Raw genomic sequence first — 135,107 nt, 5'->3', positions numbered from 1 at the left:
GCCAAAAGACATTGTCCTGTGTACATTGGGAGCTGTGCAACTGGTGCCATCCTGACCATGCGTTACCACGTCTGCTAATTCATCAAACAGAATTTCATGTTTGCTCTTTGTTCTAACTTGCTGTCCATGATGAAATAGCAGACGTAGTAACACGTGGTCAGAATAGCACCGGTTGCACAGCTCCGATATACACTGGACTTGGCACACTGACTTAGGAAGGTCAGTTCTTCCTGTGACTGCGTGCAGGTTTGTGCTGCCATCTGTTGGCAAGTTACACAACGAGTCTCAATTTTTTGATACCACCTCGCGCGTGTGTGTATGTACACTATATTGCTAAAAGTATTAGGATACTTCTCCAAATCATTGGCTTGAGGTGTTCCAATGACCTCCCTGGTCCTAGGTGTATAAAATCAAGCACCTAGGCATGCAGACTGCTTCTACAAACATTTGTGAAAGAATGGGTCGCTCGCAGGAGCTCAGTGAATTCAAGCGTGGTGCCATGATAGGTTGCTACCTGTGCAATAAGTCCATCCGTGACATTTCCTTGCTATTAAATTTTCCACGGTCAACTGTTTGTGATATTATAACAAAGTGGAAGCAGCTGGGAACTCCAGCAACTCAGCCATGAAGTGGTAGGCCTCGCCAAATGGCAGACCAAGATCAGTGCATGCTGAAGGGCACAGTGTGCATAAGTCGCCAATTGTTTGCAGAGGTAACAGCTAAAGACCTCCAAACTTTGTGTGACCTTCAGATTAGCACAACAGTGCGTAGAGAGCTTCATGGAATGGGTTTCCATGGCCAAGCAGCTGCATCCAAGCCTTACATAACCAAGTGCACTGCAAAGCGTTGGATGAAGTGGTGTAAAGCACACCGCCACTGGACTCTATAGCAGGGGAGACATGTTCTCTGGAGTGACGAATCACACTTCTCTGGCAAGCCAACGGCCGTGTCTGGGTTTGATGGTTGTCAGGAGAAAGGTACTTGTTTGACTGCATTGTGCCAAGTGTAAAGTTTGATGGAGGGGGGTTTATGGTGTGGGGTTATTTTTCAGGGGTTGGGCTTGGCCCCTTTGCTCCAGTGAATGGAACTCTTAAGGCGCCAGCATGCCAAGACATTTTGGACAATTTCATGCTCCCAAATTTGTGGGAACAGTTTGGGGATGGCCCTTTTCCTGTTCCAACATGACTGCGCACCAGTGCACAAAGACATGGATGAGTGAGTTTGGGGTGGAGGAACCTGACTGGCCTGCACAGAGTCCTGACCTCAACCCGATAGAACACCTTTGGGATGAATTAGAGCGGAGACTGTGAGCCAGGCCTCCTCCCCCGACATCAGTGACTGACCTCACAAATGCGCTTCTGAAAGAATGGTCAAACATTCCCATAGACACACTCCTAAACCTTGTGGACAGCCTTCCCAGAAGAGTTGAAGCTGTTATAGCTGCAAAGGGTGGGCCAACTCAATATAGAACCCTACGGACTAAGGCTAGGATGCCATTAAAGTTCATATGCATGGAAAGGCGGGTTTGCCAAAACTTTTGGCAATCCCATGGAATACATTTGCTTCCCCTGATGGACTCCCTTTCTGGGAGATTACACAGACGCTGGACTTTCTTCTGTGTTTACTGAAACTGGCCTAGCAAGCCCAAGTATGTTATTCATACAGTTGTTATGTTGTCATTATTAAGGAAAGGGTACCACTGAGGAAACCTTAAGGCTTTACAGCCACTTCAATTTTTGTTTCTTATAAACATATAAAGCCATACAATTCTTTGTATTTAATATTTTTAAAAGCAATCTAACCTAAGAAATCATTATAAATAGTGAATATGATTTTGCGTAAACCATAATCCCTTCTGTCTAGTAGTGCAAAGTTGTATTCTGCTAGGTAAATCAGTCAGAAGACAAATCTAAATTTCAAAAATCCTAAACTTCCTAATGTAGATTGGACCCTGAAGTGGGTCATTCTGTCAGTGTTGCTTCTTTTCCCTCTGTGTCATTAACAGCTTGTTGCCCTAGATCCTTGAACGTGTTAGGATGTCACACTATCTGCATAGTTTTAGCTGTACCTTCTCCATGTGAGGAAACACTTAGGCAGTAATACACGTGTAGGATCCTAGAGAAGGGATGAGTTCCACCCTACAGTCAGTTGAAGGCATAATGGCAGTGACACAATGGCATTGCATGCAAGCAGGGAAATAAATGTCTTTAGTGCAGTTTTTGAAGTTCAGCCAACATTGTGAACTATAAATTACTTTGGCACGTGCAGAAAATGAACATTTTTTTTTACCCTAGTGGGCCCCTCCGTTCAAGTTTGAGTTAGGTCAAAGTGTTAGTCTATTATTGAATTTTAGTTTAATATCAGGCCATATGTTAGGAGTCATTAAAGTGGTAGTAAACTCTACCAATTTTTTTTTTTTTTTTTTTATGAGCTTCTTGCAGTGTTATGTCATACTGTGCTAGTATGCACCCCATACTAGCTCATTATGGCAGACATACCTTTCAGATGGAGCCCTTCAGCGCTGAGCTGTCACCGTTGCTGGTACGTCCATCTTCACTCAGTATTCCTTCCAGTTTCAATCTCTGGCCATTTGAATGGCAGGGCCACGATGAACACACACACACACACACACACCACTCTTTGCATTCATGGCATACTCCATGTGCCTTTAATGTGTAGAGTTCGCTGCAAATGCAGTGACCCAAGCACCAGGAGCCATTGTGAATATCTCCTTAACAGCTCTAGTTTAGGAGGTATTCATCGTTCCTACACCTAAGACTTATTACAAGCTTATCAGTAGAACAAAAGTCAATATAGGAGTATACTACTACTTCAACGAAGAATTTCAGCTAATTCTAAGTAATTGAGTCCTTGCAACTGTAATTGTTCATGTTGGTATTTGCAGAAAATCAAGGAAGGGCCCAGTTGGATTCCAGTTTGCCATCTGACACAATATTTCACCTTTCCTTGTAAAAGGAGACCATCTTTGGTGCAGCATTAATACTTTCATATACAAGACTGAATTATCTGGCAGGATCGCTTCAGCTTTTCATATATTTTGCATACCTGATCACACAAAAAAAACAGCCTTATCCTTCGATTTTGGAGTTTTTTTATTAATAGCATTTACATGTGCATAAAGACAAGTGGTGTGATTTGGCGCCTGCTCTCAACAAGACAAAAGCGAGCTGCATGTTATCAAGGGAGTCATTCATGTTCACATTGTGACCTCTAAACCTTCCCCATACGGCCTTAGTCTCAGTCCAACACAAATATCTCATCTCATTGTTCTAAATGTACTCTAGCCTGCTTTTTGTGGGCAGCACTGGGTCAACCAGTTACCTCCCTATGCTTTTGTTCCTGTAGTGCATCATATAAAGCACAGCTGCCAGTTATTCCTTTTCCAGATATATTTGGCATGCAGTTAATAGACATTCACACATGGAAATTTGATCCACGCTCCAGAACACAATAGTGGTTGGACAATATTTATTCAGGTTGTTTTTTATTTAAACATCGTAGAGTCACTAAATCTCTCCTAACCTAGGGAAACCCCATTTGAATTCTATTTATCTCGAGTCTCTGCTGGAAACACCTGTTTCCTTCCTAACCATAAGGAAAGTACTTTATTTCTTTGGATTAAATCTGGGAATATTTATAGCCCACATTTTGCTTTCATTTCTTTGCTGACATTATGCAGTGGTGGTTTGGTGAGCAAAATGTAAACTGCTCCTCTATAGAAAGAGAAAATAACTAGCATGTGATGTGTGGTAGGCTATGCTAAATCATTTTTTGCTGCCAACACTTTTTTCTGTACAGTAATTGCCTTCCAGAATACCTCAGAATGGTGTTTCCCAAAGTCAAGGATGCTGACTTCCTAATGTTAAATGTCTTTTAATGCACATGACATACCACAAAGGATCAGCATTTTAGGTGGCAATTTTAAAGCAGTAATGTCTAGTTAGACAACAGTGTGCCTTTATGTGACTGCTTGTATGTAATGGAACAGGTTTGCTTTAAATTTGGCTGTTTTAAAATAGAGAAGTATTCTGATGGTAGGAATTTTCAGCAGAGTAATGATTTCACATCTATGATGGAGGGAGGATCTTTCATGTACTATGACATGCTTTGTAAAAATCATGGCCTGCTCCAAAACAGAAAAGTGGCGTAGAGAAGTCAGAAAGTTTTGAGCGTCAATATTTCTGGTTTCCAGAGGTAGATGGTCATCTCTGTGTAGGAAAACATCTTTCCCCTTGAATAGAACATTTGTGAACATCTCCATCTTCTTTAATTGCTGTGCTTTTCCTGTAACTTTACCTATATATCTGTAATGTTATGAGACGCTGTGGTCGCTTTCCCATAGGCCTAGCTGCTGACTTGTGATCTACAGTGGATCGCATTGTCAGCAGTGGCTAGCCTGCAGTTAGCAGGCAATCAGGATGGCATATGCCACCCCCTGCATGCCTTTTTGAAGAGGGATTTCACCCTGCGAAGTAGTGGCCCCCGTTTTACCTTTTCTGGGGAGCAGTGGAAGTATCGCCTGCTAAATGTGACATGTCCTGTTTTCTGCCACACCTCAAAGCATAGCCTTGCAGGCACAAAAATGTGTATGAGGCTGTCTGGCACCCATGGCCAAATTTCTGAGGCAAATTAAAAACATGTCTTCATTGCCTGGGTTTGCCACCTGACAGTGCCCATGTGAAAAGGGCATAAGAGTATGCACAGTAAGTCACATGCAATGTACCCTAGAATGTTGGTGTCAGAGCCCAGACTTGGACCTAAAAGTTGAGAATGTGCTTAGTATCACGGGGGCTCTGTGGTGCAATGGAGAAGCCTTCCTGGGAATTATAGGTATGTACAGGTGAACTTTGGTCTCTGTTAATGATCTGTTGCAATATTTTTATTTTGATGCCAACTTAAACAAAAACTAGAAGAGTAGATCTGGGGCTTTTCAGGTACAGTCACGGCCAAAAATATTGGCACCCCTGCATTTCTGTCAGATAATGCACCACTTTGCCCAGAAAATTGTTGCAATTACAAATGTTTAGGCATTCTCATGTTTATTTATTTTGTTTATATTGGTATGACACAAAATTGAAGAAGCAAAAAGCCACAATCTGACGCATTCCACAAAAACCCCCAAAAATGGATCTTAATGTTCCTGTGGCCACTGTGCACAACACTGTCAACAAGTTTACAGCACTGTAGCTAATCTCCTTGTACATGGATGAAAGAGAAAAACTTGATCAAAGATTGCAACAAAGAATTGTTTGGTGGATAAAGAACTTTGATCAACACCCATACAAATTCAAGCTGACCTTGAGGCACAGGGTACAACTGTGTCAGCTTGCATTATACGTTACAATCTGAATGAAAAGAGACGCTATGGTAGGAGACCCAGGAGAATCTCACTGCTGACACAGAAACATAAAAATGCCAGATTGGAGTTTGCCAAAATGTCTTGACCATGTGCATGGCATTATGAAATCTGAAGACTGCAAAGAATTCTAGGATGCAGTGTAGGGCCCAGTGTCAGAAGGTTGGTCCTCTTTTAAAGGTCATGGGTCTTACAGTAAGACAATGACCCTAAGTACATGTCAAAAAGCACCCAGAAGTGGTTTAAGACAAAACGATGGAGAGTACTGAACTGGCCAGCAATGAGTCCAGATCTCAATCCCATAAAGCACCTGTGGAGAGATCTCAAAACAGCAGTTGGGAAAAGGAACCCTTCTAATATGAGAGACCTGGAGCAGTTGGCGAAAGAACAGTGGTCAAAATTTCAAGCAGGGAGGTGTAAGAAACGCATTGATGCTTACAGGAAGTGATTGATTTAAGTTATTATTTTCCAAGGGGGTGTGCTACCAAATATTAAATTGAGAGTGCCACTAATTTTGTCCAGTCCATTTTAGGGGTTTGGGGGGAATGTTTCAGATTTGGCTTTTTGTTTCTCCACTTTTTTGTGTCATACCAATAAAAACAAAAGAAATAAACATGAGAATGCCTAAACATTTGTAATTGCAACAGTATTCTGGGCGAAGTGGTGCATTATCTGACAGAAATGCAGGGGAGTCAATATTTTTGGTCAAGACTGTAGATAGACTCTCAGGAAGGCCAGGAAGTTCCACCGGTAAAAACTTTATTAGTATCTTTCACATTTCAATATAAAATGTTTGCTAAAAATACATCTTAAAGATAGGTGATACTCCCATACAGGTAGTAGTTTGTAGAAATAAAACACCTTTTGTGTATGCGTAACCCCATCCCCACCCTTTTCCCCTAACATCATGCAAAAGATTGTGGGCATATAACAATATTCACTCCAATATCTAACAAGTATGGTATGAGATATATACTCCTAATATCATATGGTGACGAGGGATCGGGGCACATCTCAACACATTTTCTGAAAGGCTTCTTCAAGAGGCACTGAGGTGATATAACACACAATTGCTGTGTTCAGATGGAAGGAGTGCAGTGTGATATAGGGCCAGGGGAGGAACAAGACACCCTTGATTGCCAACAAAGAGGGAAAAAGGACACCTAGGAGTCTAAGATGGTGGGCTGCAAAATGCATCATACATACTAGGAGGAGTACAACTGGGGGATTCAGTGGTGAAGGATCTGGTAGATCATAAGCTGAATAATGGCATGTAATACCAAGCTGCAGTTTTTAAAGCGTGCAAAATTCTCGAGGTATAGAATCCAGAGAGATATTTTAGCCCTGTACAAATCATTAGTAAGACCTCATCTGGAATATGCAGTTCAGTTTTGGGCTCCAATTCACACAAAGAACATTGGGGAACTGGAGAAAGTACAGAGAAGGGCAACCAAACTGATAAGAGGCATGGAGGAGCTCAGCTATGAGGAAAGATTAGAGGAACTGAATTTATTCTCTCTTGAGAAGAGGATATTAAGGGGGGATAAGATTAACATGTATAAATAAATCAGTGGTTCATATAGTGAACTTGGTGTAGAGTTATTCACCCCGAGGACATCACAGAGGGCAAGGGGACACTCTTTATGTCTGGAGGAAAAAAAATGTAATCTCCAAACACGGAAAGGTTTCTTCACAGTGAGAGCTGTGAGAATGCGGAATAGACTCCCTCAACAGCTGCTTCTGGACATCTCAGTGGATTGCTTTAAAAAAGGCCTGGATTGTTTCTTAGATACACAGAATATAACTGGATACTAACATTTACAGGTAAAGTTGATCCAGGGAATATCCAGTTGCCTCTTGGGGGATCAGGGAGGACTTTTTCCCCTGCAGAAGCAAATTGGGTCATGCTTTGCTGGGTTTTTTTTTTGCCTTCCTCTGGATCAACTGTGGGTTTAGGATTATAACTTTTTTGTGCTGCATGCTGATGAAGATGTGCGATGTCTTTTTTTTTCAGCCAGACTAACGACGTAACTGTATTTAAATCCCCACTGGGTTTTCCACCAAACATATGCTGGTCTGGTTTTACATCCTGGGCTGTTTTGTTGAACAGCAATTTGTGTACATCACCCTATATGACCACCCTGGAAATCCAGTGGGGATTCAAATACTATATGTTTGGGAATCCACCATCTTGGACTCCTGGGTGTCCTCTTTCCCTCCTTGTTAGCGCAGTCCTGGGTTTTCTGTACCTCCCCTTGCCCTATATTGCACTGCACTTCTCCCATCTGAACATGTAGTGATTTGTGGTGTTATATCACCCTGGTGCCTCCTGCAGAGGCTTTTCTGTGAAACACGTTGAGATGTGCCCCCCAACCCACATCAGCATATGGTACTAGCAGTATATGGATCATGCCATACTTGTTATATATCGGAGCAAATATTGTTATATGCTAACAACCTTTAGTATGATTGGGGGGGGGAGGGTGGTACACACAAAAGAGGTGTTGATTTATAAAAACTGCTGTACTTATACAGTAGTACCCTCTTTCTGTACAGCAGAACTCTGGGCAAAAAAATTATTTACATGTCCTTGTTGCTGATTTTCCTACATTCACTCAGTATGTCATCCATCTTCACGTTAACTCAATAGTTGCTCTGAAATAGCCTATTCATTTTCAAATCAAATTGTTAATTCTCTTTGGCTTCCTGTCTGTAGGACCAATGGCTGCTATTCCTCCACCACTGGTCTTGGCACATCTCTTCTGGATTTCTTCCTCTAGGAAGCAGTGATGTAATTTAGCCCCACTTGCAGTGGTGGGCGGACCGAGACTTAGACACATTCAACATGTACAGGCTTAGTGTACCCACCCACATTCACTACAATTCCCTGTGGTTGATGGGAACTGTAGTTTCCTTTCTCCGCAGAGAGAGAGGAGGGGATATGATGTAATCCCTGCTGTTACACCTCCTTGGCAGAGCAGATGCTGTTACTTTTTGAATCCAAGAGATGAGGTCATAAAAATTCAATTAGATTTTTCTCCTAAAGGGTAAGAATTTTCAACATTTTACCGTTTAGTGTTCTGTAGGGGTTGTACTAATGGGTTTTTTTTTTTTCCCCTATCCTGGAGTTCTTAAAGGTGTATTTTTTATCCTACCTTTTTATACTGATATGTAAAACACACTAATAAAAGATGTGTTTTTTTTTTTTTTTAATGTAGATCATTGCAGTCTATTCCTCCATGAGAGTGTATGCACTTAAGAAGTCCTATCTCTGCTCTTCTCCTTTTTTCCATATACATTTTATAGGGATGTGGTCCTGTAATATACCTACCATCACTACCCTAATATAATTAAGTTGTATTTAAAGTCTACTTTCCCTTTTTAAACAGTTTTCCTTGCAGTAAGGGTAAACACTCTAAGCTGCATAGTTAACATTCCAACCAAAAAACAGTGGCTCAGATGTGGATGCATTATTCATGCTTTGCATTGTGTTCAAAACACAATCACAATGTCTCCAGGAGATTGAGAGGTCTGAATTTGTTAAAGGAAGTATTTCTCAACTCCGGCTGCATTCCTAAAGGTTATGTCATTGTGAAAAAATGTCAGTAAAAGCCTTCAAAACAGAAAAAGGAAATCTTCCCTGATTTCCAACATGATCAAGGTGACACCGAACACATTAGTTGCAAGTTATTTTAACAAGACTAGATATTTTTTAATTACATGTTTTATTGAACAAATGATAGCATGATCAAAATCTCGAATCCTTTCTTTTGTGTCTGATCATTTCCTTGCTTCATAACTGATCTTAAACTACTGTAATTTTGCTTACAAATGCAGGCTTGTCACGCCAAATCAAGTATGATAAAGTCCATAACAGTCCGCATAGATCTGTTGAGCTCTGCACCTAATTTAAAGAAAATATACATAATTTTGGGGATATGCTTATGATATGCTTTTGGGCATCACCCTCCTCCGACCCTGATGATTGGATACAGATGGAGGTTATCTAAACAGAGACAAATATGTCAGTACTCTTCCACAAAAAAAACATAATTTTCTTTGAAATAATTTGAAATTGTAAAAAATTAATTTATCCATTATTGCCTATTCCATATTTAATAAAATCAGACGTTGCTGTTGGTTTTTGATTCAATAAAATATTTTAAATGGTAATGTGAATGAAAATGGCATGGACAAATATGCATCCTGTAACCTAACATTTTGTTGCATAGCCATTAAGCCAATCACTACAAACAGGCAATTTCTGTAGCTCTCACGGAGACTTCAGCACCTGCAAATAGTTGCTTTGGCCCACTCTTCACTCTTCTTGAGCAAACTATCCATTTGTCTCATAATTGAAGGGTGCCTTCTACAGGCTACATGTTTCAGCTTTTTCCATAGAAGTCTGGTAGGATTTGGATCAGGACTCACAGAAGGCCAATTTAGAATAGTCCAATGCTTTGTTCTTGGTAGGACTGCACCGATACTAAGCATTTGCACGAGTATTGATACTCATGCAAATTCCCTGATATTAAAAGCCGATGCCTTCCCCCGCTGATAGCTGAAATGTAAAAAATAGAATGCCGGCAGTTATCGTTTGCTAAGGAGGGGGCCGCAGCGTCCTTAACAATTATGACATTTCAGCAGTCTGCGGGATTCTACTGACAGCTGAAATGTAAAAAAAAAACAAAAAAAAAAAACGAATGCTGACAATATTCATCCTCGATCCTCTGTTAGCTCCGGTCTTATGTGAGGCTGGGTACAGTACGCTCCCAGCACAAACGCCATATGCAAATATGTGGCCCCACTCAAAAAGCCCAGTGCAGTGGGGACACACATTGTGTGAGGTCGGTGTCAAGGGGTTAATAAAAGTTGTCTTCCATTTTGCAAATAAATGCTTGCTCTTTCATCTACCCATATTATTGCCCTCTCCTGTATGTCCTTGCAGATGGCAGGATGTACCCAGCGTTGGATGCACAGTCTTGGAAATTCATGAATGAGCACTCCTGACTTTGTTGTTTGCACAGACTTTGTTTTTTTTTTCACTCTCGGAGAATGCTGAGCTGTGAGAGAAGGCAAACTGCACATGCATGGGTAGGAAACAAAGCTGGGAGTGCTCATTCATGAGTTTCCTGAGCTGTACATGCAAAGGAGGGTATCTCCTGCTATCTACAGGACAGAGAGGGAAAGAATAATGTGAACATCTGAAAAAATAACTGTAAAACAGACAGCTTTTTAGTGTATTTTTTTTAGTGCACTGTAATGTGCAGGGACATTTTGGGGAAAAGTAAAAGTGCAATAACGTTTTCGGTTTAAGTTCACACTTCTCATTTGTTTTGCATGAATTCACATTGTATTATGGCAGCCCTTTTATTACAAAACTCTGCTAATGCACCACAATGGATAAAAACAAAACCCTTACACATTTTTAATAATGCAGTGCACAAGCTACTGTATGTGCATGGTAGATTGCTTTCCAGTGTGCAGTGTGTTGGAGTGCTATTCCAATCACTATGAATGACACTGCACGTAGAACAGGTATGTTGCTTGATGTCTGTTGTGCAACACCCAAGTCTAAATGGGCCTTTAAAGTGCTACTAATGAAACTTGTGAATCCCCTCCATACTGAAAGTTGTGCAATTTAAATGGTTTTGGACAGCAGTGGAGTTTGCTATGCCAGTGGTTCCTCTACCCATGGCCCACTGACAATGCATGATTTCTCCAGTATCCAGGAAGGGCATATCTTACCAGTAAATCTTGGATGATAACTGACAATTTCCCCCATCAGTTTTGGGTTGATAATCAGTAATGGTGGGGTACAAAAGACCTGAGCAGCTGACTTTAGGATAACACCAGTTTTCGGAATGTAACTAAAAGTTATTAAGATAAAAGCCCTCTTATTTTTCGATGCTGCATAGATGTGTTTTAGGTTCGCACCAAGATTCACAGCTTACAGGATATATTTGGGCTGTACCCTCTTTTATTAATCTTTTTCTAGGAACTAAATGCTGTAGTTCTTTGTGAGTGCTTTTATAAATCCTTGTGGTAACTTTGAAATTCCTTGTGAAGGCCTTTGTCATTATACCTCATATAAAGACAGTATGTCTGTGTAATATACAAATCTCTTACTATGAATAACATCCTAGAATTTTTTTACTTCTAGACCCCACCACACTCTATCAACTCCTGAATGCAGGGTAAGCACTGTCAAATGTTTGCCCCCTTTCTTTCAGAAATTGAAACAAAAGGCAATCAATTGTCAGATTTTCCAGAATCTTGGAGAATAGCTGTATGATGTGGTGTTGACATCTCATTTTCTGGCTAGTTAATACCTATATTGACTCTTTACAGTGTAAAAATCTGTTGCATTGCTTGCTATTATCAGGTTGAACATGACCGCCTGCAGGAAATATTCTGGCTGCCAAAAATGTAATTGTTACACCCAGTGGACACATTTGCTTGTACTCCGCCATGCACAGACAAGCGGGTCACTGTCAGACACTCTTAGATTAGCAGGCAGTACTTGAGATGTTTGGTCTTTTATTTAATTTTTGTTTTGTAGCTGAGTGAAAGATTGTTCTGTTATCTGTCATATTTTAGCTAAAAGCTTCCTCTGTCTGGCTAATTCAATATAATATCAGTAAACCAGACTTCCTGTCACAAGCCATTTCTGGCAATATAAGAAAAATATACTGTTGTAGATGTAGGGTTTTATCTCGTATAACTCCTGCTAAGTTCAGCTAACTAGTGCAGTAGTTAGGTCGCTGTGACAAATGTGAGAGAACTTCTCTCCTGCATCAGTAAACCAATGACATTATCCATGCTCCTTATTCTGAGGTTCTCATTATGCTGTTGACACCTGAAGTATCCACACACTGTTAATATGTACAGTAGGTGACCATAATTCACACAGGGTCTTCTCTGATTATGCAAACTTAATAGCTATAGCAACCAGTGAGCAGTCTTCTTTCATTGTTCTGACTACTTTGACCGAATAGGTTACACCTATAAGGGGACCAAAGCAACAAGATCTTGAGACATGAGAGTTCAAGGCTTTGATTGTTTGGCTTTTATTCACTTTGAATGGGTTTTGCATTTCTATAAGTCTATAGCTTGCCGACTACTAGTAGATTTTAATTTGAAAATGTTTCATTTTTGAAAACTTCGCTTAATTTTCTAAGCATCAGAGGGGTGACAATCGTTTTCAACTGTAGAGACAAGAAAACTCCAAGCAGCGTGGTAGAAGGAAATTTTTTCCTGAACAAATTTCTAATGGCATTTCTGGTTTTTGCAACAATATTCAAGTGATCCGTGTATTAAAACACCACTGACTTTCTGCTCCCTGGCTGATGCATGTCTTCCATACCTTCAGTTGTGTAGTCTTCCTGCCAACTTTTGTATCACTGGAATTTTTTTTTCCTTCCTTCTCATAAATACTGGAACTTATAAGAATCCCCTAAGCAATAATAGTGTTTCCTCCATACTGTCTTATTTAAAAATAAAATTAGAAAACAGTTGGAGAATAATATTTTCAGACAGTTGGATAAATGAGGCCCCTAATATCTGTTCTGTAAATGAAGGGTCTAGATTTTTTTAAAATTCTAATTTAGTGTAAGACTAGGCTGTGAGATCTGAGTCCAGCTAATATAATATGACAGAGCCACATAATTTGCACCTATGTTGAATGTCTAGATAACACAAGGAACAAATTATTTGGTGACAAGAATACACTAGCCATTGTGGCTACAGTACAGTGGAATTTACGTACTATACATCAACTCTGTGAGTGGCTATCCAGCTGCTGGAATTTTGCCTTTGCCCCATACATAGGCCACTGAGGGGCTTACAGTATGTTTGGAGAATTGGCATATTTAATTGTGTACTTCTAAGGGAGTATTTGCCATCCATTTTCTGTTACACTTATAAAGCGGCAAGCCTCTAAATGGAAATTTAGAAAACCGTAAAATCGTGTTTTTAATGTGTAAACAGAAGTTTGGAACAAAACTGGTGAAAATGAGCTTAAGAGGTAGTCATATATAACAAGTAATTATTAGGCAGCACGAAGAAGCTGGCCCTCCACCTGTAGAAGCCACTCCTGCTGAATGGTATACATATGCTGTTATCCCATATTTCAGTAATATTCAACAATTTCAACTAAAATAGTTCCAAATTGTGAACTGGCAAATGGAGAAATTCCTCTAAATAAAACTGATGAAAATGCTTTTAGTAATAGAATAGAAGACTGAAAAACAAACAAAAATGTAACAAATACAACTCTTCAACCCTTTAGTAGCCTCCTGAATTTGAATGGTAAGTACCTCTTTGTCAGAGCTGTGTGGGGCTTATAAATAAGTGGAGGCTGGACACGAGTTAGGCCATTGTAAACAAACTAACCCCACAAATGTACTAGGGAATAGTTGTATTTTTGTCCTGTGTTTAACACACACAGCACCATAGTGAACACTAAAGTGTCCTTATCCCTGACATTTACAGCATGCCATTTAGACATTCTTCTAAAGACGTCTGTCCAGGTTAAATAAATCTAATTATTCTGCTTAGGAAATATCACACAAGGGCCCTCAATTCTTGAATACCCTTGGGCTTGTCTTTCAGAATTTCTGACACTAAAGCTGGCCATACACTTAGGGAATGTCATCTGATTCCTGATGAACAAGCCAAAATTTGACCTGTGTGTGGCTCTTTCAGCACTCTCCCATTCACCTTCTTTCTGTCTGAAAATCAAAACTTATGGGCAGAATATTGAACAGTAGCTGCATCCAATCAAATACAGTCACTGCTGGGGTATAACTGGTAGCCATGGGTACCATCTGCCAGAGTACATTAGCCAACTATCAAAGATGAGGGAATCCTCTAGAGAAGTGGTTCTTAACCTTTTTTGAGTCATGGACCCCCTTTAAAAATCTGATGAAACCTACAAACCCCCTTCCCCAGAAATATTCACATGAACACAACTTTCATGCAGTGAATATATGTACTTTTATTGTATTGAAATGTGATTGCCTCAGAAGATATGGCATTCAAAAAGTAGTGGCCTCTCATTGCAAAAATGAAATACAATCCTCTTGTGCAAACTAAAACAATTTTAATTATGCTCAAATGTACTACTGACTACTAGAAAATGAAAATTAGCTCTTGCTATTATGGAGGGGCACAGGATGGCGGCTGTGCAGAGGGTGATGATACAAATAAATGGCAAACATGAGCCAACAACGAGTTGAGATGCTTCGTGGTTGGTGCTATGTAAGCAGTGGCAGGGTGCATTTACTGTAATTTCTTTCAATGGGAAGCCATTAATTGGGACAAGGGGAGGGTTGTATAGTGAATGCAAATGTTATTTTTTTCTGACACTCACAGACCCCCTGAAACCTGTTCATGGACCACGTTGGAGTCCATTGCTCCCAGGTTAGAAACTCCTGCTTTAGTTATGGCCAACTTAAAAGCTTAGAGGACCATTGCTTCTGAGTGATTGTACAGACATATCAGATCTCCCCACCAAGTGACCATCCAAGTAATATTGTAACGGTGTGTGATAACATTGTAATACCTACATATAGAAACCTCAAGCAAGGATGGGATTTCCCTTTTAACTGAAGGTCCCCAGTAAGGTTTTGTACAACTTTTCATTTAGGCTTAATTTATCACGCATTGACTAATTTATTTTATTCTCCAGCTGGTTTAACAAATACTTCTTAAATATCGACATGATCTTTAGTAAAGCAATAATCACATACTTTGAATGTCAAGTTTTCATTTTGCCTTAATTACACTTGATTATTTTTGTGTATTTTATGTTTTGTTCACAATTGTAATTGTTATGTATGCCGTAAAATAGCTGATAATTTTTCCTATGAAGACTTACTAATGCAAGGCTTCTCTCTCTCAAGAGTCTTTTTTCTTTTTTTTTTTACCTTTGTTTTTTCATAGTGTGTCTAATAAATTGAGAGCATATGGATTCAAATGATGTGTGTGCTTTTGTCTTCCTAAAGTCTGTTTTATTGGATACAATAACTACTGAGTAAGGATGTCGACATCTCATTTTCCAATTTATGTTAATGGATTGGTTAAATTGTGAAATGCAAGCAAGCTTTTCACTGTATATGTAGTTTAATATTTAAAAATTAGATCTATGCAATAAAAATGGAATGTGATGCTTTAAAACACGGGTCTGTGTTCATTTAACAAATTCTATACAGTGCAAACATTTTTCCATGTAAATACAGAGCATTCATAAAGTATTCAGACCCCCCCACCCCCTCACTTTTTTTTCAGTTTTGTTATGTTGCAGCCTGATACTACGGTTGTTTTAAATGCATTTTTTTCTCATTAATCTACAATCAGTACCCTATAATGACAAAGGGAAAACAGAATTTTAGAAAGGTTTGCAAAAGTATTAAAGAAAAACTGAAATGTCACATTGACATAAGTATTCAGACCCTTTGCAACAACAGGTGCTTCCCATTTCTCTTGATCGTTGCTGAGATGTTTCTACACATTGATTGGAGTCTATCTTTGGTAAATTAAATTGATTGGACACAATTTGGAAAGGGACACATCTCTATAAAGGTCCTCTCAGCTGACAATGCATACTGTATCAGAGCTAAAGCCACAAGGTCAAAGGAACTGCATGCAGACCTCAGAGACAGGATTATTGCAAGGCACAGATCTGGGGAAGGTTACAAAAAAAATGTGACCTATAATTCTCAAATGAAAGAAGTTTGGTACAATCAGGACTCTTCCAAGAGCTGGTCACCCGGCCAAACTGAGCAATTGGGAGATAAAGGCCTTAGTAAGAGAGGTGACCAAGAACCCGATGGTCACTCAGCTCCCGAGATCCTTTGTAGAGATGGGACAAAGTTCCAGAAGGACAACCATCACTGCAGCCTTCCAGTGATCTGGGCTTTATGGTAGAGTGGCTAGACGGAAGCCTCTCTTCAGTGGAAAAGACATGGAAGTCATCTTCGAGTTTGCAAAAAAGCACCTGAAGAACTTTCAGACTGAGGAACAAGTTTCTCAAGTCTGATGAAACCAAGATTGAACTGTTTGGCCTCAATTCTAAACATTATGTCTGGAGGAAACCAGGCATTGTGCATTACCTGCCCAATAACATCCCAACAGTGAAGCATGGTGGTGGCAGTATAATGCTGTGGAGGTGTTTTTCATCAGCAGGGACTGGGAGAACTGTCATGGTTGAGGGAAAGCTGAATGGAGCAAAGTACAGAGATATCCTCAATGAAAACCTGCTCTGCAGCGCTCAGAAGGTTCACCTTGCAGCATGACCGCAATCTTAAAACACACAGCTCCATTTATTATAAGTCACAACCTCACTTTCTAAAATGCTTGCTATAGTCTTGACTTTCTGCACCAGTGCACGAAACGTGACACTGAGCTACAGATAAAACGGCATATTTGAATTTGTGTCAATGGCATTGCAAAGACTGAATAGCAGGACAGCATTTGGGCAAGCAACACTCAATGATTTGATCATTTCATGAATGCATAGTCATGGCAAGGTCGCAAGTAAAGCTGCGTCAATGTCTTACAAACTGCTGGCTTTATTCTGTCACATATTATGTTCTGTTTCAATTCCATACATTCGTTCTTGAGAAATGTACTGCTATGTCTTCTCCTTTTATAGAGATTCTCTGTTGACTTTAATCTCCAGAAATCCTGCTGGCTCTGTTGCAGAAAACTGAATTTCAAACTGACTCCAGATAACCTCTATATGTTTGGGGTTTTTCTTATGATTTTCTTTTACCTAGACCCCAGTTGCTCTTGAAAACATATGCTGATAATTGTGTGTGTAGTATAATATATAACTATTTTATATATATATGCACTTAGACATAGCAATTTTTTATTTTTTTTAAAGGAAGCAGGAGAACCAGTGTCAGGACCTTAGTGCCAGTATTTTTTTGCATATGGGGATCTGGCACAGAAAAGGTGAGTCTGCAAATAACGGGTTAAAGGAAATCTATGGCCACAGCATACATTTTCATTTCATAACACCAGCATTGTAATAGCATATGATTAAGTCAGATGTGACGAAACGCGTCAAGATGTGGCTGTGCAGCAATCACAAATGACACACGAGTACTGGCTCGGCTTTCTTCGCTCTAAGCTTCTTTAAGCTAACATCTTTGGGCTTTTTATTTATATCTTGTAAGTGGTAGTCTATTGTGGCAATAAAGAGACTTTTAGTTGGTACTGCACCATTGGGGCTTTCTCGTTTCTTTCTTTTACATGGCCTTTTGAGTGTGGAGTATTAGGAGGAGAAAAGAGTCCTTGATCTTTACTTCCTAAGTTTGAATATTGGAGTTCAAGAGTACCTATCTTGGGATTCTGTTTTTTTCAAGAGAGAATGAGATTAAAATATCATAGTGGTTTGATTTATCTCTTGAAGATAGTCTGTTAAGCTTGGTTTGCCAACCATGACAGTGGAAGGCAACACTTGCTGGTGAGTGCACACCTGAGAGCGGGGAAACACACACACACACACACACACTCACTCTTACACTTATTTTTTCACTTGTCTTGCACTAGATTCTTTCACATGGTGATCTTCTTTTGGATGGACTAATTTATATTATTTGGACTTTTTTTGGACTATACACAATTATTTTCATATATATATATTTTTTTTGTGGATTACTTTTATTCACTTTTATACACGTTACTGTTTTTTTTTTTTTGCACGGAATATTGACTATGCTCCACTTGAAAACTTGTTAAAGTGTTTTTTTATGATTTATTTATTTTTAAAGTGGCAGCTCAACTTATTTGGTTTTACACAGTTATTTGTTTAATAACGGTATTTATCACTTGTTTATACATTCACTGCAGTTGTAGGTAGCATACCTTCATCACAGTGATATAACACCAACAAAAATTTCCAGCCAAAGGCAAATATCTATTGCCTCACATAATCAAACAGAAAAGAAAGAGGAAAAAAGTGTAAAGATGGAAGAAGAAAACAAGACCAGAAGCAGGGATCCGGGAATGCCAATACCATATAGCGTCATAAACCCAGACTATCCGGGGAGAGCGTGGGAAAAGTATATGTCAACCATGGCTCTTATATTAAAAAAATTTTCGTTGGGAGTCACTACGGATACTCGACATCTGTTAATTGAGCATCAGAGTGGTCATATGGTCCCGCAGCCCCTGAAGAGGGACAGGCAGGCTCTTCTATGCCTGGGCAATTGTTCTAGTGGCTGACAAAAACAGATAGGAAGCCAGCTTTTGCTGATGAGCCAACAGACCCGGTATGGGAAAATGAAACAAAGCACACCGAGCGTCTCGGCATATGGAGAGATGGAACAAGGTGTAAAGAAGGTCAAAGACACGAGACCAAAAATGAATCAGTCTCGGGCATGACCACCATAAATGCAACATATGGCCACAACCCCAAAAGCAGCGATCACTATAGGCAGGGTTCACCTGGGTTATACGAGCCAGGACCCAATACCAACGAAACAATACTTTGCCGCCACCAGCGTGGCTTTATTAAATGCGCATTTAGCTACAAATGACCAGGCCTTATTCCAGTCCTCCAGATTCACAACCATCCCGAAGTCGCACTCCCACTAGACAACATATGATAGAGAATTACGCATTGAGCACCTATTCAAGGATGCAGAGAATAGAGTAAAGTCATAAAGTGCCACGCAGTGAGGTCAACCAGTGTCCCAGTTGAAGGAATAGAGAAATTGTGCCTGAGGGTTATCCCGTGATTCCTGAAGAGAGTTCCAGGTGGGGAAGGATCGAGAGGTTAAAGAGTGTCGCACCTGCAATAAACTATTGGCCACCCACAAGAGAACGCCCCTGGCTGATCTAAACCCTACGGAAAAAGAGGATTATTGATAATTGGAAGCAAGGGCAGAAAAGGCGACATCAAGCCACTAGAGTAGCATACTGAATCGCACACTCGTAGGCCATGGAGCAAAATGGGACTCAATGTCCTCGGGCGTTGGGCCGGGGGAGCCATTAAAGAGTTGATGTCGCAATGGAGGCACAGTTAGGTAGTTCCAAAAGGACCCAGAGAGGGACATCAGAGGAAGCGTGCAACAGACAGGGGGACAATATGGCTTGCCTGGGAGTCAAGAGGGCATCGTCCAGAAAAAGGTTCAACTTAAATTCCTGTCCCGCGTAAGGAACACCCGATATATTACAATGCGCCCGAAGTGCCAAAGCCAGCGGCTCAAGCGCCAGGACAAAGCGCGCCAGAGACAAGGGGCATCCCTGTCTCATCCCTCGCTAAATGGGAAAGGGATCTGAGAAATACTCTGCACACTTAACCGAAGCCGAGGGGGAAGAATACAAGGCCTGGATCCAAGAAAGGATAGAATCCCCAAAGCCCCAACGGGACAGCACAAACCGCAAAAAACTCCCAGGATAGGGAATCAAAAGCTTTGTATATATCTAAAGACAATAGAAATCCTGGAATTTTGCACTGTTGTAGAAGGTGTATAAGGTGAACAACTTTACGAACATTATCACCCGCCTGTCTCCCAGAAACGAATCCCACTTGGTCCCTGTGGACCAGACTCCACAAATATTTATTGATACGAAGACTGAGAATTTTACCCAGTATCTTCAGATCCTCATTAAGAAGAGAAATGGGCCAAAAGGCTCGCGGTTCCTAGGTGTCTTCCGTTGTCTTAGGAATCATTGTGATATGAGCTTTAAGCGCGTCTGGAGAAGGCAAAGAAACCTGTTGCAATTCATTAAAATAACGAGCTAAAAAGAAGATGCTACCATGACTCTCTGCCCTTGGTCGTCATGCAGTTTTCCAACATGACAATGATCCAAAATGCACATCTAAGGCCACTGTTGCATTTCTGAAGAAGAACAGGGGGAAATTGATTCAGTAGCCAAGTATGTCTCCTGATCTGAACCCAATCGAACACCTATGGGGAATTGTGAAGAGACAAGATGAACATCACTCTGCATCCAGGCTCTAAAAGAGGTCCTTCTTGAAAAATGGAAAAAGATAGATGTTGCAATATGTCACCAACTTATTCAATCCATGCGTAGAAGACTTGGTGCTGTCCTTACAAATCATGGAGGTCATGCAAAATGCAAGATATAGTAGTTTTTCTTGTGGGCTGTATTCATTTTTGCATCAACTAATTTGAGTAAAACTGAAGCTAAGTTATATTATTAACCTTACTTTCATGTGATGAGCTAAACAAATGTTCTGAAAAAAATCAGTTTTGTCAAAATTTTCCAAATTGTTCTTGTGTTCATTGAGATATTGATTAAAATCTTACTTTGCAAAAGGAGTGTTCTCATTTATGCTGAGCACTGTGTGTGTATGTACGTGTATGTATGTACAGTACCTCACAGAAGTGAGTACACCCCTCACATTTTTGTAAATATTTCATTCTATCTTTTCATGTGACAACACTGAAGAAATGACACTTTGCTACAATGTAAAGTAGTGAGTGTACATCTTGTATAACAGTGTAAATTTGCTGTCCCTTCAAAATAACTCAACAAACAGCCATTAATGTTGAAACCGCTGGCAACAAAAGTAAGTACACCCCTAAGTGAAAATGTCCAAATTGGGCCCAATTAGCCATTTTTGCTCCCTGGTGTCACGTGACTCGTTAGTGTTACAAGGTCTCAGGTGTGAATGGGGAGCAGGTATGTTAAATTTGGTGTTTTTGCTCTCACTCTCGCATACTGGTCACTGGAAGTTCAACATGGCACCTCATGGCAAAGAACTCTGAGGATCTGAAAAAAAGAATTGTTGCTCTACATAAAGATGGCCTTGGCTATGAGAAGATTGCCAAGACCCTGAAACTAAGCTGCAGCACAGTGGCCAAGACCATAATGTGTTTTTTTTTTTTATAAATGTTTATTAATTTTTCAACCAAATAAATACAAATCACATTCACCTTTTTCAGTTAATAAAAAAGAGAAGACATCCGGGGGATATCTTCTTATTAACATAATTTATCTAAATCCCACTCCCCATCCCTCCCTCTTCCCCCCCCCCTCCCATTCCCACCCCTCACCCCCCCCCCCCACTCTGCATTTTCCCTCTTCTCCACTACACAAAACATTTATTTCTAAAATCCATTTCAAAGGGTGTCCTCATGTATTTCACTTTTTCTCTATACTCCTCCAATTTTTTCCACTTTATATAGTATATCTCCATCTTATCCATATGCATATAATACAATTTTTCCATCCCACAGATCTGATTCACTCTAATCATCCAGTCCTCCTCTGTTGGCACCTCCTTTTTTTTTTCCAAAACCTAGGTATCAAGCTCTTCGCTGCACTCAAAAAGTGCCAGATACCCAGATCCTTATATAATCTCACTGGAAACTCTGTGATATGGAAAAGACATAGTTCAGGGTCTATTCTAATATTATTTTCAGTAATTTTCCTTACTAAATAAACTATTTTTTGCCAAACCTCTTGTATTCTTGGACACTCCCACCATATATGATACAGCGTGCCTACCTCTCCACACCCTCTCCAACACAGTGGTGAAATCTCCCCATTCAGTTTGTGCTCTACATACTGTGGTTTAACAGGACAGGTTCCACTCAGAACAGGCCTCGCCATGGTCGACCAAAGAAGTTGAGTGCACGTGTTCAGCGTCATATCCAGAGGTTGTCTTTGGGAAATAGATGTATGAGTGCTGCCAGCTTTGCTGCAGAGGTTGAAGGGGAGGGGGGGGTCAGCCTGTCAGTGCTCAGACCATAAGCCTCACACTGCCTCAAATTGGTCTGCATGGCTGTCCTCCCAGAAGGAAGTCTCTTCTAAAGATGATGCACGAGAAAGTCTGCAAACAGTTTGCCAAAGACAAGCAAACTAAGGACATGGATTACTGGAACTGAGACCAAGATCAACTTATTTGGTTCAGATGGTGTCAAGCGTGTGTGGCGGCAACCAGGTGAGGAGTACAAAGACAAGTGTGTCTTGCCTACAGTCAAGCATGGTGGTGGGAGTGTCATGGTCTGGGACTGCATGAGTGCTGCCGGCACTGGAGAGCCTACAGTTCGAGGGAACCATGAATGCTAACATGTACTGTGACATACTGAAGCAGAGCATGATCCCCTCCCTTCGGAGACTGGGCCACAGTGCAGTATTCCAACATGATAACGACACCAAACACACCTCCAAGATGACTGCTGCCTTGCTAAAGAAGCTGAGGGTAAAGGTGATGGACTGGCCAAGCATGTCTCCAGACCTAAACCCTATTGAGCATCTGTGGGGCATCCTCAAACGGAAGGAGGAGGAGCGCAAGGTCTCTAACATCCACCACCTCCGTGATGTCGTCATGGAAGAGGACTCCAATGGCTACCTGTGAAGCTCTGGTGAATTCCATGCCCAAGAGGATTAAGGCAGTGCTGGAAAATAATGGTGGCTACACAAAATATTGACACTTTGGGCCCAATTTGGACATTTTCCCTTAGGGGTATACTCACTTTTGTTGCCAGTGGTTTAGACATTAATGGCTGTGTGTTGAGTTATTTTGAGGGGACAGCAAATTTACACTGTTATACAACCTGTACACTCACTACTTTACATTGTAGCAAAGTGAAATTTTTTTTAGTGTTGTCACATGAAAAGATAGAATAAAATATTTACAAAAATGTGAGGGGAGCTACCGTGTTTATATATATATATATATATATATATATATAATATATATACTGTATATAAAACCTTCTTACCTTACAGCTTCCTTACAAATCTCTTCCCCTTCTAGCACAAATTTCTGCGACCCCCTTCTCCCCAATCCACCCTCCCAACACAAATAATCCCCATCTAATACAAATTCCCTCCTTCCAGCACAAATCCAAATCCTCTCCCCACTTCTAGTGCAAATCCTCCCCCTCCAAACTCCATCCTTCTAGCACAAATCATTCCCCCTTCGAGCACAAATCCTGTCCCCTCTCAAATAACCCCCCAACACAATCCTCTTATCAATTCCTTCCCTCCCCATCACTCTTCCACCCCTAGCACAAATCATATCTGCCCCCCATCCCTCCAGGTCATATGGCCCCCCAGTGCAATTTTCCCTCCCTGAACCCTGGAATATCCCTTAGAGCAGTGTTGCCCAAAACATGGGGACATCCCTTTGCCCAGATTCTACTTTTTTATTTGTGCTTGATATATTTCAGAGCTGAGCCTGGCAATCATACCTCCAGCCCAGTCCCTAGTGAATGGTGAACAGTGTCCGGACAGCAGTTCAGGCTCTGCTCCTAAACCATATTCCAGGGCTCTCCATCCACAAAGACTCCTCAGGGTGCCCTCATGTGGTCTCCCTGTGCCCAGTGGGGGAGGAGGGGTGTCAGGATCAGGCGATGACACACAATGAGATCCAGGGAAGCCCTCTGGCAGCCTCGCTGTGCACTCCCTGTAGGCTCTGTGATACAAGGGACTGCAAAGCAGGAGAACTTCAAACTTCCAACCAGTGGTGGCCTGGCGATCTGTCCTCCCAGTAGGAGTGGGATTTAACTCTTGGAGGGCTGCAGCTGTTGCACCTTGGACTTGCGGCCCGGCAGACTGCGCCCCTCTTCACACTATGCCACTAGTGCCTACTCACAGAGCATTGTGAATACGTATCACAGAATTCAAGTTATAACTTCAAGATTGTTCAGAGTAATAGGAGTAGGCTAGAAGTAATTGAAATATAATGTGGAAATGAATTAGTGTTTTCTGAAAGCCGTGGGCCTGTGAAGTTGGGTCCTCCTGCCTGAGCAACAAGTGTGGTTTTCATTGCGCTAAATATTGGCTGTGGCTTAAGAGGACACAGAGTGTAGGGGTTCAGTAGTAAGTGAGGCAGAGTTCATAGGTCAGGAGTAAGTGATGCCGAGTTCAGGGGTCAGGAGTTAGTGGTGCAGAGTTCAGGGGTCAGAAGTGATCTCTATCCCACAGTACAGCCCTACCATGCAAAGCTTACCTGTAGTAGTGAAATTCTGTACCACTGTGTCTATTGTGCATGCTCTGGTTCAGCAATTTACAGTCAAGTGATCCCTGATGTTGCTAGGAATGGAGCCGAATGGGCCTCACATAACAATTACCCCTTCTGGGAAATGAGCCAAATGGGAGAGGAACCCCACAGCTGCAGGGCATCTCTACTGTGTAACCAGCAAGCACTATTGAAGCACCTGCTGGTTATTTGGCAGCTTTTATTTCACAGGGAGAAGAAGGGATGTTTCTTCCAATCCACTCCCTCTGCTACTACCTCAGTGCCTGATCTCCCCATCACAATTGCTGGATGGATCTTTGTTGCAATTGCGAGTGGTAATGCCAGCTGCAGCAAAGACAGAGAACTGGTATCTCTCAATGTTATGCAATGTGTGAGGGCAAAGTGGCCACTCCTCTGGGACCTGTGTTTCCCACACACATTGCACTCATGGAGAATACACCACTGGCTATTTCCCCCTAACTATGCACAACTCCCAGGGTTTGTAGGGGTTGGAACCTACCTTTGGAAGCCTACCCAATTTCCTCCTCCTCAATCCTAGCACTGCAACCATACTCCTTCTCCTCACTGTGCTCCTCCTGCTCCTGGCACAGCCTTACAAGGACAGAGTCAAGATAAAATGGACCCTGAGCCACCAGGTGGTCCTCGTCTTCCTTCTGCTGCTGCACATCCAATGCCCAGATCATCACACCATGCAAAAATAAAACTTAAAATGAAACCATGCTTGTTGTCACCAATATCACACCGTACAGTATGTGCTTCATCAGACCAAGCAACACTCTCTCAAATGTCAGCTGTCCGATTTTGGAGTTTCCATGCCCATTGCATTCATTTTTCTGTTCTTAAAGCGGAGTTCCACTCACTCTGTAAACAAATAAAAGTCAGCAGCTACAAAAACTGTAGCTGCTGACTTTTAAAAAACAGCCACATACCTGTCCTACGATCCTGCGTTGCCGGCGCCACAGCCCGTTTCACCGGCCGTCCTGTATTCCAGGCGCCGGCTTCTTCAGTGTGGGCACCCGGCTGTGACAGCTTGTGGCTTCACAGCCGGGTGCCCACTGCGCATGTGTGAGCAGCGCTGCGCTTCCTGAATAGCCCCGTCATCTTCTGGGACCTGTCACGTGTCCCACAAGACTTCAAGGAGGGAGGGTAGGAGGACAACTTCCGTTTTGCCTAGGCAATCACAGTGGAAGTGTGAGCTGGTATCTGTCAAATCCCCCCCCCCCCCTGCTCTCCAAAATTGCCAATCTTTAATGGAGAGCGGGGGACCAATCTTTAAAGCGGAACTTCCCCTTTTAGGTGGAACTCTGCTTTAAGCCCTGTACACACAATGAGAATATTGGATAAATGATTGCCAGATTTTTTTTCTTCCCGAAAAATAACAGGTCTCTAAAGTCATGAAAATGTGTGTACAATAGAATAAAAATTCGGAAGTGATGTAATGTATTGTATTGTAGTTCTGGAAAAAAACTGTAATGGTTAAATGAACATTTTCGTGCTTGTCACTTTGAATAATTTTGGATGAAAGCTGTGTAGTAATGATCAGATTATTGTACCATTGTGTCGAAAGCAGTATTTTTCATACAATTTTCTGATTGTGTGTACTAGGCTTTAGATGAAAATAGAGCCCAGTGAACTTTCTGTAGCTGAACACTTTCCAAGGTTTGACATGTATATTCAGAGATGTTTTTCTGCTTACTGTTCAATATCATATCCAAAAAAAAAAATTCACCTTCTCACTCCACCTACCACTTACTAATCACTAGCTTTTAGTTTTTATTTCTAACTAAAAGCCTCAGTTCTCAATACCTTACCCCAAACCACAGTCAAATGATAGGGCAGGTCTAAGGTGGTCTGTAGTGTGGGGGTCCAGGCAGAAGTGCCATTGCTTCCTGCTGACGCTGCCTGTTGGCTGCCAGAAGTATCAGTCACAGAGCCTGTACTGTACGTGTATAGGATCCTTAAGATACTTTCACGGGGACCAGATTCATTTTTCATTTTCTTTTAACGTTTTGGATGGTTTTAAGAGTGGTTATATATCAACTTGAGTTCACTTGAACTGTCACTCACTGCGTGTTTGTTGAATTTCACACCATTAGCTGTAAACTATAGAGACAATATTGACAATCGAAATATCAGTGAAATATTGTGACCATACAAGCTGGCCATACTGTATACCAGTAAAATTCTGTTAGAAAACGTTTGTTCTCTAAATGCTCGTTTGATTTTCTTCTGGTTAGTGGGGTTAAATCGATATTCGTTTATAACTGCAGTGACAAGAAAATTGGAAGGAGCAGGATAGAAATTTATAGCTGGGAATATGGTTTTCTTTTAAGCGTTAACGTGATGAAACCATTTATACCATCTTGGAATTCATTCAAACAGCAGGTCTGGATAATATGTTAATGGTTTTTAATGGATGATAGACTTCCCCCTCTCAGGGCTTCCTCAGTAGCTACTGAGGAGGCCCTCCTTCCTAGACACGATGCAAGCTCCTCCTTCCTAGACTCGTTGCTCCCCCTCTCAGGGCTTCCTCAGTAGCTACCACTTTTCATACCTTAAAATAGGGAATATAAACAATCGAACAAAGCATATATTCGGATAGCTCAGTTTAATGCGAGTCGCCTGATATCTTACACCCCTAGTTAAAGTCTACAGGAGAGCAGGAAGCCAAATAGTTCTAGCTGAAATAGTAAAATATGGCATATTTAATGTCTAGATGTTCAGGATATCATTCTGCATATTAATCTACTAGTGGCTAGGCTGCTACATGTACCTAAGGCAGGTTATTGACCATGATATAAACTGCGAGGAATTTGGTCATAGCCTGAGTTCCCCGCCTAAAACACCCCTCCCCAAATGAGGCAATTGGTTCTCTGCTTTAAGGAGACACCCTGCGGGGTTCCTAGAAAAAGGCTGTTATGCTTGGAGCAGTAAGTTGAAAAGATCTCCCTTTTAACACCAGGAACCAACTTTGGGAGAAAAGGCACCCTTTTGCTCAGGACCCTTGAATCTGCTTAAACCAAGTAGTCTGGCAAGTATTCTACCTCTCTAAACTTCTTTCTGTTATCTCTCTACTGTGTTATTGCTTTCTATATATATATATATATATATATATATATATATATATATATATAAAGGCTACATCATTTTCTGTAAATATTTTTATTGCACCATTTAGACCTATTTAATAATAAATACCATTATCTGAAAAGTGCTGAACTGTTTCTAAAGCTCTTTAATGCAAACTAAGAATCCCTGTCTCTGAAGAGCACTACTGTGTGTTTTAAACTTCTGGATACATCTGCTTGCAGTGATAGTGTGTTTACAGACACTTATTCAAACATCATTGTGTTACTGCTAAGATTGGCGAGTTTCCTCCTTCTCTGTACAAAAAGGCGGTGGTAGCAGTGTGAAGGGTTAATTGCGTAATTAACCTGACCCAGTAACAATCGCTCTCAGGCTGCGGTACATAGATTGTGGTCCATTAGCTGGAAAATCTTTGTGCAGGGTGCAGCTGAGCGTGGTATTGTTACGCACGTGACAGCGCGGTTTTAGATTGGCTAGCCCTTCGGTCACGAGTTGGTGCGAAGGGCTGGGGGTCTGACGTGCCGCGTCCATCACAAATATTACTGAAGAAGATATTCACGGAAATGATACACGTCACTGAGGGGATTGTTTATGGACTTTTTTCTTTATCACTTGTATATGTTTTTCACGGGAATATTTTATGTTTTCTAACAATTATTAATTTAGAGAGTTTCTCTGTACTAGTAATTTGTGAATATTGCAGGAATCTGTTTGCTGACACTGGACTTCTGGACACCAGGTTTTTTTTTAATCCTCCAGTGCTGGTCATGACAATACAGTTGTGCTGAAAAGTTTGCATATCCTGGCAGAAATGGTGAAATTTTGGCATTGATATTGAAAATATGACTGATCATGCCAAAAAATGCTCTTTGATTGAAGGATGATGATCATAAGGAGCCATTTATCAAATAGTTGTTTTGCACTGACTAGGCTAGATACTGAGCCATGGGGATTGTAAACTCCAAGGAGCAGGGCCCTCCTTTCCCTCTTGTATTGAACTGTATTGTTGCTGTATTGTCTCCCGTTATATTGTAAAGCACTGAGCAAACTGTTGGCCCTATAAAAATCCTGTATAATAATAATAATAATGGGGACCAGAAAAGAACTGTCAAAAGTCCTGCATACCAAGGTAATGGAGCTTTATAAAGATGGAAAAGGACATGAAAAGATTTCTGCCAGGGTATGCAAAATATAGAGCACAACTGTATGCCCTGGCATTTGATCAATGCTAAGGGGGATGATCAGAATTGACAATGAGCAGCATTTTCTCCTGTAAAATGTAAATATTTTAGCATATTTTTATATTTTCAGCAACATTGTGAAAGCCTCGCTGAAGTCACAGAAATAGATATTCAGCCATAAAGACATTGTACTAACAACCCCCATTTTCATTTTTCAGGAAATATGACTGCTCGGTCTGATAGGTCATAGGGTTTGACCATGCTGTCTAGTGCTCACAGTGCCCCACAAAAAGTATTTTTCAACCAGGGTGCTGAAGAACCTTGTGGTGCTATTTGGGTTCCCCTGGGGTGTTGTGATCAAGAGAACCAATTTGTCCTGAAGCAGAGAGTGATTGGGGGGGGGACTTTGTGATATAATAAGGGACTCTGTTGTTGGAGTAATCTGATGTGATGGGGGCTCTCATATGATGGGGCCCTTAACTCTGCAATGGGGGAACTCTGTACTTGGGGAACTTTAATGTGATGGGGGCCCCTGACTCGATGGGGGCCTTGGACTCTGATGGGAAGGATGGGTGATGTAATTGTGGACTTCTGGCATGAATTTAATTTTATTAGTTTGTTGTGTTTATAATCCCAGGCTCATGTTTCCCATTGATAAGTAACATTTACATTTTTAACATTTTAGAATGGGGTGCCTTGGGATTTTTACCTACTTTTAAAAAGTGCTGCTACTGAAAAGGGTTGAGAAACACTGGCCTATGAGACCTGGTCAGTCACACCCCTCTTTTTCCTCCCTAGAACAAGTATGCGTACATTTTTGTCTATGTAGTTGTCAATAAAATGGTAACATAACCATTCTTAGCCATCGCAGTTTTAAGTATTTTAACAATGTTAAATAAATGTTATCCTACGCAGCACATTTTTTTGACATGTTATAATAACAAGTTACCAGCAGATGGCAGTCAACATCATGCTTTGCGCAATAATCTGCAAGTACATTGTTGCAGTAATTTGAGAGATTTTTATTTGCGTGAACAATTTTTAGACATTGGAGATTAGTAGTAAACATGCCTGAGTACTTTTGCATTAAATAATATAAACACTTATTTGTAATAGGTTTGGTTCTGCACTTAAACGTTAAAAAGGTTCTAGTTTGCCTCGCCTGGGGGATACCTATCATCCTTAATGTAAAGATGAAGAAGCGATGTACGGCTCAAAATCAATAACTAACATTTTCATCTTTAATTTTATTCCTACAAAAAAAAATAGTCTTTTCAATACTTTTCATAGTCTGTAAATGCTAAAAAGATCAGTGTGATGTAAACATTCTTCAAGGTGTGTGTTAAAGATCAGCTCCAGGTTGGGCAGCCCCCGCCTCTGCCCCCCCCCCTCCTCTGCATTCATTTTTTAAAAATGTTTTGCATAAAACCTTTTTTCTAGATGACTTCTGGAAGGTCATGGTTTGTGAAATGTTATCACAGCAGTTGCTACATAGTTTATTTTGTTTACCTTTTTAGTCTATGGCTCCTTTTTTTAACACAGTCTATAGCGTCTTGATTTCTATTTGCCCAGGATTAAGCCTTCGTTCACACTGATGCAGTGCGAAATTCGCATAGTTTTCAGTGCGAATTCTGCACCGCATCACAATCGCATCCTGTACACACGGACTGATGCGGGTGTGTATGTTAACAACACCCCCACATCGATCCGCAAAACGTGGAGTGATGTGCAGAATCGGATCGTATAGGTGTGAATACCCATGCGATCTGATTCTAGTGCGGACCAAAAAAGGGTCCTGCACCTTTTTGGTGCGGGTGCAGTGCGAACAGAGCCATACAAAATGTATGGCTCTAATCACACTGCACACAAATCGCATGTGATTTGTACAGGAATGCGGTGCGGTTCCTGTGCGAATCACATGGGATTTCCACACCCGCTTAAGTGTGAACCTAGGCTTAAGTGTTACTTTTAAAAATATATTTTTTTATCAGGTACATATACAGGCTTACCTCAGTTTACGAACGCCCCGATTAACATAATTTTCAGTTTACGAATGAAGATCCATTGAAAATTAATTAATTTTTTTTCGCAGTACAAATGGATTTTCAGTACATTTACTTTTTTTTTTTTTTAATCATGCCCCTGTACACTACTATGCCTTTAAAGTGCACTTTATAAAGAGTTTGGAACAGATAAAACATTTGTTTGTACTTTTTATGTGACCTCCGGAATGGATTAATTGGTTTTCAATGCATTTACAAATGTTTTATTAATCATGTCCCTTTATGCCTTTAAAGTGCACTTTATAAAGAGTGTTGAAAGAGATAAAACTTTTTTTGACTTTTTCCTGACCTCCAGAACAGATTAATTGGTTTTCAGTGCATTTACGAATTCATTTTTAATTATGTCCCTGTACAGTATTTATGCCTTTAAAGAGCACTTTATAAAGAGTTTTGAACAGATAAAAGACTTTTTTTTTTACTTTTTCCTGACCTCCGGAACGGATTAATTGGTTTTCAATGCATCCCTATGGGAAGCTGCGTTTCGGCTTACAAATTTTTCACAATACGAAAAGTCCAGCAGAATGCATTAAATTCATAAACCGAGGTACGCCTGTATAAGATTACATATGGATATTTTGCATTCTGATATCCAGCCTGCAGGTGGAGATCTAATCTCCTTTGTACTTCCCCCTTTTACCTATCTCTCTTTAGCTGTTCTGTTGATGAACACTTGTTGTAAATAATGAGATGATGAGATAAACATTACATCTACATACACAACTGAATGAGCTGAAGTAATATTAACCCCTCAGTATTTTTTAGCTTTACATGGATGAGTACAATAAAATAAACATTCTCCATTAAACTATTTGGTAAAATTCTTACCCCAGCCCTTGCAGTTTATAACTTTCATTGTTGTTGGCTCCTGATCTCTCAGTGCTGCTTCCCTGAATTTCTGGTCTTCTCAAGAAAGCGGTAACAGTGGACAGTGCAGTCTACAGCCAGTCTGTTACTTGGAGAAGGGAGGGGGGAAGAGGAGTGGGAGAGTACCTTGCCATCCTAGGCTACAGGGTTAAAGAAGCTACATACTCAGGTTCCATTCACACTTATGCAGTTTGCTTTTTGTACATTTTGCAGTGCTTTTCACAGTTCGTTTTGCGTTTTTCTACACACGTTGTTAATGCATTTTATCGCGTTTTGTTCGGCTGTTTTTTTTTTTTTTTTGCTGGGCAGAATAAAAATGCAAAACATAAAATGCGGCAAAAACTCACTACTATGCATTCAGCAGATTCTCCATTGAACTCTATTGTAGCAACGATGCTTTTTTGCTTTAAAAAAGTTCCTGACCTTTTCCAAAAATGCAGCAGCTCAAAAAATCATAGATGTGAACATTTTTCTTAGGAAACCATGTTAAATGGACTGTAGTGCGTTTCTGCAAAAAGCACTAAAAAATGCATTGGTGTGAATGGAGCCTAAGGCCTGGTTCACACCAATGCCGTTTGCTTTTGATCCATTTTTGCAATGCTTTTTGCATTTTGCTTTGTGTTTTTACACATACATTTTGCATAGGGTTGCCACCTCATCCCTTTAAAACTAAACACATATTAATTACACAGGTCCTGTGGCTGATTATGGTGCTAATTAAACTCACTTAGTGCCTTATCTGCATTAAATTAGCCTCAGAACCTGTGTAATTAATGTGTTTGGTTTTAAAGGGATGAGGAGGCAACCCTAGTTTTACTGCTTTTTTACAGCGTTTTTTGCACGTTTTTTTTTTTCATTTTTTTTTGTTTATTTTTTGTTAAAGGGGGAATAGTTTTGTTGCTGGGCAGAAAAATGCAAAACGTGGCAAAAAATGCACTACATGCACTACAGCAGTGTTGCCATTGAAGTTTATTGCAGAAAAAAAGTTGCTTTTTGCATTTAAAAAAGTCCCTGACCCTTTCCAAAAATGCAGCTGCTCAAAAAAGAATAGATGTGAATGTGTCCCATAGGAAACCATGTTAAATGGACGTAGTTTGTTTCTACAAAAATAACTAAAAAAGGCATTGGTGTGAATCAAGCCTAAAAAACTGAGGTTTTAATATCACTTTAAGATGGCCATAGATGGCTTAAATTTCAGCTTATTCTTACTGAAAGGGATGAAATTCGACCTGTGGATGACCATGCAAGCACCACCTAGCTCAGCAAAAGGGAATTTAAAAATTGTCTGAACTGGGTGGAAAATTACTGACAAAACATAAGATGCAGTCGCTGTTCAGGTGTTGTTCTGTCTGTCCAATATAAACATTGAAAGTGTGATCTCTGTAACTTACAGTTGTGATGAGATAGAGATAACTCCAATCTTAATTGAATAACACAGGCAGTGATTCCATCCAGATGACATCTTGTAGATATTGTGAAGTTTATTCCATAAACTGAGAGAATCTTACAACAATGAACATCGGATAGGTCAAAAGATCATAATGTGACCTGCTTCATGACATGAGGCTAGAAGCTGCAATGCCTTACTGGGAAAAGGAGTGGGCTATCTCTACAGCATTAACTAAACCAAAGGAAAGGGAGGAGCAGAGACAAAATACAAAGAACACATAAAGGCATATGACAGTCATCTGAAACATGACAGGTAGCCACAGGTTCAATGGCTTTCTGAATACAATAGCTGACAGTGGAGATTCCTCCATCTACTCAGTTTTGCTGTTGGATGGGGAAATCAATGAATATTTTTTTAGTTCAGCACACAGGCTGAAATAGGAAGAGCAATGCTTTTTTGGCTACCCTTAGAGTAAATCATTCCCCTCCCTACCTACCCTATTTGCTGGGAACAGTATAAAGTGTTAGAGTCTTAAGGTAGCTATCCAGAAAACCCATTACATGTCACATCTAAATATGTGATGATGCATATTCCACTTAGATTATACATATTCCATTTATATATTTTTTTTGCTGACATCTGGACTGGTATAAGCTCAAACCCAGGCTGCACTGACTCACGTCATGCACACTCAGTAGACAGCATATGGAATTGTAACATTTATTTTTGTAATTTGAACATATTGTGAGAAAATTATGAGATAAAACAACAGGCATGTAAAACATACATGGGGGAATTCTATAGAGGATTTGCCTATTTTTTTATGGTGGTATGGCCCTTTAACATTCAAAATGTGCCACTGCCAGCTGCAGTAGCTTTACCAAAATGTGCAGCAGATTCCGGTAGTTCTTATAGGAGACATGTAGTGGGGTATGGCTGCACCAGATAATAATTACCTAGTTCTCATAGGAGCCATGTAGTGGGGTATGGCTGCACCAGATAATAATTACCTAGTTCTTATAGGAGCCATGTAGTGGGGTATGGCTGCACCAGATAATAATTACCTAGTTCTTATAGGAGCCATGTAGTGGGGTATGGCTGCACCAGATAATAATTACCTAATTCTTATAGGAGCCATGTAGTGGGGTATGGCTGCACCAGATAATAATTACCTAGTTCTTATAGGAACCATGTAGTGGGGTATGGCTGCACCAGATAATAATTACCTAGTTCTCATAGGAGCCATGTAGTGGAGTATGGCTGCACCAGATAATAATTACCTAGTTCTCATAGGAGCCATGTAGTGGGGTATGGCTGCACCAGATAATAATTACCTAGTTCATAGGTAAGGAAAGTGGAGGTAATCAAGACCAACTGTGTGCTGGTGTATGAAGACAGGCAAATTGCCTGTCTCTGTACTATGTGCAGTAGGTGGCATGTTTGATGCCACTACCTCTGCCCCACCTGTCACTGACTGTTAAGGGTGCTGTTGGCTTCACAACCAAAATGCTCCTAGCCAGGGGCGGACTGACCATTTGGAAATTCGGGCACTGCCCGAGGGCCCAGGGTCAGTAGGGGGCCCCATGAGATGCCCTTGGTACCTTTTTCATAGGCTTTTTTTAGTTTGGGCAAGAACACAGGGGCCCCATGATCCCCTATTGCCCAGGGGCCCCATGAGTTGTCAGTCCGCCCCTGCTCCTAACAAACAGTGACCCTGACAGTAGGCACAGATGATTAGGAAGCTGAGACACTTGTTCCCCATCAGGACTGCTCTCTCTTGGTAATTGATAGTAGGAAAGAGGTGGATTCTGTTACCAATAGCAGGTTGCCTATTGGCTATGGATTTGCCCTTTGCCTTCTGTCAATGACAAGGGGAGCAAAGGTGATGGGGAACATATTTCTCTGATTCTCCATCAAGCTCCAACCCTCCAGCTATAAAACTCCTTGGTGCTGTGTTGTCTGTGTAAGTCCTCATGCACACTTGACACTTTTACAGCTGCTGTTTTTGTCTTTTGACGTTTCTTTCTACAGCTAGTACACATAGACTGTAAGCAACATTTTTTGGCTGGAAAAAAACTCAAGACTAGTGGGTTTCTAGAGGAGTTTTTAGCTGTAAAAATGCTCTAACGCTGAAAAACGTGGCAAAATGCGCAAACCGGCATTTTTGGACACTTTTTGGTGGGAGGGAGCTCAGCAAGAGTGCCATGAAGGCCCAGTGTAAGTGTGCAAAAGACAGTATAGCATTCCTGGAGTTCAGTTTATATATCTCACCTTTGATTTTTTGAAGAAATCTAGAAATTTATTGCACCAATGCTGAACTCAAAAATGTTAGTTGCCTGGCTGTTATCCTGACACCCTGCTTCAACTTTTTCTGGGTCAATGAATGGCAAATAGTAAGGAAAGTAAGAAGTCTTTATCAGTATACTTACTTCAGATCAATGACTCAAATTCATATATACAACATGGCAGCCAGGCAGCTAGCATTTTCAGAACACTTTGCAATGACAGCCCCATATTTCATTCATGACAGGATTAAAGTGGGTAGTTATTCTTTATTAATAAAAAAACAAGCAGAATCCTCTATCCTTCACCCCCCCACTGGGACATTGCATTCTGCGGAGACTCCTCTGCTGTTAGAATGCATTGTTTAGTGGCTGCAGCTGCTGATCCAGAATACATTTTTCCCTGCTGTCAAGCAGAGAGGTTCACACATGAACTGAAATTTGGCCATCTCATCAGGGAACTTTTAATTAGTGTACGGCCAGCTTTACTGTAACAGTATCTGAGGACTGGTTTGGGTAGCACTAGTATAGTGAAGGAAATAAGTATTTGATCCCCTGCTGATTTTGCATCATTTATTAGACATGCATTTCTTTTGGTTTTTTTGTCTCTGTCTCTCCGTGTTACAATACACCTACCATTCGATTTTTAGACTGATCATTTCTTTGTGAGTGGGGAAACATTCAAAATCAGCAGGGGATCAAATACTTATTTCCTTCACTGTAGCTAGTATGTAAACTAACCATCGGGCTGTTTGATGGTATCATTGGCAGAAGCTGTACCTGTATTCTTTTAGAAGGTGATACTTGTTTACTGTGATTTATAAAAGCATATATGTGGCATCTTGGTGGATTGGCTTCAACGTCGAGAGGCAGGATATATTCATTCCTATGTAAACATTTTCCTGTACTGAGAGTGCACTCCCTGCGCTCGCCCAGCACAGTTACTGGCACATATCAGAAAGCTCCCGATGCATACTTGCAATTGGGAGCTTTCCGATCGTGTGACCTCTGTGACTGCCAATCACAGCGGTCACATGATCGGAATGCCCGCCTCTGCCTCCCGGCATTTAGAACCTCTTAAGAGGCTGGAAGGCAGTGGCTGGAAGGGGTTATAGCCTGGGTCACACTAGTGCGGTTTCAGAGTCGCACAGAATTTAATGACAATGGAAAACACATTGTTTTCAATGGTGCCTATTCACATCAATGCAAGTCAGCATGACACAAATTTGGAAAAGGTTCCTATACTATTTTGGTGCAATTCTAGCATGATTTTGGCCCTATAGAATATGTACCCAGCTTGAATGAAATACAGGAGCCATCAGTACAGCTTTTCCTGGCCTGTGGCTCACTATATAGTAAAGCAAGTATAGAAATAATAGTGCCCATAACCCCCACGTACAAATCAGCTCACAGATCAGATCTATTGCATGTTCTGTTATACAATGATATTGGACCTGAGGTTATATAATGTGTGATACAGTTGCCAAGTCCACAGCTGGGCTGCTCATGGGGCAAGGTGAAACACATATTGGGGCAGATATCACAACACTACTAAATCCAAAAACAAAAAGAAGGTTGGCTTCAGATTAAAATATAACTAAAGACCAAACTTTTTTTTTTTTATTTTGGCTAAAGTGGAGTTGGATTATAACCCCTGTCAGGTTTTTATTGCTGTCTGTGTCCCTAATCAGGAAGATTCATCCTCTTTATTTGTCCTGTTTACTGTTATCACCAAAAGTGTTTGACAATAGTTGTTTTATTTTTTAATAGACTATTGATTTAGACATTTGATGTACAACAAACACACAGTTATGAAAGGCCTCCTATATGGGCAACACAATGGCTTAGTTGCTAGTGCTCCTGCCTTAGCGCATCAGGGTTTTTGGTTTAAATCCTGGTCAAGACACTATCTGCATGGAGTATGTATGTTCGCCCTGTGCTTGTGTGGGTATCTGTGTATCTTCCTATGCTTCAAAGACATGCTGATAGGTCAGTTGACCCTAGAATGATATTCCACTAAGCACACCAAAGATGGCCGCCTCACCATCTCCCCCAACAGCAGATAAAGTGCTTTAAGTCCACAAGAGTAGAGTGTTTCAGAAATATAAAATAATATTAGATCTTTTTTTAGAATGTCTCTGTGCTTTTCTCATTTTTAAAATAGGTCTGGAACATATCCTCAATTACCTTCCAGCATGCTTAGAAAACTTTGTCCGGTCCCAAGCTTGCCCCTTCTCTTCTGGAAGTCACACATCCCTCCATCCCACCCTCTATTCCCTCCCTTGGTCTCCTAATCTTCTCCTCCAATTTTCTACTCACTCACTTCCGCTTTCCTCTCCCCGCCTTACATGGAACCTTCATGTAGTTTTTGGGAGTAGTGCTCCCTATCTAGAGCTTAGCCATGTCTTATCTCCCTTTGTGTTACATTATTCCCTAATGTTTCTCCATGGTTCCTTGCTATATGTTTTTGTATGACATTTTCCCCCTTGCAGTAGAGCAACATGTCCTTTCTTCTTTTTTGCTTTGTACATGTATTTGGAATGTCCTAGGCTTGTTTGTGACTCTCGATAAAACTCGATAAAATGTTTGAACAAGAAAACTTTATAACCTGGGGTGTTGTAAAATGCAAATACTGACTGCCACAGGTGAGTCAACACTGGGCCCTGCTCACGATCACAGAACCAAGCTGCTTTTTTTTGCCAGGAGAACAGTACTTGCCTGACTGCATTGTGCCAAGTGTAAAGTTTGGTGGAGGGGGGATTATGGTGTGGGGTTGTTTTTCAGGGGTTGGGCTTGGCCCCTTAGTTGCAGTGAAGGGAACTTTTAAGGCGTCAGCATACCACAACATTTTGGACAATTTCATGCTCCCAACTTTGTAGGAACAGTTTGGGGATGGCCCTTTCCTGTTCCAACATGACTGCGCACCAGTGCACAAAGCAAGGTCCATAAAGACATGGATGAGTGAGTTTGGGGTGGAGGAACATGACTGGCCTGCACCTCAACCTGAATTAACACCTTTGGGATGAATTAGAGCGGAGACTACGAGCCAGGCCTTCTCATCTGACATCAGTGCCTGACCTCACAAATGTGCTTCTGGAAGAATGGTCAAACATTCCCATAGACACACTCCTAAACCTTGTGGACAGCCTTCCCAGAAGAGTTGAAGCTGTTATAGCTGCAAAGGGTGGGCCAACCCAATATAGAAGCCTACGGACTAAGACTGAGATGCCATTAAAGTTCATGTGCGTGTAAAGGCAGGCATCCCAAAACTTTGCCAATATAGTGTAGATAGGAAAGTATATCATATTTACTTGTTTTATTTTATTTTTTTTTACAGTTCTTCAGTTACTTCTGGCTTTCCAGGCCAAGACAAAATTATTTCACACATCCCAGGAGTCTTCAGGAGGGTTTTTCTTAGCTAACCACACTCACCTGCCTCCATGCCTGAGCTAAGGTCAAATGCATTACAGGAAGTAAATGCTACATCCATCATCTGCCCTTACTCAAGATGGCCAGGGCCAGAAATGCTAAGGAGTGTTTTTCAAACTGTTTTCACAGCAAAAAAAAAGCATGGAGACATGGATGGATAGGTGGGTTTGCTTTGAATAAAAATGAATTGCACATGTGCTAGATATTCATTCAAAATGGTGCTGGTGAATGTGGCAGAGCCATCATTAAGGGGACTGAAGTTCCTCTTTGATATTCTAAAATTCTAAGAGCCCCCAATCTAAAATTTACAAAAACAGCACTAAGGCTGTAGCTGGGCACTCTGCTACCTCAAATTATTCCAACAGCAGTTTGATCTATCCATGCTGATGGGATAATGCCATATACAGTATATTGCTAGGGGCTTGCATTGCAACCATCATATTTGTGTAGGAGCACACAAAGGCAGTAGATACACTTAGATTCTTCTTCACTAGTAAAAGTCTTCTTTGTAGCATACAGAATCGATCTGGCAGCGAGGCTGATTCGAGGTTGGTTTGCCTATATCTTGAGACCTTCGAACCACAAGTGCAGTCCTTTTCAGAGCTCCCGCTCTTAAATGTTTATTTGTCAGTTAGTCCTCTGTGGAGTTAGTATCACCTACCCCACCTTCCAAATTGGTGGCAAGGGGAGGCAGTAAAAACAGGTGGCTGAGCCGAGTAAGCTTTACCACCAGAGTGAAAGAGGCCTGTTGACTTGTTGAGTAAAGCTGGCCATACATGCATCAAAATTTGTTCGTGGGTGGCAACACTTGGATCAGCCAAGACCAATTTTTCAATTGACTGTTCAGGTATTGACAACCTGCAGCACCAGAGAATAATAGCCAGCAATGGAAGATTTGCTCATCTTGTTAACGTGAATGGAGGAATCGGTTTCTTCAGCTATATGCGTATGGCCAGCTTTAATTTGTTAGTGGTTGCACAATCCTAGCACTTACAAATCTTAGTCTATACGTTTTTATTGAATCCCAGTCTAAATATAATAAAATCACTGAATATAAACATTGGTTAGAACACACCACCAAGTAAAACCTGGTTCATATCAAATCCCTTATTTGGACTCAAATGCAGATAATCCAATGTAATGTTTAACGTGACCTCAAAGGAACATTTTAGGAGAAACTAAAGATCTCCACAAAAAAGTGTGCATTTATCTTTTATTCCCTGGGAAACTGAAACTGACTAGACACCCAGCTATTCTCCAGGTTTTTTACATTTGATCACAAGTCTTTAATGGTGGCAATTTCCCCTTGATTCTATAGACCAGTGATGGCGAACCCGTGGCACGCGTGCCACAGCCGGCACGCCGAGCCTTATCTGTGGGCACGCCAGGAGAATCCAGCGGCGCGCTGTCTTCCCGGCTGTAGTGTGCGTGACAGCCGGGTCCCAAGTGCGCATGCACAAGAAGCAGTGCTCTTTGTGAATGGTAAGGCGGTACCTGGGACACATGACAGATCCCAGAAGCCGCCGGACCAATCACAAAGCGCAGCGCTTCTCGCGCATGCGCACTGGGCATCCGGCTGTCCGACGAGCGCCCACACAACAGAAGCCGGGAAGACAGCGCGCGGCTGGATAAAGGAACAGGTAAGATAAAAAAAAAACTCTGCGGAAGTAAGAGCGGGTACCTGTCAAATTCAGGTACCCGCTCCCCCTCCCTCCCCAAAGGTCAGCAGTCATCTCTGTACTGTCCGCAGTCTCTGGTCATCCCTGTGCTGTCCGCAGTCTCTGGTCATCCCTGTGCTGTCCGCAGTCTCTGGTCATCTCCTGTACTGTCCGCAGTCTCTGGTCATCTCCTGTACTGTCCGCAGTCTCTGGTCATCTCCTGTACTGTCCGCAGTCTCTGGTCATCTCCTGTACTGTCCGCAGTCTCTGGTCATCTCCTGTACTGTCCGCAGTCTCTGGTCATCCCTGTGCTGTCCGCAGTCTCTGGTCATCCCTGTGCTGTCCGCAGTCTCTGGTCATCCCCTGTGCTGTCCGCAGTCTCTGGTCATCTCCTGTACTGTGTCCGCAGTCTCTGGTCATCCCTGTACTGTGTCCGCAGTCTCTGGTCATCCCTGTGCTGTCCGCAGTCTCTGGTCATCCCTGTGCTGTCCGCAGTCTCTGGTCATCCCCTGTACTGTCCGCAGTCTCTGGTCATCCCCTGTACTGTCCGCAGTCTCTGGTCATCCCCTGTACTGTCCGCAGTCTCTGGTCATCCCTGTGCTGTCCACAGTCTCTGGTCATCCCTGTGCTGTCCGCAGTCTCTGGTCATCCCTGTACTGTGTCCGCAGTCTCTGGTCATCTCCTGTACTGTGTCCGCAGTCTCTGGTCATCTCCTGTACTGTGTCCGCAGTCTCTGGTCATCTCCTGTACTGTGTCCGCAGTCTCTGGTCATCTCCTGTACTGTGTCCGCAGTCTCTGGTCATCTCCTGTACTGTGTCCGCAGTCTCTGGTCATCTCCTGTACTGTGTCCGCAGTCTCTGGTCATCTCCTGTACTGTGTCCGCAGTCTCTGGTCATCTCCTGTACTGTGTCCGCAGTCTCTGGTCATCTCTGTACTGTCTCCGCAGTCTCTGGTCATCCCTGTACTGTGTCCGCAGTCTCTGGTCATCTCCTGTACTGTGTCCGCAGTCTCTGGTCATCCCTGTACTGTCCGCAGTCTCTGGTCATCCCTGTACTGTCCGCAGTCTCTGGTCATCTCCTGTACTGTGTCCGCAGTCTCTGGTCATCCCTGTACTGTGTCCACAGTCTCTGGTCATCCCTGTACTGTGTCCGCAGTCTCTGGTCATCCCTGTACTGTTAATTAGTTTGCACTACTGTACGAGTTGTTTTTTCTAAACCAAAAGCTCGATATTCAGGTTTCATTGCAGTGTTGGCACTTTGAAAGAAATAAGTTGGTTTTGGGTTGCAGTTTGGGCACTCGGGCTCAAAAAGGTTCGCCATCACTGCTATAGACCATCATATTTTATACACTGGATTATTGATCAATCGTTCAAGAATTCCCTCTTCCACTGTAACCCATATGTATAGCTTAGAAATGAAATCACTATACCAGATGCATGGAAGTTATTTAGCAAAAGTTCCACATATATTAATATATGGTCAAATGTTTCACTCAGCATCTGAAAACAGTTATGGCAGCCTTTCTCAGCCTTTTTAACATTGAAGAACCCTTGAAATAACTTTCTGGTCTCAGGGAACCCTTGCTAAAAATTACTATATCTGCAACGAATGATACATTACTCTGATGGACAGTATGAAGAATGCTCCTTACACTTGTCATTGGGAAGAATGACCCCCCCTTACAGATAGCTAAAAAGAAGATCAATGGTGTCAGTAGGAACCTGAGAGGCAATAATTGCTTATTGCTCATGAAACCCCTATCAACTCTGGGGGAACCCTAGCTGAGAAATCCTGAGTTATGGCTTGAGGACAAATCATTTTCAATTTCCGGGAATCAGTGGAAAGTCAATATTTAAATCCAGAAATGGGAAATCCTCCTGCGCTCAACTATACAGGCCCCTAATAAATGTGCCAGCTGCTATCACTTATTCCCTATACCTCAGGATATGACAAAGTAAACCAATAAATGGTGAAGCGCTAAACTAATATAACACAATTTGCTAAAAATAGGTTGTGCAAAATATTAAAAACCAAACTCCATATTCATAATTAATATAATATAAATAATATTGATGTTCAATAAATAATATATAAATAATTATGTAGTGATAATAAGAAATACCATACATAAGTGACTCCAACAAATGATATATAAGTTACACGTGCTCAATTTGCAAACCCACAATGAACTGTGTACAACCAGATGCCTGGTCTGCCAGCCAATTAGGCTCACCAGGTTAGTTTAGTATAAATAGAAGTGATATCCACACTTAAATTATAAAGTGATCAGTGCTCAAATGCAATATAATCAAATCGATGTAAACCAATCTTCTAAACATAAAGTTCTTGTGCAAATAACAACTGTGCTCATCAAACATAAAGTGCTTCAATCTTCATTCCACACTTGCATTGTGCTCTTGGTGACACTCTAGTGTAACTTATCCCACAGTGGCTAGAGTGTTTCCTCACCTCCTAGCATCGACCCCTCAGGGCCACTTTTTGGTATCCCACACCAGAGGATGTCTCACAATCTGGCTCCTCCGGCTCCACTGGTTCCAATAGAACTCCGCACCTCAAAATACCCTTCCACACAATCGGACTCAGTTCATTGTGGGTTTGCAAATTGAGCACGTGTCACTTATATATCATTTGTTGGAGTCACTTATGTATGGTATTTCTTATCACTGCATAATTATTTAGATATTTATATATTATTTATTGAATATCAATATTATTTGTATTATATTAATTATGAATATGGAGTTTGGTTTTTAATATTTTGCACAACCTATTTATTTTTATCAAATTGTGTTATTATATTAGTTTAATGCTTCAATATTTAAATCCAATCTATTTTTTCTTTTTTAAAAGGTCTACTTTTTTGAGCCAGCAAAGGTTGATTTACTAAAGGCAAATAGGCTGTTTACTTTGTGAGGGGAATTTTCCCTAAGCTTTTTGCACAAACTGAAGCTCTGGTCACTTCCATAATCTAATCATGTGCAAGTAAAAAAATAAAAATATTTTAAATATTCATTATATAAGAATAGGCATTTGCAGAGTGACTTTTCACCACATTCCTTAAGCTAAGGGAAAAGTTTCTTCCAAAGTTAACAGCCTATTTGTCTGTAGTACATCAACCCTACGGTTTCTAAGCTTTTGCTGGTTCCATTTTACCTAAGGTACTTCCCTGGCTGCTGACCAGAAGGAAGCACCTCTGCACAGCCTGGCACATCTACCCATATTTACCGCAATACCTCTGGCACTCTACGAGTATGTGTGAAAAAAATAGAAGTTGGACAGGGCTGTATGCAGTAGTGACAGCATTACACAAGAGTTGTAAGGGACTGCATTGAATAAACCTTTAAAAATGTGTTTGGCCCTGCCCTTCTGGTTGCCTAGTGCCCTACGATAGTATTGGCTATATGACTGTTCAGGAGTTGTGAAGGGTAGGGCTGACCTCAAACCTTGTATCCAACATCAGCTGTCTGTATCTCTGGTCCAACTTATTGTTTAAAGGAAAGTTTTTACTGAAGATGCCCATGCTTCATGCAACCCAGGCTTGGTCTGAATAGCTCAGATCTGTGAAACAAAATATCAGTCTGAACTTGATTATCTACAGTATCTGAAGTTGAACACTGACCAGTATGCAGGCCCTGCTGTCCATATCTGACTACAAGCACCAGCCACAGATTTTCAGTTGTACTCTTCTCATTGGACTTCCATTCCTTTGGGACCCCTGTACAGCAATAAAGCATGCATGGGCCTTGTGTGGCTGATCAAACACATTGAAATCTGATTGTACCACCTCCTTAGATTTACCATTGAAATCTGATTGTACCACCTCCTTAGATCTACCAAGAACTTTGGAGTTTAAGGCACCCCACCTGACCGAAAACAAAGTCATTTAGGTATTGCCCATATTACAGTTTTTGTATATCTAAATGAAGATTGTACAATATATGGCCAACACTAGAATGTGTGAGAGGAGAGTCTCTTTGTGTCCTTTGCTGCCAACAATCAAAAATGACTAGCTTCAAATTTAGATTTCATTTTATTATGTTTAATTTTCTTTACAACTGTAAACAACTTTTAAAAATCTCCATTAAAACAGATTCTGACCAAGAGAAACAAAATAAATGGTAATGAAAAAATACATACATACTGTTTTTAATCCATTTTCTATTTTATTCTCAAGCATTTAGAATATTGAATTTGTTTCAAAAATACAGTTTCTTTCAGAATACTATTGGGGTCTGTGCTTAAAGAACTACAACAGCCAGGCAACCGTGCTGGACACAAAGGAAAAACGTTTCATAAACACAAAGTAGCAAGAAGAACTTTAGGGATACAAAAGAAACCAACTGTCCACCTTCATACACCTACATTGTGCAAAACCCGTGTATTTGTATCAGTGGATAAACACTCACAAAACCCGGCGTATATAACAGTCCATACATTTCATCGGGTTTGTATTGGTTGTACCAAAAATATAGTCTTTATAAAGGACTGTAAAATTATATCTGAGTTCTCTTTACAAGATAGTCTTCAAAGGAGCAAAAATGTTATATATAAAATTTCAATATTGATCAGGTTACTACATTAAAGTGAAAAATTACACAGAGTTTCACAGACGTACCTAATGGCAATTTTTGAGGGTTGGATCGTCTAGTGATCATTTTTGACACAAAATCATACATACTGTACTTTGCATGCACTTGTGGACCACTGCATTGAGGTGTAACAATGTCGACTAATCACAACCAAATAATAAAAAAAAAAAAAAGATCTTTTTAAAAAACAACTCCAGACAAAAATGGACATTTTCATCAAAAACATGCTTTGTAAATAGCCATCTACCTGTTGCTGCTTTGAATCTAATGTTTGGTAGAAAAAAAGTACTATTCCATCACATGATTGTCTAATAACAGCTTAAAAGGTCTTTCAGCAGCAACTATGTGCTTCATTTGGGTTAAGTACAAAACCAGCCATTGTGCAAAGCGTAAAGCGATCCAAGAGATGGCACACCCACATTCACAGTCTGTGCTAAGAGCAAATTTACACACACCTGCTGCAATGGAATTTTAAACTCCAGTACACATTCCCCTATTGCCCATATTTTAAAAGGAAAAATATGGGTTACGTTATAAATCTGATTATTGAGGATTCTTGCCTTGAATGGAGTTCTCCTTTAACACAACTACTGTGAAAGCAAGCATTCAGGAACACTTGTGCAGACCACATGAGTAATGTGTAGTTTGTGTCCCTAGAGCATTATCAATATGTCCTCACTCATGCAGGCGGGGTGTCCTACGCGGATGATTACACAGTGCTTGACTGTAGTAAACCTCATACTCATGTCAAGCACCCATGCTCTGACCCTGGCACTCTGAAAATCACATACTAGAGAACACAAAAGTGTTTGTTTAGAAGTCACTTACTCCATCAAGTGCTCTTTAGGGGTATGGCCAATTCACAAATTCAGCTCTAAGTAGCAAATCATTTGGTTATGAGAGGTGCTCAGCACACTGCGAATATTAACCGTTGACTTTAATCACATCATCATTCAAATTTTAGGTGACTATGCTCAAAATCCACACAAGCTCTCTTATATTAAATTATGGCTTCTCCACAATTGGTCGTATTTTTGTTATATTATAGATTATTAATATAACTTGTATGTAAAATATGTCTAACACATGTTGTTGATCTCCAATTCTCAAGCACAGGGATACTTCTATAAATGTAAGAGGAAAATACCAGGCCAGTCATATCACTGAAACCCGGAGGGACATGGCTTGCAGAAACTTGATATTAGCAATGGTGCAATAGTGAGTGCTCGTAAGGGCATTTTAGAGACACTAAAAAATCTGTGTGCAACCAGAAACCAATCAGTTCCTATTCTGTGAAGAAAAGATTTGAATACGTGCATTACTAATGTTCATCAGCCAAGCTAGTAAGAAATTACAATGGGTCCTGTCTCTGGTAATGTTACTGGGGTGTTGAGATATCCTATTATCCAATTCTCAGTGAGACATTTGCCATCTATGACTATTCGTATACACGGTTTCTTCAAAATACTTCCTACTTAAAGCGGAACTAAACCCTCCTATCCTTTTCAGCCAAAGAAACTGCCATCTTGGCCTCGGTTTGATCTGCAACTGCCATGATGTTGCACATGTGATCAGTTATGACACCAGCCATTTGATGGTTTGATAGTTTGGTTGAGAGCACAAGCAAATGTGATTGTTACATTCCTGGCATGTGCTGGGAATGTAACTTTTTTTTAAACGGTTAACTCAATGGGTTTAGTTCCACTTTGAATAAAAGGATTACGTTTCCAGCATCAAACAGCAGTCAGTTTTACAGTTTTGGTAAAATAAAATTAAAAATAGTCATCCAAGTGGCTGGTATTTGCAACACCAACATCAAGAAAAAGCCTCACTGTTTCTCAGCAGTACTTCAGATTACAGGAGATCAACAACAGGGTGTAAATGAAACATAATTAAAATGATAATCTATCTCCCCAGTAATTAATGAATGTGTGCTAATTAAGTCAGTTGTATCCATTACATATTTTTGGTTCATGTAGAAAAGCAAGATCTAATATAGTGTGAATTCTGGCAGGCTACCTACCCATAGAAAAATAGATTATCTTTACAATAAAGTATATTTCTGCATAAAACCAAAGCGCAGGTATAATCTTCATTTCCAAATTACCATATAAAGAATTTAAAAATATATTATTTTTATTATTACAGCTCTAACCATTCTTTGTGCTTCCATCTTTATTAGGAAATGGAGGTTCGTTTTTTTTCTGAAATGAGATTGTCATTTAGAAGGAAATCAATAAATAAATAAGTTAATATATATAATCCCCACCATCCATTGCAAAATACACACACAGCCTTATCCTGCAGACAACTAAACATCAGGGAGGGTGAATCTTGACATCCTTCCGCACAAGTGTTATCACCCAGAGGATGAGGGCCAGGCAAGGCTACCGTGCAAAAGTGTTCCAAGACCAAGACAATGTTTAGTGCTTCATAGGGATTGATTTTGTGCGGATTCACACATGGGCAGCTCAGGTTTCACAGCTAATTGACACAGTAGCTGTTCACCGGTTCAGGTCAGGTTTACATCAGGTTCAGCTCACAATTTTATCATGTTCACACAGCCTGTAATCCGGACCAGAACCTTACCGCACTGCTCAAATTGTACTAGACTCTTTTTTTAAACCGCACTGAATCCACACTGACAGTGCACTGGACATATGTGAACAGGCACCATAGGAAGCAATGTTATTTCACTTGTCATGCAGATTGGATGCGGTTCAAACTGCAACCTATCCGCATATTTGTAAATGGACACTTAATAAAATGGGAGAGTGCAAATTTTGATACAGCTCTACGTAGAAACCAATCAGCTTCCATTTCTTTTCATCGAAGCTTAATTGAACGAGTGGAAGTTGTAGGCTGATTGGCTAACATGCCCAGCTGCACCAGATTTTGCACTTTCCAGTTTTAGTAAATCAATCCCATAGTGTGATGGCTCTGAATGGAACCATACTGACCAACATGATTATGTCAACACCAACCATGCATTGTTTACAATAGAGCATCTGCATGGATACTGTGGGCACTCAGAGGTTTCCTAGAACTTCGGGTGTTCTCAGTACAAATTATGGACATAGAAGCCACCAAATCTCATTATTGGACCTTTAGTTTGGGTTATGGCAGTAGGAAAGCTATGGAGTGGTTTCAATACAGGAGCTAAGCAGGGCTATTCTTACTTCCAATACTCACACCCCCCCTCCCCAAGACTTAGAAGAAACCTGCACAACAGATCCTCCACTACTGTGAGCTCCACTGCCTACAGAAACTCCTGTAGATGTCTTTAGAGACATGTTGCTGCGGGCATCTCTATGGATGGAAATACTAACAGCAGTGGAAGAACAAAGGCACTAGTTTCTTAAAAAGGTGCAAGACAGATGTAGTTGTACGATTCAACGGTTTTTGGCATCACAACACAAAAGTCTTAATGTGTATGGGCTACAAACGATCACAGAAGATGCTCTCAGGAGACAACCACCTACATCACAAGAGAACAGACAAGCTAAAACTATTTAACGAATTGTCTGTTTATCTCTTATCATTCCAATGCAAGTGCTGCACAGTATGGCTACAATAGCAATAGAAGACTGACATATGCACAGAATAGTGGGTCTGCTTGTCAGGTAAATCTCTAGGTTGGGGATGGTGGCAGTGAAAGAGGAAAAAAAAAAAAAAAAGGTTATTGCAATAGGTTACAGCCAATGTCCAGTTAACATCAGGAATAATACATCTGTGATTACTGTAAACTTGGGTAATAGGTGTCATGTTTTAGAATCAGTGGGCCTGATGAGATTTTATTAGTTGGGCTACGTTTGCTGTTGTAAATAAAATAACAGACCTGCTGCACACATGAAACTAGAAGAAAATATATTCAAAGGATAAATAATAATACCCTGTATACTGAAAACCACTTAGGTGACTTGGGCAGACTTAAGATATCAAATATGGAATGTTGCAAAATGAAGACACTTTTTCTGACATTTGAGGCCCTAGTTTTCATACGCTGACTATAAGACTTTCAGAGCAAACAACTTCTCATTTCTTAGACAATCTAAACATCAAAATCAAATTTAATTAAGTATCCAGTAAAAGCAGTAAAGTGTGAAACATCACTTCACACCCAACAAAGTCTACCGCAAACTAAAATCTGAAAAAGGTTTTCGCTAAATAAAATTCTATATAGTCAAACAATTACATTTTTTTAATAATACCAAAAGTAGTACAGATTACCTTAAGAGCACATCAAACCCAGCAGATCAAAAACACGTTTAATTTGTACCTAAAATCTGTGAGATTTAAAAAAAAAAAACAAAACCATACCAACTAAAGCTGACATATTAGGATATATTTCAGTGACAGTGTTAAAGAATAAGGGTGTTTTTCCATTTTTTAGTGTTTATCCAAGAAAAAAAAAAAAAGCAACCAACACTGATATCACCATATATTGTGCTAAATTGGTGTACAGTATGTGTGTATTGGGCATTCAGAAAAAACATTTCAATATTCAAACAGCTACAATTGTTTCACTGGGTGACTTTGGAGTAGCCTTCAATTATGCAAAGTTACGAGGGGTCTTCAAAAACACCAATTTTAAAAATTGGGAAAACAAAGAAGGGTAAAGTTTCGGTTTGTACATGCTCTCCTGTGACTTTTACTAAACTCAGCTAACAACTGTAAATGATTCAATTAAATCAGTCAACATTTTAACATGTTTTCCTAAAACTTTTCATATAAAACCATGTCTATTGAGGTAACTGCTACCTTTTAATTTAGAAGATGCTTCTGTATACTGTATGTAGTAAGCTCTTCAGTTGAATTACAACATGTAGCATGCTTGAGTATTGTTGTAAAAGTTAGAGTTCAGAACTTTTAGGGAAAAAAACCCATTCGCAAGAACTGTACCTAACACCATGTGCCATGAATGCAGCATTGTGAACTCTATGGCACACACAACTCAGAGCTGTGTGAAGTCTGAATGGTTGTTAAGCTGGCCATAAACTAGTAGATTTTTGTATGAACACTCAGTACATTCAATATCTTCACAAATATTGTTTGAAAGTACATAAAATTGAGTTTGTTTTTAACATCTGATTTTGTAAAGAATTGATTTTCCCAGGAATTTGGGAATCCCATCCTGCTCCTTCGAATATTTTCATCTCTGTGGCTGTAAACTGTCAATTTGACCCCATTAACCTGATTAGAAAATCAAACTGACACTCTGAAAATGAAACATTTCAAAATCCACATATGTATGGCCAGTTTTTGGGAAAGAAATGCAAAATGTGTGTGTGTGTGTGTGTGTATATATATATTCCCATTTAAATCCCTGCTTTCTTGCATTGTAGAATTCAAGACTAGGCCTAAACTTTACCCAGCTTGGTCTGTATATAACTCAGCAGCTCTTCTAGAAGTTAAAATAGTCTAACATTTATCTAAGATGCAGAAGATTTGTAAATGAAGTAGAATTTTTGTATTTAAGAATGTCAAGGCACCAATGAAATTATTAATTATTGAATAACTAAAAGTGGTCAAAGACATTAGGACAGTTTCCTAAATCAGACAGGGTGACTGTCTAATGTCCACGAGACAGATAGGGGTTTATTTACTAAAGCTGGAGAGTCCAAAATCAGACTCCCTTCTGCATAGAAACCAATCAGCTTCTAACCTCAGCTTGTTCAATGAAGCTTTGGCAATGAAACCTGGAAGCTGATTGGTTTCTATGCAGAAGGGAGTCTGATTTTGGACTCTCCAGCTTTAGTAAATAAACCCCATACTGTCAGTGAAGGTTCATTAGGGGGATAGAAAACCCTGTCTGGCTACTATTTTTCATTTGATAAGCCAGCAACAAATATATTTCTGCATTGTATTACTCTCATCTGCACTGGCGGGTGTAACAATTTAAAAGTCAAGATTACCTGGACACTAGAGTAGACAAAAGCTTCTCATGTTCAGGGGCTCAGCAGCTACAAGGTGGTAATATTGTACCCGGATTTCAACCTGCCCTCTACTGTCAATGTTCATCTTTAGTCAAGACAACTCACCCTGTCCAGTTTTCCAGTCCTAAGAATAATAGTGGCCCCAATACTGAATGGCTCAGAGCTTCAGGCAACAACTTTCAGTGAGTGGAATAATCGCTTACTTTTGAGCATATTTTTATTGATAAAATGTGTTAGGTACCCACTTAAAAGAGAACTTCAGCTGCAGAAAAAAAAAGTGGTAACAATTTCAGCTTAGTATTTCTCTCATTTAAGGCTTCATTCACATGGGTCTGTCCTTCCGTACACCCATGTAAAGGACCATCTTTGCCTGCGCAGGATGCACAGGTGTCCCATGCCTCCATGTGCAGGCAGTTCTGTTCATGTCTATTGTACTGTACAGACACAGCCGCTTTTCCCAACTTGAAAGCTGTGAGGGTGTGGCCCTTCACATAGGTACAACTGTGTGAATGAGGCCTTACTGTAATAAAAAAAAAAAATCCCCACGCTACAATCTGTGTACATTCAGTGCCATGGCTGTGTGGTCCCAATTATAATTATGTCTTAAAGTGTATAAAATAAACTTTAAAGAAGTTCTCCTTTGGGGTTTTTATTGCTATTCAAGATTCAGTTAGAGTTTGGAGAAACTGTTTTCATCAGGACAGTAAGTAGCTCTCTATCCAAAACTAAAAAAAATGGCTTGATATGCACTTTAAGTAGGTCTTCGGAGATGTATTAGGTTTGTTGTGGATCCATAGCATTCATACAGCACCCCCCATATATAATGGACACTCAAGTAAGGAGCTAGTCTCATGATTTATTGCCTCTGTGTTTTGCATTTTGTTTGCCTTTAAGTAACATCTATATCAGGGGTCTCCAAACCTTTTAAACAAAGGACCAGTTTTATCTCCTTTAGGCTTTAGAAGGGCCAGCAGGAATAAACAATGACCCATCCTTGGTTTTAGTGGGAGAAATAGTGTCCCATTATTGGTTTCAGTGAGAGGAACGGTGCTCCATCATTAGTTTCAGTGGGAGGAATATTGTCTCAAGGGCCAGATAAAAGGCAAGTAAAGGGCTGCATCTGGCCCGAGCCACAGTTTGGAGACCACTGATAGATTTCTAAAGTGCAATTGTGTGACGTTTATTCCAATAGACAAACATCCAATGCTTTTTGGGTTCCAGTAAGGATTTGATCCTTTTGATAAGTATGGAGCTGATCAAGTATTGTCTACTTTATCTAGAATCCAGGTTTTCGTGCTAAGCATAAAATTCCTATAAAACTTTTTAAACTGACCTTTTCATTCAATACTATCCACTTCAATGTGACAAAAAATGAAAGTGGTTACATTTAGATAAAATGTGTTTTATAACCCGTTCATACCCAAAAGTGCAATTCAGTAGCAATAAATCGGTTAAGGTTTGTAACCTTAGCAATAGAAAACAAATGTGTACAACTGAACAAAAATCATTCATACCCCTTATCTATTGCTGGAGTTCATTTATTTATTCTTAGAATTCTATATTTAAATTGAGGGCTTGTACCAGCTGGAAACACAAGTTACACAGGTATGTTTAGTGGCTGATATCAAATATATATTCTCTTTCTTAATATAGCACCAAACAGGTGGTATAAAGCGTAATAAAGAGTAAGTTGTGAATAACATCCTGTGCAATTATAAACCACTATCCCAGTCACGCCTATTATTAAAACGTAAAAAAGTGCACTCACATGTACGACACATGTATCGTTTGTTTAGGAAACTTTAGGAATGATAGCATAACTCATGAGAACACACAATACAAAGCTTTACTAATTATTACAGGGTTGCAATAATTGGTACAAAGTGCTTCAACCACAAGATATCTCTAAAGAAACATTAAAAGAAAAAACAGACAAGCACCAAAACCACACATCTTTAGTTAAAAAAAAAAAAACAAACAAAAAAAAACAAAACATGTAATTTATGACCTTTATTGCTTACAAATATATTTTTTTAGGATGATAAAATAAATATATCTATACATCTATATTATATATATCTATATATATTGTTCTCTTCTCTTAATATATTTTCTTGTGCTAAATATAACTGTAATTTGGCAGCTTTTAAAGAAAAAAAAAAAAAAATAGAACTTTCACGTTATACCTTTTGCAAATGGCTAGGAAAAGCCTTAAGAGGGGTTGCCTTTGATTTGTGTTTTCTGGTTTCCCAAGGATGGTATTATCAAGTGGGTACTATGAAATGGAAAATTATTTTTAGGTGAGAAACTTAGTTATCCAGTTTATGCTACAAGGATATATGGACAAAACCACGTTAGCCGTCACCATTGACTTGTTTTTAAAGTGCAAACTGCAAAGCCCTAGTTGTCTAGAAAGAAGTAACGTCAGCTCTCTTTTTTCGGTCTTGACAGGTTGGTCAAGATATATGTAAATAGTGACAAGCTGTTGCTTCCATCCTATGATCTCCCTCCTAGGCTTTTAAAAGAAATTGATAAAAAAAAAAAAAAAATAGTTTCGTTTATGAAATGTCAGCTCACTTATATCCATGTATCTTTAAAAATTAAACTCTTAACCACCACCAATATTAAGAGACTGGCACACAGGGACGCATCTGCATTTATGGATTGTTATAGTAACACAGGAATAACACATGTTTTGGTGCCTCAAATGTTAGACCTGTTCAAGAATATATTTGGCCTGCTGATTCCAAAAATGGCACCCAATTTTCTCTATTCATGCTTGTTTTTGAGATGCAGCATAAATGCCATATACCACTCTTCACTCTAATCGCCATTTTTCGTAAAAAATCAGGATATTTTAAAGTAGTGTTTTATTAAATCTCCTTGTAATATGAAAGAAACACATAGGAAAGTAGCCATAACCTCTATGGTGCTTGATCTACAAAAATGAAACAATATGAGTGGCAATATGCATACACCTCCTATATGATCATAACTATAATAAAGTTAATAACTTACACTTCAGAATCCAATGTTTCGAATGTAAAATTACAGTTGGAAGTGCATAAACACTCTCGCTATATCTGCTAAAACAAACTAGGTAACTGAAGAACAAGTTGCTCAGCAAGATCTTTTCAAAAGCGGACTAAAAAAAAAAAAAAAAAAAAAAAAAAAAAAAAACTTAGATATGGTCGAATTTATATAAAAGAACTAGAGCTGATGCAGTCTAGCCAATGCAATTTTCTGAATCAGTGCCCCAAATAACCCCAAGAACAGGTCTAAAAAAAGTTTTTTTGTTGGGCTGCGAATTGGGAAGTGTAATTAAATATTTGAGTACTGTCTGATACTTTTTTTATTTGCACTAACATACAATTTTGAGGACAAGCTGTCGGGGAGTGTCCCCTTCTTCAAGGTCCAAGCAGTACTGAGAGTAAGATAGTACTGCTTGGACCTTGAAGGGGACACTTCCCGAAAGCTTGTCCTCAAAATTGTATGTTCGTGCAAATAAAAAAAGTATCAGACAGTACTCAATTGTTTCTGTCGCAAATGAAGTAATACGGCTACAATCACCTTAATTAAATATTGTAATGCAGCGAGAACGACTTATTTTGCTATGATGTTAATCATTTTCGCAGTGACGAGAGGTAAACAGAACAGTCACATTTGTAAGCATAACCATCGTTGTGACGAATGAAAGAAGTGACTTGGTGAATTTAGCCTAATGTACAGTAATTACAGTTCTGTATTAAGAAATTCTGCAGTTATTTTGTGCAAATTCAGCAGTTAATATAGAAGCAACTCTTGGTATGGTTGTTAAAAATTGAAACGCAGTTAGCGATTGTAGAAATATTGTATGTATAATGTGTAAGGGGCAGGAATAAAGTAGTTTTGGGCCAGTGTTTTCTGTGCTTTTTGGCTTGCTTGTTCCAGACAAGACAATGAAAGACCACTATAAATATAAAATTTTCTAGTAAAGACAAAATAGATTCTGTACTTATATGGAGGATATAGAGGGTTGAAACTGTTTGAAACATCATCTACAGCAAATCAAATATAACACAGGTCAGACCACCACGCATATTTGCCTTTCACATTTTGGAAAGGGTAAGAATATAGCAGAAGATTAAAAGGAAATACAAAATGAAAAATACTAGATTAAAAACAACCGAGTCATCTGTGTTACACATAATACATGAAATTTGTTTATCAAACAACCAATGAAATCCTAAATGGGAGATAAACTGACCAATCAGGGTATATTTATGAAGCTCCTCACATTCTTGTGGAATGCAATCCCCACCAGGTTTTGTAGTGTATATAGAGTAGCTATTATGGCTTTTCATCTGGCAGTTTATGTGATTTTAAACCACAATAGTTTGTAACAAGCTTTGTAAAAGTGTGCCAAATGTTGGCTTTTTGTGTTTCTATAAGCATGTCACAACCTGCATTTAAGTTTCCCAGAACCAGCTGGGCTGTTATGAAAGCTGGAGCTAAGAAAAATGAAGCAAAAAGTTGCATTGATGCCAATTATGCAGAATTAGCAGAAGCAAGGCATTTTTTGGGGGGATGCAGTGGGCCAGAGCACTTTTGTTTTCATAAATCATCCCTAATGGACTTCATCTATCAAACAGTCTATCTGAAGGGCAGTCTATAATGCTCATAGCAGCCGAAAGATTCATGGTGCACCAAGAGAACTCATCAATAAAAAACTGACTGGAACAACTTTAGCTAGACACCATGTCAAATAAGACCAGCTATCTCAATACAAGTTAAAAAATGAAATATTTTGTGCATTCAGGAACTTTTTCGATTATCCAGATGCAGATTAAGTGATTGCTATAACATTCTAAAGATTAACAAAATTGATGGTTTACTGATGATTTTATTGCATTTGATGACATAAGGCTTTACATAAAAAAAAAAAAAAAAAAAAAAAAAAAAAGAAGATCTTCTGCAAGATGGGGCATCCCAATGTATTACACGGTTTCTGCTATTTGTATGTAAAAGTCTTCTGCAGCCAGATAATAATGACTGATATCTGCATCAATAAGGATACTTTTCCCAATAGGAAAACATCTACCGGCTTCTCTTCCATGGAGCTCCTAACATGTTCAGATCATTTGGCAGCTTACAGTGTATAACTCTGTAAAGTCATTTGCCACCCTCTGGTTCACAACACCACAAAAAATCAAGGAAGGAGAGAAAACAATATAAACTGGTGACAAGATATACAAATCTATGGAGATCTACTGGAGCACAACAACACTCCCGAGGGCAGCATGGGACTATCCAGTAGCTACATTCCATTACAAGTGTTTGACGTGACTTGTATCCTTCCACTTTCTGTTTCTTTTAAACAATGTTGCTGGATGATGTATAGAAACAAACTTTTATATAATGTTTGTAATTTGACTATTATATGAAAAAAATCCTATTTAGGCTAAATTGTATCACTTTACCCTTTCACTGCCAGTGTTTTTTTTATGATGCACAAAATGCACATTTTGTACTTGACAACAAATCTAAAACCCCAAAAGAGTATACTTTTTTTGAAAGCAGAGACCCTGTAGAATAATGTGGTAGTTGCAATTTTTTATGGCGACCAATATTTACTACTGTTTATTGAATCTAACTTTTCAGTATAAAAGTCACTCAAATTAATTTTAGCGCACACACATATAATCCCCAAATTTTTGTTAAAACGTAGCCAGCAACTTGGAGTAAAAAGGTACTTAAACGTTTGGCGGCTTAAAGTGGTTGTATCAAAAAGGGTTAAATATTCAACATAGACTATAACAAACTTAGACCGCATTTTAGTGCTAGTGACACAGCCATAACTTATATATGGTTGTCAAATGTGCAGAGTAAATGTGGATTTCAGTGGCCAGTCAGTGAATTCTACAAGCCAGCATACATTACACGTGAACTGTGTGCTGCATTCATTTCTTAGCATCAGCTACCTGGCACCTGGGGATGTCCTGACTCATTGTAAATCAGTGACAGATTGCGAATGCATAGCGGTTTGAGTTACAGGTTGCTTCACATGGGCCTGCATGCATTTATAAAGAACGAAACACCTGTAATGTCCCAACTGACAAAAGAATAATATATGCTAGCCAGTCAAAAACTCCATTCAGTGTCTTGGTCTTCCCAATTCTGTTCTTAGTTACTGTGAACACATTTTCACTTTATAAAAATGCACCAACATCTATATTTGAATGCTAGACTTTAGCCTTTTGTGCTACAAAAACAAGTACGGATCATGTGCTTGTCCATTAATATAGAAAAAGATTCAAGTAGTTAGTATGGTAGTATTTATAGAGCGTTGTTCAATGCAAAGCAACAGCACAGCGCTAACACCGTAGCGTGATTGATGCAGTAGTGACATGCATTGAGGTGTGAGTAGAGTAGAGTTCGGGGCGAGTACACATTGGTCTAAGAATTGGAAATATGCTCTCCTCCATTTCCTACTAAGCTCATACATCTGGGATCTGCTGGCCAGTATGAATAACTTTCACTGCAGGAGCACAGTGTTCATAAATGGAGTTATGTTTGAACAAAGCCCACCCAAAGTGGCTCTCCTATGGAAGAGTCATCCACCAAATCTACATTACATATTTGATAATCTTCAGCTCAATTACAATGTATAACTGGCTTTCACAACGCTATTCCAAACAGAATAGAAGCAGATCAAGGGCTTAAGTAGATGTGCATTGCTTTCTTGGAATGAACATTAAACGCAGGTTATCAAAATCCCATTGACTTCAACTGAGCAGTACACATGGCAGTGCAGAGGCTGCATTTGACCTGCTTTGCATTATGCGATCTTTCTCTGGAAACAGTGCGCACTGCGTATTGATTTGTAGTTGCACTGTAGAAAAGCAGGACAAATGCAGCCTTATCTCGTCAAACAGTTTTGATTTTCGGTCAAATAACAAATACAGCATATGGAAAAAAAAAAAAAAAAGCCCATCGACATAAACCCTTCGGCTTCATGCACACTAACATTTTTTTCTTTTAAAGCTCCAAAAACTCTGGAAAAATGCTAATAGCGCTTTTAGTAGCATTTGGAGCGTCTAGCGTTTTATTAGCATTTTTATAGTACAGATAGGGGGGGAAAACGCTAGACAAAAAGCTGTTAGGTGCATTTTAGTAACGTATAGGAGCGTTCAGCATTTTTTCTGCCAAAGAAATACTCCCAAAAATGCTACAAATAACATTTTTTTCCCCTGCTCCTAAACTATGAAGCTAGAAAAATGCCACTAGCCTAAAATAGTGTGAATGGACACAAAGGATAACCATTTAGCTTCTAGGAGCTTAAAAAAACACTAGTGTGCATGTAGCCTTAAGGTGCCCATAGACATTAGCTGGCCATCTCTCAAGGTCAAGGATTCTCAGTTTAGAAAATTTCATTTGATTACGATTATTTCTACTTGATAAATGTATTTTTCCCATCCTGCTCCGCAGACTAAACACAAACAGTTCTGCAATGTAATTAGAAAAGGCCGGTCAGATATTGCCTGCATGTCCAACCACCCTTTGGTATCTTAGTACTAGCTTAAGGATCATCAATTATAATTTACAGTTTTGTAAACCCTATAAAGAATTTTAAAACCAGTAATATCCCACCAACCTCATGGACAATATTGGTTGTATCCAATAAAAGAGTGCAAACAGCAAAGTGCAGTAACGCACAACAACCAGAGACCAGCACAGGATGACTTCGGACTGGTTGTAGTGGGTACTTCACTATGTAGCCCTGATACATCTGGCTGATAAAGCTATCATTTAGGGATATTATGCTGATGTTATATAAAACAAAATACACATATTTCACACTACAAAACGACAGCTTATTAGGAAAGTACAATAACCTGTTGCAAATGCCTTTTAAATGACTGTAGTTTACATTGTTATACATCAGCTAAAAATGAATTCAGATGGTTTCCTGCACTTTGCTCTGTCCTTGTACTCTGTGCAGTCTTAATAAAAAAAAAGTGTCTGGTTGTCTCATTTAAAAATCCCAAAACATTTTTATGCTAGGATGATTTAATGGCCTGTCTTCCGTTGTTCAAATTTATTGTCACATCTAGCTGGTAAATTATTGGAATGACGGCTTTCTGTGACAATTCCACCTAACAAACGGTTTGTAGGACTCCTGTTATAATCTGAGTGTTGTGTTTCTCTGGTTTACTTAACAAGAGAAGACATTTTAGAAAATACAAATATAATTTTTTCATGTTAGCATAGGGGCTCAGCATATGGCTGTAAGCGGGCCATACAGCATCAAGAGTCTGCGTAACCACAAATCAGAAGATGCAGGGGTATGTGGGTATACCATGGGGGCCCCCCCCAGGGTAAGGCGCCCGGAAAGTTGTACACTCCAAATTCACACTATCTGCATTCTGAGCATAGGACCATGCACGTGCAGATACTTTACACAACCCATGTTGCATGCATCTTCCAACTGTTGTCTATGAACTGCTGCATGCAGCAGCTATGGGTCCCAGGAAAGGGTTTACACAGGCTTTGGATGCTGTACAGTTCCTATTATGGCTGCTTACACTTTTAAGTCATGAACACATTAATGTGTCTAAAGAAATCTGCTCATACATACAAATCAGAACCAGTAAGTCACCATACCTCACGTTCATGCAAACATCGAAATGTGCCTAGATAAATGGCCAGTGGAAATGACATATGGCTGGAAGGCACAGGAGAGAAGGTAAAATTTGCCTCCCCCCAAATTTAACCCTGGATAAAAAGACCATGTAGAGGAAGAAAGAAAATCCCTAAACAAAAGCAAACAGAAAAAGGTGGGGAAAATTCTTCCTTGCATTTTTCTTTAAAACTTTCTGTTTTATAAATTTCATTTTTTGAGAAAAAATGGTCTAGAGGAACTCTTTACCAGTATACCATCACAGGTATTACCTAATATACCTGTTCCTTAATGGGTTGGTCAAGTTGAAAATAACACCCCTGAAATTGTTGTGGGCACCACCAAATCATAAGGGTCATGTTCTCTGCATAAAGACAATATTTCGAGAGGGACCATGATGTCTTTTTGGGCCCTATTTTCTTCAAAACTTGGCCTAATGGCAACAACACATATGATTTGTGTCAACAAAGCAGAAGACTGCATGCTCACTGGCTTTTTCAGACAAGGATACCAGCCCATGTGTCTAATGAGTCATGCTGTTGGGAAGATGGGGAAATGGTGTACACCATTTTATTAAAAAAATACTTAAATAAAAATCTGGGCAATCTGCTAGTGTAGTGGATTTCAAAAAGGCTGCTCATGTGCAATGCCCTAAAACCCACACAAACATTTACTACAGTAATGTTAAACTGTGAATTTCCTAGAATGTAGAAATTCATGTGGTATGAACTAGTGGTACAGACATTTTCATTCTGTATGGAGCCATTGTGGCTCGGTCATGGAATACATAGATCTGGATGTATAACCAAAGCCACTGAATACAAGACGTGTTCTAGAAGAATACATTTAAGTAATGATGTTGACCCTTCACAGGAGGAGGGTGCTTATTTTTCTTGATAACAATGACATTAAGAAAGGATGAGCAGCTATTAGCAGTCTAGATGGTCTCAAATTCTACATCTCATGATGATGTTCTTAGTTGAAGCAGAAAATGGAGCTCAAGGCAGTTTTACTAGTAGGATAGTAAGATTACTTTATCTTAGGTGGTACCATCTTGACAGTAGCATACATTAGGTTCCTGACTCTCTTGCAGGCTCCTACACAGCTCAGATCACCAACGTTCTAAGCAAATGCACAAATAACTGCACGTCCACAGTGTCCTCCCCGCAAAAATTGTATGACAACCTCTGTGACTGTCGGTGACCAAAACAGTGGGTGGACAAATTAAAGTAGAATCCAGGAGCCAGCCAAACAAATCTAGCTGCCAGGAAACATGATTATTTCATTGACAATTTTAGGCACTGGCAGAATTTTTTCAGGCACATTGGCTACCTAGCACCTGGGATTTACCAGTTCTGCTAGTAGCAGTGTCTCGGACAGTCACCACCCTTCCACAGGAAAGGTAATAGAAGCATATCACAACTTTCAAACATTTCTTAGAACAGAGGAGTGTGGTGAAAAAGCAGGTGGTTATAGTGCTGTCACAATATTGGTCTTTGCCTAGATATGTAGAACAAGACATGCAGTGTAAAATAACAGTCAGGCTTAGAGTATCATCAATTCTTGCATGATCCAGTGAGGTTGCTCAGACTCTTCCTGGCCTTTTTGTCGGACATAGAAAAATCTCCAGGATATATTCTGTAAAATTGTCAAGCTATAAAACGTAAAACCTGGTCACATATATTTTACAAATATGGACTTATGAAATTTTATATGCCATGGCTGCTTTTTCCATCAAGTTCTGACTGAGACGCTGCCCATCCTTATCTTAAATTAAATACTATAGTAACAAAACCCTGCAGTCCTAACACAATTTCGTTCACAATGTTTGTTCAACCCCCTTACCTGCTTGTTTAATTGCAGTCATTTTTACATATCAGCATATGCCTTTGGAATATATACACTTTTTTTTTTTTTTTACACTTTTATACACCATATTGTTATCCATCAACCCACTTTCTGATGGACAGAAAAGTAATCAAAAGAAACGCAATGCTACTGAAGAGTGTGCAAAGAGGAATATCATATACCAGGTATTTAGCTTCTATGTGTTAGCTGGTGTATTGGATAGTGCCCGTGTTCATATGATAGACATAGCTTTGGCTTCCTTTTCCTCTCTTCCGTTTTTCCCAGTCAATGATGATGCCTCGTGTTTTGTATTAGTCAAAAGTAGCACCCTTGTCAACCAGAAAAGGAATCCCTTGTGGAATGCTGAGTTACGGAGGAAGAAAGCAAGCAAGAAAAAAAAAAATGTACAATGGCCTGCTTTCCAGAGGTCCCTCATGATCTCTACATTTTGTGAGACTTATCAGTGAATAAGGGCCGTTTTTGGGGGAAACCACAAAAAGGTTGGTGGGGAAGATTCTTGTGAAGTTGTGTTAGCTCGTGCAACCACGTGGGAAAGCCACACAATTTCTCTGTTCTTTACAAGGCTCCGTGCTGTGACTCATATTTTGACAAGATGTTTCGGTAGCGAGAGAGTTCTTGACGGATTTTGGCAACCTCCTGACGCAACACTGAATTCTCTTTCTCCAGAAAGGCTGCCCGCACCGTGATCTGGTTTTCCTTCAGCCGGCGAGCATCTCGAGAACGTTTGGCTGCTTCATTGTTTTTGTACCGCCGATTCCAGTATTTCTCATCCTGCAGATTATTGAAAAAAAAAAAAAAAAAAGAGAGAGACAGTACAATCAAACTCTGCAATAATCTGGTTGATAAATCATACTTGAAGTTGAAATAGGGAGAAATGCTTAATTTGAATATGTTCTTCAATAGCTACATAAGATATAAACCCATTTTGTGTGTACCAGATATGTTTGCATATCCAGATATTACCCTGTGAAAACAGCAGTGACAACATTACCGTAGGCTGTATGGGGAGGAGAGCTGGGGGTGGGACCCAGCAGATCTGCCCATTACAGATTGCCTACTACGGGAAGGGGGAAGGAGAATACAAGGCCAGTCACCTTGCACAAGGAGACACAGTCATGGGGACCAGTCTTAAAAGAATCTCCTGCACAGAGGCTAAGAACATGAGTTGTTTCATGTTTGGTTACGGCACAGATATGGAAGAAATACACAACTTCAAGCAAGAAAACACATGCTTCTCGTGCTTGGATTTTAGTATTCAACACATAAAAATATGTATAGAAGTCATAGAAATGTGTATTTTACATATTTTAATAAGGATACTAAGGGGTACTACATGTTTTTCTTTGTAGAGCAGACAGTTGTCTACGCCGAAAGTCTTCTGGTTCCTGTAGAACTGACCAATTTTGCCCAATTTTTGGTTCGAGTGTACAAGGCTTAATGGCAGGTGTGCATGAGGGAAACCAAAATCAAACCACAGTATGCATGACTTTAAAAGTGGGTACCCAATTATGCAAATATCAATCCCAGCTTCCAAAGTCAAGCATAGGCCCTGCTTCTATCCCTTACCTATCACATTTGGTGGCTTAAAAAGGGGAAAAGGGTAAGCACCAGTGCTTAACCATGGAGGCTGTGGCCTACATAAAATGGAGTCCCCCAAGTGCTACTTATTTTAATTGGCTTTCAAGGTTATGCTGTGACATCCATAACAAAATGGTTGGTGTTTTCTTAGTTTGTACCTTTTGTTCTTCTGGAACCTGAATTTTTCTAGCTTTTTTCATAATAGGTTGAGGTTTTAGTTCCTCTTCAGAAAACCGATGTTTCCTAGGGTCAAAGGTCTCATGTCCTGGTACACTGGACAAGGCAAGGTCAGCAGGATCTGGGTCAAAGTTCATCATTACTTCCACAGATTCTGGGTCCACAGGACTTGGACTTTCTCTGGATAAAGGAGTCATCTGACCTAGTGTAGCAAAAAAAAAAATGTTATTAAGCGAGATAGCCAACAACAGGTAAACAAACCAGTTTGGTGCATTCACATCTTTTTTATTGCTAAAGCACTTTTGATACATGAAATCAAAACAAAAATGTATTGAATATATCCCAGTGTATTTGCAGTGAGTGAGCAGGGCTGGAGTCAACTATCAATGTGCAATTGGCAGATGATGGCCAGCAACAGACAGACTGAAATTCAGCTGGTCCAGCAGGAACCGGCCGAATTTTGATACATCTATGGGCAAGCTGGTTGTACTGAAGTGGATCTATCAAGCAATATCAGTTAGGGTTGCACCGGTGCCGAAACCAACCATTTGCATGAGTATTTGTACTCATGTGAATGCTCCAATATCTAACGCTGATACCTTTACGGTGCAATTTGAGCCCATACAAAATGAATGGTTCAAATTGCACCATACCCGCAGGGAAACCGCATGTGATTGGAACAGGACTCACAGTGCACTCATGTTCAAATCGTATTATTCTTTGCAGTGCGATTAAAGCCTATTCATTTTGTATGGGCCCAAATCGCACCACAAAAGGTATAAGTTTTAGGTATTGGAGTATTTGCACACTTACTCATGCAAATGCTTGGTATCAGCACTGGTGCAACCCTTACTGTACTGAAGTGGATCTATCCAGCAACATCAACCAGCTTACCCATAGATGTATCAAAATTCAACCGGTACAAATATCGGTACTCGTACTCACCGATAGATTAAAAGAAACAAAAAAAAAAAAAAAAAACGTTATCGGTGCAACCCTAACATCTGTACAACCAGCCTATCAAATTTTTTTTTTTCCCGTGCGATCGCTGCTGACGGCTATAGTCCAACAGTGGGAAAACCTCCTGTTGTAAGAATACAATAGCTACAATAACATAACTGTTGATGGGGTAATTGAGAAATTTTCTTTCCTTCAACCTGTGATTGAAGGAAAGAAAATGGAATAATCTATGGCTTGGTTTAGATTAGGGTTGAACTGCATAGACTTGTGTCTTTATTCAACCTTACCAATGTAACTAAGTAACCAAGTTGTACTCCTGTGTAAAAAGAGACTGAAGTAAAAAATGTGAAGGTGTCATCGTTGACGGTAATCACATCTTTCCATTGTTTTGTAACTTTCACTAGAAAAAAACGAATGCAGCATTCTGGTTGCTATAGACAAATTCCTTTCAGTTTTCTACATTACCAGTGTCCCAAAACACATGTTATGGTCAGTCTTTGCTTTTTTTAAATACGCTTGCAGACATCAAACCGTGGCTTTCTCCAGCTTTTGCCGAGTAGGGGTTAAAAAACTGTGCTCATGCATATTAGCAAAAACATCACAAGTGAACTGTAAAGAGACTATCTAGTAGGTAGAACAAATCCTATGGGTAGCAGGCATACATCTGTGCAATGCAGTCTAGAGAAGCTGGAAATGTTATATGCTTGATTTCTGCAGCAACTATGCTGGCAACTCAACTGTACAAAATTCAGATGAAGCCCTGAAAATGGAAGACATGTCTATTTTTATTTCCATCCTCTTCTGCTTGCAGCAGATACTCCCACGCTAACAAAACGGAGGAGCTGATGAGTTTTAGTACTGCCTCTGAATGTGCAGTACTTGTATGCTTCCTCAATAAAGCGTCTTAACTCCATGACTGCTGATATTAGCAGTGATCGTAGGTGTCTTTTATAGAACTCCTTCATTGGGGGGAGGCATTATATAAAGGGCCAGCTCAAAATAAGTATGTTGGCCATCAAATTCACAAACCTAATGGTATTTAAAATACATATCAATTACAGATTTATTTCCTGTATTTATGTAGCACCTCCATATTATGCTGTAAAGAATACATACAATCACTCATATCAGTCCATGTCCTGAAGGACTTTAAAGTGGAACTGCACTGCATCCGAGTGCCACAAACCAAAAACTGGATTTATTTTTAATTATTCAAAGCAAACTCCCCCATCCATCTAGGTCTCCATGCTTTATGTTGCTGACAAAGTACTTTGGAAAGTACTCCCCTATAATTTCTGGCCATTGCCATCTTGAGTAAAAAGGCAGATGATTCATGTAGCATTTACTTCCTGGAGTCCATCTGCCCTTAGCTCAGGCATACGGGAGGAGGGTGTGCTTCGCTCAGAAATTCCCTCCCTACTTTAAGACTCTTGGGATGTAGGACTTCATTTGCCTAAGCCTGGAAACCAGGAAGTAACTGAAGTTTAAAACAAATAAATATGATATACTTTCCAATCTACTTAGTAATTCTTGCAACATATGGATTGAGAGAGTGAAGTTCCACTTTAACCACTTCACAACCGTTCTATAGCCCAATGGCTGCTATAGTACGGTTGTCCAGTTCTGGGAGGGCGTCATATTACATCCTCCCACCCGCACTTGGCGCTCTCCGTGATCACTGTGTCCTACGGATACAGCTGACCATGTGATGAGGTAACAAGCCAACCACAGCAGTCTTTCAGCATGTGATCAGCTGTATCCAATGACAGCAGATCACCGAGTAAATACAGTTGCCGGTTATCGGCAGCACTTTCCTCATGTTGTCACGGTGTGAGGACAGTCGATGACCAGCAAATGTCACAGAGCAGATTGGCACTGATGATCAGTGCCTAGCACTGCCACCATTCAGTGTCCAGCAGTGCCTCCCATCATTGCTACACATCAGTGCAGCATCATCACTGCCTCCTTATCAATGCCCATCAGTGCTGCCTATCTGTGCTTCCTCATCAACGCACATCAGTGAAGGAGAAAAATTACCTGTTTGCTAAATTTTAGAATAGAAACAAAGAAAAACTTTTCTAATTTTTTTATAGTGCAAAAAATAAACACCCAGTGGCAATAAAATACCACCAAAAGAAAGCTCTATTTGTGCAAAAAATGATAAAAATGGGTACAGTGTTGCATGACTGCGCAATTGTTATTCAAAGTGCAACAGTGCTGAAAGCTGAAAATTGGGCTGGGCACGAAGGGGGTAAAAGTGCCTGGTAGACAAGTGGTTAAAGCATAATGTTCCTAACATTCGGATCCCAATTAGACTGTAAGATTGCGGTTTGGATTGCAATGCTATTTCCATATCCAGAGGACAGAAATGGAACAGTGGCTAAGTGGTTAGCACTTCCACCTGGCAATACTAGGGTTGTGGGTTTGAATTCCAACCACGGCACTACCTGCCTGGAGTTTGCATGTTCTCCTTGTGCTTGCATGGGTTTTCTCCCACCCTCCAAAGAGATGCTGGTGGGTTAACTGGCCCTAGTATGTGTATGTATGAATGTGAGTTAGGGAACTTAGATTGTAACCTTCTTGAGGGCAGACTGATGTCAATGTACAATATATATGTAAAGTGCTGCGTAAATTGTCAGTGCTATGTAAGTATCTAATAAATAAACATGGAAAAATGGAAGTCAAAAGGTCATTTATAGCAGATTGTTACATTCAATTCTCAAAGAAAAGTGTAGTGAAGAAACAGGAGTACACATGGAGCATATTGTCAGCACATCAACAAGAAATTGGAGCAGGAGATAAAAAGGAATGAGAAGATAACTTACACTTGGGCTCATGCCCATTTCACACGATCGTTTTTCCAGCACACCCAATCTGACCTTCCATTCTCCTCTATGGACCAGTGGATGTAAATGGATTTGTGTCCACTTACACCCACCTACCTCCAATTGGATCCAACAAAAACAAACAGAAGGGGGTGCATTGCTCTCCATCTGGCCAGATCGGAGGGCAGTCAGGTGTAAACAAACTAGTCCATTTACATACAACTGCCCATAGAGCAGAGCAGGCTGTGTCCATGTACGCTCTTCAGGAGGTGGAGCGGACCCTTCATCCGCCCGCTCAGCTCAGCAGGGGAGCAACGGACAGATCCTCTGCTGAGAAACCCGGATCCGGCCCATGTGAAAAGGGCCTTATAGGCCTTGGAGTGTGAAGCAGTAGGTCGAAATTGCAACGCTTGGGGTTACATCAATAGTAAATAGTTATTATGTCAAATAAAAACGATACCCAGTCGGTGTTTCTACATCGTAATCATTAGCAGCTATTTACATAATATTTGTTCTAAGTGCATTGTTTGCGAAGGTGGTTGTTTTTTTTTTTATAGGTTGTTATTATCACAATTAAAAGAACTCCCTGTTCCTTTCATCTAACGTGGTGGCAATTAGGAAAAACGTTTGACCAAAGTTGACCCATTAGGAGTCAACTATAGGAACAAACATAGGAAAACAAAATGAAAAATCAATGCGAGAAAACAGCAATGAAAAGAAGTCAGTAGATATAAATGGGATGAGACCTCATGGGGTCAGGAGTAACTGCACTCTCTGCACCTTCTGACATACTGACTTTGCCAAATCCAGATGCCTGGAAGTAGGTTTACACTCCTTACAGAGCACCCCAGACCCCCAAAGCAGTCTTGCCATGAGTATTGAGTTAGTAGTAACACATGCAAGCCTGTAGGGGGCAGGCTAGTACCAGTGACCACTGGAACTGGTCATGGTTTCCTTACTAATCAGCTCTTGCTTTATAATGACCTATTTTGTTAGAATGTATGTTTCCATATTTGTTTTCTCCTAAATATCTATCCTTTTTTGTTACGTATATGAAGTCAAGACTGTGCCATCAAACAGTACAACATGTGATGAGGTATCAAAATCACACTGATTGTACAATTATGAATATGGAGTACAAATTGTAGGTCTATCAGCAGACATCGCTAAGAGCAGCGTTTCCCAACCTCATTCCTCAAGTACCCCCAACTGGCTATATTTTGGAAATTTCCTTAATCACTTGCCCTCTAGAGGATTTACCCGCCCCCCCCCCTTTCTGACCAGGCCATTTTTTGCGTTACGGCGCTGCGTTACTTTGACAATTGCGCAGTCATGCAACGCTGCACCCAAAATGAAATTTCCGTCCTCGCTTTCCCACAAAGAGCTATTTGAATGCCTGTGCAGTTTTTCTTTTTTGTGCTAGAACAAGAAAAAAAAACACAATATTTGACTTTTTGCTATTAAACATGTCCAGTAAAAAAAAATGTAATCAAATTTCGTCATAAGTTTAGGCCAAAATGTATTCCGCTACATGTCTTGCTGACTTTTTCTTCAGCAATCACTGGGCGATGGTGAGTAATCACTGGCCGGGACCTGGTGACTCACAGCCTAGACTGCAAATGGCGGGGCGGGTAGGGTGCACACCCCCTACCCAGAAATGCAAAAAACACATGTATATATACGTGATTTTGACTCCCTGTAGTAGCACTTCTGCTATAAGGCGGATGGGAAGCAGTTAATTTCCTTAAGGACACATTTAGACTTGTGGTTGAGTAAGGGAAGGGGTGGGAAGAGCCGTTAAAAACATGCAGTGGAGCCATGTTTTTACCATCCTCCAACTTTAAAGAAGGACTCTGACAAAATGTTTATTTTGCAATGCAGTGAGACAGAGATACTTGCCTAATCTGCCAATCCTCTGGGCACGACAGACCGGTCCCCACCACTCCTGCCCCTTGCACGCTAGAATGGACTGTTCCTGGCGTCATCACACACATTAGACCAACTCTGGACTTGAGGACGGCAGGAACAGTCCACCGCTGGATGTGGAGGAGCTCTCAGCCCCACTGCATGGGAAAATGAAAATTTTGCCCGGAGTTCTGCTTTAGGCTGCAGAGGTAGGAGGGGTTGTTTACATGCGGTGGCTGAGACGCTTTGTGGTAAAAAATTACCCCCTCTAGTTCAGTGGGCAGTGCTGCCGCCATATGTGAACCATTCAAACCAATGGGGATGTGACAGCCGAGATTCCACCCATGTATGGGCAGGCTGATTGGTAAAACCAGCATGTTGGATTTCTAGCATTCTATTATTGACAGCGGCTATAGCCACTAGCAATAACTGTACTCTCCTGACATGGATGGCTCTACACCAGGGGTGTCAAACTGGCAGCCCTCCAGCTGTTCCGAAACTACAATTCCCATCATGCCTCTGCCATTGGGAGTCATGCTTGTAACGGTCAATCTTGCAATGCCTCATGGGACTTGTAGTTTGGAAACAGTGGGCAGCACAGTGGCTAAATGGTTAGCACTTCCGCCTGGCAGTACTTGGGTCGTTGGTTTGAATCCCAACCCCGGCACCACCTGCCTGGAGTTTGCATGTTCTCCCTGTGACTGCGTGGGTTTCCTCCGGGTACCCCGGTTTCCTCCCACACTCCAAAGACATGCTGGTAGGTTAATTTGCTCCTGTCTAAATTGGCCCTAGTATGTGTATGTATGAATGTGAGTTAGGGACTTTAGATTGTACGCTCCTTGAGGGTTAGGGACTGAAGTGAATGTACAATATATATGTAAAACGCTGCGTAAATGGACGGCGCTATATAAGTACCTGAAATAAATAAAATAAAGAGTTGGAGGGCTGCCAGTTTGACACCCGTCCTCTACACCCATCCCGCTGGGAAAACACAACAGCTCCGTGGGAGGGATGTCACCATCAATGTTGACTCTGTTGATGGGGGAATCAAGTGAATTTCTTTGTTGCAGGAAAACAATCACATCATTGATGACCTGCCTTAGTCTGCACGCTGCTCTATTTGCTGGTCTATATAGAGATCTCTTCAGTCTCCAGAAGTGGTGCGTCACGTGTGCTGGTTTTGCATCCATTACCAAATCACAGAACCTTCTCTTGGAATATCCACCCAAAGTGTCATCCCAGGTCACTTCATTTGCTCCAGTCCAGTGTACTGTGCATGTCCTATTTAGCGCCATGTTGACTATCCTCGTACGTTTAAAACGCAGCCTCGGATAAAACTGCTGTCAAAAATACCACGCCGTTGACATGGATTTTACACACCTGTGTAAGGTGAAGGAAATGCTGAAACATGACCTGTTGGATTGGCTCAAGGATTGGGAACAACTGGCTCGGAGGATCGTGTTCACTATTTCACTACATTTAAGAAAAAACAAAAAAGTGTCTAATATGTTGTGGCTGCAACATCTTGTTACCAGTTATACACAAACCTACATTTGTACATTTTCCTTGAGAATTCCAGTAAACTATAGAAAACGGAGAGATCAGCTCTACATGGAGCGATCCTTTGATCGGCTATTCGATGTCGGACTTTGTAAATGTTACAGCACTATGCTTTCTGTGTGCAGCTAGACTCATGGAATACCAGCTTATATCCTGTACAATTACATTCTGCCTTCCCTGGTGATTAGCAAGCCGAGACCATGCGGATGAACAGCTGGGCTGCTGTCATGTTACTGGGAGACATGGGAATGCACGTGTGTAGGAGGATAGCATCACACACCGCACGGGCTAAGACACACACAGCCAGGATGAGCTGCATAGGATGTGACTCGAAATCCACACACACCCATACACATAGGACGCCTCTTTCTTGGATGGACACCCTGATCCCTGCAGTCTGTTATCAAACACGCCTAGTGCAGACTGACACAACAGGCAACAATTCCACAACATATCCCAAATGTAATTCCGCTTTTCTTGGAGGAGAGAACGGAATAGTCAATAAAAGGCAGAGCTACGTTAAAACCGTCTACACTGACCCCTCCATAGAGCAGCTTGGAAGAGTTCACCTTCTGTTCAATAGGACATGGCTCAGCGAATCAAACCGGGGTTCACATACGTAAGGGGCGGATTGCAGTGCGATTTGTAAAAGAATACGGTGCAATTACGTTCAGCGGTTCAGGTGCAAATTGTTTAGGTATATGGCATTGGAAATCACACCTGAACCGGACTAAAAATCGTAAGGGACTTTTTTTTTTTTTTTTTTTAAATCACACTGCGCCAGGCCAGAACATATTTATTTATTTAAGGTACTTGTATAGCGCTGTCAATTTACACAGCGCTTTCCATACATATATATTGTACATTCACATCAGTCCCTAACCCTCAAGGGGTGTACAATCTAAGGTCCCAACTTACACACATACATACACATACTAGAGACAATTTAGACAGGAACCAATTAACCGAGCAGCATGTCTTTGGAGTGGGGGAGGAAACCGGGGCACCCGGAGGAAACCCACGCAGGCACAGGGAGAACATGCAAACTCCAGGCAGGAGGTGCTGTGGCTGGGATTTGAACCAATGACCCTAGTACTGCCAGGCGGAAGTGCTAACCATTTACCCACTGTGCTGCCCATATACGTGAACCGACCCCGTAGAAAATGTATTTATTTCAGATGCTTATTTAGCACCATCAATTTACGAGGTGCTTAACATATATATTGTACATTCAGATCAGTCCCTAACCCTCAAGGGGTGTACAATCTAAAGTCCCTAACTCACATTCATACATACACATACTAGGGACAATTAACCTACCAGCACGTCTTTGGAGTGTAGGAGGAAACCGGAATACCCAGAGGAAACCCACGCAGGCACAGGGAGAAAAGGCTTTTGATTCACATGTCATGCGAATCGAATGCAGTTCAAAACACATCCAATTCGTATATATAGTGAATCAGGGCCAACAGATGCCTTGGTTATTTTTTTTCTGCACTACCAACAGGTACCCCTAGTGAACCATTTAGATATATCGATTCTGAGTTCTCAATGTATTTTTGTTTTTTGGGGGTTTTTTTTTCATCCTCAAGCTTAGGCTGCTTTCCCACTGATGCATTTTTGTTCCATATTTAGCATGCAAAAAATGCAGCCCCTTTAAATCCTATGGGATTCTTCACACCACTGCGCCGCAGGTGTGGTGCATTATGAAATGTCCTGCTTGCTGCAGTTTTCAAAATCGCACCAAAAAATGCAATTTAGTATTGAAATGAATAGAAACTGCATCAAATATGCTCCAAAAGTGCATCAAAAACACATTTGTGTTGCGGTTTTGGGGAATTTTTTAAGTCACGTGTCCAAGTTCTACACGTGCATGCTGATTTATAGGCACCAAGAAACCGCACCAGAAACGCATGAATTTTTACCGCATTTTTGCATTGGAGCAGTGTGAAATCAGCTTAAGTTCACAATAATGCTGCTGCATAATCATGCATTTTTCAGTTTTTATAGCACATTTCAGATGTGTTTTCATGCTTTATGCATTTGTGTAGGTGGAGGAGACAAAACCCTGCAAACAATTTCAAACACTCCCACTGAAGTCTATGGGGCCAAAAAGGCATTGCCCTGCATCAAATGAAGCACCTGCACCTTTCAAAAACTGCACTGAACCATGTTGCAGGCACTATAAAGAATAATGGGATTTTCATGGTCATGAATTGCAGCATGATGGCAGACACAGGAGAAAATCACACCAATCATAGAAACACTGGAATTATAGCAACAGTGCTGCAAAAATCAACATACAATATATGTTCATCTTAAAAAATGTCATTTAAATGGTTTATTGGAACAAAATATCAGAGATAGCCAATGTGGTTATCATAGTGTCTAATCGACTGCCCCCCCAACTGCAGTCTGGTCACACAGTCCTCTGCCCCCCCCCCCCCCCAACTGCAGTCTGGTCACACAGTCCTCTGCCCGCCCCCCCCAACTGCAGTCAGGTCACACAGTCCTCTGCCCCCCCCAACTGCAGTCAGGTCACACAGTCCTAATTCAGGCTCTATAATGCAATTCATCTTACTTTTATCACTTATTGTGGGTCAAGCCCTGAAGAAGAGGGAGGCCAATTCCCCCAAAACGTGGTGGCTATATCTAACATTTCAGTTCAAACATTTAAACAAACATCCAAACAAATGGACCATTTTTTACTGGACGTTCTCTCCTAACCACATATCCAGGATTTGATCTTCTGATGAGAGATCCCTCCCCATCATGAGCATGGAGGCAGCAGCATAGGACCTTAACCAGCTCCACATACACACTCGCACTCCTACTGTTCCTGTGCTACTGCAAGTCTACCATAAAAAATATATATACTTTTTTTAAATATATTGAATATGGCCAAAATTGTAGTATTTCAAGTATGTCAATATATTTGGGAAGAATATTTTTAAAATATATTTTTCTTCCGTGTGGGATAGTCCTAGCACATTCCCTAGGGCCTACAGTGACAACACTCCTCAGTGCCCCCTAGGACAGAAAGTTTGGTAAAAGGCAGGACTACCCCGTTAAAAAAAAGGAACAAAGTATGAGAAAAGAAAACTAATGCAGCCACCACATCTAAGGACCAGTAAACTGCAATAGTACAATCAATTATTGTTCTTGGGCTTAGATACCTGTAAACTGCTTCTGTGTTGGTGTATTAGAATGCAAAGTGAATGCTCATAGTAGAAATGCATTCTCTTCATTTTAGATTTGCAGCAAAAAAAGCTGCATTGTTCACTATAAAGGAAACCACACAATTTAAAACAAGAAATGGCAGCCATGGAATGTAAAGTAAAACATCCAGGCCCTCAGACTGGGGCTCATTTATGTTTTCTGATGCTTTTGGCAGACGCTTACAATGCTTGGTGAGCTAGGTACTGCACTTCTGAAGAAGATTCTTCACATTTTACTGTGAGAAATGAGAATGACTAAAAACATATAAAAATGCAAATGTAATCGATGTAAAACGCCCCACACTTCATGTAATCCATGGATACAAATGTACATTACAACACATATCCCAATGAAGAGGTGTGAATGCACATTTATATGCTGGAGGAAGGTCAGTGCTCCCTGGGTTGTCCTATAGATGTATGGCGTACAAATTCCTCTCTGAAATCACATGCTTCATGTACTGGGGCTCTTCTAAATGCCCTGGGCGTCCTGGCAGGAGAAAAGCAGCTGCAAAAACGCTCCTAGGTGCGCCACAATAACAACGGCCAGTGAAATGAATAAACACTTAAGCACTAAAAACATCTAGCATTAACATGCACTTAGCCGCGGTTACCCACATTTAGGTGCGTCAGGCATTTTTTTCCGGCAAAATGCTCCTCCCTTGAACGCACAAAAAAAAAAAAAAAAAAAAAAAAAAAGCACCTGTAAGGCACCATGCACACGGGCTTAACCACTTCTCTACTACCCTATAGTAGAACTACTGCTACAGGGCGGCAGGGCTGCGCAAAATCATGTATACACCCGTGATTTGCATTTCCGGGTAGGGGGTGCGCGTGCACAGTACTATCTGCGCCACCATTGGCGGCTACAAATATCAATCACTGGGTCCCGGCCACAGATTCCCCACTAACACCCAGAGAACGCCGAGTAACACTGGCAGGGGAGAGACCTGTGTATAAACAACACAGGTCTCTCTCCTGCCAGCAAGAACATGCTGCTGTGCATTTCCGGGTAGGGGGTGCACGCACCGTACTACCCACGCCACTATTGGCGGCTACAAATGTCAATCACCGGGTCCCAGCCGGAGATTCCACACTGACACCCGGCAAACACCGAGTAACACTGGCAGGGGAGAGACCTGTGTATAAACAACACAGGACTCTTTCCTGCAAGCAAGAACATGCTGCTATGTATTTCTCTGCACAGCAGCATTTCTCCCTTGTAAAATACACACAGATCATGTAAAACAGCACACCATTAACCCTTTGATCGCCCCACATGTTAACCCCTTCCTGCCCAGTGCCATTACTACAGTGCTTTATTAGTACTGATCACTGTATTAGTGTCACTGGGGATGTCAGTGGCAGTCAGTTCCCCCCCTCCCCCAGTGTCAGAATGCCCGCCGTAGTCCTGCTATAAGTTGCTAATCACCGCCATTACTAGTATTAAAAAAAAAAAAAAAAGTATATATACTCCATTTGTAGATGCTAGAACTTTGATGTAAACAAGTGATCCATTATCCTGTGTCCATGCACACTAGGCAGTCTAGAGCAGTGTTTTTAATCTCAGTGTTTAGAGGCAGAGAAAGCCCTTCTGTTTTGCGTTTAGTGTTTTGTTTGTTTTCTGCCATAAAAACGCTCAAAATTATCAGTTTTTTTCTGCCAGGAGTACCGGCAGGGTTTTCAGGCTAGTGTGCATGGAGCCTAAAAGCAGCATTTTGGATCTGGAGTGTGCCTGAGGCCTTGCAGTGGATATTTTAATGTCAGGGCTCCCTGACACAAGAAACCACATGCATACCAGTAGAGCGCGGAGATGCGTTTTTACAATGTGTTGGGCAGCATTTTGTTGCGCCTTTTGTCTCGTCAAGCACCGCAGTGTTTGGAGAGCGTTCCTTATGACCCATTCACACAACACCAAATGGGCAAAACAGATGCACACTGTGCTCTCAACACACATTGCAGTGCTCAGGCTTTTTTTGGAGTATTAAAACCACAGGCCATGAGGCAAAGTTCCTTGGTCTTGCATTGGGCCATGAAGCCTGGTGCTGGGGAAGTGAATGGGCCCTTACAGGGTGAGCTGCAACATGTTACAGCAGACCGTGATAAAATGCAGCAGACAGCGTGTTGTGGCACCACCGGAAACAAACATACTTTGCTCGACCTTGAGTTCTGACTGGGCTGCACAGGTCCGCACTTTGCAGATTTCTCAACAAGTCCTGAGGTATGATTCTATATCTATAGAGTCCCAAGGGGAACCACTGTGCTATGTGTGAGGTAAATGTCTGAGTTCTCAACCAATCTGACACCGGTATAGAGACCCCCAGAAATCAAAGCAACAGCGTTTTATTTTGGATGGAGCTCAGTCCATCTTGAGAAAGGCAAGACTGAGCTCCGTCCAATTGTTGCCAATCAAATGCGTTTGCTTTGATTTCTTTCTGCTGCAAGACCGGTGAGTCTTCTATACCAGTTTTGTATGTAAATAGAATATATAGGAATCTAGCACACAGACTGATCTGTGAATAGGAGGCCTGTGTGCCTCCAGAGCAGGGTCAAGGTCCACCCTCAGCGTGAGGCCTAGTCTGCACTCAGGTGCCCGGCATGTCTGTGCACGGGACTCTCCGCACTAATCCGGTCTCGTGTCGCTGCACAGAGAGGCGTCTGCAGCACCAAGCCCGGCCCTCCCGCCTCCCATCCCTGGCCTGGCACATGGCAGCTCCTGCAGCCGCTCCCCGTGAGTGGATTTCCCTGGCTGGCCATGCTCTATGGGAGGGAGGGATGTGTTTGTGGTGAGCATTGCACATGGAGCTGGAGTGTGAGGTGGCCCCAGGGAAGGGAATGAAAAGGAGGGTGCTAGAAAGAAAAAAAAAAAAGAAGGGAGGGGATGAGAAGTGAGAGGACTTGTACAAAGGAAGCCGGCCGAGCGAGACTAATTGATGTGAAATCCTAAATTCCTGGGGGGGAAATGGGAGGGGGAGCCAGGGAGGATGGATGCAGGAGCAGATCTGCTGCCAACCTTCTGCACAGCTTATGTGGGTAGATGTATGCCCACATAGGAATGCTATTTGCATCTAATATAATATGCCACTGAAAAGGAAAACACGTTTTATTATCCTCCACTATTACACGCAGATCAGGTCTCAACAGGCTTCCCATGATAACCAAACTAGTAGATGGTTGTATAGGATATGGATGTATATGCCATACAAAAATCACCGCCATGATTCACATTTATTTCTAGTTTTATGTATAAATAGGAATCCATATTTATCTGTTAGCGGTCCACAAAGGTATTTTTAATAGGATTAGAATGAATTGTTAGGGCCAATTCACACCAGTGGGTTGATGTGCGTTTTTAGAGCTGTGCTAAAACGCAACTCAACAGAAGGACATCTGAAAAACAATTTAGGGCCAATTCACACGGACTGGCGGTAAAATGCTTGTACATTTCCATCCATTTTAATCGCGTTTTAATGCGCGCTGACGTCTGTTGACATGCATTTTGACGCCTGTTGACATGCAATTTCTTGCTTGTTGACATGCATTTTGATGTCCGTTGACATACACTTGCTTGTCGACATACATTTTGACGCCCATTGACATACAATTTCTTGTCTTATGACAAACATTTTGACACCCGTTGACATACAATTTTTCTGTTGACAAATATTTTGACGCACATTGACATACAATTTCTTGCAGCTTGACATACATTTTGCATTTTAGCACAACGCAATACAACGTCATGGTGTGAATAGGACACATTGGAAGTTGTTTTTCAGCCGTCCTTCCATTGATCTGCATATAACAGCTGTGCTAAAATGCGCTGGAATGAATTGGCCCGTACGATGTGTTCTATTCACAGACATCAGAATGTATGTCAACAGATGTCAGCGCACGTTAAAACGCAACTAAAATGGATAGAAATGTACATGCATTTTCCTTTCGCTCAGGTCAGTGTGAATTGGCCCTTACTGAACGCGGTGCGGAAATGATGGAATACTGAGGCAATATCATTATGGAGTGCCAAATGGCCCATTTTATACAGTCCTTGTAAGGGAGCAATAAAGAGGGGCTCACCCTGCACTGTGTACATGGGGGGGCATATGAATACCTGTTGGCTGGTACGTGGGACCTTGCAGCAAAGATGGGACACACACACGCACGCTCGCAGTCTGCTCAGTGACAGAGCCTGTTAAATATGCAGGCTCGGCATCACTGAGCACACGTCTCTCTGGCCACTGCATCTGTCACTCAGGTAGGTGCCGTGGTCAGCAGTGCCGTACTTCATGGCACTGAACCTGCACTTTTTACATGCTCTGCGTCACAGAAAAGGCTTGACCGCTGCACCCGCCTGTGTGACAATTTCAAAGGCCAGACAGGGAGCTCAGCAACACTGCAATGTAGTGATCCAGTGTTATAGCTCATCACAAATGTCACTCAAGTGCATAAGGACCTGCCCAAAGTTCCATGGCACACCTTCCATTTTACAGTGCATTTGGAAACTGAATTTTTTTTTGACACAAGACATCTGACTGATCTGTTAGCTCGTACATTCATCTACCACAGGCAACATCCTACACAGACATGATGTCGCTGATTAAGTGTCTTGTACTTTGGTTCATTCATTGTACAAGGCTGCACTCTCTAAAGCCCAATAATTATATGGTCCTGGTAGATCAAGCTAAACTCTCCTTGTAATGACTGAGGTCTTCTACAAGGAGCACAAAACCCAAATCACATCTAAAATGTGTGTCTACATAAATCACTTTTGACAAGTTTTCCTGACACCAAGAGGTAAAAAAGGTGATAGGGGATGGAGCTCCACCACACAACCTGTAATTGTCCCTTTTCTTCAAACAGCTGTCAGTGCTCTCCTCTCTGAGCTCTACAGTGTGTAATTTCAGCTCTCCACCCTCTGTTTTCTGAAAACTCAGACAAGCTTTATAAATTCTGCACTTTTAATGCCTGTAGAGAAAAGAGGTCCAGATAAACAGTTACAACCTGAGATGGGGGGATTTTTGTCATCTCTGTGTATCACCTGAGGCTTGTCACTTTAGTGGTTATATGTAAGGGTTTATAACCACTTAAACATTGAATAGCCTTCATGAACCAATAAGGGGTTTCCTTTTTGTGTTACAGGTTGATGGAGTGGTAAGTGTCTGCTTCCATTGACTCCCAGCAATACTGCTACGGGATGGCAGGGGTGTGCAAAATCACATATACATACATACCATATATATATATATATACATATACACACACACACACACACACACACACACACATACATACATACATACAGTATATAGCTATAAATAGATATATGTGATTTTGCAGTTCTGGGTAGGGGGCGCACGAGCCCTACCCGCCTCAGCTGTAAATCACCGGGTATAAGCCAGTGAATAATCGCCGGCACCCGGTGATCGCCAAGTATCTCCAACTGGGGAGAGTCCTTATTGTAAACAATACAGATCCCCCCGTCAGCTCCTGCACACTGCTTTGTATGGCTCTGCATAGCAGAGCCATATAAAGTAGTGTGCTTACAGTGTCAGAATGTCCGCCGCAGTCCCACTACTAGTAGAAAAAACTAAAAAAATTCCAGTAACTATACCGCCATTTGTAAGCTCAATAAAACTTTCACGGAAACCAATTAATTTACACGTATTGGGATTTTTTTTTTTTTTTTTTTTAGACATGTAGCAGAATACATTTTGGCCTAAATTGATGACAATTTGATTTAAATTTTTTTTACTGGACATGTTTAATAGCAAAAAGTCAAAACATTTTTTTTTTCACAAATTAACAATCTTTTTTGTTTATAGCGCAAAAAATAAAAAAAAAAACACAGGCAATCAAATACCACTAAAAGAAAGCTCTATTTGTGGGAAACAAAAAAGGACGTAAAAATTAATTTGGGTGCAGCATTGCGAGACTGCGCAATTGTCAGTTAAAGTAATGCAGCGCCGTATCTCAAAAAATGGCCTGGTCAGGAAGCAGGGTAAATCCTCTGGAGGGTAAGTGGTTAAGCAATCCTTTTTGCCAAGGTTTACAAAATTCACTCCCTTATTTGTACTATTCAGCTTATAAAACATCCCACCGATGCATAAGCCGTTAATAAAAACCTACTCCATCCAGTCTCCAGAGACCCCGTTGGGCGCCGCTAACTTGTCTCCTGCACAACACAGAGAAGGTGAATCCAGGCCGTCAACCACAGTGTGCACATCAAGAACACCTCTGCTCTTCCTATGACAGTTATGTGCCTTTGCTCTCTACAGGGCATTAAGTATACATCGTTGGCCAAAAGTAATGGTTGAAATGGAGGGTGGAGGAGCAGATTATAAAAAGGTACCTCAGTTTATATGCTAGTACAATGGCAAGGTTCAATGTAAAGCAGGATGGACAACAGGGTAGCAATATGTTTTAGTTGCATTCCATATGGCTCTAGAACAGGGTTCCTCCAGAAGGTTACCAGGGGTTCCTTGAGCAAGGAGCAATTTTTGCTTCTCAGGTAAGTTCCCACTGACATCATTGATCTTTTTAGTAATCTGTAAGGGGGTTATTCTTCCCAATGACCACAAGTGATAAGGAGCATTCTTCCCACTGACCACCACACTAATGTATCATGAATTGTAGATAAAGTCATTTTTAGAAGGGGTTCCCTGAGCCCGGAAAGTTATGTTAAGGGTTCCTCTGCATTGAAAAGGTCGTGAAAGGCTGCTCTAGACCAAGAACTAAATCAACTTTAACAGCAAGAGAACAAGCAGGCTGTCTTCAAAAGTCAACTCACATGTGATGCTAACACACCACTTTGAAGAGATATTAGCGCTTTGCCCATTAAGGGCCAGTTCACACCACAAAAAACGCACTCCGGATGCATTCCGGATACGGTTTTTGGTTACAGTTCACACCACACTCCGTTCCAGTATGGTTCTGTGCAGAAAAGAAAATGCAGCATGTTCTACTTTTTTTCTGCATGAACTAGGGCCATTGGAATACATGGAAGGCACTGTGCATGCATTTTTGGTGCAGTAAAAAAATGCACCGGACTGCATCTAGTGAGAACTAGCCCTACTGGCAAAGTGACAAGTATCTACCGATAGCCAAGCCCACCCTCCCAGCATAGTAAAATAATCCATCTATGCACCCTCGCCGCTTCACCACGGCAGGAGTCCACGGTGGTGCCAGCTAGTATTGGAGATTACTTATTTCAGGGGTGCTAAACCTATGGCCCGCAGGCCACATGTGGCCCTCAGAGCCCTCTGATGTAGCCCTTGACTTCAAACTGAATGCAAGATATAATAGAAGACTATGGCAAAGTGCAGCTAACCCACATAAAAGCCGCAGGTGCATCAGGACAGTAAGGGTTTTGTTTAATTTTGAGCTTTGAGGGACAGGTGCTTTTTACCATACCCCCCCCCCCCCAACCACTGGTGTAGTGTCAAGGGTTGCAATGGTGACATTGTCCTATGCTCCAGGGGGCCCATGTGGCCTCCCTGTCACATTGTGTTTTACACTTGGACAGATGGGGCAGCAGGGGCGCACATACAGGAACAGATCCTCTCCATTTTCCTCTATCTGCTGAAAGCTGGCTTCTCCTACAGCACTGAATGCCAGAGGGATGGAGAGGAGAAGGAAAATGTTCAATATGCTATTCAAAAAAAAAAAAAATAAAATGTAAGTGTGGCCCGTGACTGGATACAAGATCACTTCAGTAGCCCTCACTCTTTAAAAGGTTGAGCATTCCTGACCCAGGTGGATGACATCACTGCCCTTCAACATATGATCGTGCTGGATCTGGTGATTGGTTGCTCTGGAATGAGCATGCTCATGTGGAGGAGAACACATGCTCCCTCTTTACCCTTCTGCTGGGGGGGGGGGGGGGCTATCAGCAGGAACACTGTCTCTTTAAATCAATCTGCTCTTATTCGTGTACATACAAACCATGAGGACACAACAGCAACATTTTGGGGCCACACGATTCACATACGATTCTTGATACATGTTCATTAAGAGAGTCCTGCGTGGAAGGAAATCAGAACCGTTTCTGCTATGTGCTTATGACCTTTATGCGTGCAAATAAAAGCTGATTAATTTAAGATGGTGTGCTGGCGGCACATGTATCCTAACAAATTATTCTGTGTGTTGGGTTTAGGAGATCAGCTCATATGCATATTAACAGCCTCCCGGCTTAAGAAACTAAGGTTAAATTGTCAGTAGGTTATATTCAAGGATCTAAGGAGCTTTGCCTTTGGAAACTACAGGACATTTCTGTTTAGACTGCAGTTCTTTAATGTCTTTGATGACATTGGATGCATACAGTGACAGCAGTTTCTAGGACTCAGTAAATGAATATTTAATATGTTAGTTTGGTTCTTTTTGATCCTGTGTGCAAAATGATCTCTGCATGAAGCTTCCAACCAGATGTTTGCTTTCATCTACTATAGTGTCCTAAACATCGTAGCCAAAATCGGAATGAGTTGAGGAGACAGAGGGTGCAGAGATTGCAACAGTCTGGGGTCCTAAACTGGACCTAAATTAAAAGTGCCTGTTTAGAAGTGCCTTTAAGTTATGCACAAGTACATAGGTTGGGGTTTACAAGAGATGAGGAAAAAAAAAATAAAAAATTGGTTGTGATGTCATCTCAACACCAGATTCAGGGAGAATGTTTAAAGCAGAACTAAAGTCCCATGTTCAAAAACCTGCGAACAGACAGGCCCTTTACTGCAGAAGAGACATCCAATGTCTCTTCTGCAATAAAATAAACCTACCTGCCTACTCACAGTCTGCTATTGGAATGTGCAGGCGTAGCTCAGCGTACAGTCCTGGACAGTGCCTGTGTCAGGATGTCTGTACTCCTGCGCACGCACAAGATTGATGTCATCCTGCACTGGCCAATGAAGACAGTTGTAGCCTGGCACCTGACAGAAGACGGGTAAAAGATACTGGCGATGGTGAGGGATGTGGAACCGTTGAAGGAGAGATAAGTATCATGGAGTTTAGCTCCACTCTAACTCCACTTTTGTTGACATTTCTGATATTATAAGAAGGGACAATTACACCAATCAACCATAACTTTATGACCACTGTGAGGTAGGTGAATAACACTGATTTACTTGTTACAACGGCATCTTAAAGTTGGTGGGATATATTAGGAAGCATGTTGTCCATGAAGCTGTCGTGTTGAAAGCAGAAAACAATTAAATTGTTGAAGGCAGTTGTGTATGGGATTGCATAGTCAAAAACTGGTTAGGGTGCCCACAGCCAAAAATGCCTATAATGGGCATGTGAGCATCATAATTGGACCACAGAGCAATGGAAGAAGGTGGCCTGGTCTACTGAATCATGTTTTCTTTTACATCATGTGGATGGCCAAGTGCGTGTGCATCACTAACCTAGGGAACAGAAGTCAGGCCAGCAAAGGCAGCTTGATGCTTTCTGCTGGGAAACCTTGATTGTGCCATTCATGTGCATGTTACTTTGATATGGATCACCTACCTAAACATTGTTGGTGACCAAGTTCACTCCTTCATGGAAATAGTATTCCCTGATGGCAGGCAGTCACTTTTTTCAGTAGGATAATGTGCCCTGCCACACTGCAAAAATGGTTCAAGAATGGTTTGAGGAATACAATGAGTTTGAGGCATTGCCTTAACCTCCAAATTCTTCAGGTCACAATCCAAGACCAATCCATGGAGGTCCCACCTTGCAACTTACAGGAATTAAAAGGATCTGCTATTGACGGTTTGGTGCAAGATACCACAGCTTACCTTCAGAGGTCTAGATACATCCATGCCTTAATGGTTGGGGCTTTTTTGGCAGCAAAAGGGGGAGCTACTTAATATTAGGTGGGTGGTCATAAAAGTTACAGCTGATTGGTGTATCTCAGGAGAGGTCTATGTCAGGTAAGGTACTGGAAGTATCAGTTCTGACCATTGGGAATCATTCATATTTTGGTTGTTGCTTAGTAAGTTCCTAGTAAACATTCTATTATCGAAACCTAAACATGCAGACAGCCAACATGTGTTCTGGTAAAAAGGTTGGGCAAAATGGATAGTTTAACAGCCTGTCAAGGCATAATTGAATTAGATAGATAAACACTAATGACCAAAGCCCATCTCAAAATTCAAGGAAGCTGAATTTGAGTTTTCATTTACAGTACAATGAACAAGCATGTCCAAGAGAATTATGATTTAACCCATTTCAGAAAATGACAAGTCATATTTACTACAGCCTGCAAGAATTTACCCTGCCTGACCCCTGGTCTAATTTCAATTTACTAGTAATTCTAGGTCTCCTGGAAGATGTGTTATTTATATATCATTTTTATCTTTTGAATAGCTTGGTCATATTGTAGTTTGCACAATATCAGTTATTGGAAGGTTTGCTTGTTGACTTTTGGGCACAGGGTTTTCATCCGCAAATGCAAATTTCACTATAATCACTTACCTCACTCAGGTATTACCTTACCTTAGGGATGAAAAAATTAATACAGTCTGCCCAATCCAGAAGCTACCAGATTTGTTTTTTTTTTTTTTTAGCTGCCAGCTTTATCAACAAATCGATAAAACCTCAAAATTTGGGCACCAGCTGTATGTTTTACACATCAATGGCTACCTAACCCTAATACTTATCACACTCTTAACCCATACTTTACACTTTCACATAAATCTCCCGCTAAAACGAATGTCTTCTTTTTCTCATATACCACTGTCATACCATTGTTTCATGCATTCTTATGCTACCTTTGCCTTCTCTTTGTCTTATAAATCTCCACAGATCTCCCAACAGATTTACCTTGGCATTTCTTGTGTGCTTTCATGTCAAGTCTGTTTTCCCAGTTACACCCTTTTGAATTTCCCCATTCTCATGGACCCCCAAGCCAGCGTTGTATTCTACTTTTCTCGTACATTTTCGTACCACATTTGCCTTCTCTTTTCTCATGACTCTCCATGCCACTTCTATCTTCTTTTCTGACTTGGCCCAGTTCTTCTGTGTTACCTACTTTATTCTTTCCCATGTTACCTCAGTCTTCCCTTTTTCCTCTTCCCAGCTTTGTCTTCTATAGCATGGATTCTCATGCTACTTGCATCTTCTTTTCTAACTTGGCCCTGTTCCTCTCGGTTACCTTATTTATTCTTCCCCAGGTTACCTCCACCGTCCCTTTTTCTCATGCCAGCTAAAAGCACGGTAAAAGCAGTAGGGTTTTACCATTCCCCAACAGCTACTATGAAAAAGCCTGTACAGCACTCTTGATTGGATTTCAGCAAAATATACTGCACACATTCACATTAGCCTGTATAGTCCCTAAACAATATTTCTGCAGGGATACATGAATCATGCAGCCACAGTAGACGGCTTTGAATCATTTACTTCTACATGTACAGAGCCTGAAACAGCTGCATGAGCTGCTATGACTAAAGTTCTGCCCTTGATCCTGCTGAAAGTGCACCCTTTCAAAACCAGAACTGTCACAAAGTTAGAGAAGTTCAATGACAATACAAAGGGCAGCTGTATAATGATTCACATGACTGTACTCCCTCATAACTAGGGAAGCTTGACACTACAACACATGTTCAATACAAATACGTCCATAAATTCCATATATACTGCAACCTCACCCATTGAACTTCTAGTCCTGTGCAGCACCACCTTCCCCACAACAGAAGAATCACCATGGTACAAGACTTTATTCACCATGGCAGGTTATAAAGGAGTGAAAAGGACACTGAGGCAAGTACAAGTCTATGGAGGGGTGGGTGAGTATGGCACAGTGTGCAGAAATGAGTGGTGTGGAAAATAAAGTGTACAGCACAGCACACCGAATGGTATCCACATGGGAGTATAAAATGAAGAACGCAGTGTACAGAATGGGCCAGTGTGAAATCTAAAATGTACAACAGGACCTATATATTGAGCTGATGCTGAATTGGAAACATACAGCATGTCATACTCATTCAGAAGTGCAGCAATGCAGTAAGGAAAGTATAGCATGGCCTATGGTATGAGGCTTTATGGAAAAGGGAATGTAGAGCATGACATATGAAATGATGTAGAGCAGAAAAGTGAATGTACAGCATGGAATACGGAAGGAAATGTTGCAGAATAGGAAATGTACATCATGGTAAATGGAATAGGGCAGTACAGAATAGGTAGTCAGAAAAGGAAAAGTGTTTGATGCTACCAACCTTTGGTATCTGCAGGATCAGTCGTCTATGCAAAGACATACACTGTACATACCGTAGATTCACATATAAAAAGTAAAAGTCCGGTACTGACATGACTTTATTCTTTACCCATCCAGGCATAAAAAGTACCCATTATGAGAAAAGATTGACGAGTTTCAGCCCCAGACTTTGGGCCTGGACTTTTACTTCTTATATGAGAATAAGCAGTGTACAGTATGGCAAATGGAATGAAGCAGTGTGGAAAAAGAATGTACAGCATGGTATATGGATTGAAGGGGTTCAAATTAGGGCCCATAAAGTATTGCATATGGAATAAAACAATGCAATCAGAGAATGTGCAACATGGCATAAGGGATGAGGAGGTGCAGAATAGGGAATGTACAGCATTGCATATGGAATAAGGTGTCCTAGAATAGAGAATATGCCATACAGAATGAGGTGGTGCAGAATGGGGAATGTACAGCATTTCATATGGAATAAGGTATCCTGGAATACAGAATATGGCATACAGAATGAGGTGGTGCAGAATAGGGAATGTACAGCATTTCATATGGAATAAGGTATCCTGGAATACAGAATGAGGTGGTGCAGAATAGGGAATGAATAGGAAACGCCTCCACGTCCTGCTGCAACCCCCGCAACTTAGTATCTGTCCCCCTGCTCCCTAAAATCTCCCCCCCCGTTTTCATGTGCACTCCTGAACGCCCGATCGGTGTGCAACAAGCTTACCGCCATCCACGACCTCTTTGTTTCCCGCTCCCTCAACCTCCTGGCGATTACGGAAACCTGGATCCAGCCCACTGACTCTACCTCCCCTGCTGCACTCTCCTACGGCGGTCTCACCTGGACCCACTCACCCAGGCCCAACGGTCGTAAAGGTGGTGGGGTTGGCCTGCTCCTGTCACCGCTGAGCACCTTCCGAGTCCTCCCAAACCCCCCCTCCCTATCCTTCTCCTTCGAGGCCCACTGCGTCCGACTATTCTCCCCAACCCCCCTGAAGATTGCTGTGATATACCGGCCTCCTGGATCCATACCCCGCTTCCTGGAAGACTTCTCCTCCTGGCTTCCCTTCTTCCTCTCCTCTGAGCTACCCACTATCATCCTTGGGGATTTCAACATCCCTGTCAACCTCGACAACCCGGACACAGCCCGTCTCCTCCACTTAACCTCCTCCTTTGCACTTGCACAGTGCATACAATCCACCACCCACTCCGACGGTAATATCCTTGATCTTGTCTTCTCCAACCGCTGCGCTCCCCACAACCTCACTAACACCCCCTTCCCTCTCTCTGACCACAACCTGATTACTTTCTCTATCTCCTCATCCTCCAATGCCTACCCTTCCAAATGTCACACTACCACCAGCCGTAACCTCCGCAACCTTAACCCTGCCTCCCTCCACTCCGCAGTTGATCAACTCCATGACCGCATCCTCCCCCTGTCCTGCCCCGACTTGGCTATGACCGCCTACAACAATGCGCTGTCAACAGCCCTTGACTCACTAGCGCCTTTAACCACACGCAACATCAGACCCCGACCGCTCCAGCCCTGGCAGACTGATCACACCAAAACCCTCAAACAACACAGTCGTGCCCTGGAGCGACTATGGCGCAAAACCAAATCCCAACAAGCCTTCACCCGATACAAATCTGCCTTCCACACCTACACCTCCTCCCTCCATACTGCCAAACAAGCCTACTTCCTGACCCTCATCAAGGCCCTCTCCTCCAATCCTCGCCGACTCTTCTCCACCTTCAACTCTCTACTCTCGCCACCCCCACCTCCACCCAGCACCTCACTCACTGCCCTTGAGATTGCCAATCACTTCAAAAACAAGATTGACACAATTCGCAAGGACATTGCCGCAACTCACACGCCGTCTCAACCCGTCCCCTCTCACACAGCTACCCCCTCATCCCCCCTCCCCCTCGACATAACCCACAGGGACTTCGTCGCTGCTCAAACTCCCTCCAACCCCCTTCCCCCTCACTCAGCTACCCCCTCTACACCCCTCTCCCACGGCCCCACCACTGCTCTAACCTCCTCTCCCACCCCACCCTACATTCCTCATACTGAAGCTCCCCCAACACTCCGCACCTTTGACCTTACTACCATCGAAGAAGTCTCCAGGATCCTCTCTGATGCCCGCCTCACCACCTGCCCCCTTGACCCTATCCCCACACAACTCCTACGACCTCCCTCCCCCTCCATCCTACGCTCCCTCACCCACATCTTCAATCTCTCCCTCTCCTCCGGCACTTTCCCTTCCCCTCTGAAACATGCACACATCACCCCATACTTAAAAAGCCCTCCCTGGACCCCAATGACCCGAACAACCTCAGACCCATCTCCCTGCTCCCATTTACATCTAAACTCCTCGAGCGCCTAGTCTACGCCCGCCTATGCTCTCACCTCAACGACAACAACCTCCTCGATCCCCTACAGTCCGGCTTCCGTCCCCTACACTCCACCGAAACTGCCTTACTCAAACTCTCCAACGACCTGCTAACCGCCAAAGCTAATGGCCACTATTCAGTGCTCCTACTCCTTGACCTCTCTGCGGCCTTTGACACAGTCGACCACCCCCTCCTCCTCAAAAAACTACACTCCCTCGGCCTCAGAGATTCTGCTCTCTCCTGGCTCTCATCCTACCTGTCACAACGCTCTTTCAGCGTTACCTATAATGCCACCACCTCCCTCTCACTCCCCCTCTCTGTTGGGGTCCCTCAAGGCTCTGTCCTCGGGCCCCTTCTCTTCTCCATCTACACCTCCTCCCTTGGCCGACTCATACACTCTCACGGCTTCAACTACCACCTCTATGCCGACGACACACAAATCTATCTCTCAACCCCCCACCTCACCCCCTCGGTCTCCGCCCGAATCACACACCTGTTGAGCGACATATCAGACTGGATGTCGCTCCACTTCCTTAAACTGAACCTCTCCAAAACCGAGTTTCTTGTCTTCCCTCCAGCCCGGACACCACCCCCCATTGACTTCTCCATCATGTCCAACAACGCCACCATCAAACCCGCCCCGCAGGCCAGAGTACTTGGTGTTATTTTGGACTCCAACCTATCCTTCCAGCCCCAAGTCCACTCTTTAACAAACTCGTGCAGACTCCACCTCCGCAACATCGCCAAAATCCGCACGTTCCTAACTCCAGAAACCACTAAACAGCTCATCCACTCCCTCATCATATCGCGACTCGACTACTGCAACTCCCTCCTCACTGGCCTGCCTCGCCGCTGGCTATCCCCGCTTCAGTCCATCCTGAATACGGCTGCCAGACTCATTCACCTTTCCAACCGCTCCGTTTCCGCCACCCCCCTCTGCCAATCCCTCCACTGGCTTCCGATTGCACAACGGATCAAATTCAAAATCCTAACGCTGACGTACAAAGCTGTCCACCATACTGCCCCGAACTACATCACTGACCTAATATCCAAGTACCGCCAAGCACGCACACTCCGCTCCTCACAAGACCTCCTTCTCTCTAGTTCCCTGGTCTCCTCCTCCCATGCCCGCCTCCAGGACTTCTCCAGGGTGTCACCCATCCTCTGGAACTCCCTGCCCCAACCCATCAGATTATCACCTACTCTCCTCTCCTTTAGGCGCACCCTGAAAACCCATCTCTTCAGGGAAGCCTACCCCACCCCCTGCTAACTTGCCGACCTCCTCCACTCTTCCTACCACTCCATCCCCCACAGCTATCTCCTCCTGTGCCACCATCCCCTCCCTCCTAGATTGTAAGCTTGAAAGAGCAGGGCCCTCGATCCCCTCATGTTTTGCATTGTATTGTATTGGTATTGTTCTGTCACATGTTCTGTCCCCCTTTGTAATGTACAGCGCTGAGCGAACTATTGGCGCTTTATAAATACTGTATAATAATAATAATAATAATGTAGAGCATGTCATGGTAGCAAGGAATGAGGAGGTACACAATAGAAAACATACAGCAGAGTAAAAATTGGCTTAGTATTGCCAGTGCTTAGGCTCATCCTCATAGAAATCTCCATCAGCAGGGGATCCACTGCGACAGCTCACCCATGGACACACAAGCAGGGCATAGGAAGTCTGTCGCTACTTCCATTCTCTACCACATCTCATTAGTTAGAGCTGCAGATGAAACAAGCAGTGTAAGACTGCCAACTTCTGTGTTTACAAGCGATAGTGCCAAGTGGATAAACTGTCACAGCGGGTCCTACGCTAACAAAGGTGACTATGTGGCCGGACAGCCCAATTCAACTGCTTATTGGCAAAATGGGCAGGCAAGGATAGGGGATCGTCCTTCCGCCTCTCACCAGGCCTCTCCCTAGTTCAGGGCCCATAGCAGCTGCGTTGGCTGCTGCGGTAGTAGTTTCATCAGTGGTCCTGTGTACCTTGCTCCAAGATTTCAGTATTATCAGATATGACTTTATTGGAAAAGGAATAGTAATGAATGTATACTCACAATAACCAGCACCCATTTGACAGGGACGAGCCCTCTTCATCAGTGCAAAGCCCGGGGCTTTGTTCTGATGAAGAGGGTTTGTCCATGAAAATGCATTAGGTGGCGAGTCTCGGTGACACCAGGGTTGTGTTGATACTTAACCACTGGGATCTGGTCTAAAATGCTGTATTAGCCTATGGCTATTGTGAGTATGCACTCATTACCGTTCCTATTCCAATAAAGTAATATCTGGTAACGCAGTCACCCTTTGTGCCCCTTTTTGTATTTTTATTAATGGTTTGTCAACTGCTAAGGAATTATACATCAGTAGTGTCCTTCCTTATATACCTAGAATAAAACAGCTCTTTCTTACAAGAATAAATAACTATGCTGTATTATTTAAAATGTCTTATAATAATTTGTGTATAAATAATTGCTCTGTTACATCTGCAGTATACATTTTCATTACCAAACATATCTCAATAGAGGCGGATATTACAAAGTAACCTTGAGGATAGAAGACAGAGGATTTAATATTTCTGGAGACAAGGAAGTGGAGAAACAGGCTGTCTGGCTGAACTCTCAGCAAGGTCCCTTCAGGGGCTCTCAAAAATCCTTTGTATTATACAGAGCTTTGCAGAGTACATAGATTCATTCCAATCAGATGCGGTCTTTAAAGTTTACAATCTGACCTGATCAGTGTTGGAATCCCATAGTGCTAGGGCTATAGTGTCAGATGGTAGGGGGTGCAGGTGGTGCTACCATGACATGTAGGGACTAGAATTAATAGATTCTAAATATCAGCACTGCAAACATTTATACCACTTCACTTGGTTAACACCAAAGTATACACTGCTATGATTCCATTAATTTTCAGTCAAGGCACCCAGAGGCCTGGATGTCTGAGTAAGACTGGTTACCTAACAACAGCTTGTTCAACCGCCAGCCTAATAACTATAAAGTCTTCTTGGTGTTTGGCAATCGTTTACCATCGTACATTGTGCAGTGAGTGGTTGTCGGAATGCTGAGCCATGCATTAACTGAAGAGCCACACCTTGTGCAAGTTCACACCGTCAAATTATCACTATGTGAGGGTCACCGCACAGGCAACGGTGACACAACTCTTAGTATTACAGGGAAACATTTGATGTGATAACCAACAGCGATCAGTAGATATCCCAAATCCAAGCAAAATGCCCAGAAATGGTAAAGTAAAAAATAATAATGATGAAGCACTATCTAAATGCCTGAAGATCACTGGGAATGGAAGTAAAAGCAGTTAAGAGCAGCTATACACCAAAAAATGCAGCAAGTGGCGCCTACGTACTGCCTCAAATCAAGCTTGGTCTCATTCGCTGCCATGGGTGCCGTCACATTCCTTTATCATTATACATTGTGTACATTGAGTCATTGCTGGATCATTGAGCCATGTATTAACTGAACAGCCGCACTTTCTGGAAGTAGCTAGCCTAAGAGTTCACGCTGTCACATTATCACTGTGATAATAACTATCACCGGATAGGCACTGGTCAAGACCCTAAAGCTGGGTATATACTATGAGAAACAAAAAATCGGATTACTGGTCTTCTGATTTCCACAAAGGTTCGTATTATGATAGAACCAACAATGGTATTAACTTGTGCAAAAATTCTCAGACTAAGGCAAACACACTTTCCTGTGTATGATTTCTACACAAAGCATATGATTCCGGGTCATTTTTTGCTTCTGATCATATGCGTTTTTTGCTATTGTATTATTTCCATACAATTACTGTACACATTTAGCAAAACAAAAAAAAAAAAATTAAAAATTAGACATTGTGCTCATGTATGAAAAAAAATTTTGGAGTTTGTCCCTTCGGAAATTTCTGTTTGGAAAGTCCGAAATCGCATTTCGAAAGTTTTGTACACACTATACGAAAATTGAACGCAACTTTATTGGATTTTCTCATGGTGTGTGCCCCACTTTAGATTTACAGTGACAAATTTGTTGCAATCGCTTTCACTGGACCACCAATGTTCATCTGTCTTCCCCATTTCCCATTTTATAGAAGCCTTAACATTCTGAGCTCATCCCTCCATGAGACATACAAGTCATCATGTGATTCACTTTGCCAGCAACCACCCACACCAAACTGAAACATCAGGCTTGGGTAGGGTTTGCCAACCATAAAGAAGTATGCATTATCTTTTAACATACAGTTGGCTTTCCTTTGTTGAATCTGAAGTGGTCACACGACTTTTCTTATAGACGCATATAAAATCATAGCAGTAATGGAAAACATGTAGCGACAATCTCATGACACAAATCAAAAGCGACAGTCAAAGAATTCTACAAGAAGGGATTCCTTCATAAAAGAGAACATGTCCACTGACAGAATCACATCTTCCATGGGGACCTGCCAGACCTCCTAATGGAATCCTTCATGTACATTGCCCTAAGACATCCAAAACAACGTACACATTTTTTTGTGTGTGATCTTGATTAGCATTTAATACTCAGTTACCCTTCTGGTATGAAGGAGCAAATGACTAGCTTAATGGGAAAGTGTTGGTGTTTAACCACTTGCCTACAGGGCACTTTAACCCCCTTCCTGCCCAGGCCAATTTCCAGCTTTCAGCGCTGTCACACTTTGAATGACAATTGTGTGGTCATGCAACACTGTACCCATATGAAATTTTTATAATTTTTTTGAGACAGATAGAGCTTTCTTTTGGTGGTATTTAATCACCTCTGGGATTTTAATTTGTTCTTAAACAAACCAAAAACCACTGAAAATTTTGAAAAAAAAAAAGTTTCTTAGTTTTTGTTACACAGTTTTGTAAATAAGTGATTTTTCTCCTTCACTGATGTGCGCTAATGAGGCTGCAGTGATGGGCACTGATAGGCTGCACTGATGGACACTGATAGGTGGCACTGATGAGGAGGCAATGGCAGGTTGCACTGATGGGCATTGACAGGCATCACTGATGGGCACTGAATGGCAGCACTGATACATGACACTGATATAGGGCATGGATAGGCGGCACTGACTGGCACTGTTAGGCAGCACTGACGCGCACTGATGGATGACATTGAAAGGCAGCTCATATGGGCACCCATACGTGGCATTGATGTGCACTGGTATGCACTGATATGTGGCACTGATGGGCACTGGTCCATGGCACTGACGGGCACTGACAAGTGGCACTTCTGGGGCAACACTGATCATCAGGGCACACTGATCAGTGCCCTGATGATCAGTGTACATGTCCCCTCTGCGGAAAGCAGATTACCGGCTCTCCTCTCCTCTCGAGCTGTCAGCGTGACAGCTCGAGAGGAGAGAAATGACAATAACCGGCATTTCCGTGTTTACATGTGATCAGCTGTGAGGGAAAAGCACTATTAAAAGAGAAGTAGGATCAAATCTCTTTTGGCCCTACTTCTCCTATGGACTTCTATCTGCACCCCTGTGACCCGTATTCAGGGGACAGCAGGCTAAAGTCCACTGTCGGCTGATGTCACTCAGCTGGTCCAGGCTCTGGAGAGATCCCGACTTTAATGTTGGGATCCGCCCAGGTACCTGGACCAGTAGCTGCTGCAGCACCTCAGCGCGCCGCTGTATCAACCTAGGTGAGTTTTGTCTAAATCCCAAACGTCCCTTTTAAGAAAATGTTCTTTTAACAAAAAAAAACTGAATGTTTTATAAGAAGGAGCTTCTTAAGTCATTCAACACTCTTACCTTTGCTTGCAAAACAAATGCTCTGCTATCAATAAATAGAGCTTGCCCTCATCAGTTAAAATGCAGTCAAGGACAAGACACATTAAACCATTTTGGGACTGTGCTTACAGTACCATTACAGTTGTCATTCAGTATGTGCTTACTGTACCATACTGAATGACAACATGACAGTATATTTATTAAGCAGGAAACATTTGGGCAGCAATCATTTGTTGATCAAATTGTTCTCCATTTTATAAAAGTGAATTTATTGCTTGAGCACTTGCCCGATCGAGCCACTTCACATCTGGATTTCACATTAAAGTATCAGAAACATTAGCTGAATGAAGAACTTAACGAATGGTACACGATGCTTGGTCTAATCTGCTCCAAGTATTCACCATCAGCAGTTGGAAAACAATCTTATTTAAAGCCCAACCCTGGGAAACTAAAAGTCCTTCTTTGTAGTGAGGCTGTGCTTGCTCTGCAAATGTTAGGCAGTATTAAAGTGTTATTAAACCCACAACAGTAAAATCAGTCTGTTTATGCAGTAAAGCATGCTTGTTATACTCATTATGGAACCTAAGGGGTTAATCCTCTGCATTGTGTAAAAGGGATGTTTGATCCTGTCTTCTTTGATCCTCCCCTTCTTCTACAGTCCCCAATCCATCTGCTGATAGAACAGAGCCTTGGTGGCAAGCTACACTTGCTCAGTTTTGTGTGTATTACTAGAAATGTGTTTTTTTTGATCAGCACATGGCCAATCAGCGCTATCCAGACAGAGGTTCAGGGGTTATGCAGCCTCATAGGTTAATCAGGGGAGAATGAAAACTCCTCCCACAAGCTTTAACCAGTGCTTTGCTGGACACTTTTTTAGATTGACAATTTTTAGATGCGATGGACGCATTACATTTTCTTTTTTAGGCTTTTTTCTATTTTTATTCAATAATCCGGTCAGTAAGTCGGTTGCTTTTCAAAAGAACAAGCTGTCCTGCAGATGTATCACTTAGAGATACAATTGCTTATAAAGTATTATCTGAAGTTTGGCCTAAGTTTGTTAGTGTATTTAAATTGTTTGTAAAGACTCAAGGTAGTATGCATGCAGGTAAAAAAAACCTCCTCGGTGCAGCATCCTCCCCAGTGCTCCTTCATCCAGAGGGAGGCTGAAAACAAAATGCGGCCACCACATCTAATGATTGGTAAGCTGCAGTATATTACATCTTTGTGGGTTTAATACCACTTTAACTGCTTACTTCTGTCTTGGGAAAATTTACTAATCTTCCATTACCCTGGTAGATGGTGCTCCCCAATACAATGGGGGCCTGTCCCTCAGTGTCCTCATGTCCAATGCAGGTCTATGGCCCCTACATTGGTCTTGATGACGTCAGAAAATGCTGGACCACCGGAATGCAGGGAAGAAGAGGCTGATCAGTCTAGCAGTGTGGAGGATCCTGGGGAACAGAGGATCAGGTAAGTAAAACTGCTGTACCCAGTCCTACACATAACTGAGCAGTTAACCCTTGAAGTACTCATGCAGCCCCACTGCAAGGGAGGACTCGTAGTTCCCCAGAGCTGAGCTTTAAAGAAAAATTCCAGGTATGGCTTTTTTTTTTCCACATAGTTACATTGGACCAATTTGAAGCAATGTAACTATACAGTACATATACCATACCTGTAGGATTCCTCTATAACGATGGAAATCACTGTAGAAGACACCGCTACTACAGTGATCTCCACTTGCTTCTGGGTCCCATGTTGAGCAGCATTCGAACACTGGAGGTTGGTCACCTTTCAGAGAATACTTTGCATTTTCTCAGTGAATGCAAAGCATTCTCTGATTGGACGAGGTGGAGAGGTGGAGTGGGGATGCCTCTCTCTTTAACTCATACAATCAGAGAATGCTTTGTATTCACTGAGAAAATGGAAAGCATTCTCTGTATGGCACACCCGTGCTGAGCAGCCGACCTCCAGTGTTCAGAATGCAGAAGAGCAGCCCCTCAGCACAGGAGCCGGAAGCTATTGAAGTTTCTAGAGGGATTCTGCAGATATGGTATATGTATCGTTACAACACTGGTCCAAGCTGGAGAAATGTGACTATGTAAAAAATGCCATACCTGGAATTCTTCTTTAATCAATCGCCTTTGATTCCTATGAAGGATCCATGTTGCCTGCTGCAGTTTGCTCATCTTCGCATACTTTTACTGCACATTCACTTCCCTGCAAATCTGCTTAGCGGAGTTCTTTACAGAAAAGAAAACTATTAAAAGAACTTAAGATAACAAATACTATATCCTGCTATGAAAACTGGACTTCTCCACATATGTTTTTATAATAATCCAAAATGCGTTTTCTACTAGTTCTTGTTTTGTATCTGGAGAATAGCTTGTTAGATCTGACAGTAAACTAACGAGCCATATAAACGTATCCTTGTGCTCTCCCCGACAATGTCCCTTGTATAACCTATGTTCTCCACTTCCTCCTGTTTGGTAAAGCTGGCTAATTTCTTGTGTGTTTGTTGCTAAGCTTCAACCCAGAGGAGAGTGCTGAATGACTTAAATTTCATGTAATCCCTTGAACAAACTGAGCAGTAACTGAGTGATTTAACCTCCTAAGACCTCATTAGTTATACAAATCATACATAGTGATGATGATCTAGCCTTGCATTTTATTCATTTATCAATCCAGCAGGGACCTTGAATGAAAAGCATGTTAAATCTACATACCATTTGACCATCAGTGCACCTAAATGGAGCCATCATTTCCCATAGGGTGTTATTGTAAGTTTGAAAAACACTCTTGTCCCACACAGGGTCACGGTGCCCACAGGTAGTCAGTGACACTCTATGCATTGTCAGCAGACCCATATACTGTACATCGTCAACGTAACACCATATGTCAGTGTGCAGAAATACTGCCACAGTCATCCCTTTCAGTATCTGAATTCACATAGTTTGTTATTGTTTACCATGACAGATAATGTGCACCCCTGACATTTTACCGGTCACCTCTGGCAATGTCAGCCCATTCAGATGTTACCCAATGTACACTGAATGTGCCCTTATGCAATCAGAGATCGCCGATTCTCAACCATATCCCCCCAAAAAAGAAATTCCAACAATAGAAAAAAATTTTCAGGCCTTGAGGAACCTCTCCTTAACCCAATTCAACCAGGCTCGGTGGATCAAATGCCACCGACACTGGTGGTCAGTGGTAAGAATGCCACCTTACAGAGAGCTATAAAGATCACTGATGTTATGCTGTTGGCTCTGTAGAGTGGTGTTGGCCCTTGAACTGTGTAGGTGCCATTAAATAAGAGGTAAATCAGTCATGGCTCCAGGAACCCCAAGCAACCTCTAGAGCAGTGGTCCCTAAACTGTGGTCGCAGGCGAAGTGTGGCTCTTTGCTTGCCCTTATCTGTCCATTGGAGCACGGTCCCACCCAGTGATATGGAGTACTATTCCTCCAACTGGTATGCAACCTTATTCTTTCCACTGACTTCAATGATGGGGTGCTATTCCTTCCACTGACACCAGTGATATGGGCACTGCTTCCCCCACTGACACCACTGATGGGGTATTATTCCTTCCATTAATACAATTGATGATGCACTATTCTTCCTTTTACTGACCACAGACGCTATATAATTTGTTTATACTTCCAATGACTACCAAACCGGAGACATTTTCTACACCCACTGGCCACAGTCCAGCGCCCCTATAGACTGAAGGAAAGTGAATTGACCCTTTGTTTAGAAGGTTTGAATACCCCTGTTCTAGATGAACCCTGGTTGAGAATGACTGGTATACAAATGTCAATGTGCAGACAGTAATTGCCCCATCCTAAGTCACTATGCTGTCTCGTCAGCCAACAATCTTCAGAATTCAGGAGAAGATCAGAATAGAGGTTACCATATGCATGATATAGCTGTGGAAATTAATAATACGATCGACCAAATTATAAACCCTTCATCTAGAAATGTCTAAGGTCTTCCTTGTAAGACTGCCAATGCAGATCATGTGAGGCTTTGCAAGGTGCTGCCAGGACCTTGGCTGACATCAGAGCAGTGGAAGGGTAGCGGCTGAAAACTTTCACGAGAAGCCCCCAACAATCCCAGAAGTGTCGGAGTTGCTTGAAAATATGTCTAATTCCAATACGGCAGGGAAGTGAAATAAAAACAAAATTCAGCCTGACCTATGAGTGACAGGGTCCCTTTAAGGATTATAGCTGCCTTGTCTACTGTAGCAATGGCACAAAAATCTGATATTACTTCCTGGTGACAGTGGTCAGACTAGACAGGAAGTGAGGGAAAATCTCCACCCACATCCAAAAATGAAAATACTTCTTTGAGTGGAGTAGCGTAGGCCTAGATAGAAGTTAAAAAAAAAAACAACAGCAGGGATTTTAATCCATCCCCAAGCCATCTAAAAATAAAAAAGAAAGTTTTTTTCTGGACATACGCAGGTTTGTTAGATGCTGAAAATTTGAGTGTCAGTTTCCATTGATTACATCAGAGATTAGAAGAGTGGGCTGCAGGAGAGGTATTAACCATCTTCTCCTGTAGGGGGCACATTTTGTATCTCAGTAGAAGAGCCTTAACCTCTTATGGCCTTCCAGCAGTCCTATAAGTGGTCTTTAGGGCATGACATCACGTGACTGCTGTGCTTGGCACTCACAAAATTTGGAACCTCTCCTGCTGGCTCCCAAGAGAAGCTTTGACCAATAGCAATTAGTGACAGCTTGGTCATTGTGCTGGGAGTGCGATGGAGCATTAAAGCTTACCTTTTTATGCCACAGCACATATGTGTTATGTAGTGGACAAGAGGTTCTTCTAGTGACCTTCTAGTCCCTGATTAAGTCCCTTTTCACATGAGGTGGACTGTTTAGATCAGCAAGGGCATCTGCCCATTGACCAGAGCGGAGCGCAGGATTGACAGGTTCGTACCCACCTAGCTGATGCAGAGTGGACACAAACAGAGCCCGCTTTGCTCTATGGGCAGCCTGGGTGTAAACGGACAGCGGAAGGCCTCAGATTCAATCTGCCTAGACAGATCCCCTTATGTTTTTTTAAGGGACAGGAGTGGCTTGGAGGTGTAAACCGACACAAGTTCATAGGTTTGAATGGAGAGTCCGATCAGGTCCACCTGAAAAACTGACAGGCACGCCTGATCGTACCCTTCATGTAAAAGAGGCCTTACAGTAAAAAGTAAGACACAAAGGCAAATAAAGATTTTTCATAAACAAAATCAGCACAATCAGAATAACCAAAGACTGAATATTTAGATTACAAAAGCCCAAGTGGTTGTTTATTTAGCAACATAGTACGCAGCACTTTAGTATCCATTCACATCAATTCTTGTCCTTCCAAGAAGCTCACATTCTAATGTCACTCCCTTCTTCATATGCACATTAAGAGCATGTATGTTTTTGGATTGTGGAAGAAAACCCACATAGATACAGTATGTGAGGAGAACCTGCAAACTGCACACTGACAGTATCCTACCTGATGTTCAAACCCAAGACCTAAAAGTGCAAGAGAGCCAACCATGTAGCCTTTTGTGTTGTATGACATTGCCCTTTAAGTTAACCAGACTTAACCAGACACAACCTCTAAACTCCGAACAAGAGAGAGGCTTGGTCTGTGCATGTATAATGGCAGCCTCACCTACAACCATCCTCCTCTGATATTCTGCTCTACAGACACTCCTGTGCTTGACTGGTGCCAACTCACCCCATGTCACCTTTTCTACAGAGCTTTTTGGGCACGAAGAGGGAGGCACAGAGTAAGCCTCTGCTTGGCATGTAGATGCATGCATTCAGCCAAACACGGGCACATTCGTTCTGTGTTCTATATGTACTCCCAGCACAGACACACATACACGCAGCGCACACACACACTCTGTCTCTGATACATACACACTGACACGCGCGACTGTAAGCCTCCTGCCATCTGTTCCACCCTGCCGTTCTGAGTATAATTGCAGACTAGAACTCAGAGCTGCATCATAGAACAAGCACTGAGCAGGCACGTGTACTCTGCACTCTTGCTGGCAGCAGGCGCCTGCTTAGTTCTGCTTTCACGTTTAGGCATGAGTTTTGGGAACTGCCAGGGAAGGATTTTCTAAGGCTAATGACCGGCACAGACGCCTCGCATTAAAGGCCCACACTGGTCAACAAACAGTTCAAATGTTGTCTGCACAACTGGGTTTTTCCTCTTAACATGCAGGTCCTCCGGAAAATCAACTGCTTTATCCTGATTCTAAGTTGTTTTATTATGAAATGTACAGTCTTGACTCTAATAAACCTAACCATCGTTTCTGTGCTTGCCTAGCATATGCAATATACATTAATTATATATGCATACATTATATATGCAACGTGAGAAAAAAAAAAAAAGGATTAACCCTTCCTCACTTGCAAAGTCTAAAAATACATTCCGAAATCACATTTTAAAGCAGGGGTGTCAAACTCAATTTTATTGAGGGCTGCTTCAGCATTATGGGCCGATTTTATCTATAAGAGTAGATGTCCTGAGTTCCCCATCCTCCCTTATGTCGCTTTGCACCTCCCTTACCTAGTGGTGCTGCCAGGAAACAGCTGGGGAGCAAAGAGTGCAGGGTCTGTTGGAGGACCAGAGGAGGGCTGGAATCAGCTGAAGGCCAAGACAAGGGGAAGGGGAGACAAGGGAGTGTTGATACTGCAAAGAGGGGTTCTGTCCCCCTCCCTGCTGCTGACTTATGAAATGGGGAGGGCAGAGATGACCTCTGTGCAGCTGCACAAAGTGCAGGATCTGGCGGAGGAGTTCTATCCTCCTCTCTGCTGCTGACTGCTGAGGCAAAGTGGGGGCAGAGACAAGGGCATGCTGCAGCTGTAAGAGATGCGAGGGCCACATGAAATGGCCTGGCAGGCCACGTATGGCGTGCAGCAGGTCTTGTGTTTTGACACATTTTAAAGCATCCCTGGTAATATTAAAAGCAAAACTAAAGTCCATGATGCTTACCTTAGATACAAAAGGTTCAACTCCCAAAAGGTCCCTCTCCGGCGTCTTCTCCACGGGTTCTTCCAGGTACTGGTCATCAGCCATTTTGATTGGCTGACGCAGTATGACAACTCCAGCGTAAGTACAGGAGTTCAGTCATCTTGGCATATGGGAGCAAGCAAGTAGGTTTGTTTTATTGCAGAAGAGACATGCACCCCTTTATAGACTTCAGACCAGGCAATTCCGATGAATAATAAAGATCTTTTACTGAGATAGTCGCAAGTAACACACAAACAGTTCTCAGAAAAATCTTCCATATACTTTCCTGTACAAAGCTCTCTAGTGCCCCATAAAGCGGTCATACCTTAGGTAGATGGCAAGTTCATAAAAGCAGTCCTTTCAAGGCAAGAGTCCTTTTAGGCAGTAAATCCACACAAGGCAGCCAGTAACCCCTTAGACTCAATGATCGGGTATTAATCCACAAGGCAGCAAGTCCACTACTGGCAGCTGCAAGTCCATCAAGATCCACATGTTGCAGCTCCAGTGGGAACCCCAGCTGGGTTTGCTCCCCCCCTTACCTACACCCAAGGGGCAGAGTAACGGCTACATCTTGGTTGTATTTTCCCAGGAACCAACCCCCGAGGGCAACTAATGAGTCCCTTTCATATGGTAGGACCTTCTGAAAAAGAGCAGGAATCCTCCTGGCTAGCAGCGTTGACCCTTCTTTCTCAGATCCACCAACCTAGCAGGTCAACCAAGGACAACTGTTGCAAAAAGATACATTAAGGTTGATTTACTAAAGGCAAATAGTCTGTGCACTGCAAGTGCAGTTGCTCTAGATCTGAGGAAGCTCTACTGATTTCTATCATCCAAACAAGCAAAAAATGTGTTTTTTTCCCCCTTGCATGTGATTGGGTATTCTTTGCAAAGTGAAGCTTTACCTCATTTACGAAGCTCTGGAGCAACTGCACTTGCAGTACACAGTATATTTGACTATGGTAAATCAACCCCACTGTAACATTTAGTCCGTACACGTAAACACAGTTGACCTGGATAACCTCAGAGCCTAAGGCTTCCTTCACATCTGGGCACTTTGAATCGCAGGCAGAATCCCTGCGATTTCAAAACCCTCCACTCAAATGACAAACCGCACAATGCAAATTTCAGATGCCAGTTATTGTAATGGTACCTGTAACAGAACCGTCCCAGTCTGCGCTTGGGTATTTCCGTTATAATACCGCTTCCCTGTCCAAACACCGACCACGGACACCACCGCTGACCATACAAGACTAGACGAGACCCCTCTTGAAATAAATCAGGAAATAGACTACTTTATTTTAAGACAGATACAAGATATATACAATCAAGGGAACAATTCCCCCTCCCTGCATAATGACACAGGGCGGGGCAAACCACATCTAGCAACAAGAGACACATCAGCAGACACCCCCCACCAAGCCAATACACAAACACATACATCCCATAATAGTTTGCTCCCAAGCAAGACACACAATAGAACAATGGGATACAACCACATGACATTAACAATGAACAACCCCCCACCCAAAGTGACTCCTGTCACATATCTCCCCTTTTGGCAGGAGACGAACACAGGAGTAAACCCCAGACGGGTGGACTCCGAAGTTAGTCTGTACTTCCAGTCCCCCAATGCCAGCACCCACACATAGCATTACTCACCCAGCCAACCTCTGCCTCGCTCATAGAACATACCCGCTGCTGGGGAGAAGTACGGACTGGTTCCTGAAGTCCTCTTACCATTGGAGAGAAGATAGGGTGGCTGGGCTGACTCCATCATGCTGTTGGGGATCTGGGCCGACTGCCCAGCATTCCTGGAGTATCCAGGTGGTGACTGTAGTTGCTAGGCAGAGACCAGCAGCACTCTGTCCTGTTACCAGCACTTCTGCTGGGGACCCCACATCTGCTCCGGCTAACCGTGGGGAAGGAAGACCAGCTTCCTCCACTCCCAGACTGAATCTGCTGCTGGGATGGCATTCCTCTGTCACTGTCCCCCTGGTGCACAGATACTGGCTTGGGAGGGAAGACAGTTTCCTCCACTCTGGCTGACTGTGGGGGAGGGAGGACAACAACCTCCTCTCCCTTCTCCCCCTGGGCCTCTGAAACTACCGCAGGTGTGGGGTAGAGGTCCTGGACCGTCTGTCTGGTTGTCAGCGCTTCAGGTAAGGAAGTTTCTTTTACCTCCAAAAATGCTGCTGGCAGGAAATCCCATGTCACAGTCAATGGTGTAGGAGAAAGGCTGTCCACCTCTTCTCTCAGGGAGACTGAAGCTGCTGTTGGTGCTGAGTAGAGCTCAGCAAGGTTTGGCCCTGTTGCCAACTCTTCTGCTGGAGACTCACCGGCTGGTTCCTCCTCAGCAGAAAAGTAAAAAAAAAATCCCCAGTCTCTGGAACTGGTGTCTGGGGATATGGGTTCACCATCTCCTGTCCGTGGAACCCAGAAGATGTTACCAGTGCTTGGCAGAGTTCAGTAATGTTTGGCCCCGTTGCCAGCTCTTCTGCTGGAGGCTCACCAGGTTGTTTTTCCTCAGCAAAGAAGTCTATCAAATCCCCAGTCTCTGGAATTTCCACTGCCGATTCTTGGGCATGCTGCTGAAAATGCTTTAGCAGTTGCCTGTATACCCCTTCCAGATGCTGTTCTTACATCAGCAGGTATTCCAGATCTGGTTCAAGCTCTGAGACCCCTGTGAGACCAAACATAGCCTCTCTGTCTTCTCGCAGGTCCTCAAGGGTAGGTTCTCCTTCATCGCCAAACACAAATTGATCTGTAAGGCTCTCCCACAGCAATCCAGGGCCACCAAAGTCATATCCCTCCAGAAAGCATTCTGTTGTCACCCCAAAATATTTCTGCTCTGTGTACCAGTACAGAGCCCGATATTGGTTATCCAGCTCTATCTCCTGCTGGACCAAGCTGTTCAACTCAGTCACCCATTGCTCCTGGGAACTCTGATGCCAGGTCCATATCTCCACTGGGGTGACCGATGTCTCCTTTCCTGATCTTGAATCCCAGTGGTTTGGACGTGTTCACAGCTTGGAAGCACAATCCCACTGCTTGCCACCAATGTAACGGAACAGTCCCAGTCTGCGCTTGGGTATTTCCATTATACTACCGCTTCCCTGTCTGAACACCGACCCCAGCCGACCATACAAGACTAGACAAGACCAGTCTTGCAATAAATCAGGAAATAGACCACTTTTTTTTAGCACAGATACAAGATATATACATTCAAGGGAGCAATTCCTCCTCCCTGCATAATGACACAGGGCGGGGCAAACCACATCTAGCAAAAAGAGACATCAGCAGACACCTCCCACCAAGCCAATACACAAACACATACATCCCATAATAGTTTGCTCCCAAGCAAGACACACAATAGAACAATGGGATACAACGACATGGCATTAAACAATGAACAACCCCCCACCCAAAGTGACTTCCGTCACAGTACATAAAAACGCAGTGCAGTTCTGCCACGATATATCACGCTGCAATAGCGGCAAACTGCATCACGGAAGCTTGTCCTCCAAAAAAAAAAAAAAAAAAGCTCCTGCTCCTTTTTGGGCTACAAGCTTCACGCAATGCAGTTTTCCGTGATTTTTCATACGCCAATTTGCGGCAGAACTGCACTGCATTTTTAGGTGCCAATAAAATGGCTGACATCTGAAATTTGCATTGTGTGGTTTGTCATTTTAGCAGTGTTTTGAAATCGTGGGTAGAATCACTGATTTGCAGAATGCGAATTTCGGATGCCATTCATTTTAATGGCACCTAAAAAACGCGGTGCAGTTCTGCCGCGATAAATAGTGCTGCAATCACGGCAAACTGCATTGCGTTAAGCTTGTCACCCAAAAAAGTTTCTGCAATCGCAGCAGAACTACATCGTGTTTTTAGGTGCCATTAAAATATCTGGCATCTGAAATTCACAGTGTGCGGTTTGTCATTTTAGAAGACTGTTTTGAAATCGTGGGCAGAAGCGCCGATATTCTGCCCGCGATTCAAAAATGCCCAGATGTGAACGGGCCTTGATACCGCAAGAGAAAAACTGTTAACCCTTTGGAAGCACTAAACGTGGTCCCACCCTCCCTTCCACCACCACCATTTTATCACAATCCAAAGAAAGTTTGGCCTTTAGTCACACTTTAAAAAAGTAAATTCTTGCCATAATGCCTCCAAAAGACACTCAAATTTGATCATGCCTAAGCAAAAGTACACAGTGCTCCTTGGACTACACTGAGCTATCAAAGTACAGAACTATATCCAGTGTGTGGCAAGGAGCCCTTGCACTCCTCCATCAGAAATGGGCTCTTGTAAATAATCCCCCTACTTAAAATTTAGGATTTGGTCTCCCAGCACAGAAGCGAAAACATTTCAGTCTGGCACAAAATGGCAGACTGATTATGTTTGTGGCTGGGGTGGGTTTCCGCCAGCTAAGTTCCAAATAAAAAATAGGTTTGGCGTTTCTCCCCTCTCTCTGCATTTGTCAAGGGAAAAGAAGTTTCTTCTGCATTGTGCAACTGGATGTGATTACTTGTAACCCTTTGTAAGTATTGCATCATTTACAGTAATCGAGTAATACATTCAATGGTAAATCTGTAAAAACAAAAAAAAACAAAACACAGGATTGGAGGGGGGGCAGGATATACCCCCCGAACAGGGATCCAAACACCTCAACAAATATTTGCTAACAAAACTTTTGAAAAAATTCCTTTTGGTTTTTTTTAAACAGACAACCTGAAATAGCGCAGGAACGAATATAACATACTAAATCCATACTGATGCATAGTAAACAGAATGTGAAGGTTACAAATTCCACTATAAAAGGAAATGGCCTTTTTATATCTGGAAACCCAAAGGATGAGTCTGCTTGTCATATACTCTGCATACATAGGCCACAGTCCTTGTACCCACAAAAACGCGGTAAGTACTGTACCACAAGTGACAGTCTAACAAACATCAAGACAAATGATCAGTTTTTATAAAAATGTGACTCTTTATATTTATGTTTTTTGTCCATTTTTTAACATGCATTGTAAAATGTTGACATACATTTTTATTATGCATTGTGGTGCAATGAGTTTTAATACACATTTCCACGTGTCATGTCTTTTTGGTTTGGCCAGTGAGGACTGAATTCCTGCAATGACATCATTTTTTTGGTCTTTGGAGAGATCTACAGTACTTATAGAGGCTGGCAACACATTAAAGTGGAATTCCACCCAAAAGTGGAATCTTCACTTTTCTGCCCTCCTCTACTGCCACATTTGGCACCTTTTAGGGGGGAGGGGGGAGCAGGTATCCATGAAATGAGTATCCCCGCAGCACTCTGGGACACTTCCAAGGTCCCAGTGGACTTCAGCCTTATTTCAAAAGTGGGAAACTAGCAAAACCGCAAGGCTTCACTGCCGGTTTCCCTTAGTCAAGATGGCGGCACCAGCACCTGACAGCCGACTGAAGAAGCGGCTTGGGGCTAGGACACCTCTGGATGCCTGAACAGGTAAGCACCCTATTATTAAAAGTCAGCAGCCATAGTATTTGTAGCTGTTGACTTTGTATTTCTTTGGGAGGTGGTGGGGGCCGGAACGCAGCTTTAACGAACGCATTATACAGGCACTTTTTCTTGTGTTGTCCTAGACACCTTAGCCTCAGAGCATGAAAATGCACTGAAAAGAGGACATGCCTCAGGTTTTAAAACGCAGGCCATAGAGGTGAATGACCTCCTTGGGTAACACGTGTTTCTATGACAGATCTATTTTTTTGAGTTCCCCACAAGTGTGCTTAAAGGATAAGTTCACCTTTGGAACATGTTACATGTTCCACCTGTTTTTAGGGTGGAACATTTAACATATTCCCATAGCCGCAGCCTGCCTTAAAGAAGAACTTAGCCAGGAATATATATTGCACAATGTATAACTGGCTCCAGTCTATATGCATCTGCTGGATGCTGATCATTTTCCAGATGCCTTCCTCTGTTCTTGGACATTCACAGACAAGAGAAAATAGGCTCATTTTCACTTACACTCCATAAAGATAGACAGTTGGCAACCCTGCTCTCAATTCTATAAGTTCATAGTTAAAAAGCTCCCTCTGCTGTCATCCTCCTCCCATCCTCTCTTTCCTGGATATCTTCTCTTTTAATATTGTTATTGATTTTGTTTAAACACAAAGTAAAAAATAGTACAAAAGGCCATTAATCACCTATATCAAAAATACAAAAAAAATGAAAAATGGGGAAAAGGGTAACAGCTCCCAGTCTACAAAGTCAAAAATAACAGAATGCAGTAGGAAGGTATTCTGGGATGCTGAGCCAATCTACCTCGAAACATCCAATAAACCTGCTACCCATAGCAAGTATCAGACCATACATCCAGCAAGAGCCAGTCTAAATCACATTTAAAAGATCCAGTGTGCCAGGAAGGACTGAGAGACATAGAAAAGAAGGAGGTGGAAAAAAAAAAAAGGAGAAAAGGAGGAAAGAAGCAGAGATCTGGTCAGAGACTAAAAAGGAAACACTCATACCACATAGTCATGGAAAATGCATTAAGTTACAAATAAGACATGCATATAGTTTACCCACGGTTCCCAGGTCTTTTCACAGTTTTTCACTTGTAAAACACTGACAATATTCTAAAGCAACATAATTCAGGTGACTTTTTATTTGCTTGGGCCAAAGACACAGTAGGTTGCTTCCAGGATTTAGAGATAGTCATTTTAGCCCCCAGTAAGATAATTGCCTGAAGATCTTGCCAGGAACCACACTTCCTGCTTAAGGTTGACAAGTCTGTCAGCTTGGTTGCTGTTCTATGTGTATCTGTGCTCATAACAAACAGATTAGAAGACGCAAGAATACCTGAAACCCCATCAGAATAACCCTGGGAGTTGAGAACCAGTAATATAAGAGTCACCATAAAAATGACATCCACCAGAACGTCATCAGGACCACAGCAACAGATGCAGTCACTATGCTTTAAAGCACACCGGAGAGCCGCTGTGTAAAACAATATAATAGTAAACATTAACATGCACTGGCATAGTGCTCAGATCTTTTTATTTAGAATTATTAAAGGAAAGTTAGCCTGAACGGTGTCTGCCTGTCCTCCCGATCCGTTACTTTCAATACTGTCAGAGGCACTGACCTGGAAAATGTATTCCGATCAGGAGTTCCAACTCACTTGGACTTTCAAATCTGCAGGAAACTAGTATTTTCAGAAGAATTCAGCAGTGGCAGCCTTTAGCTTGCCATAGATAAGTCATTTTTTTTTTTTCAAATCAACCAAGAAGTTGAAAAAAAACAAAAAAAAACACCAGACACCATTCCCCCATCCACACATCCAGATGAATGGGGGAATTTTCCCCACTGTGTCTTTGTATTCCGACAGTTGGGAGACTTCCCTGCACTCAGAATTCACAGATCTGACTGGTTGAACTGAAGTCAATTGATAGACCGACTTATGTTCAACCACAGTGGCCATACATGGATCGAAGTTCGACCGGTCCCTGAACTTATATAAAAGTTGTCCATACATGGATCTAACATAGTTTATGTGAGCATTATTTGAGTAGAAGTCTGTATTAAAGTGGAACTATAGGCAGAGATACTTACCTCTGCTCCAACAGTCCAAAGGTCTGCAAGATCTATCGCGGGTAATGGCATCTTTTCCCCAGCTTCTTCTGGATACTAGTCTTCAGCCGTATTGATTGGCCGGCACAGGAAGACATCACTCAAAGAAAATTAAATATCAACTACATGTTGTTACTTTTTTCCTTGATAATAATACCTTATTAACAGCAAAGGCTTTTAAACTATTTACTACCGTTCATCAAAACAGAATTCAGGGCTGGACAATTCCTGGTTGCCAGGTAATTGAAAGAATAACTATCTTTCTGCCAACTGGGCTGGTAGGGTGGCAGTCAACACCTAGTGGCTACCAGAGGCAAGCAGGAAGTAGGCACATCTATACGGATGGCACAGGTGCCTTATCTCATCCTCACAGGTTGATATGTGAACGTCCCCAGCTCTGCAGTAGATAAATCCCAGACAGCGTTCCACAGACTATATTGCATCCCAGAACTGGAGGGCATAGTACTCCTGAGCACATACCACAGACTACATAGCAGCCTGGACACTGGTAGCACACTTTTAGCTATTTGTACACTTTGGAGTAAAGAGGAAGAACCAGAATTTGGCGTTCATGCCAAAAGGTTTATTTAACACAGCACATTAGAAAAAGCCAAAGAACATTCTGGAGCACCCACAAATAAAAATACAATGGAAGGCAGTGTACTATAATCAAAATCTGAAGCAGGTCAAACTTGCAAAGAGTTTTCACCCCAACAGCATCTATACAAGTCCATAGATCCAATGAAAAATTGTGTACACTACCTTTATCTAGTGATTGCCTCGTGCCTTTGGCGCCAACTTGTTAACACTATCCAAGCTACAATCTTTTTCCACAGCAAGCTGATCTGCACAAATGACTTGCATACTTAAATTTAGCACACAGTTCTTGTATTGCTTATTGGTTAAAACACAGCAGTACAAAAGATTAAAAGTCCTCCAAAAGTAACATGGCAACATATCAAGCCTTAATGGCTCTTTGTCAAGCCTATCCATATACATGGTCCCAGTTTCTCAAGCATCAATTATTACCAATCAAGTCAAAAGATCTGAGCCAAAAGAAGCAAGTGAGCAGGACCCTTTACAGCCATACCGGGGTCTAGAAAATGCTTAGGCATCCAAAAGAGCTTAATACCTTGCAGCTAGTAATCCAGCTTTTTTGTGTTCCATTCAAAAGTAGAGTGAAATGATTATCTACGTTTCTAAAAATACACAGTAGATAGCTGATCCAGGGATTTAACCAACTGCCATTAGAGGTCCGGAAGGAATTTTTTCCATGTTATAGTAAATTGGACCAAGCTTTACAAGAGGTTTTTTTTAACCATCCTTTGGATTAAATAATAATATATTAGCATATGCTAAAAAAAAAAAAAAAAAAAAAATCTTCATGCTGTTTACCAACTACCTAAAACAACAGGACAAATTTATATTTTCTATTTCATACATACCTATTAAAGTGCGTGTGAAGCCAAAACCTTTTCTTTTTAGCTTTGGATAGAGTAGGGAATAGTTAAGATTGTCAAAAGCGGTCACTTTTTTATTCTACTTTAGTTTTTTCTTTATGTATGTCCTTTCAGAGAGTTTTCCCCCCTCACTTTGTCTTCAGAGACACAGCAGGAGCATAGAGGAAATGTTTGTGTGAGGGGAAAAACCCGACTTAAAAGACAGTTGTCCCCACCAGGTGTTATCCCATTGCAAGATTTCCCCTCACCTCCTGGCTCTGTGACAAAGCTAAAATTTTAGATTTCCCATCAATTTTGTATCGTAGACAATGACCACAGGACAAACAAACTGTTTGGATTTCACACTTCCTTATTGCAAAACTAAATGTTTAGGCTTTACATACACTTCAATAAATATACACAATACAGACTAGTTTTTATGCCATTACAAAATGAGGTACCTTCTTTGCTGCTTGGATGTTCAAATTCACTGCCAATCATACTTTGCACAGGAGATGAGCAAGCAGAGGTAGAGGAGGCGCAGGATGCTGGTCGGCTGAGGTCAACGACTGACTGGTTAGATGGAGGTGGTGTCAAGTTAGCTGGTGAGAAAGGCTGGTGAGGTGGGCTTGGTGGCAGGCCATTTTCCAACAGGAACTCATCAAGGTCAACATATTCTATCTCATTGTATGGCAAAGTGCGCTCCCACAGAAGTGATCCTAAGAATGCACAGTGAGGACGAGATCCGGCCATTTCATCTTCCAGTTTTCTCTCCTTTTCCTTCATGATACCTTCAAGACAAAGATAGTTTGTCTAACTTTTAGTTAGTATCACATGCATGCATGTTTTAATTAGTGGAACAATAACTCTTTACATTTTGTTTGGCAATAATGGGTCTTATGATGACTAGTCTGAAGGAAGAACAACTAACATACTATACTAGAAATTGAGACTCGTATCACCATGGACAGCAGCTCTGGAATATGGCAAAACTGAAAATCCAGAAACATATATGGAGGCTATTTAGAAAATACCTGACAAACAGATTTGGAAACAAAAGCAAGTTGGTGCTGATAGTGACCAGTCCAATACCTTGTTTTATTTTCTAAAATGATAAAAGCTAGTTGGTCATTAATAGGGAGACTTTTCTTAACTTCAGATATACCCACTTTGTTTTAGATGTATTTTACCAAATTTAGTGTTCCTGCCATTTTTTTTCCTAAAAATGCACCAGGGATCTTAATGTGTATCTAGAGCCAAACTTTTTTTTAGAAATGAAATGGTGTGGAAGGGTTAGAATCTCTGATTATTGAAAAAGGAAGCAGGGACCTTAGAGAGATCTTGTTTCAAATTCTGGTATGTCTCCAGTTTAAAACAAACACACAAACACACACGCGAGCACACCTTTAGATACCCTATAAAGCCTAAAGTTGGCCATAGATAGATAAAAATTCATCAGAAGCTGGCCAAACTGATCCATGGGTCGCCATCCCTGTTCGACAGAAGTTGACAGTTGAACAGGAGTGTTGGAAAAATGTCCTTAATCAGTGGCTGCAGACAGACAATCAGAGAGTCCTGCTATCAGAATACAATGTTCTAGCGGGGAGGTGTCTTCCATCCACCTCATTTATGTGGATAGAGGAACTGGATTTGTTTTTTGTTCAGCCTGCTGGCTGATCAAAAAAAAAAAAAAAGTCCTCTATGGCCAGCTTTAGGATTCAATCAAACAGGAGAGCAACCTACCCCAGTGGAGTTGCTTCTTAGCTGACCCTAAGGCATGCAGAAAGTTTTTACTGCTGCTTTTGGGGCATCAGGTGTTTTTCTTCTCCTGCTTTCTCCTCTCCATGTTAGCCTATGTATTCATGCCAATTCTTTTGTTTCTTCCGAGTGTCTGGCATTTCCCTCCTTGGATACGATTAAGGGTGGCTGTTTTGGAGAAGTGGATTTCCTTGATGATATTTGATTTGAAAGCATTTGCTCCATCTGAAATTGGTCTATGTGGATCTGGGTTCTGCAGAATATCATTCTCTGAAGATACATCTATGAATGACCTATCACTCTATTAATACTACCGCTCCCAGAGCAATACATGTTTTAGTTTTATAGCTCTGGTGAGTTTATTCAGCATTTTTGGTGGTGGTATGGTCACATTTATATATTTTTGTGCACGTTTTTTTGTGTCACATATTTCAAAGTGTGGACTATTCATTTGAACATTTCTTATTTAAGCATTACTTATATTTTTTTTTCTGATTCACGGATATATTTTTATATTTAGTAGCGCAAATTATTTTTTGTGGTATGTATCCATGCACATATAGACTTTTAGCAGCATTTAGTGGCAGGAGAGTTGAGGCAAGAAAAAAAAAAAAAATACACTGCCAGTGCATCCAGGATCATCAGCGTTTTGGCAGAAAAAATGCTTGGCACTTGTATACGTGTATACACACTAAGCACGTCTAGAGCTTAAGCTTTACTTAATTTCAATGGCCATAATAAATTATTATTCTGGCCAATGAAATGAATTACACCCAAAAGCTTGATGCTTATAAATGTGCAAACACGCTTGTAACAGCATTCAAACTTTCTTCTGCAAAAACGCTGCTGCCAGGAGGAAAAGCTTCTATGAGAGTTTTCATAACCTCCTGTCTGCATGAGGTCCAAATGCTGCCGAATCTCCCACAATAGAGACTGGACAGCGAGAAAAGTACATCTTGCTGGCTTGGCTAGCGAAGCATTGATTCTACGGAGACTGGCAGGTAGTCTGTTAGCGATCTTGACGCATATGATTTGTCGGTAGCATCAAGATGGCCCCCATATGAGATCAACCTTCCTGCAGCCATTGCTTTTAATTTTCAAAGAATTGGGGAAAGATTTCTGCAGGGCTTTTATTTAGGTCTGTAGCCCCATTTGGGAAGATGTTCTCTGCCTTTTGGATCCTTTGACACCAGGACAAGCAACAGGGAAGCAATAAAAACATTGTCAGAAGTTATTACCTTTCCCTGCTGTACTACAGAGATGTTCCATCACTTCTTATCCTGGTAGCATGTGAGATATCTCCTCAACCGGGACACAGACAATAAAAAACGCTCTAACCCTCCCCAACTTTATTTGAAACAAAATAGAACTCAGGCTGGATGTGGTCTTTAAACCATCCTTAACTTTTCAGAATGTTTTCATTTTAAAATGGAAGTCTGAGGAGGATCTTTCCTCAAGATTCTGTATTTTGTTTTTATTTGCCCCATTTTGGTGCTCTGCTTACTACCTTTTTTCTTTCTGTGCCAAATTGTCTGTGGTTTGCCTTTTTTTTTTTTTACACATCTTGATATCGCAACTACCCTAATCAAATCTATAAAATGACAGAAAAAAAAAAATTGGATATTTTTTTCTCCAAAATTGGAGAAGTACAATGAGAAAAGCAATATTTTCAAAAGTCTTTATAAATAGGCTCCTCTGTCTTCACCTCCTGCGCAAGTTTATTATTTCTATGCAAATACAACAAAAGTAATAGTCATTGTTTAGGCATGTAATCAATTACTCAAGAATGCTTGGACACTGCACATGAACCACCGCCTTTTTACATAACAAGGTTATGCCACTGTACACATTTTATGGTCTATTACACCATACAGGAGTAGAAGAGTATCAACTACAATGCAGGTACTATGAAGATCAAAAGGCAAAACAAAGATTTCCATTGACATGAGTGTTGGGTGCTTCACTTATCTGCATTTTATGATTGCTAATGATAGAACAGTGCATTTGTATGCAGTGTATAGGGCAATAACCTCTTTTCTGTACGTTATACTGTACTTATACAGTAAAGTGCATGGAAATCGTAATGAACGTCTATAAAGCTGGCCATAGACCATTCCAATCTCGGCTGGTTCAACAGGGATTCGAACCACCTATGGGCAAGTGGATTGCACCCAAGTCGATCCATCGATTGACTTGGGTACAACCAGCATGTTGGAATTTTACATGTGATTATTACCAGCTGCTAGAAATGATCTGTGCTCTACCGGAAGGGATGGCTTCCCGCACCCATACACCCCCCATAGCTCTGCGGGAGGGATTCCCCCATCAACACTGACTGCGTTGATGGAAGAATTGAACGATTTTCTTTCCTGTAACCTGTAGTTGCAGGAAAGAAAAATCATATCCTCTATGGCCTGCCTTACTCCCTTTTGGTCGCTTAAATATACAGTTGAAAATGATTGTTATGTCTATTTATTAAGTATATAAAAATGCTGATCATGCCAGAAATTCACTACTGGCTTTTGTCCTGTGCACTCTGCCGTCTTATCAGTCCTACTCAGCTGACTTCTGTGAGCTACAGAAAACCTTCCCCCAATGTTATAGAGATGAGAAGAGGGGGAGATGTCATCTAAGGACAAAAAGTTTGTTAGAACTACGGTACAACGCTGTTTCACTATAGATGCAGTACAGCGAATCAGAACCATCACTCTAGAACAGGACAGGCATCACTGGTAGGATTAACATGTGAAAAAGACAAAAAAAAAGAAATGAAAAAAAAATTAAAATTAATACAGCCACCATATCGAAGGAATAGCAAGCTGTAATATATCAAATGTTTGCTCTTGGGTTTAAATAATTTAGTTTTAATAATATGGCTCTGAAAGTTATTGGGAAATAAAATCTGTACTTGATAGAAGTCAGTTACCACTGCTGACCTCTTCTAAAGAAAATACAAATAGTTTGGCTGTCATGCTGATCCTCTGACTTCAGTCGTTTCTGCATGACTGACACAGAACATGTACGTAGATCAGCAGCGTCTGCCTTTAGAATACATGATTGTTCTAGGTCAGCAAGAATAACCGAGGGTAGAATACTGGCCATGTGATTTTACTTGGTTTCACCTAGTAGGTCTACAGTGTTGTTATGCTGCATCAAATCCTAGCCGTACACTAGGTCAGAATTTGCTGCCATGCAAAGAGCTAATACTTTTTACTTAAAGTGGTAGTAAAGTCTATTTTTTAAGTTGTACCTACAGGTAATCATACAATCAGGCTTACCTGTAGGCACAATGAATATCTTCTGAATGTGTACTGGTTTAGGAGATATTCACATCAGCAATAGCTGACGTCACCCGCGCATGCACATTGACGCTCTGCATTTAAGGCATACAGTATGTTGTGAAATGCAGATCGCCGTGCTGTGGCCAGGACTCCCGCATGCATGACACACAAACAGCAGGAGCCCGCGAATCTCGAAGGAAGACCGGATGAAGATGGAAGCACCAGGGAGCAGTGACAGTGCAGCGCAGGAGGGCTCTGTGTCTGTCATAATGTGCTTGTATGAGTTGCATACTATGACTTAAACTTACAGGGGAGCCCAATTTTTTTTGTATTTTTGTGGTGGTTTACTACCACTTTAATCCTGACCAATCTATACAAAAATAGATTTAAATTGAAATGTGAAATAGCTAATGGAAAAGTACCTATAAGTGGAGGAGGTTTATTCACCTGTTCTGAATTCATGGATTGATTGATTGATGGAGACAATGATATGGCTTCTATGAATGGGGAAGTAGGTGGAAATGGGGGTCATAGTTGATTTTAATTGATGGAGACAATGGTATGGCTTCTATGATTGGGGAAGTGGGTGGAAATGGCGATCATAGTTGATTTTCATTGATGGAGACAATGGTATGGCTTCTATGATTGGGGAAGTGGGTGGAAATGGTGGTCATAGTTGATTTTCATTGATATAAGCAAAGGTATGGCTTCTATGATTGGGGATGTGGGTGGAAATGGTGGTCATAGTTGATTTTCATTGATGGAGACAATGGTATGGCTTCTATGATTGGGGATGTGGGTGGAAATGGCGGTCATAGTTGATTTTCATTGATAGAAGCAAAGGTATGGCTTCTATGATTGGGGATGTGGGTGGAAATGGCGGTCATAGTTGATTTTCATTGATAGAAGCAAAGGTATGGCTTCTATGAATGGGGATGTGGGTGGAAATGGCGGTCATAGTTGATTTTCATTGATGGTGCAATGCTTTCCAGGCTCCTGCAGACAAAAATAATAAATGCACTTGTTTTACCTGCAAAAATTATTGTGCATCAATTATTGTCAAAAAGGTGAACTTGTCCTTTAAAGCGTATCTTCACCCCAAAAGACAATGTGTGTGCACCTGGCTCCAGCCCCCTCCCTCTTCCTCAATTGGATATTTTTTTTAAATTGCTATTTTATATTTTTTGGTGCGCTTCCTCCTCTCTTGCCAGGGTGAGAATGGCATTACATATGCTTGTACGGATATGCTCTGCCGGGTCCTAAGGCTTTCTGCACACGTGCGGGTTTCCTTGCAAACGGGGATGGCATGCAATCAGATTTGTGCGTGGCATGTGTGCAGATACACCAAGCTGAGCAGAGCCCTTCATCGCACATGCCGAACAATCATAAATGGTGCGGCTATAATACAAACCTATTACTTACAAGTTTAGTAGATAAGGGCAGTGTTTAGAATACGCATTTGATTATATGTGTTAAGTCCACTTGATATACAAATAACATTGAGGATCCCTTAAAAAAAAAAAAAAAAAAAAAAGAACGAAAAGTAAATTGTTAACACTGTAGTTTTAACGTTCTTTTAATGTCTGCCATTTGTTTCCGGCTTTCTCATTGAAGTACTATGCATGATACTTATTATAAGCTTGCTACAGTAAACATTACTCCAATTAGGTCTGCTAGGCACATAACAATCACCACATGGTCTGTCCTGTAAGCACCTAGCTCTACACGTGCTGCGTCAGTTCAGCCAGTCAGATGTCAGACAGGCTGGACGCAGCTCCCAGCTCACCTGGAATGCTCCCTACCTACGCCCTGCCCTCTACAGCTCATGGGCAGCGCTCCACGTTATTGTGCAATGCTGCTCGCTCGTAAACTTCAAATGCTGGGAGATGGGCAGATCCATGCCTATTAATATTTCATGCAAACTTCCTAAACCAGATTCAGATGCCTGAAAGGACATTATAAATGTAAAATTCCATTAATGTCTCCCAAGTGCCGGCAGCAACTACTACCAATTAAAGTGCGCCAATTACCTATAGAGGGGAAAGAGATGTTTTCAGACAAAGTAAAAGGCTGTCGAAACCAATAGAATTCTTATAGTAATTATTGCTTTAATCCAATAAAAGAGGAATTGAAATGGGATTGGTTGTTGGGGGGGTTGGTGCTTGTTGCATGTCCTTGTTGCCTTTTTCACAGGGATTTAAATTAGGCCATTATTATCTAAGAATGTCATAAAATGATTATAACCATCATAATTATATAAAAGGTAATTTCCTCATTATGGAAGAAAAATTAATAGGAATAATAAAGCTGAGCTCCAGGAATTTGTTTTTATTTTTTTTAACTCCTATTCATCCAGCTTGTTCTCATCTAGTCATTTATGTCTCACATCCAGAAGGTCCCTGAGGATGCAGAAATTCACTGCACAGTCAGTGCTGGTCCCTTCTGGGCATTGCTTGAGAGTTTTCATATGTAAATTCAACACAGGGTTGCTCATCCAGCACCTCTACCATTCAGAGGTGGTCTTCTCTTTTTTTCAATGAATACAAGGAGCTCTCTGATTGGACTAGGTGGTGATTGTGATGTCATCCTCCCTTCAACCTCATCCAATCAGAGAACATAACATCACCAAAAAATGCAAGATGTTCTCTGAATAGAGGAGGTACCAAGCTGAGTAAGCGTCCATTGCAGTCTATCAGAACACGCAGGTCTGAATCCAGTCTTACATCCCAATATTCAGTTCTTCTGCTCTGCTGATCTATGATGTTTAACCCAATTGTCAGCTTTTACTCCCACTTCCTGTTCTAGAGTGACAACACACCCACATCCTTACAATGCAGCAGTGGTGTTGCCACCCTTGTACATGAGCACTGGGCTTCTTGCAGGCTATTGTGCAGAGGCACCGCATATCTGCAAGGATTCAGTTGCATACATGGCATCAACACTGCCCCCGATTGAAAGTACTATAGACCAACAGAAGGGATGAGCGGATGTGGCAATTGGACTGTTCTCAGTACACGCAGTTCTGGCTGAACACTGAAAGAGGCTTGCGGATGCTGGTCATATGACTGCTCAAAGATAAACGACAAAAATGTATTTTAGGAAATTGTGGTAACGGTTTACTAATCTATTATGTCTACACCTGAGCTAGATAAAACGTCACAGCGTAGGTTTAGGACTCTAATAATAATAATAAAAAAAGGTGCCTTCTTTAAAGGGTACCAGCTGCTGAGCCCTAAAGTGACATTACAATTTAGTAATTGCCACCATAAGGTGCTTGGATATACAGATCATCACCTTGTCTAGATAAACTGGTGCCAAGGGAGGAACAGAGCTTACGCTGTCACCTGTGTACAGGTATAGGTATATAGTTTTTATTTCAAATCTATACATCTGCTGGAAGATGATGTTTATCTACCTGTATGGTATCTTGCTATGCAAGGAAGACAAGCCATTAGGTTTCATTAGCAATGTGAAAAATTGATCACCGCTGGTAGGGAATGAAATTAGAGAAGAGATAATGACCTGATTCATCAAGCTACTTAAAGTGGTTCTATAGATACAAAAAGGTATTTTACCTTAACGCACCTTCTGTGTGCAGCTCCCCTTAGATCCCCCTTATACTTACCTGAGCCTGATCTTGATCCAGTGCTGTTCCTGATAGCAGTGCCTCTCTTGCCACATGGGACTGCGGCAGCCATTGGCTCCTGCCGCTGTCAATCACAGCCAGTGAAGAGGGAGTGGGGGGTGGAGCTGGGCCGCACTCTGTGGCTCTGTGTGATTTCCGAAACTTTTTTTTTTTTTTTTTTAATTCTGTCTCTCAGAGTGGGAATGCACCTACAATGTGAATTTCAGACCCCTCCATGATTTCTAAGTGGGAGAACTTGCAAAATCGCAGGGTGTCCAAATACGTCTGTCCCTCACTGTATAAGCAGTACCAATAATTAGATTTTTAATGGACAAAAAAACACATCAACGTATTGTCTGTTTAGCAGATGTTTTCCAAACTTTTTCAGCTGAAAAACGTTACTACGGATTTCAATTTGTGCCCATTAACTGGATGAAAGACTAATGAGGGTGTCAGGAATGGACTCAGCACTGGTGGTGGGACTCGCCTGCCGTGTGGGCTGCAGTACCAGAGCTGACCAGCGGGTGCTCTCAGCACTGGTGGTGGAACTCACCTGCCGTGTGGGCTGCAGTACCAGAGCTGACCAGCAGGTGCTCTTAGCAGCCAGAAGCTCACAATCAGCCAAACCTGGGGCTGATTGTAGAAAGGTGTATATAAGGCATGACCAGGCCTGTGCTCTGGGCCATGGTGTATGTTTTCCCATGAGCCTCTGTACCCTGTGTTCCTGCTTCGTTGCTGACCCGGCTTGATCCTGATCTCTGTTGACCGTCTCCTGTTCTGACTACTGGCTCATCCCTGACTATTCTTCTGCCTACTCCTATGCTGTTTGACCTCCTGTTGCTGTACCTTGGCTTGTGACCCGTTTACTCTTTGCCTGCTGCTCTGTACTGATCTGCCTCCACCGTTACCGACCCGGCTTGTCTGACCACGCTAACTACTCTGCCATCCATCCATCCTGCACGGATCCAGCCGTACCTGCACATACCTCTGGCGGATCCCTCTACCACTAGCAGGTGTACTCAGGGGCCGCGACCTGGTCTCAGTCCTGCGCCAAGTCCATCCCCACCATCAGGGGCTCTGGTGAAAAGGCAGACTGGGGCTTAGACTCCGCGCCCTGGGGAATCCTGCCCTGAGGACTGCTAGAGGTACCACCAAACGGTCATTACAGAACCCTACGGCCGGCCTGACCGTTCCACCTCTCCAGCCCTGACTACGCCTGTGTTCCTGCACCTCCTAAAGATTAGTGGAAGGTTGGTTTGCTCACTGTGCGTTTATATAGATATATATCTGGGTGGCTAATAATAAACTGTATTATATTACCTGCGTTTCCCTGTGTCAGTCCACACCTTTCTGGTCACTCCTTAGCAAACGCCAGCTAAGTGTAGTAAGTAAAACAGCCTTAATGGTCAAAGATTAAAATGCACTCACAGAGGTGAAAACAAGCATGTAAAGCTATAAAGGCTGCCATCACAAGTACCGGTCCCAGTCCACCAGATGGAAGGGTTGCTATGGTCCTGCTCCTCTGGAGCAGCCTATCAGCAGGACCATAGCAACCCTTCAATCTGGCAGACCAGGACTTGTGATGGCAGCCTATATATCGTTACATGTTTGTTTTCACCTGTTTGTGAGTGCATTTTAATCTTTGACCCTTAAAGCTATTTACTTACTACACTTAGCTGGCGCTTGCCCCTTCTCCCTCATTAAAGCAGTTTTACTTACTACACTTAGCTGGCGCTTGCCCCTTCTCCCTCATTAAAGCAGTTTTACTTACTACACTTAGCTGGCGCTTGCCCCTTCTCCCTCATTAAAGCAGTTTTACTTACTACACTTAGCTGGCGCTTGCCCCTTCTCCCTCATTAAAGCAGTTTTACTTACTACACTTAGCTGGCGCTTGCCCCTTCTCCCTCATTAAAGCAGTTTTACTTACTACACTTAGCTGGCGCTTGTCCTTTCTCCTCTCTCACTTATCTTCCACAGTTGCCTCTTGCTCTATGGACCAGGCTGCTGATGAGTGGACTTTTCACTGACCTGCATGGTCTGTGGGCTATTACCATCTAGAACTATCATACCCAGTGGACTGATAACCTTTGCTTCCCCCTCATTGCGCCAAATATTTTCTCCAAAAAGCGAATGAGCTAACCAAATGAAAGATTTTCAAACGATTTTTATTCTAGTGTACATTTCCACACTGATACATTGTTTTCTTACAACTTACTGACCAGTGCCGAGTTCCCTTTTTTGTTACCTTGTACATTCCTAAAGTATTGACTGCCTGTACCGGGAGCTAAATAACAAAAATGTGGGTTTTATTCAATGAATTGATTTGCATGATTGATCTAAATTTTTTTGCTGTATTTAGCTCACATATTTATGGAATTTGCAATTGATATTTTACTCAATGAATTGACTTGTTCCTTATTACCGTAGTACTCTAAATAAAAAAAAAAAGCAACTTCATGCAATAATCAGTAAACTGACCCCTATATAACCAAATGACGCGTTATAAATGTAATGAATACTGAAATATTAAAATGTATGTGATGTAAACACTCAACTTTAGAGGATTAATTCATAGTTGCAGAAAAAGAATGTAAACGTGAACACCCTCCCACCCTGTTGTACTTATCTCCATGAGTGCTGAGCTGTCAGTGCCCATGCAGCCGATGCAGTGGTTCAGGGAATTTGAAATCTCTATTCTTCTCCCTCTTGCCTGTGCAGCACTTCTGGGATAGACCAGAGGGATTCTGATTGATAAGCACTGACACACATCATGGCTCTATTCTGCCTCTGTACAGAGAAGAGAAAGAAGAGCGTGGATTTCAAAGCCCCAGACCGCTGCATCGGCTGTATGTGCACTGACAGCTCAGCACTTATGGAGGTAAGTAAAGCAGAGTCCAAGAAGGTGGGGAGACTGTACAGTGTTCGTTACGGTCTCATTTTTTCTGTAAAAGGTGAACACTAACAATTATGAATGTATATCCACATTTGCTTCTTCCTTGAAAAAAAATGCTGAGATCTCATAGCAACCAGCCATCAATGCATCCTGCCTGATCAGTCTACAGGATTGGTTCCTGTGACTCAGACTGGTCATAGACAGACCAATATTTGATAAGATTCCACAAATCAAAGCGACCACAAAACAAGAGTATATTTTACAGTTACACATTTTTTTTAATATTGTTTAAACAGCAGCAGATATCTTAGTCAGATCTCCCTGTGCTAAATTATTTGTCCTGATATAAAACTGTCAGAAATCATTACATTCAGGGCTCATTCACAACTGTGCATTACAGCAACACGTGGTGAAACCTGCACATTACCACACATTGCTGCAACGCATGGCACCACACCTGCTCCATGTGTGGTGTGTTGCAGTACCATTCATTGTGACACAATTGTTCTCATGATGAAGACTACATTTCATGAAAAAGGTTAACCCCGGGATATAGCACAAGATGCCTTCACAACTTATCTGAGTGACAATAACCCTAATCATATTAGATCTTTTGAACGTGCCCAACCTCAAACCCAACCATTCAGGTTCACGACTCAACATTGGGGCACACTTTTAGAAGATCCCCATGTGAAATCTGCCTTAACTGATAACCCTACAATTTCCTATAGAAGGGTGCAGAACGTAAAGAGCAAAAATTGCCCTCAGTAAAATCAAGTCTACAAAAAAAAAAAAAAAAACATCCCATGCCCAGTTTTCTCACTTTTAAAGGGATGTACCAATGCTGCAAACTCTAACGCTTCATGTGCAAACATGTGCAGCATGGACAAATATATTTTTACCACCGAGGGTAGGACAAATAAACTGGAAGAATTTTTCAACTGCTCGTCCAAGTTAGTTACATACTGCCTCTCTTGTCCATGAGACCTACTGTATGTGGGGAGCACCATCAGAACTTTAAGAAAGATTCGAGGAACATAGTTGGTCAATACTTCCCTCAACAGACCTTCTGAGTGTTTCCAAACAGTTTTTAGATTTTCATTCTAAATTTTCTGCAGACCTTTGAATCTGGGTGATAGAAAGCATTTCCAAGAGTCTCCCCAGAGCGTATTAAATGTCTCTGCGAAAGGAAGACCTATTGGATTTACACACTGGACTCCATGGCACCAGGTGGCTTAAAGGAGGACCTTGAACTCCATTCCATAGGTACTTGCCACTGACCAGACTTTCATCTATATGTCCACATTAAAAATTGAGCCCAGTGACTCTGGGCATTTAATATGTCAGGCCATTCCTGTCCTCCTCCCATTACAAATAGTCTTTTTAATATTAATTTCAAGTTATAGTTACCTTCCCATGATGGCTTACACAATAGCACCAAAAGCACACATCAAGATTTAGCAATATTTATTAGCTATGTACTGTATTATAACGGTTTCTAATAAATATGAGCGTAATCGCTTACCAATTTTTTTCTTTATTGCATTTAATAGAAGCCTTATGATCTCTATCGGGATTCATCCATTGTAGGTACAATTTTTTTCCTTTCCTTTTTAAATATGTTTATAGATAGTTAAATTAGTACCCTATTTTGCTGCAGCCCAGTATTTCTTAGCTTTTTTTAGCTGTTTTTAGTTATAAATTAATGTTTTGCTAGTCCGCTGGCATGTTAGTCTGCTTACAGTGTTGTATATAAAATGCCCTTCCCAGACATGGCCACTCTATGACTAGACAAAAAAAAGCACCCGTGCTCCGAACGCACGCCAGTTTGTCCTCCCACTTCCGCCTCTGGTGATGTCACAGCTGACAGTCTTGTGGATCCTTGGTAGTCTTGGAGCTCTGGCACCAATCAGAGTGGTCAAGTGGTCTTCATACACATTGCCTGCAGTGGTCCAGTCCTGAGTGCAGGGAGGCGGCCATCTACTTGTCTGATAGACTCTTGATTGCCTTTAGTTTTGTGAGTTCTGAGCCAATTCTTATTCTATTAAATGGTTGTTCCTAACACTACACTCAGAAAGTGCTGCCTTATGTTTCCTATATTCATTGTGAATTGTACCCCAATACACTGTACAGTGGAGGGCAATGTATAATGCACTGTGCAGCTGTGTTTCTAGAAATGTCATGTGCATTTGTTGATCTGTTGCATTGGCCGTCCATTTATATGAATAGGCAACCTTAACTCAACGCCCAAAGTGACGTACTTCAACTAATCATTTAAGCGTGAATCAGCCCTGAATAATATTCATTGAAGATAGTGGGGAGCTGTCATTGGTCAACATAGTCAGGGGACTGCAATGACCAATGAAAATCTTTTCCTGTCTTTTTCAGACATAGAATCCCGGAAGAAAGAAGAGACCATTGACAGCTTTCTACTGTGTGCACTGTGATGGTAGAGTGTACTGAGACTGTGAGTGTACACTGTGATTCTAGTGTGCAGACCGTTAAATGTGTGGGAAATGTGATCATCATAGAGAGGTGTAGTGGGCACCAGGGATTAGGGAGGATGCTGGGAACTATTACACCTTTTTTTTTTCTATCAAAAGGTGAGCTTAGCCTTTAATGCACAGAACTAAGAGGATACTGATTTGGAATGGTACTACAACACACATACCTGCACAGCACAACGCATTTGCATCATAGCACATTGAAATGCACAGATATGAGCCATCTGAGCACAGAGCTGGCAAATAAGTTGCAGGTACATTTTTTTCATGCAACATAAATTAGCGGTCTTAATGTGTCTCAACAAAAGTGCGTGTGTTAATGCAATGGGCAATCTGGATGGGCCCTTCAGGAAAATGCTAAACATTCTATAAAACTAAAATCCCACTTAGCACAGTGCTACAAAACAATACAAAATGATTAATCTAATACAAACAAATATGAAATACAATAGACACAAGTGAAGATGGAATGAAATAAGCAATAGACCGTAATCTCTGCACAAACAATGCAACATGTGAGTCTATGAAGTGACCTTTGCTTGGAGTAAGCCCATGTCATTACCAGCTGTGAGTAGAGGAAGGTAGAATGTATACAGACATTCCTGGAACTATCAGGATTTACTACAAACACTCTGCTATGTCTCAGGACAGACACTCATAACCAGAAGTTGCTAGGGGTTCCTCGAGCTGTGGCTGATTGACCTCCCATCTGTGCCTGGGCAGTTCTGGGGCCAATACCACTTGGCAGAGTCAATGACACCACCTTCTTTAGCTGCCTATAAGATGTGCATTCTTCCCACTCACCACCATTGCACTGGGGAAAGAGGGGGGGTGTCCCACTGACCATCAATATATGGTGGGGGGGGGGGGGGAAGGCATTCCTTTTAGTGATCACCAATGTACAGGATGGCCATTCTTCCCACTGACCACCAATGTATGGTGACCACCAATGTATGGTGACCACCAATGTATGGTGACCACCAATGTATGGTGACCACCAATGTATGCGGCAAGGGGTGAGTAAAATATATTCCTCCCACTGTCCCACAATGTATGTGGGCCATGCTTCCCATTGACTACCAATGTACAGAGGTACTCTTCCCACTGGCCTCAGTGGAAGGGGAGCATTCTTCACACTGGTCCCCATCTAAAGGGGGGCATTCTTCCCACCAATCTAAGGGGGGGGGGCATTCTTCCTACCAAACTGAGGAAAAAGTGGGGCATTCTTCTCGTCAATCTAAGGGGGGTATTCTTCCCACCAATCTAAGGGGAAGGGGGGGGGAACATTCTTCCCACCAAACTGAGGGTTCAGGGGGGTATTCTTCCCACAAATCTGAGGAAAAGGGGGGGCATTCTTCTAACCAATGCAAAGGGGGAGGGTATTCTTCCCACCAATCTAAAGAGGGGGGGGGCATTCTTCTCAATTGTCATCAATGTAAGGAAACATTCTTCCTACCAACCTAAGGGGATAATTCTTCCCACCAATCTGAGGGGGGGGGGGGGGGGGGAGGCATCCTTCACACCAACCTGAGAAAGGGGGGGGGCATCCTTCACACCAACCTGAGGAGGGGGGGGGCATTCTTCCCAATGGTCATCAATGTAAAGAAACATTCTTTCCACCAATATGGGGGGGGGGCATCCTTCTCACCAATCTAAGGGGGGGGGGGGCAGTCTTCCCACCAACCAGCAATTAATTGTTTCAAGCAGGGGTTCCCATAGACCTAAATATTGTTTAAAGGGCCCCTGTGAGGTAAGCAGATTGTGAAAGGCTGTCTTGGGGGGTCAGTTATAGCCACAAAGCTTACGATCACCACTTCAGCGCCCTTATTTACGCTTAGGTTCCTGAAAATGTGGGTTCTGGGTTACAAATGATAGAAACATGACATCAATTTTGGGGAAACTAAGAAGTCCTGACAACCAGCAGAAAAAAAACATCACACATAGTTAATATTGAAAATCATTTCCTTTTTCAGCCAGTGTAAGGAGCACTGCCAACAAATAACTTAGCCACATACGAAGTTGCCACCATATTAGATACACACACAGCACTAACCATAGCACCGGATACTGAAATACTTTCTAATGTATCTATGTATGTATACACATACACATCTACATGGAGTTTGCATGCGCTCCCTGTGTTTGAGTTCCTCCGATATCCTCCCACATTCCAAAGACACGTTGGTAGATTAATTGGCTTGTGTCTAAATTGGCCATGCACGTGTGTTATCATGTTCTGCATGCCGGTCCCAACCTTGAGCAGTTGGGAAGGGCTGACCAAAGATCTGGCCATTTATCTCATTACAAATTCACAGCTGCTCTGAAACTGATAGAGAAGGTAGAAGATATTTACAGATTTTCATCATATGAGCACATTAGAGCTATTGAGATTTACTACAAACACTCGGCTATGTCTTACAGCAGCCATTCTCAACCAGGGTTCCTCCAGAGGTTGCTAGGGTTCCAAGAGAAGTGGCTGACTGACCTCAGTGGCGACTGCTACTTTTCTGCTGTAAGAGGGGCACTCTTGCCAATGGCCGCCAGCATCAAGAAGCAAGCCTGCCGCTGGCCGCCAACGCCAGGAAGCAAGCCTGCCGCTGGCCGCCAACGCCAGGAAGCAAGCCTGCCGCTGGCCGCCAACGCCAGGAAGCAAGCCTGCCGCTGGCCGCCAACGCCAGGAAGCAAGCCTCCCGCTGGCCGCCAACGCCAGGAAGCAAGCCTCCCGCTGGCCGCCAACGCCAGGAAGCAAGCCTGCCGCTGGCCGCCAACGCCAGGAAGCAAGCCTGCCGCTGGCCGCCAACGCCAGGAAGCAAGCCTGCCGCTGGCCGCCAACGCCAGGAAGCATGCCTGCCGCTGGCCGCCAACGCCAGGAAGCATGCCTGCCGCTGGCCGCCAACGCCAGGAAGCATGCCTGCCGCTGGCCGCCAACGCCAGGAAGCATTCCTCCCGCTGGCCGCCAACGCCAGGAAGCATTCCTCCCGCTGGCCGCCAACGCCAGGAAGCATTCCTCCCGCTGGCCGCCAACGCCAGGAAGCATTCCTCCCGCTGGCCGCCAACGCCAGGAAGCATTCCTCCCGCTGGCCGCCAACGCCAGGAAGCATTCCTCCCGCTGGCCGCCAACGCCAGGAAGCATTCCTCCCGCTGGCCGCCAACGCCAGGAAGCATTCCTCCCGCTGGCCGCCAACGCCAGGAAGCATTCCTCCCGCTGGCCGCCAACGCCAGGAAGCATTCCTCCCGCTGGCCGCCAACGCCAGGAAGCATTCCTCCCGCTGGCCGCCAACGCCAGGAAGCATTCCTCCCGCTGGCCGCCAACGCCAGGAAGCATTCCTTCCGCTGGCCGCCAACGCCAGGAAGCATTCCTCCCACTGGCCATCAACATAAGAGGCATACCTCCCACTGGCCATCAACATAAGAGGCATACCTCCCACTGGCCATCAACATAAGAGGCATACCTCCCACTGGCCATCAACATAAGAGGCATACCTCCCACTGGCCTCCAATGTCAGGAACATTCTTGCCACTGGCCATCAACATAGGAGGCATACCTCCCACTGACCACCAATGTGTTAGCAGATTTTATATGCCGGTCCCAGGCCTGAGCAATCAGGGAGTGTTGGCCAAAGATCTGGCAATCTACCTTCGGTAATAATCCCCAATAAAATTTCATGGAAAGGTTCTGGAGCATGGAGCGTCAGACAGGAGCAGACATGCACACACATGAACGCAGACGCCATACTTACAGTTGGACAGCTCCTTGGTCCTGCGCTCTTGCCCCTTGATGGGCCCTTGTAGCAGGCTCTTGAGGCTCACCATCCCCCCTCCTGGAACACCAATGGGAGGAGCAGGATGCAGCTGCTGGCCCTGGAGCTTCTCGCTGGCAGCCAGCTGGGTGGTTGGCCGTGCCATCGCCTGGCACAGTCTGGATGCCAATGAAATAGCAGCTAATAGAATGGCAAGGTGCAGGTGATCCCCTGTGTTCTCCCAGCAGTCCCTCTGATGGGGAAGAGCAGATGACAATGAGATGACTGGGAATCAATGCAGATCAGTCCAGGCCGATCACTCAGCACCAGCTATGGGGTGCCCAGAGGGGTGTTGTTGCAATGGGTAGCAGGCAGGAGTTCCCCCCATTCCTGATCAATGGGAATCAGTGTTCCTGGGCTCTTCTTTCCCTCTATGGCACAGACAATGGAGGAGGAGTCTGCAGCAGTTGCATCCATGAACCGAGGCTCCTCGGGCAGCCAATCAGCTCCAGGCTCTGCAGCTTTTTTTCCTTGCACCATTTATTTATTTCGCCGTGATTCTCTCCGCGCTCCTGTCACTGCCTGTGCCTGCCCCGCTCTGTTTGTGTTTTCCAACTTCTCCTGCTACAGTCATGTGGCACTGACAGAGGGGAGAGGCAGGTGGACCCTGACCTAGATTTGTCCAATCGGGCGCCGGCTGGGAGGGGCCTGACCCAGTTATGGCCAATCGGCGGTGCGAAGGGGCGTGACGGCGAGGGTTGGATACACATGGACGGACATGTGTCACCTGGCTGTGCTCTCCGGGCCGCTGATTAGAGGAGAGAGAGCTGATTAGATGTGTGTGCGCGAGCGTGCGCCTTCCCTTAAAGGGACAGTGACTCATGGGCAGGCCATGGAGCGCCACACACACGGCTTATGGGCACATGGACCGCTGACTAACACCACCGAGGCAGCGTGACGTCACTGCTGCCTTCACCCTTTCACTGCCAGCACAGTCCATGTCCGTAGTGTTATACCTGGCATGCGGTGTTACCTCATACAGTCCTCTTCCAGGATAACTAAGGGCCACACTTTGTGTTTTCAGTTTGGGGATGCAATGTAGAGGGATATGAACCCCTGTCAGGTTATTATTACTCCCTCTTCACCCTCTCTATTCTCCTGTTTACCAACATCACAAAGAGTGAACATGAACATTTTGGGGTTGTCACCAGAACAGGAACAGAGGGAAAATCTTCCAATGGTGACACTAGTGATAACCCAGGATTCCCTCACTTCGGATGGAGTTCTATTCACTTCCTGTTTTGGGAAAGAAAGTGAAGGAAAATCTCCCCAAAGGGGCACAGATGGCAAAAAAAAATAAAACTGGGGGCAGATATAACCCTCCCTTACACAGAGATCCTCATGATCGAAACATGGGGGTCCCAAACATGGATGGGGGGTTCAGGGACTTCATGGTTTCTGTTTGCTTCAGTAAATCAGGATCTCTGTCATCTGTGCCGGGACAAGGTCATGTAGCACCCAGGGAGAAGATGCCGAATGGCACCCCCCAAAAGAGGAATGTATGAGCATTGTGTCAGCAAAAATCCCCTCCCCCCAAACGAAAAAGAATTTTGAGCACTAATATTTACACCTACCGCTACGCATAAATTCCCTTACAAGCCAAAATTCTCCCCAAACAAAACTTCCCCTTACAAATCCTCTCCTCTTCATCCCCCCTCCTAGCACAGATCTGCTACCCTTCAAATTTCCCCTCTGAGTATAAGGCCCCCAAGTCCCCCTCCCACACCAAAAATCCCCCCAAATTCCCTTAGCACTAATCCTGCCCCCCCAAATTCCTTTCCTAGGACAACACCTCCCAATCATAGAGTCACACATGTGGGCGTATACACAGTGGTAAAAGACAGCCCACTCCCTCCCTCCTCCTCCATGCCTACTAACCAGCTAAACACAATGGGGTAGGATATTAGAGCTTGATTGATGGAGGCTTCTCCTCCCTGTTATACATGGTTAGAAAATCGACCAATTTTTTGTCTGAAAATCGGACCTAAGAATAATCGTCCGATTTTCACTCTGTTAGTGGGTCAATGGCACTGGCCGATTTTCGTGGTTCCTCCCCTTTACGGTGATCGGCATTTTGGGAAATTTGTGAAAAACGACCGATTTTCGACTCAATGATGGTCAAATCGTACAATCATTTTTCCGAAAAGAATATGCGCATGAGCCGTGACCTGGAAGGAACAGAGGTTTTGCATGTTATATGGGGTGAACTTTATGACTTGGTTGGCCGATTTTCGAAATCAATGATGGCACCATTGGATTACCGAGCGAACAACGTTTCTGATTTTCGGATGAAAAATTGTTCGGAATTCGAACCATGTGTGGCCTGCATAAGACACAGACTGGAGGAGTGTGACACAGCCTGTGACACCATGTTTTTGCCAAAAATAATAAAGATTTGATTTCAAATATATATTTGTACGATGTTTTAAAACAGTTTATTGATATTCCTTATTTTTACTCTGTATCCCAAGGCTGTTTCTTTTACTGTGGTCAGCAGCACAGGACTAGAAGCTCTCTGCAGACAGGCTGGGAAAGAGCTGGGTCATGTGACAGCTGTATATCGATTAGGAAAAAGGTACGAAGATTTTATTAATTAAAATAATTACAGTGCCATCATCCCTATACAGGAAGCGAAGGGACAATGTAAATGAAACATTAATGTGTGTTTAGTACCACCTTACCTTTATTGCCATCATATAATGGACCAATAGCCCCTTATGTGATAACATATTTACTTTGACAGGTTCTCTTTAACCACTTGCCCTCTAGAGGATTTACCCCCCTTCCTGACCAGGCCATATTTAGCGATACGGCGCTGCGTCACTTTAACTGACAATTGCGCGTTGTGCAACGCTGCACTCAAATGCAATTTACGTCCTTTTTTTCCCCACGAATAGAGCTTTCTTTCGGCGGTATTTGATCACCTGGGTATTTTTTATTTTTTGAGCTATAAACAAACAAAAACAGACAATTTTGAGAAAAAAACTATATTTTGGACTTTTTGCTATTAAACATGTCCAGTAAAAAAACAGAACACGACCATCCTGAGAACCAGCAGTGAGGTGATCCCTGGTCTGCCAAGCAGGGCTAAAGGAGTATTTATTCAGAGCCCAGTATTATGATCCAGTTACCTTACCAAGAGGAGGAAGAAATCCTGTAAGCAGGCAGCTCCTTCTACCCATCCCCTTACAGGGACTTCTGGTTACCTGGATCCCAATAATTGATGATTACCACCCTGAGGGAGGATTACCTAACCTGACCAGACCTATACCTGAAGAGGATACCTCTGGATGTGATATATAACGTGTATAATCAATATACTTCTGGTGAGTGCGCAATTCAGCTATTTCTCACGGAGCACCACCATTGATTCTACCAGTCACCTGGCACTTTATAATCATACAGACTATAATCATAGAACTTTGATTTTATTATCATTTTCTTAATCATATTTCTAGCGCTGCACTGTTTATTCATTCTATAAACAAAACAAACAATTTTGAGAAAAAACTATATTTTGGACTTTTTGCTATTAAACATGTTCAGCAAAAAAATTAAAAAAGTCAAAGTTCGTCATAAATTTAGGCCAAAATGTATTCTGCCACATGTCTTTGCTAAAAAAAAACCCAATACGTGTAAATTAATTGGTTTACGTCAGGCATGTCCAAAGTCCGGCCCGCAGGCCATTTACGGCCCGGGGGTCGGTTTAATACGGCCTTCCAACAGCCCTCCATGCTCTGTGTAATGTGGCCCTCCCACGGCCCTCCCTTCTATGGCAGACAGTCTTCTGCTTGAGAGCCGAGGGCAGTGCGCATGCCTGACTGCAGCGCGTTCTCCCTGGTCTGTGTAAATGCGGCTGTCGCACGGCCCTCCATTCTGTGGCAGACAGTCTTCTGCTTGAGAGCAGTGCGCATGCGTGACTGCGCCGTGCTGGGAGCGACAGAGGGCGGTGACGTCAGGGCCGGGCTTCCAGCGTGAAGTGTGTTTCTCTTCCCCTCCCGGCTGCCGAGCAGAGACTTCAGCTCCAGCTACCTTTTTCACCCTTCACATTAGTGCAGGTAAGTTTTTTTTTAATTTATTTTTAATACATTGTGAAAACTCAGCTGTCAGTTGATCTTAATGTTGTGAAATGAAAAGTATGTCGTTTGCAATTAACTTGGCATAAAATAATTTATTTGCATTTAATTGTAATGGTTCAAAGAATGTTCGGAAAAATGTTCGGCCCTCCACCATGTTCACTTCATCCAATCTGGCCCTCTTTGAAAAAAGTTTGGACACCCCTGGTTTACGTGAACGTTATAGTGTTTACAAATGGCAGTATATATACTGGAATTTTCATCTCTTTTTTGTACTAGTAATTGGCGACGATCAGCAACTTTTAGCCGGACTGCGGCGGGCATTCTGACACTGGGGGGAACTGACTTGGTGTCACTGACATCTCCAGTGACACCAATACAGTGATCAGTGCTAATAAAAAGCACTGACACTGTACTAATGGCACTGGGCAGAAAGGGGTTAACATGTGGGGTGATCAAAGAGTTAAATGTGTGCTGTTTCACTGTGTAAGTGTTTTCCACCATAAGCACACTGCTTTCTATGGCTGTGCTATGCACAGCCATACAAAGCAGCATGAAGGAGCTGACAGGGGAGAGATCTGTATTGTTTATACACAGGTCTCTCCCCCGTCAGATATACTCAGCGATCACCGGATGCCAGTGAGTAATCACCAGCCGGTAGTCGGTGATTGACAGCGAATGCGTGATTTGGCACACCCGTGCTTCCCTGTAGCAGTATTTCTGCTATAGGATAGTGTGGAAGCGGTTAATGATACATCAAGGGTGTATTAGATCTGTGATGTCTCCCCTGCACTCTACTGAAGCTAATGAAGTGCAGACCATGCTCCATTAGCTTCATCTGTGGTCACAGTAGCCAAGGAAAGTCAGCAAATAGACATTTCCCACCTGCTGTTGTGTGTGCAAAACCCCCTGTATCTGCCAACATAGGACATACGTTGGTGGCAGTAAAAGGGTTAATCGAAATGAGGTGTATGCCACCTCCAGTATCGCTCTTGCTTATTATTTACTGTTTCACAGGATGCCTGATAATATAGCTTTCTCTATAAGTCCGACAGAAAGAGCTACCATCTCCTACACAGAAGACGAACTTTTGTTTGCCCGTCCCGCCCCTCCTCTCCTCTTTTCCAATCACAGAATGTTTTGTACTCTGTGAACTCATTCACAAAATTCAAGTCGTTATGTGAATGGACAAGGAGAGACGAGAGGCAGAATACATATTCGGGGAGCTGTAGCTCCTCTTTCACTGCATCGGAAGTATAGGGAACATTATACTATCTGGCATCAGGGAAACAGTCAATAATAAAGAAATGACAGTGATCCTGGAGATGGAATACACCTCATTAGCATTACCTATTTGTTACCTAGCACATTCAAAGGAAAATATCTGGGTGTTCTTTGATATTTCAGCTTATTACAGAGCAATGCTGGCCCTACACGACTAGAAAATTGTTCAAAACATTCAAAATGTTAGTGGGCTCATTTCAATTATCGAAAGTTTGATCTAAAAAAAACAAACCATCATGTCAGATTTTTTGAGCCTAAACAATCGATTTTCTAAACATTAGTAGTGAAATCGATCGAAAATAGTTTTAAAAAGTATACAGTGCGTGCATGTGTGAAAATGTTACCCCTGGAAGTTTAATCGATTTAAAAAAAGATAGTATGTCAATAATTGGGGACAAATATCGTTACAATGATGGCGTTATCGCATGCACATTAAACAAATCTTTATAAATCCAACCATTTTTTGAACAATTTTTTTAACTATGTATGGCCAGCATTACTTTAAAAATTCCAGTTGAATATTGAAGGGCAGGTAGTACTTCTATTGAACATAGGTAGAGTTCAGCACATGCTTCATGAAGGTCATCGCCTGCATTAATGGGAAAATTGCAGCTGCTCATTTCAAGGCATTTGAAAAATACCTTCAGCATTAAATAAAATGTTTTCGGCTCCAAAATGATTTTCCAAAAGCAGACACCTGTGTGCACCATACCGCAACACCCACTGCATGGGCTGATGTGAAGCAGTGTCATTCATTCTGAAATGCATCCCAACACATCTCCCTGATGAACGTGTGTGAGAACAAGGATCAACTACAGTAGACAATCAACTTCCTTTGAGTTGGGGCTGCCTCACACTGATCTAAATGCTGCCAGTACCTGCTGAACTGGTCAAATTTCTATCAGTGTATAGCCAGATTAACTACTTGCCAACCGCTCTATAGCCGAATGACGGCTACAGCTCGTTTGTCCAGTTCTGGGAGGGTGTCATATGGCAGAATGTGCCCTCCCGCACACCCCCAGCGATGTCAGTGATCGCTGTGTCCTATATACAGAGCTGATCACATGATGAGGTACAAGGCCAATCACAGCGGCCTTTTACCACGCGATCAGCTGTGCCAAATAATACAGCTGATCACGGAGTAAATACAGTTGTTAGTTATCGGCTGCACTTTCCTCATGCTGTCACAGTGTGAGTCTCTGTCCTGTGAGCTGATTTAGGTAGGTGACTGCCTTCAGGACTTCCACTGGACTGGTTCCTTTCCTGGCTGTACAGGTGGTCCTCACTCTGGGGGCCGGTGAGACTGAGCAATTCTCTTTTCCAGCTCCCTGCCTGTAGGTAGGGCTCTTTGCACTGTGCCCCCTCCCAGGCTCCTGCATCTCAGCTTCCTCACATCTTCCACCTGAACTCTCCTGATACTGAGCAGGCTCAACCAGTCTTAAGGGCTGTCCTGGCCTCATGCCAAGCCTACTATTAGGTGATTGGCCAGGATCCCATGAGAGTGCATACCAGCCCCTCCTCACCCCCACCCACTGCTTCTAGAATTATTTCCAAGACTCTAGAGCAGGGGGAGGTATCAAGAAACTGATCTGCAGAGCCTCTCAGCCCTGACCCAAATTTGACCCAGCTGACTATTGCCCAGGCTGCCTTCTAAACCAAAAAATAACCAGCTAGCTCCCCCTAGCTAACTAGGAGGGTGCTACAATACCAACCATGCAAAAATGAGGACTCATATCTGTACTTGATATTATCTTCAAAGAAGTGCTATATATAAACTAAAACATACACATTTCTTTAAAAACAATTTTTAAACAAAATGGCAGTGCATAGTATAACAAGGTCACCAACATCACTACAAATGTACATTGTATTCTTTGACCTATGTACAGTAACAGTG

The 135,107-nt window shown here is 42.1% G+C and overlaps 1 protein-coding gene across 1 annotated transcript; it reads right to left on the bottom strand.

Moving 5' to 3' along the window:
* Window positions 1–58,047: 58,047 nt before the first annotated feature.
* On the bottom strand, window positions 58,048–128,374 carry DBP (D-box binding PAR bZIP transcription factor). The gene is made up of 4 exons (XM_089690956.1): window positions 127,791–128,374; window positions 110,451–110,780; window positions 63,117–63,337; window positions 58,048–62,151 (listed from the first exon to the last, which is right to left on the bottom strand). Exons 1-4 carry the CDS (start codon window positions 127,954–127,956, stop codon window positions 61,936–61,938), a joined length of 933 nt encoding a protein of 310 aa, XP_089547082.1. The 5' UTR covers window positions 127,957–128,374; the 3' UTR covers window positions 58,048–61,935.
* Window positions 128,375–135,107: the final 6,733 nt, after the last annotated feature.

The sequence above is a fragment of the Staurois parvus genome, unplaced genomic scaffold (assembly GCF_062004578.1).
Source record: "Staurois parvus isolate SC_StPar_1 unplaced genomic scaffold, SC_StPar_1.0 ptg000548l, whole genome shotgun sequence".
Classification (NCBI taxonomy): domain Eukaryota; kingdom Metazoa; phylum Chordata; class Amphibia; order Anura; family Ranidae; genus Staurois; species Staurois parvus.
The sequence above is the reverse complement of the archived record's forward strand: the minus strand, read 5'-3'. Positions and strand labels throughout refer to the sequence as shown.

Excerpts from the sequence above, each read along its gene's own strand:
- DBP (XM_089690956.1), bottom strand. The coding sequence starts at position 127,956 with ATGGCACGGCCAACCACCCAGCTGGCTGCCAGCGAGAAGCTCCAGGGC. Across the intron at positions 110,781-127,790 it reads GACCAAGGAGCTGTCCAACT|GTATCATGAAGGAAAAGGAG; the intron begins GTAAGTATGGCG and ends TTTGTCTTGAAG. Across the intron at positions 62,152-63,116 it reads AGGTTCCAGAAGAACAAAAG|GATGAGAAATACTGGAATCG; the intron begins GTACAAACTAAG and ends AATAATCTGCAG.